Source organism: Schistocerca serialis, chromosome 7 (genome assembly GCF_023864345.2).
Source record: "Schistocerca serialis cubense isolate TAMUIC-IGC-003099 chromosome 7, iqSchSeri2.2, whole genome shotgun sequence".
NCBI classification, from domain to species: Eukaryota; Metazoa; Arthropoda; class Insecta; order Orthoptera; family Acrididae; genus Schistocerca; species Schistocerca serialis.
The window spans coordinates 571,871,633-572,015,811 of NC_064644.1; the positions used below are offsets into that span (position 1 = coordinate 571,871,633).

Here is a 144,179-nt window from a genome sequence, read left to right on the forward strand (position 1 = left end):
CGCTATGGCTAAGGCGCCATACCATCAGACTTTCGGAAAGACATCTCCACATAATTACGAAGGTACCAGGAGCTGGCAAGTGCGAGAACTATAGCACCATCACCACAACAGTTCATGCGTCCAAGATACTGGTGAGAATAATACACAGAAGAATAGAAATGTAAGGCTCTGTTGAGATGTCGATCAGTTCGGTTTTAGGGAAGCGAAGGCACCAGAGAGGCAAACCCGAAGCTGAGCTTGATAACTGGCGTAAGACTGAAGGAAATCGAGATAAGTTCATTGCATTCGTCGACCTGGAAAAAGCCTTCAGCAACGTAAAATGATGCAAGATGGCCGAGTTCTGATAAAAACAGGAGTAAGCTATAGTGAGAAACGTTTACTCTGTTGGAAGGTAATTCTAACAGAAGTCGGTGACTTGAGTTAGCTGCTCGAGCAGCCATCTAGATCTTGTTGTACACAGTACGTAGACGGCTGCTTGCGTTACAGTCAGCAGTTTTCATATCAACACACTTGTACGATTTGTGCGATTTTACGTTGTAAGAAACTTTTTTCTGCAAAGCCTTTATACATCAAATGAGTAAGGATTCTACTGAACGGCTCTTCTCTTGCCATTGTCGTCAATGGCGCTGCGGTGAGTCAGTGATCGACTACTTGGTGGAACGAAATGAGCCTATAATACTCTGAAGTAAGTCGGGTGCTGTTCCAGAGTAAACTCGCCACCTGTTACTGGCTTGTTTGTTGTCTCTGTTTGAATTACTGGAATGTAGGAAAGATAGTACTACCTATAAACATTGTTTGCTTTGTGAATTTTAATGTAATTTTGTACATTACGAGTACTATTTTTACTGGGTTCTAAGTTTAAAAATATAGTATACGACATTTTAGTACATGTAAATCTTACACTGAATTATTAAATGCCTCCTTCGTCGGTTACCGATGAATTTCCAGTAATTCTCTTTATTTACGCAAGATCGAATCTTTTGTCGTGTACGGTACCACGCGTTTTCTCTCTTAGTTCATTACAAATACTGGTACTGGTAGTCTGCTTCCTGTCGCTGATACACCATCGTTTCGAGCTTAATCAGCATCATCATCTTTATTATCAACATCTTCTTCGTCTCAAATGCCCTCAGATCATCCATGCCAGTCTGTCTGTCCGGTTGGCCCTGTTAGGGCCTGGATGCTGGGCTTTGCTTCGCTTTGCCTGAAAACTAGCACAAGTATGGAAAACAAAAAATTAGTTTGATGGCAGTGTCAGCACACTGTGACTTCTGCATTGACTTTTGTACATAACGTAAACGCTGAAGTCCACTTTTATGTAATTCGTCTGCTGCTTCCTGCAGCACCCTTCAGACTGTCGCTCAAAGAGCCCACGACACACCTATCAGCCATTGCGCAAAGTGCGCCTTATGCACCTCAGTCCACTCACTGAAGAACTGATCCTACAAAGTTACCAAACTGCAGTGTTATTCAGTGCTAAGTTGTGGCCGCTGTCCCACATAGTCCCGGACATTCTCTACGAGTTTCAAGTCTCTCGTTTTATCAATCTAGTCCAGGTGTGTAAAGATGATGCCTGCGACTTCACAAGCGAGGAATATACTCCGCTGTCAACACTGGTGATGTCAAATGGTTCAGATGGCTTTGGGCACTATGGGACTTACATCTGAGGTCATCTGTCCCTAAGAACCTAGAACTACTTAAACCTAACTAACCTAAGGACATCACATACATCCATACCCGAGGCAGGATTCGAAGCTGCGACCGTAGTGGTCGCGCGGTTCCAAACTGAAGCGCCTACAACCGCTCGGACACACCGGTTGGCCCTGGTGATGTCATCTTCAAAGATGGGAGTATTCAAAGCATACTTGTATGAAGACGTAGATGAAAGAGCAAGGTCAGGTCTCCGAGAATATCGAAGTACACACAAGCGCCAAAGAAACTAGTATAGGCACGTGTATTCAAATACAGAGATATGTAAAAGGGCAGAATACGACGCTGCGAACGGTAACGCGTATATAAGACAACAAATCCCGGGTGTAGTTGTCAGATCGATTACTGCTGCTACAGTGGTAGGTTATCAAGATTTAAATGAGTTTGAATGTGGTGTTACAGTCGGGCCCGAGCGATGGGATACAGGATCTCCGAGGTAGCGACGAAGTGGCGATCTTCCCGTACGACCATTTTACTAGTGTACTACCGTGAATATCATGAATCCGGTAAACATAAAGCATCAAATTTCCGACATCTACGAGCGGGAAAAGATCCTGTAAGAAAGGCACCAACGGCGACTGAAGAGAATCGTTCAACGTGACAGAAGTGCAACCCTTCCGCAAATTGCTGCGGATTTCAGTCCTGGGCTATTAGCAAGTGACAACGTGCGAACCATTCATCGCAACATCATCGATATGGGCTTTCGAGCCGAAGGCACACTGTGTACCCTTGATGACTCCACGACTCAAAGCTTTATCCTTCGCCTGGGCCCGTCAACACCGATATTGGACTGTTTGTAATGGAAACATGTTGCCTGGTCGGACGAGTCTCGTTTCAAATTGTATCGAGCGGATGAACGTATACAACAGGGAGACAACCTCATGAATACATGGACACTGTGTGTCAGCAGGGGACTGTTCAGGCTGGTGGAGGCTCTGCAGTGGTGTGGTGCGTGTGCAGTTGGAGGGGTATAATAACCCTGATACGGCTAGGTACGACTCTTACAGGTGACACGTACATTAGTAACCTGTCTGATCACCTAATGTCCAGTGTAATACCAAAGACTTGGGCATATTTAGCAGGACATTGCGACAACCCACACGCCTAGAATTGTTACAGAGTAGCTCCAGGGACACTCTTTTGAGTTTAAACACTTCTGCTGGCCATCAGACTCCACAGACATGAACATTATTGAGCATATCTGGAATGCTTTGCAACGTGCTGTTCAGAATAGACCTCCTTCCCCTCGCACTCTTAAGGATTTTTAGACACCCCTACTCGACTCGTGGTGTCAATTCCCTCCAGCACTTCTTCAGACATTAGCCGTGTTGCAGCACTTCTACGTGCCCGCGGGGGCCCTATACAATATTACGCAGATGTTTCTTTGGCTCTCCACTGTATAGAGATAAAAAAAATCTACTCACCAAGCGACCGCAGGAGAACGTACATATAAAAAACAGCTTTTTTCGTAGCCAGTGGGTCCTTCTTTTGGCAGAATTGCTTAAGGGTAAGGAAGAGAAGTGAAGGAAGGACCGAAGAGGTTTAGCGAAAAGGGCAGAGCTCGGAAAAGTCACCTAGAACAGCGTGTCCGGGGAGGCTTACCGGACGGGATGAGAAGGAAAGACAAATACAATCAACATTAATGCACGTGGCCATTGCTCACCTGTCACAGAGAATTTCAACTCTATAATCATTTACATACTCGCCGATGGTGTGTGTATGTGTGTGTGTGTGTGTGTGTGTGTGTGTGTGTGTGTGTGTGCGTGTGTGTGTACGAAGTTATATTGGCGTCCGACCATATCTTATGTATGCCTCACTTCGATTATCAGGTAGTGTATATCGATTAAAGTAACAATGATGTGGTAAAATCAGTTCCATTCTGAAATTGGTTTTTTCCTCGGGGATGCCCTGTTAATAAATTACTATCACACGTGAATCTGAATCTCTTTCACAGTCAAATAATACTTATGTGGTGATCGCTTACTCATGAGCAGCATCACGATGCTCCTCTTTCAGCCAAATCGAAGAGGCAAGTGTGTACGAGTGTAAGTTTGTAACACCTACGAATTGACTTAAATTGTGTACTTACCTTGTCGTACCTCCGTTGCGCGGCGCTCACGTACAAGCGCGGCCAAATTATTTAATTTTTATCAAACCTCACCTCCCTCTCTTCGCTGTGGCGAGCGATGTCGTCTTCCATTACTTTATATCGGAAGATACCAACACTCTCACTTCGCCGAAAGCGCCACCGGCTGCGCGCCGAAACGAACAAATGATTTGTCTATCAGCGACAGCTCGTCATTGGTGAAGTTTCTGGCTGACAAGGGAACGAAGGTGAGCCATTTAATGTTGCCTTTTTCTCCATTCGATCCGGATGTGACGTTAGGGTAGTAAGTTCCGTTCTCCAGCACCTGTGACGGAAATCTGATGTTGCTACATTTTTCTGGAGGAGTCCACGTGGATCTTCAACACAAATATGATGATGGAAGAGAGTTGGCAAATGAAACTGCCGCAGTCGGGTGCATGAAATATTTTCTAAACGAATTTTAGTTGAAGGTATTGTTTTACTTTTGACACAGTTATTTCCTTGTCATAGAATCATAAACGGTCTCAGCTTTCAAAGGCCATCTTCAGATACTGTTGGTGACTTCTGATGAACAAGTGTTAATGCATTAACATCTGAAGATAGACTTTGAAGGTAGAAAGTGGTTATGAGTCTATCATAAAAAGGTTATTGTGGCAGAAATAAAAAACCAATACCTTACAATAAGGCGATCACCTTTTCCGCAAACGCGTTGTCACTCTTTTCTCGTTTTGTTTTGGGCAGCCCATATGTGTCACAAGTGTGGAGATGCCGTTATTCGATTTAATTTGAACTGAATGCACTAAGATCCATGGCAACATGATGAAATGTCTCCCCTTCCAGGACGAAAATGACTGCTCTGCCGGTGAGACGTGCCGTTATATTTTAGAGAAGTGCTAACAGAAGTCTTCTTTGCTCACTGTGGCACTCCGATATAGCATTAGTAATTTTGTTTTAAATGATAATATGACACCGCGATGCCTAGTGCAAAAATTGAGCTGATACACCAAACGCTCAGAAAGTCATTCTGCTTATTCTTTTGAACATGGGGAAATTAGAACCATTGTGCCCCGAGTAATACATACAGTGTTGTATATTAAATATGTCTCCATGTTATACTATATTTAGAAATTAGAAATTACAATAGTAAAGATAAAAAACACACAATTTACATTCGTTCGCGGTAAGTACAGCAATAAATAGAAATTGCGGGAAGGTAGATATTATGAGCGCTAACAGTAAAGGGCGTGAGGGTAAGGGGTAGAGGAGGGAAAGAAAGAGGGACGTGATAAGCCACTGGTAAATAAGATCAGGGAAGAGGACGTGACATAGCTCATACAGCAAGGAAAAGAGAAGGAAGCGTAAGGGAAAATAGAGGAGCATTGGCTTTGTCATATCATAGAGGGAAAGTTAGCCTAATGCGTTAACTGATTGATAAACAATATGAGGCTGACAGGAACAAGTGACTGAGATTCCTTTAAACGCAACAGGGCTATGAATTGTGCTAAAGGGAAGGTCAACTTGTCCCAGAGGCAGACTACAGCTATGGAAAAGCAGTTTGCGAATGTTTTTGCTTTACGAGTGGGTACAGCTATGATACTGCATAAGTGAGATCTTGCGTATCGATTACGATGAGACGAAAGCTGATTGATTTCTGACGCAGCTGCGCTTGCACACTGCGGAGCCGGTGAATTAGATACAGCGTGTGGTACTTGTGTAATTTTTCTGGCAGCACCAACCCTAAGTTGGCGTATGAAACCTAGTCACGGTCATATACGAGTAGACAAATGTTGCAGATGTGACGCAAATGAACATTCATAGTTAGTTGTAACTGAAATGTTTGCGCTACTCGTGTCGTGCTGAATAACATCACGATAGTGGAGGTTGCATATAAGGAGCGATAACACGAGTTCACGTTTCACATCGTCTGCAAACATTATCTTCAAAACATTTTCCTGCGCTTGTCGATAGTATTATCTGGGCTCTTGTTATCACGAAAGACCATTCTTTCTTCATTTGGACGGTCGCGGAGTTGATATCTTTACCTACGGCACATCAAGTAACGTTGAAGGTTGGCAGCGTAGAGATGGTATTTATAGGACAGAACTTGCGAAATGGCAAATGGCCGTGACAGCTCCAGTATTCAATTTACGGAGCGCACGCAGCCAGAAATCGAGGCGCGCATTGAATGTGGGGCAGCGCCGTGACGTCACGACTGTGGCTGGCGGGAGGGTGGCTGGTTGCCAGGGCAACAAATGCGGGCCAGGCAGCGACCGACCGGCCGACTGCAGGCCGCCTGCTCGCCCCCTCCCCCTTCAGCCACCCCACTACCGCCGCCCCTTCACCCCCCCCCCCCCACCGAAAGCCATGAAGGGCGCTCCAGTGACCGTAACCGCAGCCGCCGCAGCAGGTAGCTCGCTCACCTGTTGCATTGCAGGCGAACATCACATCTGCACATCCTCGCTAAGCTAAGCCGGGAGCCCTGTGCCGCCTGCTAAATGTTGCTGCCTCATCGAGTCACGCGTTAACGTGGACAGCCGCACCAGGGATGCAACGAATGCGCCGTTAAAGGGAACACGTTAAACCTTTGCCAGCACAGTGCACAACACAGTTAACGAGTCACCTGCTCTAAACCGCCTAATTGCCCCCCATACCGACGCAAAAGTTAGAAGTTTGGCTCGAAGGCGCCTGCGACCTCCCCCTGTAGGGTCGTGATGACGTGCAACCTCACCCCCGGCCTCTGCGACACTTCAAACAGTAAGTCCATGTGAGGCGTAAGATGGATTACTTATGTCACGTTGGCCTCAAATTCCTCCCAAAACTCTGCCTAACGCCATTGTGGTCATATCACACGACGGGAAGTTTGTCACACTACTTACTCACATTTCGCCGCTTTTTTTGACACCTCTGCGATCGAGATCAGAATCCCGTTACTCAGCATTGATATCACGTGAGTTTCTTACGAGTGCAGAGCAGAGGAAAACATTTCGGTCACGCCACCTCTCGGAATGGACACGAAATGGCCTCATGAGACGTCATAACCAGTGTCATTGAAACCGCCCCCTCTCGTCAGGCGTTGATTCCCATATATTTTTTAGTAGAAAACGACTGATCGCCGTGCAGTGAGCAAATACCACGATGTTTCTGATAGCCTTAGACACTGATGATACCTCCCGGACGATTCAGCTCTTCTCTTAACGGACACCGTGGGCCTCTAACCACACCCAACATGAGGACATCCGTTTGGAGCACAGTGAGACCGCAATTTCTGCTCTGGTGACAGGGTGGATCAATTAGGGACCGTTAAAAGCCCTTTGATGGACTTTGAGGGCAATCTGAAGCAACAAACGGTGCTTATGGTTTCTTAGCGAACCTGTTTTGCGCTCTCCAGTTGCCTGATTACGGGGGCTTGCGGCATTGACACATGTGTGAATAAGACGGCAAGAGTTCCCTTCAAATATCCTCGGTGACACCCGTAAAAAGACAACTCGTGACGGACTCCCAGGCGTCTGCAAGCAGGCAACACCTTCAGCAGCCGTCAAATTCGGCTTGTTCACAAGTAGGCACTTGAAGAGCAACGTGGCTTCGTTGAGCTGAAGTGTGTCCAAGGACTACTTGCCTGCGGGCACTTTTAATCCAACGCCAGAATCTTTCTTTCTGCCACAGCACATCTCCCTTGTCATCCGTATGTGTTGTTTCCCTGTTGGCTTCTGTACGTATAAAATATTGCTGATCTGTCTCTATAGTACATAGCCACTATTGTATTGATTTAACTATATCACCACGCATGTGGCTGCATTGAAAAATTTGCTGTTGAAAGACAGGCAGCGCGTCTGGAAAATTCGTTTTATTAAAGTTCGTAAAAAATATGTTTCATGTCAACATCAAAGCGTGTACCATTGCATGCAACAACACATACTATGGAATAAAGTACCCGTCTGCCCAACTTGGAGGCACTGGAGGTGCCAGACAGTCGCCAAGGAGCAATCGGTGCCGCACACCCTGCCTGTTGATATTTTATTCTGAATGAATTTATTAGAATCAGTCTTAGCACTGAATCCATACTTGACTCAAGTCATGCTTTTAGTCGTACCAAGGCAGAATAACTGAATTTAAACTTGATTGCTTCTGTTCAAGGAAGAGATATTTACTACTATGTGCATTGATTGTAATTTGTGATTCCAGAACACAGTCAGCATTTGTTTATTGATCGTTCATTCTTTTCTTTTACGTGATGAGAGTATTTGGGTGACTGTGTGGTTTCTTACCTTTCCATTTATCACTATACAGAGCAATCTGCTTCTTATTTAAAGTCTGACGTGTGTTGCGGCAGTTTACGCCTTAGAATTGTTACCCGCTCCAAGCGGCGGCACGACTATTGTTGAAAGAATTACGTGTGTTTAGGCACTGAGACAGTAATTTTGGGTTCCAATAAGACCACAAGTATTAGATCCATTGCTCAAAATTGAAGTTTTCACGTTGGGTCCGTTTTTACGGATGATTCGCCCGAATCAGAATAGCAGGAAAGATGCACCAGAAGCGAGCTGTGAAGAACTGGAGACTGGGACGATTAACTTCGAATCTAGTCAGTCTATCCTGAGGATTTCAACACATTGTGACACTTTACGTTGTCAAACACTTTGATTTAAATCGAAAAATAGGCTCTCGCCATTATCTATGGGTTACGATATGGCGCCAGGTTTTGTAGTGTCAGAAGTTGCACTTGGCAACAGTTAATTAGCCTTTGCGCTCCTGTTCAATCCTACCAAGCCAGCCCCACCTTGGACAGCAGAAAAATTGCAACGTTGGGCTTTCATACCTTGTAATTGTCAGTGCGAGTTGTTGTACAGACCCACTCCGCAACATTCTAACGCTGAGGTGTGGAGCCAGTGACCGGTCGGTGCCGACAAAGTGTGTGATTCATCAGAGGAATCATGTTTTCAAATAGATTCTCAGGATTCAGAAACTCTTTAAAATTTTCCTCTCACTTTGCTTCTGACAGGTTCTTTCTTTCTTTCTTTTTTTTTTTTTTTTTTTTTTAAATTGTGCTCGATGGGTGGCACGCAGATTGATAGATATTCCCCATCCAGTGGCACATTATTACCTTTGCATCATCATGTGTTCCCCAAGGACGACAGCAATGCGCACGTTGTGGTCCCTCAAGCCCTAGAGTAGGAAGATTTGTCTTTATTGCACCAACGTCACTGGTGTATAGTTTGCAAAAAGAAATTCGCCTGCTTCTGCTGTACTTGGCATGAGACGGAAGCCCAGATAGAACTCATCATGCCTTATTGTAAGGTTTGTGTGGAAAAATCAGGCAGCTCAGCCACAATGCTTTTTGAGTGACTACATACATCGGGACTATGCCAACACTATATAGATTTCCCAGGGCCATCCTGAGACTCACAATGATTGTTAGTGGTAGGTGCTTGCAGCAATTTTCCTTTTGTCGTCCCCATGACATCCACAACAACTGTGCGTGGGTACCGACTTTGTCGTCCATGTTTTGTCTTGAAGGTCTCCCAGAGGTCATTCTCTCTGACAATGGAACACAGTTCACTTCAGTTTTGTGCAGGAAATGGAATACACGATGTGACCAAATGCATCTTTCACACACATTAAAAGGCTGAGGCTGGACAGTTTATTGGAAAGTTAAAAAATAACGGAGTAAATTTGATCCTCCCACACATAGAAGCAGACACTGAAAATTTTTCTGTCCTCCAACCACTCCTTGCCATGTGAAGTCGCTGGCGGCATTGTTAAACAGTCGAAGGCACCGTATAGTGTTGTATGTTCTGTGCTGCTGTGTACGCAGTTCATTCCACAAGGTCGAAGGTTTCAGGCGTAGGATGAAGTCTTTTACGAAGCCTTCGGAAATATCAAGCTTCCGAGAGATCATTACCAAAGCAATCGGACTTTAAGCTTACATGAACCAGAGTACTGAAGGGCTCTTTGTTGCTAACAAAACCAATACCAGTGTATGTCAGTGATTCTGCTACATAAAGTTTTTTCACATATCCATCTCAGCACTACTGTGCAGCCATCTCCCTTCCAGTCGCCGTTGGCGCCTTTCGCTGTGGCGGTCATGGAGTTCGACACCTCGCAAACTATCACCAACGCCGCCACTGACGTCACCGGCTTCAACACCCAACCAGCCGCCTAAATCAATGCCAGTGAACGAGACAGCCCAGAAGGTCATCTCATCGCTCCAGAAGATTCGCTTGCAATCCAGCCAGCCAGAGTGTCTACATTTCTGTACGGTAGAGTGCACCCTTCAAATGATTCTTTGGCTTGTGATCCGGGTCGCCCCGGTAGTAAATACTGGGGTGTCGTTGGGGAGGCGCCATCGACTGCACTTATCCTCTATGCCTCTTCATCTACGTCCACGTTCAGTCCTCTCCCCTCCACCCCCTCCTCCGTTTTGTGTATCCGCTCTAGAAAATTATAGTGTGGAGGGGGAGCAATTTAGTATTGTCCAAAGATTATCAGGGGTGCCACACCACAGTCAGCAATGGGCAGCGATACCACAGACATTATACAGGGTGTCACAAAAAGGTACGGCCAAACTTTCAGGAAACATTCTTCACACACAAAGAAAGAAAATATGTTATGTGGACATGTGTCCGGAAACGCTTACTTTCCATGTTAGAGATCTTTTTATTACTTCTCTTCAAATCACATTAATCATGGAATGGAAACACACAGCAACAGAACGTACCAGCGTGACTTCAAACACTTTGTTACAGGAAATGTCCAAAATGTCCTCCGTTAGCAAGGATACATGCATACACCCTCCGTCGCATGGAATCCCTGATACGCTGATGCAGCCCTGGAGAATGGCGTATTGTATCACAGCCGTCCACAATACGAGCACGAAGAGTCTCTACATTTGGTACCGGGGTTGCGTAGACAAGAGCTTTCAAATGCCCCCATAAATGAAAGTCAAGAGGGTTGAGGTCAGGAGAGCGTGGAGGCCATGGAATTGGTCAGCCTCTACCAATCCATCAGTCACCGAATCTGTTGTTGTGAAGCGTACGAACACTTCGACTGAAATGTGAAGGAGCTCCATCGTGCATGAACCACATGTTGTGTCGTACTTGTAAAGGCACATGTTCTAGCAGGACAGGTAGAGTATCCCGTATGAAATCATGATAACGTGCTCCATTGAGCGTAGGTGGAAGAACATACTGACGAAACTAAAATGAGCTCTAACATGGAAATTAAGCGTTTCCGGACACATGTCCACACAACATCTTTTCTTTATTTGTGTGTGAGGAATGTTTCCTGAAAGTTTGGCCGTACCTTTTTGTAACACCCTGTAGTGATGTCTCACTGTAGTCTGCCACGACGAACGGGTGGTGCTCCTAAAGAATATGCCTCTGTCTCTCAGAACTGCAGCGCCCATGCATAGAGGTCAATATAGAGCCAAGTATAGAAATTCTCTGCCCAGTTTATGACCTTAGCTGAAGCAGTCAACATCACTTACTAGGATTAAAAAGGTACTTAATTTTCAGTAGGAAACTTAGCTTTGCGAATGTTGATCATTGTAGTTCAAGGGAAGCGTTCGTTAATTATTGCATCAAGCGATGCTTTAATAGTCAATAAGAGTAGTAAATTATCAAACAAAGGAGTGTATCAAGTGAAGTAAATGTTTTTATTCATTCAGGTAATAAATTGAACTAATATTTCATATGTTGTAGTTCAGTGGAGTCAGGTCCCAGAACAGTCAAATAACCCGCAGCTGTGGCAAGACGATTGTAGTTTCGTCTGGTCATAAAAATCTACACCGATGGCAAAAAGTCACAGCACCAAGAAGGGGTTGTGGGACGTAAACGAAAGGCTGTAGGTGTGCTTCTACATCTGATAGATGGTGTCTAGTCAAATTTTGTGCTAGACGCATAATAGTGGCGTAAATGAGGATGCAAATCAGGTTTGCTTCAAATAGGATAGGATAGGATTGAAACCTCGGAAGTGTATGGTGCATCTGTATGACGTAACTGTCTTTTCAAGAGGTATCGACCAGCACAGGTAATGACTGACGGAAGTATGCAAAAGCTTACTGGTAGCCCATTAACACTGACAATGGAGAAGTGTCGCTTGGTGCTGGAAGAAGGCAATTAATTAGACAGTTTAATTAGTAAGGATGGTGTGAGGACTGATGCTGTGGTATCGGCCGTTATCCCATCAGCCGCACTTTCAAATACGCGCGCCCCCAGTTACGCCACTGCGGCACGAGGGCTCTGCCACGAACGATTACGCCGCTGCCAATGAGATGTGAGAATCCCCACTCAGATGCTCCAGTGGCTAGTGTACTTAAGTTTGAACTTTCATGCACTGAGCCCATTTTGCGCGTTTGCCAGTTGAATAAGAGTTATAGACTTTCACAGTGGGCCCGAAATCTTCCGAATAGACATTGTATTGAAGAGTGACAGATGTATAAATCTTTTGTATTTGCATATTTTCTACATTCAAATCTATTATTGGCAAAGTCGGCAACAAAGTTGTGTCTTACTTTTACTATTTGATATTAGATATTCAATGAATTAATGTCTGACTTCTCTATTCATGAACAGCATCTGATTCTCGCTCCTCTATCTACTAAAGAACCACGCAACGTGCAAAGGAATACATAACAGATCCCTGATTGGTTCACACAGTGTGAGAGCAAAAACTGATCACCTCTTCTGGGCCTCCAAACCATTATAGAAGTTTTGCGGTAGTATTTACAGATACAGTAAGGCTGCTACACAGTTAGTAGAGAAAGGCATCAAGCTTGTGTGATCTGTTGAGTCCCAAAAGAGGTTTGTCGGATCAAAAGAGGTATTAATGTCCAGTAGTGATGTTTCCATTTTCTTAGAAGGAATGTATATTGTCAAGTGATGCATCTGACTATGCTCTCGAGTGCGTTTTGAGTGAGAAGATCGATGGACGAGAACATCTTATTGCTTTTGCTTCAAGACAGTTAAACTGAGTGGAAGAAAGTTATTCATCGGTAAAAAGAGAGATGCTAAGCCTTATGTGCAGTGGACATACTTTCCGTTTTATCTGTGCCAAAGGAAGGTTCCGAACATCCCTTCTGATTTTTGGGCTGAATGTGAGTGTTACACACTGACAAGCCAAAATATTATGACCATTGCCCACCTCGACAATGAATGCCGTCTGGTTGCGTTCTGGGCATGTGATACGGTAACTAAAGTACGTAAGCGGAGCAGACACTGACATGGGCTGCAAACTGGGGAATCCATTGAGATAAGCGACTTTGACAAAGGGCAGAATATTATTACACAGAACCTTTGAACGAGTGTCTCGAAAATGGCGAAGCTGGTCGAATGTTCACGTGCTACTGTCGTGTGCACCTATGGAAAGAAATAGAAAGACAGCGAAACTATCACTAGGCGCTAAATGATTGGACGTCCGTGTCTCTTCATGCGACGTACGGTGTGGAGGCTTTGCCAGGTCTGTAAAGTAGGATAGACAGTCATCTGTAGCATAGCTGCCAAAAGAGCACAATGCTGTTGCACAGGTAAGTGTTTTGGAGCACAACGTTCATGGTACTTTGCTGAACATTTAGCTCCGCAGCAGACTTCCCTTACGTGGACACATGTTGACCCAATGACATCGTCAATTACGATTGCAATGGACACGGGACCATAGGGATTAGACCATCGATCAATGGAAAAGTGTCAGCTCTTCCGGTGAATCACATCTTTGCTACGCTAGGTCGATGGTCGTCTCCACAAACGCCGTGGGTGAACAGTGGCTTGGAAGGTGCTGCGCGCCACGAATTCAGGGTGGCTGAAGCAGTATTATCCCGTGGAGGACATTCTCCTGGGCTTACATGGGACCTGTTGTGGTTACCGAAAACACGGTGACAGCTGTCAACCATGTGCATCCCTTCATGCCTGGGGTCGTCCGCGATGGCTGTCATCTTTCAGCAGTATAATTGTCCATGTCTCGGAGCCAAAAACGTACTACAGTGGTTTAAGGAGTAGTATAGGGATCTCACTTTGTCTCGGCGACCAAATCCGCCTGATGTGAATCCTGCGTCGCTATCAGGCACCATCACTGCTTACGCAAAGCAGCGATCCGTTATTTACGCGAATTACATGACCTGTGCGTGGACATCTAATGCTGTATACCTTCACAAACCTACCAACAAACTGTCGGATCACTAATATGCTGAATTCGTGGTAACATTTCGTTCCAAAGATGGACAAATAAGCTATTAAGTAGATTGTCATAATATTTTGGCTCATCTCTGAATAACTCTCAGAATATGGAGGCAGACAAATCAAGGGTGTAAAGTTGTGTAACGAGTTTAACTGATGCGATATGAAGAGTGGTCTTGTTACCTCTTGAAGGTAGTCGTTAGAGACAATACTAAACTGACAACACTGATAGTGACATCACAATGAAAATACTACATCTAGAGCATATACCACGGATTGTTCAGTGATTTTGGTATTGGGGCAACCTATGTTCTGAGTCACTCTCCATTGTTGCCAGATGTATCCAAGATGGCGGCAATGACTTCATCAAAGATGGGGGCATGTAGACTTGGCCACAGTGCATGACGTCATCCAAGATGGTGGCCATGACGTCATCCTAGATGGCGGATTTTGGCAGGAAGTTTGAATTTTGGCAGGAAGAAGGTCACTTGAGCTACCTCCACTAACCTAAGTCCTTCGACTGCCACCTCTCCCTAGGAACTAGCGCCAAGTTTGAATTATGGTGGTAAGGAAAGGTCAATTGGGCTAGCTCTACCAACCTAAGAAAATGGCAGGAACGAAAGGTCACCTTTACTAACCTAAGTCACCTGACTGCCACCTGCCCCTAGGGATTCATGGGAAAAAGACTCAACCTGTGCTTGATATAAGTCTCTATTATTTTGCATGCACGATTTTATTTAAACAATTAGAGGCACTGCCACCATCCAGTGTGGTCGCCAAGGGGTCCAGATTCCAACTGACCTAGTACACAGTACCACCATCGGTGCTGTCATCCCTCCTGTAATGTGATCCAAGATGGTGGGAGGAAATGGTAGCAAAAGGTGTCTCCACCACGAGATCTAGAGTCCAACTGACCTAGTACACAGTACTGCCACCAGAGGGTCATGTCATCCCTCCTGTGACATAATCCAAGATGATTGTCTGGAGGGGGAGAATGGTGTGAAACAGACCCAGCTGGGCAACTGGGGAGAGTAAGGAAGGAGTGTAATTTATTTATTTTGGAGCAATTATTTATGGATGGTATACATTTATCACACTGATACAGAACACATGCTCTGTCATGTTTGGGGTTATGCCACACAGAGCACAGACATGTAAATTACTCCTAAATAATGCTCTGCCGACATGTAAATAATGCAGCACACAGATATGTAAAAATGAAATCAACTCATAAACCGCCGAAATAGTGCATAGCAAAGCCTACAGACCATCTCGCAGAATAATGCGACAGACACACAATCAATGCACGCAAGCACATTCCCCCATCCTCTGGCCACTTGAGTGCATAGGAGGCTCGCGGCAGACCCCCACAAAGTGATGTGGCCATCAGCTGTCAAACCACGTACACGTATACATTCGGGTCCTACAAGCCTGAGGTGGCAACATCCCTTTCATACTTGATATATGAGAAATTCCTATCGAAATACGTGTTCGCCTAGGCACCGTTGCTGAGGAGACCAGATGGGGATGAGACCTATTTGCCGAGCGCGCCGCTGTGAGCCACCACTATATGCAAGCCAGCGTCATCCATCGCTCTCAAGCTGCTGTAGGTGAAACTTGGGTATGTTTTCGAGTATAAGTCAGTGTTATACTGATGTCACAGAACTCCAAGGAGCTCTTTTACCAGTTTCACACGCGATGACACGATAAGACAGGAGCAAACACCTATTTGCTCTTTCGATACTTGAGGATATTAATGTCACCGAATAGCACAGGGAACATTGCTCCTAGTGCGACATGAGAGGCTCGTCTAACCGGAGGAGGAGGAGATTAGTGTTTAACGTCCCATCGACAACGAGGTCATTATAGACGGAGTGCAAGCTCGGGTTAGGGAAGGATGGGGAAGGATATCGGCCGTGCCCTTGCAAAGGAACCATCCTGGCCTGAAAGGACTTAGGGAAATCACGGAAAACCTAAATCAGGATGGCCAGAGACGGGATTGAACCGTCGTCCTCCCGAATGTGAGTCCAGTGTGCTAACCACTGCGCCCCCTCGCTCGGTACTCGTCTAACCGTGCTTAACTGCCTAGCATGACTGACACAACGTCGTGAAGTGGACGCGCGTGGCAACAAACCATCGCAAGCATATCTAACAAGCTACTCAATCTTATATCGCTGTCACATGACTATGTAAAAAATAAGAACCGAGTAGACCTCTCGGAAATTGTATAGTGTCCCAGAAATAGTTAACGCTCGCTTTCTTGATGTCTCAGCATGTATGCACAGAAATTCTTGCCCTAATGGAACCAGTTTACGACAATAGCGCAGAATAACGTCGAATGGAGTCTTCCTCGCTGGCCTAACGGGCTCCCCGTCCATCTTGGCTTACCCTTCCTGCTTTCAACACACGCAAACGTTCTCATCGCAGTATCCCAGCACACAGGATGTGAATGTATTGAGTATTATGATAGGCTCTTATCGAATTTACCTTCTGAATTACTGATGCTGCAGGTGTGTAAGCACCTTCCAACTATTTTTTTTCTTCCTGCAGACCAGATTTTCAGCGGTTATTTTACACCACGATATCTAGAGTCCAACTGACCTAGTGTACAGTATTTTTTTGTGTACCTGGGGTACTGATGTCACCGAATAGCACAGGACACATTGTACCTAGGGTGACATGAGAGACTCATCTAACCATGGTTAACTGTCCAGCATAACTGACACAATGCTGCGATGTGCTCATGCGTAGCTAAAAACCACCTTATACTCATGTCACGTGACTATGTAAAAAATAAGAACCAAGTCGACATGTCGGAAATTATATAGTGTCCCAGAAATAGATAATGCTCGCTTTCTTGATGTCTCAGCTTGTATGCACAGAACTTCTTGCCATAACGGAACCAGTTGTAAGTAGGCTGTTTAGGTTTTTTTATTGGTAATGTCATCTCTGTATGAAAAATCACTGGCTGTGCTGTGTGCAGTCTGTGGGTAGTTTGCATTGTTGTCTGCCATTGTAGTGTTGGGTAGCGGCAGCTGGATGTGAACAGCGCGTAGCGTTGGGCAGTTGGAGGTGAGCTGCCAGCAGTGGTGGATGTGGGGAGAGAGATGGCGGAGTTTTGAAATTTGTCATGAACTGCTATATTTATATATGATGATATCAAGGTAAATACATTGTTTGTTCTATATTAATATCTTTCATTTGCTAACTATCCCTATCAGTAGTTAGTGCCTTCCATAGTTTGAATCTTTTATTTAGCTGGCAGTAGTGGCGCTCGCTGTTTTGCATTAGCTTGAGCAGCGAAGATTTTTGTGAGGTAAGTGATTTGTGAAAGGTATAGTTTAATGTTAGTCAGGGCCATTCTTTTGTAGGGAATTTTGAAAGTCAGATTGCGTTGCGCTAACAAAATATTGTGTGTCAGTTTAAGCACAGTCATGTATAATTGTTCTAAGGGGACGTTTCATATGTCGACCCTTAGCCTAGGATACCTCACTGGAATCTTCTGATTTTTCTTGTAGTTTGTGTAATTAGTGTAGCTTTCGTTTATCGCTAGCGCGTAATTGTAGAGAAAATCTCCTTTGTAGTTGCAGTCTTTCATTGTTGTACAGTAAAACAGTTGTGGTATGCATGTAGATTTGCACCAAGTATTTCGCAGCTGCAATTAACTAGATATTATTTTCAGTGCTATGTTAATGTGTTCTCTTATTTTTGATCTTCAAATTGTGTTTTTCTGTGTTGTCGTGTGAAATATTGTGACAATAATGGCGTGTGAAAAACGTAATACTAGGCTCCAAAGTAAACTGAGAAATGACAGTGAAGAAAGCAGTGTGTTAGCGCCACCGAGTAATGAATTAACTAATGTTCAATGTAGTAATTTGGTAATTGCGCATAGGGAAATGGAGTGGGCGGCAAACAATGGTGTAGACAGTGAAACAGGTAGTGAACAGGGAAGCGTTATCGATCGATTGGTCGGCAACAGCTCGCCTCAGGAATCGGGAATGACAGAACACAGTATTGCAAATACTGCAGACTCAGGTTTTGGGTTCCCACCGTTTTCTCAAATGAGTCAAGACACATTTTCCACTTGTCAAAATGTGAATATTGCCGGTGCAACTTCACTGCCGAAAAGCACTGAGGAACATGTTTCAGACACCAGTGCATTGTTATTACAATTAATGCAACAAATGGGACAAAAGCTTGAAAAGTTTGACACAATGGAACAACACCAGAGACAAACACAGCAACAGTTAGACACAGTGGAACAAAATCTTAAAAAGTTAGACACAATGGAACAAAATCAGAGACAAACACAGCAACAGCTTCAAAAGTTAGACTCATTGGAACAAACTCTTGAACAAACGCGTGAAGATTTAACTACTGAGTTACATAACATTGAATCGAAATGTCAAAAAGTCTGTAATGACGTAAAAACTCAAATTTGTGAGCATTTTCAACCTATTTTTTCGTGGCATGAAAATGCATTACAGAATCACGAAGCAGCCATAAAAGAACTGCAAACTATTGTTCATGAAAATCATGAGACCTTGCAAGCTAAATTTGACTCACTTGCATCTATCGATTCGGTTACGCAACTTGCAAAAACTCAGGAAAACTTAAAGGACACAGTAGATACTCTGAAACTTGGTTCAGAAAATCACACTGAGGAAATAAGTACACTATTGGAGAAAGTAGCCGAACTTTCGGATCAGGTCACTAACTTATCTACAAAGGTAGATCATGATCTGAATGACACAAGACCCGTAGCCTTCACTGACACAGAAGAGTATGAACAAATAAGAAAATTCAAACAAAATCAGAATCAAATTAATACACAACACCAAAGAGAAATCCGGGAAGTACAAGATCAGCTGACACAGGTAATACAAGAATTACGTGTTTCAGAGGACACGCATTTGAGTGATTAATTTTGTACTTAAAACATTTATTTTTAAAGATATTTGAAGTACAATGATACAAAGGTTTTCAGTGATACATTTCATTTCATTGCTGTAATCTGTAACACCTGAGGGTATAATTACATTAATCCTCAGGGGGGTACACGCTTACTTTGTGTACCATGTGTGTGGCAACCACAAGGAACCCTAGCTAATATGGTATTTGCTGATACAACTTTACACATCAGTACCATATTTCTCTAACACACAAATTACACAGCTATCTGATCATTTAACTGAGAGATAAACATTTTCTTACTACATCAGTGACACATGTTTACGCAATACACAGTTGGGTAACTTCACACTTATGAAACTGTATTTTGTCTGTACTTTGTAAACTGTTCATATTTTTTCGGAATCATTGTGATACTATGAGAGCTTTGAATGATGTATTTAGTAAGGGAGCTTGATTTTAAAGTACGTTTGAGGTAGATGACACTATTGAAATGAGCAGAGAATTTTTGTTTAGGTTTTGAAATTATTGCAGAAAGCTACGACGTTTTTGAGATTTGACTGAGATGTTATGATATTATTATGACGACGATGTGTACTATGCTGTTGAGATATGTTTATGATCAATAAGATGATGCTACTGTATATGAGGAATAAGAAGTATGTTGGAAACCAAGAATCGTGCTTTAAGAGTTATGAAATGTGCGTAAGTGCGTGACTGTATCACAATGCTGACGAATATTTTATTTGGACACTTATATTTATAGGATTTTCTTTCTACAGATTTGCAACGCTAATTCTTGACCTGTGAAATATTTTTATGTGAGACTGTCACTGTAGCGGAAACTGCTGTCGTAAATATTTCCGTAAGAAAGTTAAGTGACCACCTGCACGTGCGTCGTCGGCACACCGCTGTGTCAGACACCTGGAGAACAAGCCATTAAGGTGTGCCTTTCCGGAAGCACAGGTAGAAAAAAAAAAGGGGGAGGCCATTATCCTCGCTATTGACATTTCCTTGTTGAAAGCATACTGTGGAGCTCGTAATTTATGATATTTACTGAAATTCCTAATGAAATGACGAGAAATATTTTTACATCTGCACACCTGATTACGACAAGCGTCTTTCTACGAGAGTTGAGAGAATTTCTACTAACTTATGAAATGTCACATGACTATTGAATGATATTTTTATGCTTTGGTTTGCGTAATTGCTTATTTCATTTGATACCTGTTTTTCAGCTGTGTTACAGCATTAGTTTTATAAAATAAACTTAGATGCATTTGCTAATGTGAACACTTTCTGTCAACAGATCTATTAAATGATAATTTTGTAATCCACATTCTTTAAAGAAAAAAAGGAGCACTTGGAAAGGAAAGAACAATAAGAAGGGACTAGTAACAGTAACTGGACACATAATTTTCTTTTCAAGTACATGGTAATATTTCTTTTACAATAAGTTGTTGTGGTGCACCACTTTAATTACATAGACATTAAGATGTGAATATACATTTCCCTTATCTGCATTGTTGTTTTTACTGAAATATTTTTTTTTTGCTTGAGCTATGTCATGTTTAGATATAAGCTGCTGTTTGCCAGGCATAGTGCTACTGAACTTTAATTTGTGTTACTCTGCTAAGCCAGATTTATCGTTTTTGTTTGCTGCGCATTGCCTCATATTAGTTGTAATGTTGAATTGCTTGGTAATTTAGATTTACTGTAGCTTGCTTTGCGATTTTCCATTTTTTTTATTGCTGTTTATATTAATTGTTTTATGTGCTGCTGCATTGCCTCGTCCCTTAGTTTAGCATCTGAGCTCAGTAGATTTAAGTTAGCTTAAGAGGGGGTAGCCTCTAAGAGAATGAGCTGCGATGAATTGGAAGAAATACATTCAGTAGTTATACGAAAAAAAGTACAGAAAACAGGTTTAGGTAGGATTTTCTTGGAAATAAATGTTGAGGTAAGAAATGTGTGAACATATAAATACAGAAAGCATGCTTAGATAGAATTTTTTTGGTGGAAACAAAGGATGAAATAAGAGGAAAGATATATGAAGTTTTCGGTTGGACTGCAGTACCACATGTTACACTGAAAACGAACCCTGTCCTTTCCTATTGGTGTTATCCCACTATGTGTTTGTGTACCCTTGTGTATTTGTTTTCCTCCTGTCTCTGTGTACTGTTTTATAGAACTTTTTTCTGTTCTAATACTAAGTTACATTCACTATGATGAGGAATATTGTTATCCTCAAATACAATTGGCATTAATAATGTGTTATTTACTTTGTAAAGATGTTTAGACATTATTTATTCTGTTTTGTGTTAATGCTCATGTGTGAAGTTGATGTTTCGAAAGTTATTCTGATCTTTTATGTATGTACTCATGTCATAATTCCTGTAACACTGACGTATATGTTATTTCGATTCTTTTGTAAAGCCTGTACTACAAATGTTATCTGTATTGTTATGTTCTTTAATGATGTATTTTGTACCTTTGTAATTGTATTCTCATGTTATAAAATTGTAATTGACACCAGTTCATCTTATTATTAACTTGTAAGTTACATTTCACTGCACATGTTTCTGTTGGTCATAGTATATGGACAATATGTGAGAAGTAGGGACTGTTAGTGTTTGCATGTGTGTTAATAATTCAGCAAGGGACTGGATAACAGCATTGCTGGTTCTAAGGACAATTAAAGAAAAACTTTGTGAGTGCACAAGTGGTGGTTTATGGACTTGCTATATTCTCTGCAAGACTCTTCGATGGTGATTGTGCACCTGCACAGTCGCAACAGATGGCTGCTGGCCGTCTCTACATGGACTACAGTGGGTCTACACCTTTGCTGACTCACCAGTACCATTATTTCTACAAGGACTGCAGTGGGTCTGCACCTCTGGTGGCCCACCAAACCCGTAATCTCTACCAGGACTACAGTGGGTCTGCTCTGTGATGACCTACCTACAATATTCTTCAAAACGTCGAATGAACTCTGCTGTGGGTTTGCTATGTTGTGGCCCATAACCTGTCAGCATGTCAAGAGTCAGCACTGTCTTTCCGATGGAAGGACACTACTTCTTCAAGACTGCATGGAAATCCACTACTTCTGTGTGCATTCTCTTTTACTGTTCAGACTTTAAAAAAAAAAAAAAAAGAAGAACACTGTAATTTTACTGTGATGAATCAGGACTGTCTTTATGGACTGTGAGAAATTTTTAGCTTTTGACCAACATTGTATCAATAAGTGTGTGCATTTGATTTCTTTGTTATTGTAATTATGAAAATTTTTTTTCAAATCTGTATTGACCACTGCCCAATCCAATTTGTAAAATTTTTTGTGGGGAGCATGGGGGCTATGTAAGTAGGCTGTTTAGGTTTTTTTTATTGGTAACGCCATCTCTGTATGAAAAATCACTGGCTGTGCTGTGTGCAGTCTGTGGGTAGTTTGCATTGTTGTCTGCCGTTGTAGTGTTGGGTAGTGGCAGCTGGATGTGAACAGCGCGTAGCGTTGGGCAGTTGGAGGTGAGCCGCCAGCAGTGGTGGATGTGGGGAGAGAGATGGCGGAGTTTTGAAATTTGTCATGAACTGCTATATTTATATATGATGATATCAAGGTAAATACATTGTTTGTTCTATATTAATATCTTTCATTTGCTAACTATCCCTATCAGTAGTTAGTGCCTTCCATAGTTTGAATCTTTTATTTAGCTGGCAGTAGTGGCGCTCGCTGTATTGCAGTAGCTTGAGCAGCGAAGATTTTTGTGAGGTAAGTGATTTGTGAAAGGTATAGTTTAATGTTAGTCAGGGCCATTCTTTTGTAGGGAATTTTGAAAGTCAGATTGCGTTGCGCTAGCAAAATATTGTGTGTCAGTTTAAGCACAGTCATGTATAATTGTTCTAAGGGGACGTTTCACAGTTTACGAAAACAGCGCAGAATAACATCGACTGCAGTCTTCCTTGCAGGCTTAACAGGGAACCCCATCCACCACGTCTTACCCTTCCTGCTTTCAACACAAAAAATGGTTCAAATGGCTCTAAGCACTATGAGACTTAGCTTCTGAGGTCATCAGTCCCCTAGAACTTAGAACTAATTAAACCTAACTAACCTAGGGACATCACACACATCCATGCCCAAGGCAGGAATCGAACCTGCGACCGTAGCGGTCACGCGGTTCCAGACTGTAGCGCCTAGAACCGCTAGGCCACTGCGGCCCGCTGCTTTCAACACACACAAATGTTCTCAACGCTATGTAGAGACTCCTATAGCCCAGCAACAAGCTTGTGAATGAACTGGGCATTATGAATGGCTCTTATCGAATTTACCGTCTGAATTACTGACGCCACAGGTGTGGAAGTACCATCGAACTCTTTTTTATATTTCTGCAGACCAGACTATCAGTGGTTATTTTACACAGATAAGCCTTTTCCATCGACAATTAAACCCTGCAAAGTGTCCCTACATATCGTCAAATACAGAAAGACTCTTACTCAATTACACTGCTCTCTCACTGTGAACAGGAGATTGCATATTACAGCGTGAAACCATACTACAATCCAGCAACATATCACTGCGACTCATGTCGATTAGTTAACATACAAAATCGTCCCTTTTACATCATTCGTACATATATTGGGAAGACAGACAGCAACGTATATACTCCTCCCAGCATTAGATATCCCCTGTGACGTTGGCGGCCATCCACCCCCGCTGGGTGACCACAGCACACTCAATGAATCGAAGTCACTCTCAGAACTGTTCTACAAATTTGGGCTCGTTCCCCTCGACATAAGCACTTTACTAATTCCAGGCTGGACCTGCTTGCTTGCTTGCATTTTTTCTACACACATCTCCAGACTCTGGGATTAAAAGAAAACATGTATTTTCACATGGCCTGCACGCAGCAGTAGCCTACCAAAGGCTCGCGCAACATTATCTGTCTATGCATGCTCGGCGTGCACAGCTGGTGACCCGTGTGGGAATGGTTCACGTTTCTGTTAATGGCAGCAGCCGTCCGAATCCAAAGGCCTGTTGGAAAGCAGGAATGTATCTGAGTTAATTTTGTAGAATAGTGAACTAATACTTAGTATGTGTTGGGCAGCTTTCGTAATTACGTGGAAATTTGAGAAGATTGAATAAGGAGGTGTGTTTGCACTGGGACGTTACTCCCTCCCATGTAAATTGTTCGGTTGACTGCTTTTGCACATTTCACGCCTTTATTTAGTTGAGGGAACATTGATTGTGGTGTGTACATCTAGCAGGTGAAAGAGACATTTGCTTGTTCTCTAGACATGAGAAACATCTTAACTGACTTTGTAAATTGTAGGGATGATATGGAATCTCTTACATCACCGACATCGGTATTCGCGAGGCTTTGGAATTATGTTGCGGAGCGATCGGTAGGCTACTGGTGTGTGCAGACCATGCGAAAATGAATGTGTTCTTGTAATCCCAGAGTCTGGAGATGTGTGTAGAGAAAAGCAATCAAGCTCACAGGGGCACTTTGCAGGGTTTAATTGTCGATGGAATAGGCCTATCTGTGTAAAATAACCACTGATAGTCTGGTCTGCAGAAATAAAAAAAAAAGTTCGATGGTACTTCCACACCTGTGGCGTCAGTAATTCAGACGGTAAATTCGATAAGAGCCATTCATAACGCCCAGTTCATTCACAAGCTTGGTGCTGGGCTATAGGAGCCTCTACATAGCGGTGGGAACATTTGTGTGTGTTGAAAGGCGCGGGCCGCAGTGGCCTAGCGGTTCTAGGCGCTACAGTCTGGAACCGCGTGACCGCTACGGTCGCAGGTTCGATTCCTGCCTTGGGCATGGATGTGTGTGATGTCCCTAGGTTAGTTAGGTTTAAGTAGTTCTAAGTTCTAGGGGACTGATGACCTCAGAAGCTAAGTCTCATAGTGCTCAGAGCCATTTTAACCATTTTTTGTGTTGAAAGCAGGAAGGGAAAGACGTGATGGATGGGGTTCCCTGTTAAGCCTGCAAGGAAGACTGCAGTCGATGTTATTCTGCGCTGTTTTCGTAAACTGGTTCCGTTATGGCAAGAAGTTCTGTGCATACAAGCTGAGACATCAAGAAAGCGAGCATTATCTATTTCTGGGACACTATACAATTTCCGACAGGTCGACTTGGTTCTTATTTTTTACATAGTCATGTGACATGAGTATAAGGTGGTTTTTAGCTACGCATGAGCACTTCGCAGCATTGTGTCAGTTATGCTGGACAGTTAACCATGGTTAGATGAGTCTCTCATGTCACCCTAGGTACAATGTGTCCTGTGCTATTCGGTGACATCAGTACCCCAGGTACACAAAAAAATACTGTACACTAGGTCATTTGGACTCTAGATATCGTGGTGAAGACACTGTTTCCTGCCATTTACCGCCACTATCTTGGAATACATCACAGCACCCTGTGGTCGTGCTACTGTGTACTAGGCCAGTTGGAGTCTGGACCCCTTGGTGACCACACTGGATGGTGGTAGTGCCTCTAATTATTTAAATAAAATAGTGCATGGAAAATAATAAAATTTATGTCAAGCATTGGTCGAGCCCTTTTCCTGCTAATCCCCAAGGGGAGGTCGCAGTAGGGTGACTTAGGTCAGTAGAGAGGATCTTTCTTTCCTGCTGTTTTCTCAGGCTGGTAGAATAGCCCAACTCACCTTTCTTTACCAGCAAAATTCAAACTTTGGTCCATTTCCTAGGAAGAGGTGGCATTCAGATGACTTATGTTACTGGAGGTATCCAAAGTGACGTATCTTCCCGCGATTTTCTTAGTTTAGTGGAGATAACTGTGGTGTGATGCATTATCCTCTTGGAATTTGAACTCCCTATCATTTTCTAGGGGAGGGGAGGGGGGTTAGGTTAGTGGAGGTAGCCCAACTGACCTTCTTCCTACCAAAATTCAAATTTCCCACCAAAATCCGACATCTAGGGTGACCTCAGGGCCACCATCTTGGATGACGTCATATGCTGTTGCCAAGTCTACAAGGCCCCATCTTAGATGAAGCCATTGCCGACATCTTGGATACATCTGGCAACAATGGAGAGTGGCTCTGAACATAGCTTGCCCCAATACTACACTCCTGGAAATGGAAAAAAGAACACATTGACACCGGTGTGTCAGACCCACCATACTTGCTCCGGACACTGCGAGAGGGCTGTACAAGCAATGATCACACGCACGGCACAGCGGACACACCAGGAACCGCGGTGTTGGCCTTCGAATGGCGCTAGCTGCGCAGCATTTGTGCACCGCCGCCGTCAGTGTCAGCCAGTTTGCCGTGGCATACGGAGCTCCATCGCAGTCTTTAACACTGGTAGCATGCCGCGACAGCGTGGACGTGAACCGTATGTGCAGTTGACGGACTTTGAGCGAGGGCGTATAGTGGGCATGCGGGAGGCCGGGTGGACGTACCGCCGAATTGCTCAACACGTGGGGCGTGAGGTCTCCACAGTACATCGATGTTGTCGCCAGTGGTCGGCGGAAGGTGCACGTGCCCGTCGACCTGGGACCGGACCGCAGCGACGCACGGATGCACGCCAAGACCGTAGGATCCTACGCAGTGCCGTAGGGGACCGCACCGCCACTTCCCAGCAAATTAGGGACACTGTTGATCCTGGGGTATCGGCGAGGACCATTCGCAACCGTCTCCATGAAGCTGGGCTACGGTCCCGCACACCGTTAGGCCGTCTTCCGCTCACGCCCCAACATCGTGCAGCCCGCCTCCAGTGGTGTCGCGACAGGCGTGAATGGAGGGACGAATGGAGACGTGTCGTCTTCAGCGATGAGAGTCGCTTCTGCCTTGGTGCCAATGATGGTCGTATGCGTGTTTGGCGCCGTGCAGGTAAGCGCCACAATCAGGACTGCTCTCAAACAACTGGCCTGACACCTCAGTAGAGATAAAAATACGTTAATAATGGTCGGAGCAATTTATTTTTACAGCCCTACAATGCCGGAGTCAATCGCAATATCACCGTGAATGTACCGTGATCACAAAACTGAGTGACGATTCTCGAAGAAATCTACCTCGTCGGCAAAAGTGTAGCCCTTGAGAATATACTGAATGCTAAAATATGAGACCAGACTGCGGTCCACAACCACTAAATCTGAATATTGTCTTGTAACTTCTCTACACACAGACACGAGAAAGACGAGAACTCGCTATCAGGACAGTGAAATTCAGAAACGTGTGAATGTGAGAGTATAACAAGAGAAGCGCTTACAAGATCACTGTATGCTGCGCATAACTCCCTGCCAGGAAAGCAAAGTTCAGAATCGTCTAGTTTACATGAAGTACTGTGGCCGAAACGGCTCACTGTAATGCAAGTTCATCTGAGAGCAAAACATAGCAAGTCAGTCATTCGTCCACATGAGCTGACACTGGAGACGTCCGTTCCTCAAGAGCGTCGTGATGGAAGACCCTCTCCCAAAACTCCTGACTCTCAAGCAGGGCCGGCCGTGGTGGCCGAGCGGTTCTAGGCGCTACAGTCTGGAACCGCGCGACTGCTACGGTCGCAGGTTCGAATCCTGCCTCGGTCATGGATGTGTGTGATGTCTTTAGGTTAGTTAGGTTTAAGTAGTTCTAAGTTCTACAGGACTGATGACATCAGCAGTTAAGTCCCATAGGGCTCAGAGCCATTTGAACCGTTTTGAACCAGTTACAGTAGCTCGCCGAACAGGACTGGGCTAAAAGACGTAGGTGGTTGTAATCTTGAGAGTCGCGTTTCTTATCCCCATGGTGACTCTTGATTTTGCTCTGAATACCTTTTCTTCATTTGAGAAGACGAGCCATTCGGGAACCTAACCCTTGAGTAGTTCAAGTTGCAGTGGACTGGATTCACAGAGAAAGAGACGAGAAATAAGTTTAAGCAGTTTTTAAAGATTAAAGTATCAATAGCGCAGCGTTGAAAAATATATATCCGAGTAGTTTTCACTTATTCCATACCTAAGGAAAGAGGAAGTTAAGGTGGAGAATAGACCCGACTGGTCTGGTCTTCTCTGTGGAGCGAGGTCAGTGTAGTACCGTTACCCAGTTTTTGTGAAATTGTTAAGATGTGGCAAGAAAGCCACCTTGCGGTGCTGTAATGTAACTGCGTACTGGTAGGCTCAGTGTGGCTACATGCGTATTACGGTAGCATGTACACAGAGGGATTATGAGAAGGGGTACCTGAGCTTGGTGGAGAATTGCACCACTCAGCGGTAACAACCGTAGTGGATGGGTCGATATCACTGCACCACAGCGAGACACTTTTTATGCGCTATGTGACTAAGTATCTCGATTTCGTGCAACAAATGCGCGCGAGATCTGTGTAAATATGTCCGAACTTTGAGGCGGAGGCACTCCACAAGAGTCCAGCAGCACCATCACAGCGTCAGACTCTCGACAGATGACGACACGACTTTGCATCACCGGCAGGAGCCATGAGCTCGAGTCTGAGATGGGCCAGTCGCCGCCAGCGTTGCTTTTGGGACCTGGTGGCTTAAAACCAGCCGCCATTCGACCTCTGCCGCATGGAAGGCGTCGTACGCCCACACACACGCCAGTCATCGCGCACCGCCACCTGAGCACATGCGGGGCTGCGTCGTGAGAACAGACCATTCTCCGTAGGAACGCCATCGAAGCGTGACACACAGCGCCGCTGACGTCACGTCCGACCATCCTCCGCAATTCTAAGGCCTTCCTCAGCATCGCGGGATGGGAGCAGCCGGCCGAGGGTCAGCGCTGACCAGGGTCAGTGGAGCTAGGGGTGCTCACCTCGCTGAGCTGACGACGCAGTATGCAACAAGTTGAATAAACGACTTTCCTTTGGTCAGCACCGTGTCCCCTGGACCAATGTCACAGCCACTGAGCCTACCAAGAGCAACCTCACTCAACAGTTCGTACTGTAGACGCTTGCAAAATACTGCTCTCTACTTTCAGGCATAGATCTCTTCATGTATATGTTACGGACGTAACGTTACAGTGATCAAAACGATCTAAACGTCTGCAACAAATGGGATTAAGAATTTATGAACGAGCTCGAAACTTTTCCTTACGAGGCAGAGAGTTCGTCACTCTGCTGCACGTACATTGTCCCTCGAGTTCGCAGGCTGCTGGATTCTTAAGCTACAGTAGGTTCAGTCCGCTCAACGCCAAGTCTGGCTGTTAGTCTGCTCAGCGCCACACTGGCGAAGAACTGAGTCCACAGAGAAACCCCAAGTCCGCAGATTGGTCTTGCATCTCGTTGTGTTTGATCGTAATCTATTGAGAGACCTCCATATAGACCACTTATCCGAATGTCCAGGGGGAAGTTCTTCCTTTGGAGCCATCCATTCTCCCAAATACCGACATTTCTCCGGCCATCACGAGATCCTTTCCATATGTGGATTCTCGATGAGAGCCACAGTAGTTGACAAGAAGCTTTTCTTTGATTTCAGCCAAGGATGTGCGGGCTGACGGCCATATAGTGGATGGGCTTCCTTCGTTGTGGCCTTGCTTTTCTCATATCTCGCAGCTACCTCACGTCTGATTTCAGGAGGAGCTATCCCAGCGAGGCAATGGAGTTTGTCCACAGGAGTAGGTCTTAAGCAACCCGTGATAGTCCGGCAAGATTCATTTAGAGCCACATCTACGTTTCTGGCATGACTGGACTTACACCATACCGAACATGCATATTAATCAGTGGAATTACATAGAGCAAGGGCGCTTAAGCGCACGGTGCCTGGATTAGCACCCCATGATGTACCTGTCAATTTTCGCACAATATTATTTCTGGCTGCCACTTTCTGTTTGGTGTTTAGGTAATGCTTTTTACATGTTAGCGTGCGATCCAGACTTACTCTAAGATATTTGGAGAAGGATTATGTTCCAATACGATTCCTCCTCAGGATATATTTAAGCATTATTTACCTGTTTATTCATCAGGTGGAAAGCGCAGGTCTGAGTCTTGGCAGGATTAGCTTTCAAGTAATTCCATGATAGTAAACAGTGAATTCTTCGAAAGATTCTGATAGCGTGTCTTCTACAGTCTCAAAACAGTCAGCCTGAGTAGTGATAACGCAGTCATCAGCATAAATAAAGCTTCGAGTTCCTTCAGGGATAGAATGATTGTTGGTATAGATGCTGAATAATAGCGGCGCAAGCACACTGCCTTGTGGTAGCCCATTTTTTTGAGTTAAGTCGAAAATATATTCTAACCAAATAAAACACGATTTTAGTTAGCTCTGTTCCACAGTTATGGTAGTATCATCATGAACACTGGCAAAAATGGCAAGATTCAATCCTGCTTTAGTCCACGAAACAAGATATAAGAAGTTCATGAAAGCAGTTAACTTGAGAACTAATCCCTAGAGAAAGATAATGATTACGAGTTTTGTACGTAGATCACAGCAAAAGCCAATCAAATGATTTGAGGTGTGGAAGCAGTAACGGAGGCAGTTCGATGTGAGTTACGACATTGCTGCTGGTGGAGTATCGGTACTACACACGATTCTCGCTACCAGCAGGAAGTTACACGAGACTATTTCCCAAGTAATGAAACTACAGCCTTGATTAAGATGGCAGCCGCTTCCGCGTTAGTGCTACTTATAAAGTGACATATCTTGCATCTCCGGACAACTGCACATGACTGGGTCTGAGATATTATTTTCCAGAAGTTTTGTTAGCACGAGAAGTTCTCCACAGTGCACTTCAGATGCCAACATAACTGGAGAGTGTAGCAAAGAAAGCTGGGAATCGTTCCCTGACAATAGGATTAAATTTGAAAATCAAATCGATTATATTAAGAACGGATTAGAGGCTAAATTTGAACCAAATTGTGCGGATCTTTTAAGGGGCAAGCACGGTGGTAAACCCAAGTAATGGAACAGAAAATGCTACTGCTGTTCAGGATGCAGAAATAGGTGGAGATGGGTGCCAAAATGCCACAGTGAGTGACCAGTTTTGAAGACAACATACAGGGTGACAATTAAAGACATGAGGCGAAAAACGATGAATGTCACTTTTTATGAAAATTTTGTTCACGCTCCTGTTCACACGTTGAAGTCCATATTGTGTGCTGGTATAATTGTTTTTTCGAAAAGTAATGAGTACCAGCATTTATAAATAAATTTAGAATCATAGTACGCGGGAAAGGTGATGGTTGTCACGGTGTTTTGCAAAGTAATGATGAATGTTTTGCATGTGTTTGAATATTACTAAAATCAGGTTCATGTTCGTATTTCAATGTTAGTAGTGCTAGATATCAGTTGAAAGTATTTCTATTGTTCTTTAAATGAATTATTACTTTAACTGTTTAAAATGACAATAGGTTCGAGAGGCACGCGGATTAAGTTTAGTACAGTATTCTTGAAAGATTCGTAGTGACAAGGCGTCCTATATTGCTAGTGTAAATGTATTATTATTTCGATTTCTACAATGGATTCAAACGAAAATGGTGCTCCAGAGTGGAAAGTTAATCCAAAGAAAAGGCAGAAGCATCGATGAGTATTGGATGCTTCTAAGAAGATGAGAAAAACTGTGAGTGTAGTGCCTTAAAATATTTTGAGAAAAGTGAAAGCCAGACTATTATAAAGCATTTCAGTTGGTTACCTGATAGAAATGCTGAGTACTTAAATTTATTTTGGCTAATAAAAGCCCCTTTCATCAAACAAAGACAGAGTCGTAAGCATCAAGCCGGGTCTGATCTTTATAATCATTCGTACACATACGGAGTTCGGGTAAAAAGAGGTGAATTATTACATGAAGAACGTGTATGCTACAAAGCCTTCATAGCACTTCATGATATAACCCCAAGTCGTCTGCAAACTATTCAACAACAGCTGAGAATGTATGGGAAGATACGTCCTGATGATAACAGACACCACTCCATAAGCAATGAAACACTATTAAACGTCAATGAACATATTCAGTCCCTCAAATGTCGCCAATCTCATTAAGCCTTGAAAAAAATATCCAAAACATATTTACCAGATTAACCCAATGCAAGGAGACCACACAAAATGTATGTGGGAATTATCCAATCAACCTCATTTCGTATGGTAGCTACTTATGCATTTTTAATAATGAGTATATCATTTAATTTGGTTATCCAGAGTCAGACACTTGTAGTAAATGTGATTCAATTAAGGCACAAGAGAAACAAATGCATGAAGAGCTGCCACTCTTAGCAGAAGCTAACGATCCCAGTTTATCCAGCCAGAAAAAAAACCTTTTAAAGAACCTGGCCGTAAGGAAGGAGTTCCACTTATGAAGAGCACAAACTTTCTACGACAGAGAACGAAAGTGTCGACAAAGGTGACACGGAAGAAGCTATTCGTATGGACTTCCGAAAGGACTTGTCTGTTCCAAATATATCAAGCAATATTGTGTACTAGAAACGCCAGTTGACAATACATATGATTAATAGCCATATTCTGACGTCCAGTGATTCAGTGTTTTATTGTTATGCTCAAACCATTGCAAGGAAAAGATCGGGTATCCATACTTCACCACTATATCTTCAATATTCTTCCACTTAAAGTGAAGCAGCTAAACATTTTCTGTGAATCTTGTGGTGGATAGATTAAAAATTACATCGTTCTCCTCTACGTTCATTACGTTGTAACAAAATATCTTCCTTTAGGTAAAATTACAATGAAATTCCCTGAAAGGGGGCAAGTGCGACAAAAATATGGTGCTCATTCCACAGAAACGAATTACTAAAGTTCCTCAACATTGGTATGATGTTATTAGAGATTGCAGAGGGAAGCCTAACCCATTCAAAGTAATTGAATGAGACCAAATTATTTTCAAATAATGGACAAAATTCTTCTCTCTTAGAAATTTGTACAAGCCAAGCCTTCTAGACCATTGAAAGAAGTCAAAACTGAACTACTGCGCCTTCTTTCTCTGAGGTCAAGGGAAACTACAGTAATGACCATCAAGAAGAAGACAACAGATGATAAACTAGCTGACGGAGAATTCATGTTACTGGTCCAGCCTACTCGGACTGCATACCGATTCCATTGTTCAAATGGAAAGATCTTCAGGTAACTATTTAACTTTTCTCGAACATGTACTGCTTTATTTCTATAAATTTAGTTCTTCTATCCTAAACACAATTTATACATCTTTTTTCAGTAAATTTCAAGACTTCTCTCCAATGAGACATCGAAAAACTATTATAAGAATCTAACTCACTGAACACAAAGTATTAAAAGCGTGAACAGGTTTCATTGCTTTAGATGCTTAGAAACTTAAAATTGAATGTTCTATTACCTCCTTAAAGAAACCTCATTAACATAAAACAGTTAGGGCAACGAATAAGAAATGTGGCATCTAAAATGAACACTGCTACCTCGACTCCATAATGGATTATATTAAAACATCCATCGTTTTTTCCACTTCTAAATGCTCATCAAATTAAAAAGTGTTAATTATTGTTACATAAGATTAGCTAGAAACGAATCAATATTATTCCTAATCGCATACCTCATGTTAACCACAACGAATTTGAATTAACACATAAATGTTCACAAAAAATAGTTTCAAAACTAAAAAATCCATTTTCTCTGTGATGGTAAAAAGTGACATTCATCGTTTTCCCCCTGATATCACCAGTTATTGAACTATATGGACCAAAATCTGAACGGTTTGCGTTAGGTCGTTCAAACTGCACGGTTAGCAGCATTGCATGATAGGAATTAGTATGCACATGCACTTTGGTTTAGCGACAAAGCCCACTTTCATTTGGACGGGTTCGTCAATAAGCAAAATTGGCGTATTTGGGGGACTGAGAATCCGCATTTCGCGATCGAGAAGTCTCTTCACCCTCATTAGGTGACTGCGTGGTGTCCAGTGTTCAGTCATGGAATAATTAGTTCGATATTCCTTGATGGCACAGTGAGTACCAAATGGTGCGTGAAGGTTTTGGAAGATGATTTCGTCACAATTATTCAAAGTAACCCTTATTTCGATAATCTGTGATTCATACATGACGGAAGTCATCCCCCATCGACGTGGAGACTGTTTGATGTACTGGAGGAGCACTGTGGGGACCGCAGTCTGTCTCTGGGGTACCCAGAGGTCACTGGCATGGGCCTCGGTTGGCCGCCATATTCTCCGGATTTGAACACGTGCGACTCCTTTTCGTAGAGCTGTATTAGGGACGAGGTGCACACCAATAACTCCAAAACCATTGCTGAGCTGAAACCAGCCATTCAGGAGGTCATGGACAGCATTGATGTTCCGACATTTCAGTGGATCATGTAGAATTTCGCTACTCGTCTGCGCCACATCATCACCTATGATGGCAGGCATATCGAACATTTCATAACCTACATCCGAAAATCTGCAGTGACGTTTGCATGTTGAAAAGAGTGTGTGCACACCTAGTTTGTAAGTAATTTACGTTTTTTTTCCATATAGTTCAATAATTGTCACCCTGTAAGTGTTTTGCTTTATGGTCAAATAGTAGAGATGAGACCAGCTGATTAAACAAGTAACTGAAGGCAGTGAAAGTGACAGTGGTTCTTATTCTGATAGTGGTGTCAGTAGTGATGAATTAAGCAATGATAAGTAAGAGTGTTTTGAGTTTATTTTTGATATTGCTGGTAATGTGTTTAGTAAAGAGAGAGTAAGTGAGCAAAGTGTTAAAGAAGGGTTAGGGACTAACGAAGGTAGTAGCGAGGAGGAAGAGTATTGTGCTATCTGTCATTGAACTATAACTGAAAATTACTTTCTCAAAAGGATGACAGCATTTTAGGGGAAGATTAATGAGGGTTGTTTGTATTGTCAACATTGTAAGTACAAAGGCGGTGTGACACCGTGTAGTAACAACAAACCTACAAGGTATGAATGCTGAGTGTTTACTGGACAGCGGTAGTGATTTAAATGGCATTTCACAACCACTTTTTGAATCTGTTAAAAATACAGGGGGTGCAGTAGTGATGCATTTCTCAGGAATAGGCATTACAGGTGCTACTGGCAAGCTGTCAAAGAGTGTTAAATAGTAAGTACTGTTAACTGTCAATTTACCAGGAGTTCGGATAACATTTCAAAAACGATTGAGTGTGTTTTGAACCAAGAATGAGACACAAAGTAGGTGGTTCAGGGTTCTGCACTGAATTCATTATGTGGCGAAAATGCTTCCCCGAGATGGCTGTCTCATTCTTCCTGTTTCCTGAGACACTCAACCTCTTCTACACAATGTAGGTGGTTCAGGGTTCTACACTGAATTCATTATGTGGCGAAAATGCTTCCCCGAGATGGCTGTCTCATTCTTCCTGTTTCCTGAGACACTCAACCTCTTCTACATCCTGTCTGTAAGTGGATCAGTATTTTATTTTTATTTTTGTGTGATCCTTTGTACAATAACACAATTCAGAAAAGCTTAATCAGTTCCATTAGTTTATGTGGGATTAGTGACTATAAGGTAAGTAATTTCAATTAAATATACTAATGTTGTTCCTACTTGTGTTTGTCTCTTTCCTACTACTAAAGTGGTAAATGAATGGAACTGTAAGAGGATGGAAGCAGGATCAATATACAAAACGTCTGTAGTATTTTATTAACTTGATACTGTACTTATTTTGGTTTTCAAAGTGATCATGAGAAATATTCTGTTTCATCATTACTAAATTTATGTCAGCCAAATCGAAAGATAAATGTAAATTGAAAAGTTTCAGCATATGCAAAAAATATGGAAGTATTTGAAAGTCACATTCAAGATCTAAGATAGCCAGCTCATGTGTGGAACCATTAGAAACTGGAGCTGCAGCAGGAGAAACATAGAGAGAATATCTTGAACATATGACTTGGTATTATTTGTGGTAACATAAAAAAGGTTTGGACTCAGTGCAATTAGTATTGGAAATTATCGTCCATATGTGTGAAGATGTCATGATATACCCTTTCTAGGATTTTATACAATGGAATAAAGTTAAGATGTAGTTGGCTAAGCAGTATGTGGAACGAAAAAGCAAGATTTCATGTGTAGAGCCGATCTGGTCAGGATTTCATGTAATAGTATGGAATACAGTGTGGTATTGAGTTTTAAAGCTGGTGTTTCGCTTGTTATGTAATGAGAGTAAAGTTTGCATACGATATTAGGATCTGTTAACTGTAGAGTGTTGTCCTGTGGATTCATTTTTTTGTATTTGGTAAGCAAAGCAGGTTATTTAATGGACTAATTAAGTATAATAATGCATTGACGAGATAATGAGAAATCATGAGAAATGTGCTAGGGTATTAGTGGAGAGGGAGCCTGTCTTTGCAGTAGGGTTAATTTCTGAGAATGCATTCCTCTAGACAACAGGACAAGAACTGAAAGTTAATTATCGAAGTAAGAGACAAGAATGAGTAATGTGATGCTAAGTGTAAACATGTTTGTGTAATTTCGTTATAGTAAAAATCTTTTTGAGCTATGCCACGTTTGGTAGTATTTATGTCATGTAAATCATGACAGTGTGACTTGAAGGTTAACAGATAGAGCAGTATTTTAGTCAAGTATTGGTTGTATACTGCTGCAGATTTGGGTTTTACATGCTATTGGTAATTTCTATTGATGTTCTGGGTAACGACTGGCGTAAGGTAGTGATGATGAATTGAAGAAAATATTTCTTAATTTAATTAGAAATTAGGTAATATTATTGTGATCAGAGTTTTATTCCTTTTGATAATTAATGAGTTATTACTTTGTACTGCAGCAAATCTTGGTTTCTTGCTGGGAGACACGTTGTGTCTTTGTGAGCGTATGAAGTCTTCAAAGTATAAAATTAAATTTATTGAAGTATTAACTGTTGGCATGGATAAACAGAAATGTTTCAGAACCCCAATTTGATGCTACTGAAAAAACGTACTTTGAAGCTGTATTTTTCGTAATTTTTTACTCTAATTAGTTTAAGACAGACAAGGTCAAGAGTAAATTAGTATCAACCGGATTTTATTTCTCTTTTTCTTACTGTGGAATAGATTCCATTTGCTTGCTATTGTCAGATAAACAACAATTATTTTAACGTTGTGAGAAACATGATCTGGAAGCTCTCTCGCAGCTCATCGACGTGCAGGATTGGGTTCCTTCGTTGTTAACAACATTAAGACTAATTATACAAACGCATACACATCAGTTGGTTCAAGAGCCTCATAGTCCATTCATCAGCAGTGGTCCTAGTAAGACCGGTATTACTCTATCGTATTTCTTTGTCAGATTTGATGTCAAATAATAATATGAAAGAAATTTGACAGTATAGTAGGGAATCTTATGAAATATCGCCTTTCGTTGAGGAAATTTGATCAAATCGAGAGCCTCGCCGTAGATTTGATCATAAAAGTCTTCCGTTTTGTGTTCACTGCTATATGAAATGCAACTGTTTGGTGTGCTGGCATCACTACAGCTATTTGTCGTATTTGTAGTGTGTTTGTAAACATGGCTTCAATGTTGGTGTGTTCCTTCGACTCTCTTTAAGTGGAGTTGGAACGCCCTATCCAGACAATGTTAAATTTAGTACTTGGATTCCCTGTATTTCAGCAACCACTGTAGCCATTCACATGAAACTTTTACAGGACAACATTAAACAGCATGTTCTGAGTCTACGGCACTACACTCATTGCATTTCAGCCACTGTTTCGGAAATACAATGTTTTAGTTGTGTACTTTTTTGAAAGTTATCCTAAATAATTTTAATTATACATAATATTATGATCTTCTTTTAGGTCAGTAGACTCAAGATATGTATGTTGTTACTTCCTGAAAATGTGAATACTCTACTCGAAGTGGTTTCTTAGATTTAGTGAAAAATGCAACAGAAAATGTAAATTTTCAGGAAAGGCTTCTAAGTTTCAGAATACTGTAACTCAATATATGCTTAGTTTTTATTTTTTTGTTATTTTTAGTCACTCAGAAGCACCGTGCACCATACTGTATACCACATTCTTGATCTTTTTCCAAGTTGTTTTTCTTTTTCTTCTTTGTGGACTCCTTAGTGGCCCACTGCGCTGAATACTTTGCTTTACCGATGTGAACCTTGTCCATTCGTTCAAGTTCTGTGATGCAGTTTGCTCCAGAATTAATTCCCATATGCTTTAGCACTTTCACTCTACCAATATCGCCATCATTAAAACTAATAACAGCATCACTGAACCCCCCCCCCCCCACTTTTGTGTCTTCATTCCAACGAAATCATTTTTTGGTGAGCAAGCGAGTCCATATAAGATTATTGATCGACTTATTGGGATTTTAAGTCTGACCATGCAGACACTTCTTCAGTAATTTAGGATTTGCAAGGTCTTTGTAAATAGCTTTTATGATATCCATGACTGCTGCTGGGATGGAATGTTTATGACTGTATGGACTGTTTGAGTACTGGGCACTGCGGTAATTGTGCAATGATTCAGGTCCAGGAGTGCAAAGGTGGTGTACCGGTTTTTCATCACTTAACAATCTGTGGAAAAAGTTAGTCCATAGTGACTGATTCATTTTAAAGAAATCCTCAGTATTATTTCTAATGGCAATCCCATAATACTGCTGTAGTTCGTCAATCATTTTGTCTGTCGGTCTGCCTCTTTGGGTTTTACCTTCAGAAAGTTTCTTGTCTCTGAAACTTTGTTTCAACTTCCTCAACCTGGTGGCCACTTTCTTCTGGACATGACCTTTATAACACAGCAATCCACAGCATTTTATACAAAAAATTACTCACTTTATTAGATCTTGACGTAATGCATGTATAAATTATACCTTTTTCAAACGGTGTAGATTCTATTTAAAAATATAAAATAAAACACTTCCCATGTGAGTTTTTAAGTGATATACACTCCTGGAAATTGAAATAAGAACACCGTGAATTCATTGTCCCAGGAAGGGGAAACTTTATTGACACATTCCTGGGGTCAGATACATCACATGATCACACTGACAGAACCACAGGCACATAGACACAGGCAACAGAGCATGCACAATGTCGGCACTAGTACAGTGTATATCCACCTTTCGCAGCAATGCAGGCTGCTATTCTCCCGTGGAGACGATCGTAGAGATGCTGGATGTAGTCCTGTGGAACGGCTTGCCATGCCATTTCCACCTGGCGCCTCAGTTGGACCAGCGTTCGTGCTGGACGTGCAGACCGCGTGAGACGACGCTTCATCCAGTCCCAAACATGCTCAATGGGGGACAGATCCGGAGATCTTGCTGGCCAGGGTAGTTGACTTACACCTTCTAGAGCACGTTGGGTGGCACGGGATACATGCGGACGTGCATTGTCCTGTTGGAACAGCAAGTTCACTTGCCGGTCTAGGAATGGTAGAACGATGGGTTCGATGACGGTTTGGATGTACCGTGCACTATTCAGTGTCCCCTCGACGATCACCAGTGGTGTACGGCCAGTGTAGGAGATCGCTCCCCACACCATGATGCTGGGTGTTGGTCCTGTGTGCCTCGGTCGTATGCAGTCCTGATTGTGGCGCTCACCTGCACGGCGCCAAACACGCATACGACCATCATTGGCACCAAGGCAGAAGCGACTCTCAACGCTGAAGACGACACGTCTCCATTCGTCCCTCCATTCACGCCTGTCGCGACACCACTGGAGGCGGGCTGCACGATGTTGGGGCGTGAGCGGAAGACGGCCTAACGGTGTGCGGGACCGTAGCCCAGCTTCATGGAGACGGTTGCGAATGGTCCTCGCCGATACCCCAGGAGCAACAGTGTCCCTAATTTGCTGGGAAGTGGCGGTGCGGTCCCCTACGGCACTGCGTAGGATCCTACGTTCTTGGCGTGCATCCGTGCGTCGCTGCGGTCCGGTCCCAGGTCGACGGGCACGTGCACCTTCCTCCGACCACTGGCGACAACATCGATGTGCTGTGGAGACCTCACGCCCCACGTGTTGAGCAATTCGGCGGTACGTCCACCCGGCCTCCCGCATGCCCACTATACGCCCTCGCTCAAAGTCCGTCAACTGCACATACAGTTCACGTCCACGCTGTCGCGGGATGCTACCAGTGTTAAAGACAGCGATGGAGCTCCGTATGCCACGGCAAACTGGCTGAAACTGACGGCGGCGGTGCACAAATGCTGCGCAGCTAGCACCATTCGACGGCCAACACCGCGGTTCCTGGTGTGTAATCGCTGTGCCGTGCGTGTGATCATTGCTTGTACAGCCCTCTCGCAGTGTCCGGAGCAAGTATGGTGGGTCTGACACACCGGTGTCAATGTGTTCTTTTTTCAATTTCCAGGAGTGTATATGGCTTGACGTCCTCCACTTACAGCTGAATGCTTTTGTTATCGCGACGTAATACCCATGGCTTCACCCAAGTATGTCTCCTCTATTCAGGTGCTGTTTCGTCTAAATGCACACACAGTAGAGCTGTGGTACAAACAACTGCAGCACATAACAAACTTGACGAAAAATATGACGACAGTGTAATATCCCTTTTTTCTGCCACGTGAAGCAACTTTACCAAAGAAATTTGACGAATACTGGATCAAATTTCTTTGTGAAAGAAATGTGATAGTGTAATACCAGTCTAACCGGAACAATAGTTTGAATATCATACGATGACACTGTTTCGCGTTGTAGGGAGTTGTAGTGTAGAAAGGTCACGTGTTGAGCGGCACGCAGCTCTGGATATTTTTTTTGTGGTTGAACAATTAACGTAAATGTCCAGAGGCACATTCGTCAGTCTTTGCAACTGTACGTAGCGTTCTTGAGCAATTCTACATCACCTAGGTAAGGAGCAAATTCTGCAGACTATTCTTTGTCCAATAGAGAAGGGTTTCCATCCCGCCTACCGTTGTGGCCGAGCGGTTCTAGGCGCTTCAGTCCGGAACCGCACGACTGCTACGGTCGCAGGTTTGAATCCCGCCTCGGTCATGGATGTGTGTAATGTTAGGCTGAAGTAGTTCTAAGTTCTAGGGGACTGGTGACCTCAGATGTTAAGTCCCATAGCGCTCACAGCCATTTGAACCATTTTGTTTCCATCTTGCTCTGGCGATTTATTTGCTTTCAAATCTAGCAGTTGTCTCTCTACGCCAGGGATGCTTGTCCGTATCCCCAATTTTACTTGATCTTGTTATGCCTTTGACTAGTAGTGAATAAAGTGCGTTACGATTCTTCATATGTCTTATACTCTCCTGCAGTCGTTGACACTTTCGCTGCCGCCTCTTCTCCAAAGCGTGTGCACAGAAAATTAATCTTCAAGATCTAGTAAGTCCTCCCCAAATGGCTAAGGCTAAATCAGTTCAATGCATCCAGCAGCAATGAACCCTTCTGCGCTGGCATAAAATGTGCTAGAATTTCTTCTCCATTTTCTTCCGCATGGAACTGGTTCGAGGGCTGCAGTGGTGATTACCAGTGGAGTTGAATTTGTTGATTCTCCACTAATCTGACATAACGTGTCTTACTTCTTTTCCCCTCGATTCTACTCTGCTTCGCTTAGGCTCTGCATGTGCTTTCTTCCGTTACTGCTCAGGTTTCTACAGCACTCCTCCTGCGCATCTAACGCTTCTCTGTTCATCTGGTTACTGTGAGCCTACGACGACTTAACTATGGAAGATCTCCAGTCTCTTCACTCATGCGTACGTTGACTGATGCTGTCTTGCTGGATGTGGTTTCGTTGCGTGTTCGAGTTCACCTATTATAAATGCTTCGAGTTCACCTATTATTATTATTCAAACTTTATTCGGCTGTGAGCTTTCGTAGTTCTCCTTCCGTGACAAAGGTTTCAGTAGCTTTTGCACTGAAATCAATATCTTTCTTCAATCCGTCCGTAGTCTCCTTCATATTCTGTGTCAACATTGTAACGTTTTGGTAAATACATGTAGAAGTATCTCCATTCGGTAGCCGTGGAAATACGCTAGTACACCACCTGAAAACTTACGTGACAGAATTCTGTGTCCACCTAAATGAAAAATCAAACAGTTGCTTGCATTTTCACATGGAATATTTCCATATTTTTTATTTAAGTCACTGATTTACTATAGATTATGAGCAGGTCTCACACAGTTTAAATGTTTCTAACAGGGAACGGAAACGGGCATTAGGGAATCTTGCCAAATAACTTTGAACGTTACGTTTTCTGCTTGTCCTTGCTCAAGTGACTATTACAAATCCTTACATATCATGGCAATAGCAGTTCATTAACAAACAATCTAAGCGTTTCTGAAGTATACAGGGTGTTGGAAAATTCCTGTTACAAGCTTCTAGGACCTATAGAAGACAGTGAGCACATAATATTTTGCATAGGAGCCCATGTCCGGACACGTACTGGTTGTTGAAGACATTTCCCACACAGGCTTGCAGCAGGGTAATCGTGGTACGGAGTGCCTACATCGCACTGGCTGATAGGATTTGACGTCTAGCCTACCTCTCTAGCTTGTTTTGAGCCTCTTTCACTTGACTGTGAGTGTTAGAGGTGGTATGGAGTGTTGAAGGTGGCTGGACTTAGTTGTTGGTTCTCCACAACATACCAGACGGCGTTGGGAGCAACACCCACTGGTCGCGCAATTGCTTGTGTATTGGTCCACAGGATTTCTTCAGCATGATGAATTTCGGTGCCTCCCAGTTTTGGTGGGGCGTCTCCTTGGAGCACCACAGTCAGATCTGCTGACAGTGAGGGTCGATGCGTAATTGTGGCGAAGAGGGCGTGCGGTGTTACCGAACGTTGTACACAACGATCTTGATAAAGGCGATGAGCAGCTCCTCCATTAACGTAACGACATACTGAAGAATCATGTCGGTAGATTCTGCACCCACGTTGCTCTAACACTCACAGACACGCGAATGCGACCCGAAACAGGCCAGAAAAGTAGGATAGACGTCAAATGACATCACCTCGCCCGACGTAAGGCCAACTGTTGCAAATTTACCTATAAATCATGTTTTTGAGCGGCAGTAGTACGGAAATGGCCTGTTTCCGGACATGGGTTCTTATTCAAAACATTCTGACGGAAAAAAATCGCACCATGGAGGAGTTGTGATACATAAAGGAAAGTTGGTAGGTGAAGTGTTGGCATAAGAGCCAACACTGTGTTGCTAGAGGAGGCCGAAATGCACGCTTTTAAGCTCACGCAGTCTGGCGTGAGGTCTGGAACAGGTCAGAGAAATAAGACTAGCATAACAGGAGGTAACTGGTAGAATACTTAACTTTAATCCATAAGTGGCGTACATCGATCTGACGGTACAGGCATCACAAGTTATATATCTATTGATAATGGCGCCTAGCTAGGTCGTAGCAAATGACGTAGCTGAAGGCTATGCTAACTATCGTCTCGGCAAATGAGAGCGTATTTGTCAGTGTAGCATCGCTAGCAAAGTCGGCTGTACAACTGGGGCGTCTCTCTAGACCTGCCGTGTGGTGGCGCTCGGTCTGCAATCACTGACAGTGGCGACACGCGGGTCCGACGTATACTAACGGACCGCGGCCGATTTAAAGGCTACCACCTAGCAAGTGTGGTGTCTGGTGGTGACACCACAGTAGGCATGTTTCTATATCTGAAATATGAAGTTTATTCAAATTTCGCGCCAATGGTGTAAGAGAGACGGTAGTGGCGCCACTGTGAGGAAGCAAATCAGGTTTTCTTAAAAGACACGCCGTAACGATAGCTAGCGTTAGCTTCCTATGACACTGGACGTGGTGAGGTGCTGGTTATCGAGAATGCCCTTAAGGCGACAAAGATTCCATTAACAACCTATTCAGATTGAACGAGGTCGTGTAATACTGCTACGAGAAGCTGTAAGTTCCTTCTGCGATACTGTAGAAGAGGACTAGGCTCTAGATGGTTACGTCGTACTACCAAGAGGGAAGATCATTGTGTTGGGCGTATAGCTCTTGCGCCTCATACTGCATCTGCAGCAGCAATCTGAGCAGCAGCTGGCACCACAGTGACACAACGAACTCGATTACTTCAAGGACAGCTCCGACCTGCAGAGTGCATTCCACTAACCCCAAACCACCGTCATTTGCGTCAAGCGAGAGCTCACTGCAGAGCAGGCTGAAGGTCTGTTGTGTTTCCTGATGAAAGCTTCTCCCTCGGTGCTAGTGATGGCCACGTGTTGATAACAGGGAGACCAGGTGAGGACCTGCAATAAAACTGTCAGCGTGCTATGTTGCAACCCACCATGCTCTACAGAATGTCTACATGGTACATTGGCCTGTGCGATCACCAGCTCTCTCTCCAAACGAGCGCATATGGGGCATCATCATTCGGTGTGACCTATAACTAGCATTAACAATCCTTTGATTGACCGACCAAGTGCAACAGGCATGGAACTCAATCTCACAAATTGACATCTGGCAATTGTATTATGCAATTCATACACATTTTCATGCCTGCAATTCACCATTCTGGAGGTTACACCGGTTATTAATGTACCAGCACTTCACACTTACAGCGTTTTACCACACGCTTACATGAATATGCACTCTTAAACTGTTAAACACTTAAATTTGTTATCTAGACAAATTTATTCACGAAATTTCATTACTCTACGTTAATTATCGTTTGGTGTTGTTAATTTTTCCACAATGTATAATGTGCTCACTCCTCACTAGAAGTCATAGAAAAAAATTTTAACGGAAATTTCCGAACTGTCTGTATTACCAATACATGAAAATTAATAACCTTCCCACAACATTCATTTGCAATAAATGTACATATATTCAATGCTTTGTACTCGTGTTCTAATACATACCGCTCACAACCTGCAGATAAATTCAAAGGGTATTGCTTATGCGACATTATATTGTAGTATAACGGTTTCTGAGACTGATGCAAATAAATACAAGTACGAGAGGTATTGTATTCTTGTCTCTAACTGAAATGTGATGCCGAAGAAGCAAGCATAATCCGAAAAAGAGATAGATGCAATGCTGAGACTTGTGAAAACAAATCTGAGAATCATCATGTACTGAATCAAATGAAGTGACAGCTAAGACTTAAACTAGACTGACTGAAATAGTTCAGGGGTAATCTTTATAAAGCCTTTCACTTGAATATTAAACAGATTTCTATTAACAACAACTTTTGAACTACTGTGTTTGTAGTGCAACTAATTCTTACAATGCAATTGGAACAGTAAATAGTGTGACCTGAATAACACGGTTTTGAAGGGGATTTCTATTTATGTAAAAGTGACATTTTGTATAGCATGTGCTCACTTTCGTATTATTACCATTGATACTGGAATAACAACATAAGCAAAATATATTTATACATGATTTAGCTTATAAATTTGGAGTGTGCATCAATCCTGATTCATAATATAACCCGCCCCCTCATGGTACTAGTGTGCTGAATATTTTAATGTCATTATGAACCTGCAAAATTCAATAGTAAAAAATTTACAACATTTTACTTTATCAAAATTTTTATTGGCATATCACAACATTTAGTTACATACATAAACTTACATTAACTTATTGGGTACCTGGTAACTTGAAATTTTAATAACGTTTTTATCCAGAAACATTTTACAGAATTTAATTTTCATTTACTTATTTTAATATCATGAATAGTTACTTGAGAAAAATTTATAACAATTAGAACAAAAATTTTTCGTATTTAGTGCATAATCAAACTTCTACTTTTGTCATCCTTGATTCAGTGTCTGTCGTTTTCTTCACTCATATCACCTATTGAGTCCCAATCCATGAGACCAATATCAGCTTGTTGTCACATGGAAGAAAGATAAAAGACCATTCCTAATCAATTTCTCATATGTGTTAGACCAAATAAGTGCATAAGAAGACACATTTACAAATTACATATCAACGCAGAACGATATATTCATACATTTATTATAGAATCCTAAGCTGCTTGACAAGGAATATTTGTACTTGAAATAAATTCTTACAAACCAACTTTCATTCGGGTTTTGGCACTGCTTTTATATATAACATAGAACTTCATAAGCAGTGCCAAAATCAGAAGGAAAATAGATTTTTAAGACTATATATCGAGAAGTAATAGACTACACAATTTTCAATCGCCTTTTGTTTTCTTTTCTTACTAACATATTTCAGATATCACTACTAAAAGAGGGCTGTTTGAAATATCCTTACCAAAGTAAGAAATTAATATCTCTACCCAATGTGTCCTGTTCCATATGTGAATAACAAAAACTTCATCAAAGGAACATCACACACTTATCTAGACAAAACAGAATTTGCAGCTATGACATACTGTAAGATCCTTATTGCACTAGATAGGATGGAAGTGGCGATTTGGAATACAATTATTCACCACTACATTATAATACAGCATTCTTCAAACTTTGAAACTTTTGCATTTTCTTTTATCATATATATTTTTTTCCATAAAACACAACTTTTTCAGACTTGTTATCAAAATGCATTTCTATGCAAAATTGCTAATGCACCAAAAAATTAATGAAACTATGGTATAGTAAAACATGAGGTAAGAACACATTTTCCGAAATTTATCTAACAGCAGTACACAAAACTTGACTAGGTATTAAATATTCCTTACTACATTACATACTTCTTAAAAATTTGTACCATACATGTGCCAAAATATCAGCCATTATTCTCCTGAATGCTCCCAGCTTTATTAAAGAAAAACAAATTGTTGCACTGATTTACATGGCTGTTACTTGGCACCATAATTCACACATTTCTGTTGTGCCATTGACAAATTGGTTCCCTCAGCTTGCTTGTACTACATGTAAATTAATGCCATTCATTCACACTGAAACAATTTATTGCAACGAAGACAGGGTCCATAACATTTTCAGTAAGTGTTACATCACACCATTTCCCAAAATTTCTCATTATTCATTGACATCACATTCCTCATAAACATAAAAGCCCTCATTATTTCTTATAAACTTCTGAATTCTTATTATTAATTAACACCCTGCTCTGCCTTCACTCATCATCAAATTACCTTAAAATAACAATACTATATGGTTACAATACATAAACACAATTACTTAATAAACAAATTCCATTGCTGAACAACTGATAATTAATCCCCCATTTATTTTAATACTCTCTCTTATTTGGGCCTAACAACCATGAAAATTTCTGCAAAACCACACACATATTTTAACAAGTAACTATACTTCACTCTAGACAGCACACTTATCACATTAACAATCTTTCTGTGCTCTTAAAATTTAAACTAAAACCCTCATATCACATGATTTTTATTGCTGTGTGCAAAGCTGAGTGTTATCATAGGTATGTAAGTGACATTTTTCCTCTTCAATTTTATCTCCACAGTTCACTAAGAAACGTCTGCTGAACTTAAGGTTTTTGAATTTTTACTCAAAATTTGAATCAGTCAATTTTTCAAGAAAAAACAGCATAAACCTTTACTAATCATGTGTGTTCATTCATACTATACTTTCTGAAAATAATACTTCAGACCCAAGGAAAATACGTCTTCTTTTACTATTTATTAACCTACTAGATTAAACTGAGCAGAACATTTACTGAGGGATAGTGGTAGTCAAATGCTAAAATTTCAATCATACAGGTTAGTAGAAGAAAAAGAGTGTACCAGAAAATGAAAACTGCCAATACCCAACTTGAGAGTTACCACTTTCCAGTTGGTTTCCATTACAGAAAGAAACATCCCCTACCTAAACATATACAACAAATACTACTTTAAACCACAACATATGCATCTATTTGAATTACTCAGCAAACATGAAACATTATTTCCAGAAATTTTTTGCAGTTCGATTGCTAGACAACACAAATCCTTGAAAAATTCTCCTTTCTACAGAAAGATATATGGAAAATTCCACTGATGGTTCCCATATTAGTAACGTATTTCCCTTACACATATACCACTTTTTGAAACCATTTCTTCGTATGTCAACAGTAAACCCTACCCCCTGGATATACAAATTATAATCTTTCTCTTTCTACATAAACCACTCACTGACAATGTTCTTTGGTATATTTATGTCAAATGCTACTCCATGCATATGCCAACTACATATCTTTTCCTGCAAACAAGAAATTTCTTTCTCCATTTCAGATGAAAAATACATAACTATTAAAGTCAACTACAGTACTAGTTTCTTTAGTCTCTGCAAATACTGTTGTCTCTACATCATTAGTTATGATCTGATTCAGGTGTCTTTGAATTACTACATTACTAACAGAACAAGTTTCCTTTTTACAGAAGTCAATAATTGGGAACTCACCTTAACTCATTTCTTTTACATTTTCATTTTTCTTAACCACAGGTACCACTGAAGGTAGCTTATTGACATTATCATCACCTACTACATAACTGCAGACTTTTTGAACCTTAAATTCTTACATTCATTAACAATGCTGCTATTATCCGCAAACTCACTATCTCAAGGTACACATATGTTAATTTCAGATAATGCATTAATTTTTACCTATTCAACACTAATTAAATTAACATTATTATCACACACGACTTTACATACCTCAAATTTCATCACAAACATTTCGCTCCTTACATTACCTCACAAGTTCTTTCACTGTCATCTATTAATTGGGCTTTCTTACAGTTAATAGCTGCTACTTTTGACCCAGTCTTACTATTTGGCAAACACTTGTCATTTATTTTCCTTATTTTAACTAATTTTTAACTGATTACTTTTGTTTCTTTTCATATGTTACTAACACCATAAATTTCATCAAAAGGCAGAATCTAAATTATTCATTGTTGAATTCCATTTCTCACAAATATTACTGACCATTGCAATTAAGATTGTAATGTTCTTTGCCATTGTATCATTTTTCTCTGTATTAGCCATTTTACATTTAAATTTAGTCACTAGATAATATGAACATTTTTACCTGGTGTAACCATTTAGTGCTTGACTCCTATGGTATCATCCAATGTTATGTGTTGTCAGCTACAATACTACCAGCTCCAGTCCTAACCTCACACTGTAAGTTGTTTACATCATGTACCTCGCACTGAACGACGCTTAGCTAGTCGAGATTGCTGTTCTTACTACTTCTTCCTTGATATAGTCCCAGATCATCGCATCCTTCTCCAGGTTCCTAGAATTACGCGGTGCTTTTCTCGTTTTCTACTCTGCACATCGCATTCTGTTCACTTACTACAGAAAAATAGTTCAAATGGCTCTGAGCACTATGGGACTTAACATCTGAGGTCATCAGTCCCCTAAAACTGAGAACTACTTAAACCTAACTAACCTAAGGACGTCACACATCCATGCGCGAGGCAGGATTCGAACCTGCGACAGTAGCGGTCGCGCGGTTCCAGACTGAAGCGCCTAGAAACCGCTTGGTCACAACGGCCAGCTACTTACTACAGAAGCAATTTCAAAACCCATATGTCTTTAACTCTGTACAATGTCTGCAATTCCATTCTGGTGCCCCACAAAGTATGACATAAACAAGCTCAGAGAGTCACAGTTCTTGAAAGCAACTAGAAAGTACATTTTACTACCTAACAGCCACATTGCTATACACACTGTTTTTGCACATTCACGAACATTCTATCAAGTATATCAATATTGCTGATGTGCATCACCAGATGTCACGTTTTGGCACTTACCTGTATAGCACACATGGCTGGTTCACCATTTGAAAATATAAGTGACAGTATTCTATGTTCAAGTAAATGAAAAGTCAAACAGTCCCTTCATAGTTCCATACGGAAAATTCTTCCTATTTTTATTTATGTCACTGATTTGCTATAGATAATGACCCTGTCTCACAAAGTTTCAATGTTTCTAACAGGGAAGGGAAATGGTCATTTGTGAATTACGCAAAAGGAAATTCAACGTCATGGTTTCTGCTAGTCTTTATGTAAGTGACAAAGCCTTACTAATAGTGACAACAGCAGTTTATTAACAACCAATCCAAGAATTTCTAAGGTATATTACCAGTACACGAAATATTAATTTTCTGACAACATACAGTGGCAAAAAATGTAAATTAAGGCAATGCATTTTACCCACATTCTAACAGATAATGCTTCCAACCTGCACTTGAATTCATACAGTATTGCTTACGCAACATTATATGGCAGTACAACGATCCCTGAGACTGATATAAAGAAATACAAATACTAGACGCATTATATACTTTTCTGTAACTGAAATGTGGTGACGAAGAAATATCAGACTAATCCAATGATGGAACAGATGCCATGATAAAATTTATAAAAGCAAAGCTGAGACAATTTGTACAGAAGGAAATAAAGGCGCAGCAAAGACAGAAGGTGGTCTGACTGAAATGGCTCTATCGTTGGCCTGATAAGGCCTTGCGCGAGAATGTTAGCCTAAATGGTTATAAATTTATAGTGTGAACATGATCCAAAGGTTCATTCCTAACTGGTAGTTAAATTTTCTCAAGTTTGGTTTACCAGTTATTAGATACTAGCAGTAGCTATTAAAATCTACAGAACAGAATTATGTATATGCACTGAGGTTCACTGGATTATAAGTATGTTGTCCATACTGAATGATGATATATTGTCATTGAAAATTATGTAATTCTTAATTAGTGAAGGTTGTTACATAATATGAGTGTCGATAGATGCAGAAACTTCAGATTAACAAAAGTGTGTGACTAAATCCTTGAATATTACAGGACTTTGGTCATAATCTGTTACATAAGTTTGAAACTTTTAACTAAGAATATTTGATAAACTAATTGAGTTTGGAAAATAAAATTACGTAACTACAAGCAGCGGAAATTCTCTTTGTAGGAAATAGTGTCTTCGCTTTTGATTTAATTTGTTAGCTGACAGTTGGTTTATGGACAGTTGACTGTATGAAATTTTATAATTACAAGATCTTCTAAACTACTGCATTAATAGTGGCGTTAATTGTTACAGTGAAATCAGAACAGTAAATACCATGACTTGAACAACTGGACTTCCGAGGGGTTCTCTGTTTACGCAAAATTCCCGTTTTGTGTAACGTGTGCTCACTACCATAATATTATCATTGATTAAGAGTGTAGGTAAAACAGTATGGTTTGGATGAATCCTGCTTTGTCACATCATGTGTACTTTTATAATAAAAGAATGTAACTCCATCTTCTGGAGGAGTATGAGACTACAGCTGTTCAATGTTCAATAAAAACAATACCTATCGCCATTGTATAAGTTTATTTCTATGCAACCAGTTTCGATGTTACACTACGTCATCTTCAGGCCTACACTGTGGGGGAAATAACAGAACATTAATTACATATTAAAATACAGAGCATACTGATTTTATCAAGTGTTGCATATTACTTTACATAATGAGAATTATACACTGAATGTCATATCAGAGCAATAAGTCATATTGAAATACAGAGCATGTTGCTTAAAAACTGCAAGTGTTAGATGTAAATTTATTTAATTACAAGAACTGTCTTAATAAAACTCCATAATACACTATAATATACACTGTCAGAATTAATTAGTTTTCATACATATTGTAAAATCTTCAGTATCGTCATAGACGTATTAATAAAACAGAAGTGTTATAATAATGTAACCATCAGTCCAGCACAATAAATGTCTTCAAAACGTATGACTATACGTGGTAGACGCCTTGTTTAGTCAAAAGGTAAAAGACGGGAAAGAGGAACCAACAAATCATATGTAAAACCGTACCATGATCACATGTCAGGTGAAGTAAAAAGGCGGGGGAGGAGGGGGGGTGCTCACTATAAGGATTGGGACTATTTAAAATAAGTATACAGAAAGGAACGAACCAATAAAAGGCATTGCAATTATTGAATCACTACAGGTGTACTCAATGGTTGTAGATAATACTCTACATGGAGGAACCAAAGGAATACACTACAATGACGACACTAAGAGGTAAAATTCGGCATACGCGAGGTAGGAAGTATCCTTGTGTCTATGCAAGAGATAGGTACCACAACCAAAATTAGATATTACATACGTTAAACTTATTTAACATTTTTTACAATTTTTTTAAAACACCTTTACCAACACACTCGTACCATTATATTACTGGGGAGTATCTATGGAATAAAGGAATCAACATTAGTCTCATTACAGGAAGTCGCGCAGATACCCTTAGTTGACTACATCACTATGGATATTAAGTATCCGATAGTGCTCAACAAACCAGGACGCTGACTGAACCCTATAGATCATAGGGGAACGCAAAAGAAGAGGTGATCTCAAACACATCCACAAAATGCAAGTCAAATGCGAATCCACATTAGGTCCAGAATAGCAAATCCCATGATATTATATATTCCAACGTATCATATCTGAATATTTCACTACTTAATTATGTAATCGTAGAAAAAAATAATCACCACCTCACAGATCGTCGTTACACATTAAAATGAAAATTGTAGAGATATGACAGTTAGAAACATAATTGAGATACAGTAATACAAAACAGACCGAACAACTACGTAATTAAACCCAAAGTACTCTTATCCTGATTGTCTACCTGTACAGAACATGTCGTGCAAACCCACTACTATTCGTTACGTCGGGCCTTCACTAACCCATACTTGAAGACAAAGACACAAAACAATCCGAGAGGAGATCCCACCCGCTCCAGTCCAATAACCTTCGTGTTATAAGTATAGCAGTGCCTTTAACTGGGCTCGTAATAGCTATTCTGAATAGAGAGGTCAATATGAGTAACTAAGAAACGAAATATACCACAGATCAGGTTTATGACATTCAAAACATACTCACACGGGCATACGTGCTCGCTGGACAGCAGTCAGCAACTGTTACATCATACATTCGAACACGAGGGCCAAAGATGACCTCATAACATGTTTCATATCCCTGTAAGATGCTGTTACGACTAGTCGATATATCGCAGTTCGGTTACTTATACAGGAAGACTAGGGTATTACAAGACGAAGGACACAAACATGACAAGGACCTGATGGATAACGACAAGTAATAACAAGTGCCTACCTAACCCACATCTCAGTTATACCAACGTCAACCTCTAAAATACGTCGTAAAGACTTCATGGAATTCGCAAGGTATAAACCTTACGAAAAGTTTACAGGACGACCCTCCATTATAATTAACACTTCTGTATAACATCGTTAGTCAGAATAAATGTAGATTACATAAAACGTATGCGTAATTGGTAAAATTACAAGAAGTCACTGAAGGTTTCAAAGAACTCTTTATTTTTAAAAATTACTTGCTCATTTGACAGGCCAACAGGTTCGCTATGTAAATGGATAAATATCTCCAACTCTTGAAGTAGGTCCAACGTTCCTCCTTTATCAACAAGGTGTAAAATCTCTGAACTGTTAGCAATGCTTCTTACGTGATGTTTATTGGTTTTAAGGTGTTCTTTGAAAGAGGAATGTTTAATTGTATGTAGGGATGCGTGTTATATTAAAATGTTGTGCCTGCTCATCAGCGGTTTTCATGTGCTGTTTCTTCACAATCTTCTGGTCTAACAATTTAGTTAGTTCTTCAGATTTCTCCATGTGAGTGTCTAGTTTCTTATTTTCTGCTGTAATCTGTTCTTCTGTTTTTTGCTTAGTTCTCACTATTCTTGAGTAAATTTTCGTTTTCCTTTAACCATTCGTCCATTTCCTTGAAGTGAGCATATTTTTTTCTTGATTTTCTCTTAACATTCATCGATTTCATTTGAGTTGTTGCATGTTGCAATTCGAAAACTCTGCAGATCGAATGCTTTATGTTGTTGCGGTGCAGTCTCAAAAGTGGCATCAGTCTACTTTCGTGGCCTGTTATTTCGGAAGTCTGAGCTATATCTGAAATTTCTCTATCATCTTCTCTTCTGAACTTAACTTTGGACATAACATGCCTGACTTTGCTGGTTTCCCACATTCATTTAAGTTTGTGTTGACTACAATTCATGTATTTACTATTCTCCTGATTCACTTCCATGTCTGAGCTACTGTCTACCGTTTCTCAATTAACTGAATTAATTAACTGAATGCTCTCTCTATACGTTACTCTTCTCGTTAAATTCATGCCCTTGTAAATTTTAGCACGCCCTAACAGAGTCTCTACAGTACATCACAACTAATGTTTGAATAAAGCCAATGAACTTACAACAAAATGCTCAAAACTCACAAAAAATTAACTGAACGTGCTGCCAACACAAAATGTACGGAAAACAGTTAAAATAAGAACCAAAAGTTCAATGATGACCTTCAGCTGGAGAAAGAAATACACTCACCAACCTTACCTTACTGAAATGAACACATGAAATAGTTGCGTGCCAGCAGCTTAAAACAATTTTCGTTATTTCAAAATTGAAGTTTAAGTTGAGAAAATTTCGTGGATCCAACTGCAGTGTCAGGAGTTCGCAGGTAAATATATCCTGAGAAGAGTGGTGAACTTGTATGCTCTCAGTTTTAGATCTAGCTGTATCGATGGCTTAAAATGAATACACTAAAATTCCGGTATATATCTGAAATAATTAACTCGCTGACGTACGAAAAGAATGATGAAGGAATTCGTTATCTACGAAATTAAATGTGGATCTCAGCTAACTTAGTTTATTACATGAAAGTGCAAAAATAAAAGGTTAACAATTTTTGGTAATAATAAGGTAATGCCTTCGAAAAACTGGACATGCGATGAGGGATGTGATTCAGATGCATGAGTAGCTAAATTAACCATTTACATCCGGCGAAGCCGTACCATGATTGCCAAAGATTAGTGCAAAAGGCTAGAACATACTACGGAAGGATATCCATTTGTACCTATGGGCAGAGTCGTTAAAATGTTGAATCTCTAATTTCAAGCTAATCTTTAGAGGGAAAAGTAAAATTAGTGAACATCATTACCAATGACACGACTTTGCAGTTCACCTCACGGTTGTGGCTGGGTGTCGCCAAACTCATAATCTGCAAGTGGCAGCTGAAGTGGCTGCAGAATAAATCCTGCTGTAGGCTCTGCACCGACAGCTTGAGTCTACGTTCAGTTCTGCCAGATGAGTCTGCTGCTGTGGAAGCGAAGTTTGCCCGAGGCGACGCCTGGCTGAGGCGGCGCTACAACACCGTGACAGCTGCCCTGGGAGGTGCCTGTCTAACAAGTAAATCTGTGTAGCGCGGTTTTCTAGCGTCATGTAATTTTTATTTGCTGAACGATTAATATTGAGAGTGTCAACCAGTAAGAAGCTATCTTAAAAGACGTTGGGTTCCCTCCCTTGCTCTCATTTCATGTGGTTAAGCAGTTACAAAATTACACTCGTGCTCATAAATTAAGGATAATTGCAGAATGATGTGCCACACAACATGGCACTACACAGAACTGGAACTAATACCATAGGCACATAGGGAAAACACAAGACACAGATCTCTAAGTCCACGATATTGGTGATAAGTTGAGAAAACTGTCCCGAAACACATGTGCTACAAAACGCCACCGTTTCCTGCGCATGTACCCCAACACGTACACAGGCCGCACAACGGCTTGGCATATTCTGGATCAAGTGGTCGAGCGGCTGCTGGTCTATAGCCTCCCATTCTTGCACCAGAGCCTGTCGGAGTTCCGGGTGTCGTAGGGGTTTAAAGTCGTGCAGCGATACGTCGACCGAGAGCATCCCAGACGTGCTCGATGTGGTTTAGGTCTGGAGAACAGGCAGGCCACTCCACTCGCCTGATATCTTCTGTTTCAAGGTACTCTTCCGCTTCGGCAGCTCGGTGGGGCCGTGCGTTATCATCCATCAGGAGGAAGGTGGGACCCACTGCACCCCTGAAAAGGCGGACATACTGGTGCAAGATAACGTCCCGATACACCTGACCTGTTACACTTAACCTGTCCAAGACATGCAGGGTTGTACGTGCACCTATCATAATCCCATCCTACACCATCAAACCATTACCTTCATACAGGTCCCTTTCAAGGACATTAAGGGGTTGGTATCTGGTTCCACTGTTCCAATGACCATGTACTGTGTTCTTGACACCAGGCTTTACGAGCTCTCCTGTGACCAGTGGTCAGTGTAATGCACATTGCAGGTCTCCGGGCGAATAAACCATGTCTTCTCAGTCGTCTGTAGACTGTGTGTCTGGAGACAACTGTTCCGGCGACTGCGGTAATGTCCTGAGCAAGGCTAACTCCAGTACTCCGTGGCCGTCTGCGGACACTGATGGTGAGATATCGGTCTTCTTGTGGTTCAAATGGCTGTGAGCACTATGGGACTTAACATCTGAGGTCATCAGTCCCCTAGAACTTAGAACTACTTAAACCTAACTAACGTAAGAACATCCCACACATCCATGCCCGAGGCAGGATTCGAACCTGCGACCGTAGCAGTCGCGCGGTTCCAGACTGAAGCGCCTAGAACCGCTCGGCCACCGAGGACGGCGGTTTTCTTGTGGTGTTGTACACTGTGGACGTCTAGTACTGTAGCGCTTGGACACGTTTCCTGTCTGCTGGAATCGTTGCCATAATCTTGAAATCACACTTTTTGGCACACGGAGGGCCCGTGCTACGACCTGCTGTGTTTGACCAGCCTCCAGTCGCCCTAGTATTCTTCGCCTCATAACGTCATCAATATGTGTTCTTTGAGCCAATTTCAACACATAGTCACCATTAGCACTTCTGAAAACATCTGCACACTTACTCGCTGCACCCTACTCTGACATGCACCAACACACCTCTGTGTATGTGGACTGCTGCCAGTGCCACAGTGCGACAACCGCAGATCAAATGCACCACATGGTCATACCCCGAGGTGATTCAAAAACGCAAACCACATACCAGAGCGTTGTTCTACCATACATCTGCATTATCCTTAATTTATAAGCATGAGTTTATTTATATTTGGCACTAAATTTTTTTTCGTCCTCTCTACATCTCTCTATCTCGTTCGTGTGCTTACCAATAAGGGCAGAGCTGCGTGAGCACTGTCGTTGTTCTTACTCCCACTACCGAATGTTTAGGTTGACCAGTGGTAGCTGGTTTTGTATTTCGTTACACATTCGGGTGTTTGCGATACATGAGCGCGGTGGGGGTGTGTCAGAATCTTGAAAGGAGCCCTAAACTTTTCTGTTGCCACTCCACTCCCTCAAATGCTTTCTTAAACGTACATGAAGTCGAACGAATTCTGACTGTCTGCAGTTCTGTCCACAACAGGAGTTGTTCTAGGGCACTGCCAAAACGGGGCGCACCGCCAGAGCTGACATAGCTCGCGTTAAATGTTAGCTGTTGTTCCCGCACAGCTGAGAGGTAAGGGGCTCTGCATTGTGACTTTTTGGGCGTCTGGCGCCAAGTCGCCTTTCCTCAGAGCACTATCCGCTCCGGTCAGGTCCCTCGCGCCTGTGCGATCCCCACCCCCCTCTGCCCCCACCCCCCAGCGCACATTCTGCGAGTTTTGCTGAGACTCCTTTTGCTGTCCGTTTATGGCTCAAGGTGCATCGTCTCGCCTACAACTACGTGCAAGATCTATTCATAGAGGCTTCTTATTTAGGCGTGGATGCAGTTCAGCATAGCACCTTGTAACCTACATAGTTACGTACTAGCAATCGCATGTACTGTTCCATATTTCGTATGTAGGAGGAGATTAATTCGTTATGATTTGATTTGTCTCTTTGTTACTGGTTTGACATCGTTCTGGGACAGTTTGGAAAAAACGGTCGTCTAGCTCACTCATATCGTGCCCTTTATTATGATATGCTTAAATCTTCTTGGGAAATTTTGATTTAGGCCACTTATAGAAGTGGTTCACCAGAGACAAACTGTTACGTTTTTTAAATGTGCAACATAGTACAGTATCTAAAATGTGTTCAAATACGTCGACTCTAGCTAAACTACATCCACATGGATACTTTGAAAATCACATTTGAGTGCCCAGCAAAGGGGTTCATCGAACCACTTTCATGACCGAGCGGTTCTAGGCGCTTCAGTCCGGAACTGCGCTTCTGCTACGGTCGCAGGTTCGAATCCTGCCTCGGGCACGGATGTGCGTGATGTCCTTAGCTTAGTTAGGTTTAAGTAGTTCGAAGTTTAGGGGCTGTTGACCTCAGATGTTAATTCGCACAGTGCTTGGAGACATTTGAACCACCTTCACAATGATTCTCAATTATTCCGCTCCCTAGAGCGCACGGTAAAAACGAACACCTATATCTTTCCGTGCGAGCTCTGATTTCCCTTATTTTATTATGATGATAAATTCTCTCTCTGCAGGTCGCCATCAACAAAGTATTATTACATTCAGAGGAGAAAGTTTGGTGATTGAAATTTCGTGACAAGATCCCGCAGCTAGGTGAAATGCTTTTGTTTTAATGATCTCCACCCCAAATCCTGCATCTTCTCCGTGACCTCTCAAAACGTGCTGCTCTTCTTTGAACTTTCTAGATGTAACTCCGTTAATCCTGTATGGTACGGATCCGACATCGCGCAGCAGGGATTCAAACAGAGGACGGACTATCATAGTGTAGGTAGTCTCTCTAGTAGAACTGCTGCATCTTTTAAGTGTTTTGCTAATAAAACAGTCTTTGGTCGCATTCCCCACAACATTTTCTAAGTGTTCTGTCCAATTTAAGTTGTTCGTCGTTCTAATTCAAAGGTATTTAGTCGACTTTACGGCCTTTAGATTTGATTGATTTATCGTGTAACCAAAATTTAAAGCATTCCTTTTAGCACTCACCTGGATGGCCTCGCACTTTTCATTATTTATCGTCAATTGCCAATTTTAGCAGCATACAAATACCTTATCCAAATCGTTTTGCAATTTCTTTTGATCTTTTGGTGATTTTACTAGGCAATAAAAGACAACATCATCTGCAAACAACCTAAGATGGCTGCTCAGATTGTCCCCCAAATCGTTTGTGCAGATAAGGAACAGCGGAGGGTCTATAACACTACCTTCAGGGCCGCCAAGTACCACGCCTGTTTCATTCCATGACTTTCCGTCAGTTACTACGAACTGCGACGTCTCTGACAGGAAATCACGAATCCAGTCGCATAAAGGAGACGGTATTCCATAGCACGTAATTTTGTTACAAGCCCCATGTGAGTAACGATGTCAGAAACCTTCTGGAAATATAAATAAAACTGATATTTAGCTTCCTGTCAAATAGTACCTATACTAACTCTTATACGAGTGTTGTGATTCTGCTGGTAATCAATGTCTCTTGCAAGGTTCAGATCGATAGATTTCACGGAAAGAAGGACTATTATTATAATTTGACTTGTCATCGACGACGAGGAACCTAAGATGAATAAAAGTTGGTACTACAGAAGGATGCGAGAAAAATCGCTAGTGAAGTTTCGCGTCATCTCAGGATTTGCTTTAAACGCTCCAGGGGATGCACGGGAAGTATATAGAGTTTGGCGGGGATTTCGACCTCCACTGTCACGAATGCGAATCCTGGTCTTAACACCACGCCACCTCGCACGCTATCTATGTAATGAGCATCCGTCATTCTGCGAGACCGGCTCGTACACAGCACATTACTACAGTCATGTATGTCTGAAAGTCGCATACGCCTTGCCTTGGGCAACACAAATGTGACATAGTGACGAAAGAAGATTTTTGGTGCTATATTCAGTTTTTAATAACTGAAATTCATCAACCATAGTTGTATATACATTATGTAATTATGTACGATGTAACTGTAGCATCATACATGTTTATGAATGGTCTGTTATGAAAGGAATTCGTCATCTGAAATGTTCGGCATGGAGCTCAACATCTACATGTACATTTGCATCTACAGTTTGTAACGCCCCATGGACAGAAAACACCAAATAACAAACTTTGTGGAAACTTAAAGTACGGAAGTGAGTCATCTTGGCCGTGACGGCAACTATTGACGATAAAATTTACACTGGTAATATTTTGATTAACACCTATATCATTCAAATACTGAGAATACCATACAAAAAGGGGAGAGAAAGGGAAAGGATTATCATAGATTCTTTATCAAACATCTATAGAATAAATTGAAAATAATATGAACGAAGGTTAAGTCCAAGAAAGTAATTCAGTCAAAGATAACATTTACCATGGAAGAGAGTTGTAGCAGCATCGAAAAGGAAATTCAATGTGACTACAATGCAACTCGGATCTGGAAATGTTCAGTTAGTTGCTCTTGAGTCGCTCTATAGTACTTTTGCGATAGTTGTCTGGACGCAAAAGCTATTAGATTGTTTCAGTTTTCGGAGTCTGATAATTGGTGGGGTAGAGACTGAAGTATTGCTCAGTCATTCGACTGATGAAAGTTAATCTTTATCGTTCTCAACGCGACGGTATAGTAAGATGAGTGTTAGACATCAATTGAGTGATATTGGTTTATCGGATTTAGCCTTCGTGCTGATGAACAGTTACAAACTGTGAGAGCAATGGATCAACGACAGAAAAACAATTCGTAGTCTTGAGTAGGACACAATAAAACGGAGACACGAAGAAAGACAAGTACGCCGATTAGTCAAAATTTGTCGTCAGCGTTACGAGCACTGAACTGAACAGAAGCTGATCTTTAATGACATATCGGTGTGCGTGTGTTGTAGGTACAAACAATTTATTACAGAAAGAACAAAATCCGAATCAAAAGGTAAATCTTACGTGTCGCCAAACTCTTTAAATATTTTAAGTGACTAAGTGAGTACATGAATAATGGACAGTGAAGAGCGATTAGTTTAAACCAGTATTACGGCGCATTTTCATTTAAAAAAAAATAAACATTTACTCCTACATACGTCATCTCTGGAGTTACGTCAGACCGTTGTTAACAACTGGACGTAGCAACCGCGTATAGCAACGGAGTAGTAGAAAAATTCCGTCCTCGCTATGTATGATGTGAAAAACGACCGTAATAATGAAATCAAGAATCAAGATTTTATTTTATCACGGAACTAACCTGGCAAAACAATAAAAATAAACGAATGCAGTTTACCAGTTCGCACAAACTGAGAAGACTGTTGCGGAAAGATAACAGAATATTTCTAAACCACGTGAGGAGTCGTGTTCTTACGAGAGTTGCAGGTGCTGTTCCACGTCACACCGACGGGGACGAATATATTTACGAGTCGCGTCTCCTCCTGGCGAATGAAGAAGGAAGGAAGGAACGTCACAAATTACTTCTTAACTCTGAAGATTTCTTCCGATGTGTGGCTGAGGATATCCTGTGTACCACTGCCACTTCTTTCTTCTCCTGTTCCAGTCCTGTACTACACACTAAGAGAACGACTATCAGTGAGAGCATGAAATAGTCTATTTTTATCTCTTTGTTTCTTTTTTCCGAGAAATGCGTAGGAGAGAGCTATTCTTCTAGGAATCTTCGTACACGCAATTTTGTCCGTAATCACCACTTGGCGCTAAACGAATCTCTTGCAGCGTATGCCACTGCAGTTGGAAGGGCACTTCCCTGGCGCTTTGGCGCTCACTAAACGAACCTCTGAAGAAACGAGTTGCTTTTTTTTACATCTGTTCTTTGTCTTGACTGAATACTACGTCGTACGGGTTGCAGACTAAGGAGTAATATTGAATTTTATGTCGCTTTAGGGCTTAGTAAGCTACTTCTTTCGTCGATGGACATCACTTCCTCAGAACACCTCCGAAGAATGTCAGTCTAGCATTAGCCTACATTACGAGAGTTCAGTATGTGATAGTTCCACTTAAAAATCACTCTCTGCAGTTTGTCAAAAATATTTAATGAACGTGAGTATTCCCAGTGATTACGCGACAATTTTGTAACCAACAAGAGTGAGGCTTTCTGCATGTTTATGAGCAATCCGTTTTTTTACGATGAATGTTAAAAACTGAGGTACCTACATCAAACGTCGTTTCTGTGTACTCTTCCTGCATCTCGCTACATTTTTTAGCGATAAAACTTTATTCACTAGTTCGTATGCACACACACATTCACTCACTCACTCACACATGCACACACACACATTGTTGGGAACAAGCGTGGTTCTGTAACTCTCCTTCGGGATACTGGTAGAGCTACGTTTACATCAGACATTGTGTGATGTATTTGCTACGAACTCACGCCAGTCACAAATCTGGTGTCATATACAGTACGGTTCTATTTTGTTCATTAGTCGATATTAGACGCTGGGAAGCAGAATGCTTAAACCCACTATCGTATGGAACAAAAGAAGCTATCTGTATTCCACAAGATCGTTGTTTGCGGAGCACATGTCGATACCTACAGAGGTGTTTTATGGCTTCAAGATAGGTCGTAGCACGCAAGCGTGAAATTTGTTTCGAACTGGTAGGACAGATACGAAAACGTGGAGTGGAGGGTAACTACCATTGATATATAAAGAATTTGAAATGAGATTTCACAGAAAGATTTTCAGAACTCGGTTAACTGAAGTACGAAATGCATACGTACTAGTAAAAATAAATGAAGAAACGGACTCTTGAGAAATTTTGAAACACGTAATAACAGGTTAATCGATCGTGAATTAAACGTATGCCTGGAGGCTTAACTTGGTGGTTCAAGAAAGAAGAATGAGAAGACAAACATGAAACATGAGAAACAAATTGTCCAGATAATTGGGAGCTTTGTATATGTACGAATAAAATAGTAGCACAATATACGGGGAATAATGTGGGGGAAATGAATCAAACTATTTGTAAGAAGGATGACGAAATAAAAATAGGCTTGCACCCTAGCTTTTCCAATTGGTCCAAACTCTGTTACTCATTACTTTAGGGATCTTGATCACAAGCGTGAATATTTCATTCGCTGAGAATCCAAGACAGACATTACCGCAACAAAATGAAATAGAACTGCAGTGTTATTTGTGTTGAGCAACTGCGTGGTTTGGTAAAAGGCAGCCTGTAAGAAAATTTTTCTTTTTCGTAAACACCGCTACGACTTACGATACTGTAACAGCTTTACAGAACCCAGAATGTGTGCACAAGCTTTACTAGCTGACATTAATGTGCACCTTCGTTAGTGGAATTACCACCTAACGCATTCACAGAACATGAAACTGTATTAATAGCGACGCATTATGTTCACCCGTAAATCAAGTTTCTATGCAGTGGCGGCACAACGTGAAACGTTATGCTCTGAGGAATGGTACACGTTACAGAACTGCTAATGACAATGTACAGATAATAGCTGTACATACAAATTCTCTGAGAGTGGACTGTACCCAGAGTGGGTGAAGTGTCATTTCATCAGCCGTCTATTCAGACGAAAACTTACAAACCTTGGGATTCTGGATCAGGCGTATTACGAACGCTGTCCAGTTACCAATCGGGAAAGGGCAAAATGCTAATTATGTATCACTTTTCAACATTGTTTATCATTTAAATTTTTTATTAATATTGTAGCCCTGAAGAATATAAATGAATATATTGTGTTCTCTTTTTAAGTTAGTGGGGAAATTGATGGGCAAGAAAACAACGATCTATCAATATTTTATTTACAACGTGTTCCATTGCCGTAGATGTTCTGTAAAAATAAGGTAAGTGTAAAGTTATTTACATGTCTGAAGAACAACAGTGAATCTATGAGTGAAGGTTGCAGAAAACTCATGAATTGTACCCAGCTTAATGAAACTCCGCTCTTGTGTTGTTTATATACAAAGCACATCATTCTGCAGTTTTTATATTACCTGACTGATAAATTTCGTTTCATGACTTGCTGTCGAATTAATCTTTGTATTTGCTCGATCAGAAAAACGCAGATTTCCACCTCTGTACACAATCGTCTAGATATATGTTATCAAATAATGGTGGAAGGTTGCAACCCAAACAAATATATAGATTCGAAATTTTTTTTCACAAATTGATTTTGGCATGTGATTTATATTTTAGTTTGTTTATGTAATGCTCAAATATTGTTTATAACATGTGACGGATATCCATGTTCTTCAAGGATCTGCGATAAGAATTTTCAGTTCATTCCTTCGAAACGTTTTTCGAAATCTGTAAATGCTAGTGTTGTTGTTGATGTGGTCTTCAGTCCTCAGACTGGTTTGATGCAGCACTCCATGCTTCTCTCTCCTGTGCTAGCTTCTTCATCTCCCAGTACCTACTGCAGCCTACATCCTTCTGAATCTACTTAGTGTATTCATCTCTTGGTCTCCCTCTACGATTTTTACCCCCCACGCTGCCCTCGAATACTAAATTGGTGATCCCTGGATGTATCAGAACATGTCCTACCAATCGGACCCTTCTTCTAGTCAAGTTGTGCCACAAACTCCTCTTCTCCCCAATTCTATTCAATACCTCATCATTAGTTATGTGATCTACCCATCTGATCTTCAGCATTCTTCTGTAGCACCACATTTCACAAGCTTCTACTCTCACCTTGTCTAAACTATTTATCGTCCACGTTTCACTTCCATACATAGCTACACTCCATGCAAATACTTCCAGAAACAGCTTCCTCACATTTAAATCTATACTCGATGTTAACAAATTTCTCTTCTTCAGAAACGCTTTCCTTGCGATTTACAGTCTACATTTTATATCCTCTCTACTTCGACCATCATCAGTTATTTTGTTCCCCAAATTGCAAAACTCCATTACTACTTTAAGTATTTCATTTCCTAATTTAATTCCCTCAGCATCACTCGACTTAATTCGACTACATTTCATTATCCTCGTTTTGCTTTTGTTGATGTTCATCTTATACCCTCCTTTCAAGACACTATCCAATCCGTTCAACTGCTCTTCCAAGTCCTTTGCTGTCTCTGACAGAATTACAATGTCATCGGCGAACCTGAAGGTTTTTATTTCTTCTCCATGGATTTTAATACCTACTCCGAAATTTTCTTTTGTTTCCTTTACTGCTTGCTCAATATATAGATTGAATAACATCGGGGATAGGCTACAACCCTGTCTCACTCCCTTCCCAACCACTGCTTCCCTTTCATACCCCTCGACTCTTATAACTGCCATATGCTTTCTGTACAAATTGTAAATAGCCTTTCGCTCCCTGTATTTTACCCCTGCCACCTTCAGAATTTGAAAGAGAGTATTCCAATCAACATTGTCAAAAGCTTTCTCTAAGTCTACAAATGCTAGAAATGTAGGTTTACCTTTCTTTAATCTTTCTTCTAAGATAAGTCATAGGGTCAGTATTGCCTCACGTGTTCCAAAATTTCTACAGAATCCAAACTGATCACCCTCGAGGTCGGTTTCTACCAGTTTTTCCATTCGTCTGTAAAGCATTCGCGTTAGTATTTTGCAGCTGTGACTTATTAAACTGATAGTTCGGTAATTTTCACATCTGTCAACACCTGCTTTCTTTGGGATTGGAATTATTATATTCTTCTTGAAGTCCGAGGGAATTTAGCCTGTCTCATACATCTTGCTCACCAGATGGTAGAGTTTTGTCAGAACTGGCTCTCCCAAGGCTGTCAGTAGTTCTAATGGAATGTTGTCTGCTCCCGGGGCCTTGTTTCGACTTAGGTCTTCCAGTGCTCTGTCAAACTGTTCACGCAGTATCATATTTCCCATTTCATCTTCATCTACATTCTCTTCCATTTCCATAAATTGTCCTCAAGAACATCACCCCTGTATAGACCGTCTATATACTCCTTCCACCTTTCTGCTTTCCCTTCTTTGCTTAGAACTGGGTTGCCATCTGAGCTCTTGATATTCATACAAGTGGTTCACTTATCTCCAAACATATCTTTAATTTTCCTTTAGGCTGTATCTATCTTACCCCTAGTGAGATAAGCCTCTACATCCTTACATTTGTCTTCTAGCCATCCCTGCTTATCCATTTTGCACTTCCTGCCAGTATCATTTTCGAGACGTTTGTATTCCTTTTTGCCTGCTTTTTATATTTTCTCCTTTCATCAATTAAATTCAGTATTTCTTCTGTTACCCGATGGTTTCTACTAGCCCTCGTCTTTTTACCTACTTGATCCTCTGCTGCCTCCACTATTTCATTCCTCAAAGCTACCCATTCTTCTTCTACTGTATTTCTTTCCCCCTTTCGTGTCAATTATTCCCTTATGCTCTCCGTGAAACTTTGTATAACCTCTGGTTCTTTCTGTTTAACCAGGTCCCATCTCCTTAAATTCCCACCTTTTTGCAGTTTCTTCAGTTTTAATCTACAGTTCATAACCAATAGATTGTGGTCAGAGTTCACATCTGCCCCTGGGAATGTCTTACAATTTAAAGCCGGGTTCCTAAATCTCTGTCTTACCATTACATAATCTATTTGATACCTTTTAGTATCTCCAGGGTTCTTCCATGTATACAACCTTCTTTCATGATTCTTGAACAAAGTGTCAGCTATGATTAAGTTATGCTCTGCGCAAAAATTCTACCAATCGGCTTCCTCTTTCATTTCTTAGCCCCAATCCATATTCACCTACTATGTTACCTTCTCTCCCTTTTCCTACTCTCGAATTCCAGTCACCCATGAGTATCAAATTTTCGTCTCCCTTCACTACCTGAATGATTTCTTTTATCTCGTCATGCAATTCATCAATTTCTTCGTCATCTGCAGAGCTAATTGGCATACAAACTTGTACTACTGTAGTAGGCGTGGGCCTCGTGTCTATCTTGGCCACAATAATGCGTTCACTATGCTGTTTGTAGTAGCTTACACATATTCCTATTTTTTATTCATTATTAAACCTACTCCTGCTTTGCCCCTATTTGATTTTCTATTTATAACCCTGTAGTCACCTGACCAGAAGTCTTGTTCCTCCTGTCACCGAACTTCACTGATTCCCACTATATCTAACTTTAACCTATCCATTTCCCTTTTTAAATTTTCTAACCTACCGGCCCGATTAAGGGATCTGACATTCCACGCTCCGATCCGTAGAATGCCAGTTTTCTTTCTCCTGATAACGACGTCCTCTTGAGTAGTCCCCGCCCGGAGAACCGAATGGGGGATTATTTAACCTCCGGAATATTTTACCCAAGAGGACGCCTTCATCATTTAATCACACAGTAAAGCTGCATGCCCTCGTTAAAAATTACGGCTGTAGTTTCCCCTTGCTTTCAGCCGTTCGCAGTACCAAAACAGCAAGGCCATTTTGGTTAGTGTTACAAGGCCAGATCAGTCAGTTATCCAGACTGTTGCCCCTGCAACTACTGAAAAGGCTGCTGCCCCTCTTCAGGAACCACACGTTTGTCTGGCCTCTCAACAGATACCCCTCCGTTGTGGTTGCATCTACGGTACGGCTATCTGTATCGTTGAGGCACGCAAGCCTCCCCACAAACGGCAAGGTCCATGGTTCATGGGGGTCTAGTAGCAAGATTGAATCCTCTGCTGTTTTCAGTTAGTTGATTAAAAGCGAAAGCACGAACATCTCTTGATTGCATACCGCTCTACGTCAGCTCTGACAGCAATCTCTACCCACTTGTCTATCTGTAGCAGCTAATATCTGGTGTAGGAGACGGGAAAGTGTAAGGGAAGGGTTCTTTGCGCCACAAAACGGGAACGTTTCAGATGAGGGAGACAAAACCGACAGAGAATCGGATGTGTCGGTAATCCTAGAGGTGGCAGCCCCACCACTGTCCTGTCTCAAGACGTCCACAATCTCTTACAGCGAAATAAATAAACTTACTCACTAGTAACCAGGACAATCTCGGAACGGGATGTCATTCACAGAAATTGAGTTTAAATGCGAACACCACTAAGAATCTGGGAGCTGCTCAACGAGCAATGTCGAAGTGTTTGTGGCTCCTGTTGTTAACCTGTAAGGCGAATTCGATCCGGGCACAGCGCACCTCCGCGCCCTGGAATGCGCACTTTAACACGCACGGTTTTGCAGGCGGGTAAAGCAAATGCTTACAAATTTTTAATATTAACAGTCGATGTCTTTGACCCAAAAGAGTTTCTTCAGCAAGAAATTGGACATAATCCTGCTAAAGAATCACAGATATTGCTTTTGAAGGTTCTCAGGAAATCTTAATTTAAGTGAACACCTGCAACGTCCATTAATTGTATTTTATTTCTTGTACCCAGGCGTGAAAGTCTTACCTTCCTCTCCAGTGACTAATACTAGCATTACACGAACATGGAACCCTCATATAAATCAGTCTTCATATCCTGGAAAAGTTTCTTTACCAATTTGTTTAAAAATTCAAAGAATGATTTGTCTGCCAATAGATAACGTGTGACTCCGCCAAAGTGGTAACGTCGCTTCGATGTATACAGTTTTAAAGAAGAGAGCAGTATAGCTGTAATGGCACCAAGACATTCAATGCAGATAGTATAAGAAGTGAGTAGTATAGCTATAGTTACACCAGGCCACATCTGACCTTGCAAGCAGTCATTAAGCCCGTCGACAAATAATCAAACGCACAAGCTAATTAGATGCAGATTCATCGGCATGATGTCATAATACAAACTGGCGTAATCATAGTGCAGGTGGCACTATATTCACGCTGAAAGATGATGGAACTGGCACAACTGTGCTGAGCTTAAAATGGCAGAAAATAGATAAAAAAAATGTTTCGCTGTTTTGTTTATACAGTTCATGAGTAACGTTGGTGCTTATTCTAGAATTGAGAATAACAGTGTAAGTTGAAATGACAAGTTTAATGTCACAAATTTTAGCACAAAAATTACAGCTTTTACTCAGTTTTCAACTCAACGACAAGAAAACAGCGCAGTGGATAACGCATCTCGCCAACATCAGAAAGTGAAATAATCCTATGCGCAAGAATATTAAATATTAACTCTCTGAAAGAATATTAATCCTAGGCACAATAATATGAAAGTTTAAATGGAACTTTCTTTACAAAATTGCTTCTACACGTAAGTTATGATGTTGGTCAGTACTACGAAAATCGTCCGATTCCGGATCAAAGTTCGGTACTATTTAGGATGACAATCAAATCTATGGTGGATGGTTAGTTATGTTACAAATCTGAGTACAAGATTACCCAAGGCCGCTCGAGTTTTCACTGGACGCAAGCTGGTGAACCAACAAAGCTTATGCCTCTGCACACTGTATATGTACTCAGCCCTAGTCCTAGTATGTGGCGATATACACGTGCTTGGTTGGTGCAGCATGCATATTATAGTGCCCTCTCAGTTCTCCCAAGAACAGTTAATTCATTTGGGTGGTTTGTTTGTCTACAGTTGGAGCTAATCGTTGCTACAGCTAATATCTAGCTGGATTGCAGCCGCTGTGAACGCAGTGTCCACACAAATCTCTGTGTCGTACAGAGCGTTAAGTGCTCCGTTCTGCACTTGATGAGAGTCCACTTGAGAAGAGTCCGCGAAAATTTCTCTCTTGTCCTACTCATGGCAGAACTTTCTCCCCAACTTGGGTTCATTCATTCTTCACGTCACGGCCATTTCAACCAATGTATTTTTCTCTTTCCTATTGCGTTTCAGTCAATTGGACGTTTCGTGCCCATTCTACACGTCTAAAGCACACTGACCTTTCCATGTGTCACACTTGCTGGACATGTAATCGAAACGCGTTACTAGTTTTCGTTTGTATCCTGCTGGAATTCCGAAATGCAGCTTTCTAAAGTTTTTCTCTGCCCCTTGTGCACATGTGCTGCTACACGTGTCCTCCCTCTTGAATCACCTGGTCGGGGTCGCTGACCTTCCTCCTGCCACCCTTTTAAGTGGTTTCCGTAGTAACCCCTGCAGTGCGCCTTCGCTACGCCGTTTTCCGCCTGGCTCTTCAAACTAAAACTGACTCGCATTGCCTGTTTCATCTTCCACTCAACGACATGCATTATATAGGAACGGTGTGTTAATAATCGTCGATTGACTGTCATCCCCTTTTGCATTACATACTGATATGCCAATGTTCTAATAACCGCCGAGTTACGTTAGGTGTCATATTCACCTTCTCGTTGCGATGTATACAGCTCTCATGTAAGGTGCGAATCTGACCATTTATTCTGCCACCTTAGACATGTTGTTTGAATTCGTCTGAAAATAGTGTCAATTTACACAATTCAGGTAACTTAGGCACTTTCAAATTGGCGCCAACTTGGTTTGTGACAGAGCATAACGAGTAGTTCCATCGTCTTGGATTTATTTTTAATTTCCCACGACTTTGATCTTGGAATAGTTGTTATACTTGGATCTTGTATTTCTCACCATGCACAACTTGGATTGCTCCATCTTGGATTGTGATGTCATTTACCTGTCCATCCCTGCATTTAGGCAACCTACCTATTTGATGTAATGCAGTCGTAGTCAATGACCGAATTGTAAGTCAAAGTAACCTGGGGTTTCTACAGCTATACTACTGAAGCGGCCTACATCCTCTCCTAAACTGGTGCTTGCTTGTGCAGGTAGATAGATCGTCTGCATGGATTCGTTGCACTGATCATTCTTTATGAGTGACATGCCAAAGAAGACGTATTATAATGTTGTGGAGGATACTGTGTCTTTCAGAACTGTCAGGTACTTAAAACACCTCCACTAAACACCGTACACCGCTCGTAGGAGACCAATAAAAAATTTTTACAGACATAAACGTAAGTTATCGTTCACAGGCATTTTCAGTGAAACACGAAAGATATTAGATTGGTATTCTCACCATCAGCCTAATTACGAAATCCTCGTTCTTAGAATGCTTCGGTAATGTCGGTCTTCGCATGGACTAGTGTCTCTAATTTATTACTTACCAAGATTTTCTGCATCAGTATATCCGTTCTCGTAGCAGCTAATTCATTATATTCATCTTACAGCGGCCTCATCTGCATATCATCTTGTATGAGAACCATAAATCCATATATGCATGTATGAGGGTAGTTAAATTTTCCGGCATACACTTCACAGTGCCTCATGCATGAATGTAGGTAAGGCATTTGAATTGCAGGATACTTGCAAATGCAGCCCGTGCTGTGCCGCCAGCAACAAGAGCAGCGGGTACAATCTGTGTGTCAAAGCAGTGAGCCAGAGGGGCCCTGCTGCTGCGCAATTACGGGAGTCTCACAGAGGGACGCGGGCGAGGCTTCTCTCCTGTGTCGAACAGGATTCCTGTCGTAATGATCGTAAACAGTAAAGAGGGTAACATGAAATCTGCACGAGTAGCAGTGTTGTCTGACACAGGCAACAAGCGCTTGTATCTTAGGCAGACACCAGCCAACAGGTCCTGGAGGAGGGGCTGAGCAGCAACATTCGTTACCAAGTTCTCTTTAAAATGGTTCCTTAACTAACAATAATTTCTTTTCCTCAACAGCAACAAGGTACAAGGCTTAACGTAAAGAAAAGCACATTAAATACACTACTGGCCATTACAATTGCTACACCAAGAAGAAATGCAGATGATAAACGGGTATTCATTGGACAAATATATTATACTGGAACTGACATGTGTTTACATTTTCACGCAATTTGGGTGCATAGATCCTGAGAAATCAGTACCCAGAACAACAACCTCTGGCCGTAGTAACGGCCTTGATACGCCTGGGCATAGAGTGAAACACAGCTTGGATGGGGTGTACAGGTACAGCTGCCCATTCAGCTTCAACACGATGCCACAGTTCATCAAGAGTAATGACTGGCGTATTGTGACGAGCCAGTTGCTCGGCCACCACTGACCAGACGTTTTCAGTTGGTGAGAGATCAGGAGAATGTGCTGGCCAGGGCAGCAGTCGAACATTTTCTGTATCCAGAAAGGCCTGTACAGTACCTGTAACATGCAGTCGTGCCTTATCCTGGTGAAATGTAGGGTTTCACGGGGGTCGTAACACATCTGAAATGTAACGCCCATTGTTCAAAGTGCCGTCAATGCGAACAAGAGGTGACCGAGACGTGTAACCAATGGCACCCCTTACCATCACGCCGGGTGATACGCCAGTATGGCGATGATGAATACTCGCTTCCAATGTGCGTCCACCGCGATGTCGCCAAAAACGGATTCGACCATAATGATGGTGTAAACAGAACCTTGATTAATCCGAAAAAGTGATGTTTTGCCATTCGTGCACCCAGGTTCGTCGTTGAGTACACCATCTCAGGCGCTCCTGTCTGTGATGCAGCGTAAAGGGTAACCGCAACCATTGTCTTTGAACTTATTGTCCATGCTGCTGCAAACGTCGTCGAACTGTTAGTGCAGATGGTTGGTGTCTTGCAAACGTTCCCATCTGTCGACTCAGGGAACGAGACGTGGCTGCACGATCCATTACAGCCATGCCGATAAGATGCCTGTCATCTCGACTGATAGTGATACGAGGCCGTTGGGATCCAACACGGCGTTCCGTATTACCCTCCTGAACCCACCGATTTTATATTCTCCTAACCTATGCGAGCAACAATGTCACGATACGATAAACCGCAATCGGGATAAGCTATACAATCGGACCTTTATCTAAGTCGGAAACGTGATGGTACGCATTTCTCCTCCTTACACGAGGCATCACAACAACGTTTCACCAGGCAACGCCGGTCAACTGCTGTGTGTGTATGAGAAATCGGTTGGAAACTTTCCTGATATTAGCACGTTGTAGGTGTCGCCATCGGCGCCAACCTTGTGTGAATACTCTGAAAAGCTAATCATTTGCATGTCACAGCATCTTCTTCCTGTCGGTTAAATTTCGCGTCTGTTGCTCGTCATCTTCGTGGCGTAGCAATTTTAATGGCCAGTAGTGTATTAAACTTGAGCTTTTACCGTTAAGAAAAGGAATTAAGCTAGAAACACCAGAAGCGAAACAGTTTACGTATTCTTCAATGTATCCTAGTACTTTTCTTTTAATTGCAATTTATCAAAATAATAAGTATTAGTAATTTATAAGTAATGCAGAGGCATACCATGACCTGCAAATTGTAACAGTGTAATACATCGGCCTCACGTCAGGTCAGGGCACAAACATGCAGATGGTACAAAAGACCTCCAGATGTAAATCTCGTGATCCACAGGATAGTGCGCTACAACACGTTTGTCGGCGATGCTCTGACGGAGACCCCAGACGTAGACCTCGGGGCCCAAAGTGCCCTACAACATGTAGAGCAAAGCTCCTTTAAGCAGTGGTCAGGTAAAAAAAAAACCCTAAGCCTTTTTACCGGCTCCAGCAGAAATCCAGTAACTAATATCAAGTCAAAAGAGCAACTGAATATTATCTCGCCTCGCCGTGGTAGTTAAAGTTAAAAGATGCGAGCGAGGTACACATACTGAACCGTGGATTTCCTTTCAAGGAATATTATTAAAAATTTATTTTATTTACCAGCGATTCATCAAAAACATTAACACATTTAATCACAGTATGTGAGTGTGGAAGTAGTTGCCAGCGAGTAACTGATGAAATCATAAGCAATTTCCTTTTTTAACAAATGGTAATTAATTCACTTTAATGGTGCCTAAAGCAATTTTTTAAAAGAAACAAATTTAAAATTATAATCAGAAAGCACCCTCTAAATATCAAGTTACAATTTATTCAGAGGCAGAAAGAAACAAATTTTTACCTGTATGAGCTTTCGGGTTGAGAACCTTGCCGCTCCCTTTTAACACGGCCGTAGTTACGACCGCTCACGACAACCACTGAAAGACTACACTGGAGCAAATCTGCAACACACCAGATTACTTTAAACTAAAAGAATTAGCAATTCACACAAGCACACAAACTATGCACCCCGTAGGAGGGATGGAAATGGTACAGAACACAATTGAAATATTAACTTTGCCACCAAAGGAGCAACTTGATTTCAGCTTCTAAGAAAAGTCTTACGATGGAAGGGTGGCAACTTTATATACTAAAATGACAATTTAAATAAAAGCCCATGAAATGCAATCTTATATAAAATTATAAAAGGTTGGCCAAACAAGCTAACATGCTCTACAGTACACAGATACCGCCTCTCAAGATGATAGGCAAGATCAAAATATATTTGAGGAATTAGGCCGTTACACTTCAAGCAATAAATTCGTTACTCTCCGAATCCGACAAACATGAAAGAGGCAGCTCCGAATGACAGACAGACACTAACTGCCTAACAAACGCGGACGAGAGACAGATGAGCAAGCTGGGGACGAGAGTAAATCACACAACATATCACCAATCACTTAACTTCTAATAAACTGCGATTTCTCGAGATGACCTGGCACAGCACCATCAAATCGCTCTCCCGAACCGTCCTCTGCCAGCAGCTTCAACAAACGCAGAAATGCGCGCCGATCTCCCGTCTTTCTTTGTCCACACCAACAGACCGACTGCCCGCTGCTCCGTCCGCGACTGCTGCTCCGTCGCGACTGCACTACTGGTGCGTCTCCCACTCACTTCCAGACACACGACGGCGCAAATACTGGGTCGGACCCAACCATGTAGAAGAAACACGACCACTGACAAAACGACATCCCTGCACCAGGAAAGGACCGAGCCAAGCTCCGCAAGATGGTAACTGAAGGGGCCCAGAAGCGCTCGGAGAACCAGTTACACCACGGCGTCGCAGATCACACGGGCCAGATTAATGTCGTTGGTTGACTCCTGTTGTTCTCTTGTCGACCACCAAGTCACTACCCCTCGCTATACGCCGCGGCCCACTGGACTCAGGCGGCTACCTCACATGCGCCGACGCTCAAGACGGACGAGTCGTCTGGTGTTTCAGTGCGCGACCGACCAACCGATCGATCCAACGGCCAATAACCATTTCCTGAGCAAACTCGTGGACACTGGCTGCCTAAAGCGCAGACTCAGATGCAGGAAGTAAGCCCCGACCGGGCGACCACTCGCTGACTTCTCTTACTGGCAGAGTGGAAAGAGACTCATTTTGCAGACCTTAAAGGTTGATCCGAACGACGGACATACTAGCACTCCGAACGACAGCCAGACCCTAACTGCCAAACAAGAGGGGCCGAGAGACAGACTAACGAAAGCTGGGGACGAGAGACTGATACCAAACTGACCCCGACTGACTGACTGGCGAGCTCATCGCACCCCTTAAATGCACGGGAACAGGCAACCTTTCCCACCAGAGGGAGACACCAAAGCTGCTACTGCCACAGCGGCGCCACCGCCAGAAACGGAGGGCGACTGCTTCACACTACGCTTTGCGGCGCGCTCTTCAAAACAGAAATTTTTACCACGGCTCACACATAAGGCCGGAATTGGATCAAAATTATTAGTACTGTAAGTGTAGAACAAATATCACCACAGTCTTAGTAAATGCAGAAGCATCTCCAAACAATTATCCACAACCCACGGTATACATATGGCCTGTTATAAGCTCGATGACTAAATCAGAGGTTCTCGATAACTTTAGTTGTCCTCACGGATTTTTTAGCGCAGTTTAGGTATAATTTAAGAGAGGCAATGGAGACAAGTCTCTGGAGAACATACAAATGAAGGTCACCATAAACATAAAGCAACCCGAAGAAGACACTGACTCGGTGCCGAGCAACATCCTGTAGTGAAGGCGTTTTGGTTGTCTACTACAGACATGTGGGCTTCGCCGAATCGCGCCAAATTCTCCGGGAGGAGCGCGGGTGAGGAGCCGACGAATACGGCTCAGTGCAGGATTAGGCCGGCTGGCCCAGAACGGCACGTCGCAGCCCAACCGTCGTCCCCCCCCCCCCCCGCGCCACACCAGAGAAACGGTGCGCCGGCAACGCTGACCACGTTCTCCTGGACACACCATCCACCATGATCGCCTAATCTCGACTGCTGCCCTGCCTTTCCGGCACAACCTACCTCTTCCACAAGAGAGAAAGACCCTCTATAACGAGCAAATAACGTGCTCATCTCACCGGGCGTGAGCTATCAAACTCAGCGCACGACTCAGCCTTCCAGACACAGCTGAACTCCCGGCTTTTGGTCCGTAAGGGAAGTCTGAACAAATGAATCAGTATCAGCTGGCTTAACGTTACTTACGTGTGCCGTTTGCCCACGGTCGGATGCCTCGTCCTTCCCTCGCAGCGCCACTGTAGTGGTAACCCTTAGGATGCTCCACGGACCCACAAAACGTGACATGAGCATACTGTATCCCTTGCTCCCTTTGTCAAGATCTCCAAGGTTGCGAACGTGCGCCTTGTCGCTACCTTAAAATGAGCATGCGCGGCCACTGTTGTAGCGCGTCCCATTGATGGGTCCTCGTAATGTTTGCTCTTGCCCAGGAGAGACTCGATCAGGGAGCAAGTCTGCTAGTGCTGACAAGTTGAACAGTGGCCGTTTTAGAGGATGGACGATCATCAAGGATGCTGGCACATCTTGATGAGCTTCGTGCCTTGCCATATTGATTCAACCGTGGGAGGAAACGGTCCCATTTTGATGGCGCCTCCTAGAGTTAAGTAATAAGAGCAGGCTTCAGTTACTGTTAATCCTTTCCACAAAACACGGTTGTGGATAATAGCGGTAGTAATTGCGTGATGGAAGCAATGCCAAAAACAAACCCTGCGGAGTGGATCAAAGAGACAAATAATTTTACTAAGGTGTTTAATGCTGACCACCTCTGATTACTCACCCCCCCCCCCCCCCCCTCCATCCTGCTCGGCATCAACCACACAAAACGTGAGTAAATAGATGACCACTTCTACGAAAATGTAGTAGTAACCCGATGGAGTCTGGGGAAGGAAACTGAAATAATCAAGTAAAATACACTCCTGGAAATGGAAAAAAGAACACATTGACACCGGTGTGTCAGACCCACCATACTTGCTCCGGACACTGCGAGAGGGCTTTACAAGCAATGATCACACGCACGGCACAGCGGACACACCAGGAACCGCGGTGTTGGCCGTCGAATGGCGCTAGCTGCGCAGCATTGGTGCACCGCCGCCGTCAGTGTCAGCCAGTTTGCCGTGGCATACGGAGCTCCATCGCAGTCTTTAACACTGGTAGCATGCCGCGACAGCGTGGACGTGAACCGTATGTGCAGTTCACGGACTTTGAGCGAGGGCGTATAGTGGGCATGCGGGAGGCCGGGTGGACGTACCGCCGAATTGCTCAACACGTGGGGCGTGAGGTCTCCACAGTACATCGATGTTGTCGCCAGTGGTCGGCGGAAGGTTCACGTGCCCGTCGACCTGGGACCGGACCGCAGCGACGCACGGATGCACGCCAAGACCGTAGGATCCTACGCAGTGCCGTAGGGGACCGCACCGCCACTTCCCAGCAAATTAGGGACACTGTTGCTCCTGGGGTATCGGCGAGGACCATTCGCAACCGTCTCCATGAAGCTGGGCTACGGTCCCGCACACCGTTCGGCCGTCTTCCGCTCACGCCCCAACATCGTGCAGCCCGCCTCCAGTGGTGTCGCGACAGGCGTGAATGGAGGGACGAATGGAGACGTGTCGTCTTCAGCGATGAGAGTCGCTTCTGCCTTGGTGCCAATCATGGTCGTATGCGTGTTTGGCGCCGTGCAGGTGAGCGCCACAATCAGGACTGCATACGACCGAGGCACACAGGGCCAACACCCGGCATCATGGTGTGGGGAGCGATCTCCTACACTGGCCGTACACCACTGGTGATCGTCGAGGGGACACTGAATAGTGCACGGTACATCCAAACCGTCATCGAACCCATCGTTCTACCATTCCTAGACCGGCAAGGGAACTTGCTGTTCCAACAGGACAATGCACGTCCGCATGTATCCCGTGCCACCCAACGTGCTCTAGAAGGTGTAAGTCAACTACCCTGGCCAGCAAGATCTCCGGATCTGTCCCCCATTGAGCATGTTTGGGACTGGATGAAGCGTCGTCTCACGCGGTCTGCACGTCCAGCACGAACGCTGGTCCAACTGAAGCGCCAGGTGGAAATGGCATGGCAAGCCGTTCCACAGGACTACATCCAGCATCTCTACGATCGTCTCCATGGGAGAATAGCAGCCTGCATTGCTGCGAAAGGTGGATATACACTGTACTAGTGCCGACATTGTGCATGCTCTGTTGCCTGTGTCTATGTGCCTGTGGTTCTGTCAGTGTGATCATGTGATGTATCTGACCCCAGGAATGTGTCAATAAAGTTTCCCCTTCCTGGGACAATGAATTCACGGTGTTCTTATTTCAATTTCCAGGAGTGTATGTTCCATTAGATGCTCAGCACGGGTGGAATTCAATAATCCGCTCTTATGGCCCGAAATTTGTTTTGCCAGCTTACATTCTCGTCACTGTCTAAGCATCTCTTTATATCTTTATGGAGCGAGGGCCACGTCTTATGTTGTTTAATCTTGTCTATGGATTTATAAGTGCCTAAGCGTTAATCTAAGGTAAGTTGATTGTAATATTTAAAGATGGGTGGAATGAGATCCCAGAGTAAACTAATTTTCCAGTTACCATCTCCCCTGGATTGTAAACACGAAATTCCCTACTTAAGCTGGTACCCAGACTGTTAAGCCAAGGCTAAAGATGGTGTTTAATATGTAACAGCCCTGGCCAGAAACTTATTGTTGTACAAGATCAACAAACAACTCAGGCACCTCAGCAAAGAAGGCACAAATAGTAGCTCCCTTATCGGACACTTTCTCTCGAGACTGAAGACGCTGTTTAACATGTAACAACCCCATTACGGAATGCCTTTATTGCACAGGATCACCAAACAACTCGGGAACCTCAACCTAGGCCACACTAATAGCAGCTGGTCGGAAGCGTCCCCCTCAGACTCAAGACTCTGTTTAATATGCAACAACCCTATGACAGAATCTCGTTGTTGTGAAACAACCCAAACAACTCAGTCACCTTAGCCAAGGTCGCACAATAGTAGATCCTTAGACTGAATACGCTGTTTAATATGTAACAACCCCTTTCCAGAATCTCGTTGTTGCAAAATATCACGAAACAAATGAGTCGCCGGCCGTAGTGGCCGAGCGGTTCTAGGCGCTACAGTCTGGAACCGAGCGACCACTACGGTCGCAGGTTCGAATCCTGCCTCCGACATGGATGTGTGTGACGTCCTTAGGTTAGTTAGGTTTAAGTAGTTCTAAGTTCTAGGGGAGTGATGATCTCAGAAGTTAAGTCTCATAGTGCTCAGAGCCATTTGAACCATTTTTCTAAGTTCTGGGGTACTGATGACCTCAGAAGTTAAGTCCCATTCTGCTCAGAGCTATTTGAACCATTTGAAAACTGAAGCACCTCAGCCAAGACCACGATAATAGAAGCTCTCTCGTCAGACATTCGGGGCACCGAAGTTTCTTCCTCACCAGACTCCAACATACGGTTTAATTGTCAGCGAACACATTTTTACTGGCCCATATGTGCTTTACTGAGAACTTAAACGCAGAAATGCGTATCGCCCACTTCGCAGTATCCCCTATCTTACTTGGACGCTCCAGGACCCATGAAAGAGCTTGGTTGTCAGTTTATAAAACTAAAATGACGGTGCTGTAGGTAGAATTAAAATTCTTAGTACTGAGTAGGACAGCGAGGACGTTAAGTGCAAAGGTCGAATACCTGGCCTCGCCGCGCGGGATTAGCCGAGCGGTCTAGGGCGCTGCAGTCATGGACTGGCGGCTGATCCCGGCGGAGGTTCGATTCCTCCCTCGGGCATGGGTGTGTGTGTTCGTCTTTAGGATAATTTAGGTTAAGTAGTGTGTAAGCTTAGGGACTGATGACCTTAGCAGTTAAGTCCCATAAGATTTCACATAAATTTGAACATTTTTTACCTGGCCTCTTCAGTCGTTAAAGCGCGTGACGTGTATGCGGTGGAGTGGCGCCCACCGTCCAGTTCCTGGAGCAACACGGCTGCTATTCCAGAATTTGAAACAACAGTTTGTAAAATCAAGGATAAATCAAAATTCTGGAAGGCCAATCTGAGGTTCTCTTCTGTTCATCAAAGGCAGCTCGCTGACTTTCGGTTCATTTCAGTTCTCGGACTTTCCTATGCAACAATTTCCGTGGAGCTGGAAACTCGACAAACTTGACAATGAATTTGCGAAAACAAAATTATCATCTCGATAAACTGAGCTATTCTCTATCGCGTACGAGGAGGACGAAAACTGTGAGTAGTCTCAGTCCATCAATGGTTCACACGATTCCCACCAGTCGAAACTAAATGACCCAAAAAAAGAGATCTCTGACCGCACTAAATCAACCATTGAGGGTTTCACATGTAGGACTGCCTGCCCTAATCTTGCCAGCGGCTGGCAGAGATGCTCCCTAATGTTCGGGAAAAGTCTTGCTGTAAATAACGAAATCATTCAAGTAATTATAAACAACCTTGAACTTGATATCACCTAAAACAGAATCTAGCAAACGTGAAATGACAGGTGCTCCAGTGGACAGCCGGAAAGGAACACGGTTAAATTCAAACAGGTCCCAATCCGTAACACATGAGCTCTCACCTTTTTATTCCTCTGCTAGGATAATTCGACAACAAACTTGGCTAGCAAAACAATCGTGTAAATCAGGCAGGGGGACTCATCCAAGTGCCACCTAACGACGACCACCTGAAGACGATGATCAACAAGGGTTTAACTCCTCCTCCATTAGGCTTTTCCACCAGAAAAATAGAGGAAGCATAAGGTAAAACTGATGCTGGGTCAACAATTTCAGCCAATAGCTACTCTGTTTCCTGGCGCATCGCTTCTGTTTTCGGCGTTGACAGGCGGTGTAGAGATTGCATAACGAGAACCTGATCTGTCAATTGGATCCGATATTCGGCCCTATTCGCCATACCTAGATTATCAGTAAGTATATCAGGAAACAGCCGCAACATCACCCACATTTGCTAAGCCTCCTCAGCCAGAAGGTGGTCCAAATCGAACTTCCCATCCCCAGTCGCCACCGAATGATCCCCTGACTGGTAAGCACGCCGGCAAAAGGCAGTTCTGATGGAGGGCGCTAACTTGAAATGAAAGTGTCCTTGAGTGTAACCCGAGGAGAGTCTAGTCTTATTAATAAAATGACAGCCCAGCAGGGATTCAACACTGATACCTTCAGTCACCATGACTTGAAGGCGCCAGGAAAAGTCGTCCACCTGACAATAAACGAACGACGATTGATGGGTGGCAAGCTGCTGGACGCTACCTCCGACATCCACTAGGACCGGACAGTAACGGCAGAAACTTAGAAATACGCTGTCTGAGGTACCAGCGGTAGCTGAACGAGGGCACCGAGCTACCAGAATCAACAGCACCATAAACACGTTCGTGGTCAATACTTGCGCAAGCGTAAGGAAGTAGATGCAAACTAGCCGCGCGAGGAAAAGGGATAGCGCCTCGGCGTCTGCTTGGCGTTAGCTGTTGTGCGCCGATTTAGACTTACGGTATCACGTGCGGCAAAAATGCCCGGACTCGCAAGAGTGGAAACACCGTCCCTTACTGCGAGTGGCGTTAACGGTATCCAGAGGCCTGTCACTTGTAGTACGCCCAGATTCCCTAACACGCTCACTTATAGCCTAGACTAGAGGAACCCCAATAACGTCAGAAACCAGACGCTCTAAATCTTTATACGTAGTAGGCATTTCCGAAAGAAAAACCGAGGAGCTATCCTATAGATTGATACCCCGCTCAGTGCTAACTACCACTTCTGCCTCCGAAAGTTGCACGTCGAACGAAAAGCGGCAGTACGACTTCCTCGCCTGCAATCAATAAGCGGCTCCCCAATCAGTTGTACGCGAAGCAAATATTTGTCAATTAATTAGTTCCCGACCCGAGCAGACAGTATTTACAGAAGGACCGTTGAGCATAGCTCACGAAGTTCACATTTACGGGCCACGACACTACACACGATTGCAGCTAACGAACCTTTACATAAGGGTAAATGATTTGAAACCCCAAATTCCAAGTAACCTCTCTACGTTTACAGAGAACGACAAATTTCACTAACTGCTTAACGGTACCTTTGGCAAGATAATCTATGCCTTCAATCACGTTAACAAACGGATAGGGAAGTTTGGCAAAACACGCCACCTCATGAGTCACATTTCTCTCAGCGGGACTGTGAGTTGCCGGCAGGTGTGGCAGAGGGGTTCTAGGCGCTTCAGTCTGGAACCGTGCGACCGCTACGGTCGCAGGTTCGAATCCTGCCTCGGGCATGTGATTGTGTGATGTCCTTAGGTTAGTTAGGTTTAAATAGTTCTCAGTTCTAGGGGACTGATGACCTCAGATGTTAAGTCCCATAGTGCTCAGAGCCATTTGAACCATTTTTTGACTGTGAGTTCCTCTCCCGGCGCTCCTCTGTTGGGTCACTCCGCTTGCCTTCTCGGGATCCTCTGTCTCATTCTGAATTGCTTACCACTCTTTGCCCGAGAGTTACCGCGAACATTAATTTATGTCGTTTGGTCTTAAAGGGAACGCTGGAAACTACGGATCTGAAGTCGTAATCTCGGTTGGACAGATGTGTAGTCTGCTCTTGCAAGCGGTAAATTTGCACGTGAGAGGGAGCAATTTGGGACAAGAACTCAACATTCTTGTCTAATTCTACCAGGGAAGCGGAGCGACCCACTAGCGTGGCGGTACTGACGTGACTGACCCACTCCTCCGTGACGTACAACGGGACGTGCGGCCCATCACGGAGACGCGAGCGTAATTCGCTGACGTTACCGTCCTCGCTTTGGCCCCCCTGCTCGCAACTCGTACACGGGCTACTCCTTCTACAGAGTCCCCTCTCCGATCACAGCATCATTTTCATATTGAACAGAGTACCTGAAACAATAATCAGGAGCGAACACTTCCCAAGCGCTACCAGACGTTACACAATAAGAAGAAAAAAAATCAAAAAGAAAAAAATACGACGTTCAGTGGAAGGAGGGTGAGACTAGAACATTACCACGCTTTAGCTACCAAATAGAAATACGCAAAAAGCACTTGTGTCTTAGGAGGACACCAACCAACAGGTTATAGAGCAAGGACTGCGAAGCATCATTTTTAATACGTTTTGTTAATCAACAATAATTTCCTTGCCTCAACAGCAATAAGGTACAAGGCTCAGCTAATAAAAAAAAAGAAAAAACGGTTGAAAACTAAACTTAAGCTTTCACACTTAACAAAAGGCAATAAATGAGAAATACCAGAGACGACACAATTTAATTATTCTTCAAAGTAACGCTTTCTTATTAAATTACAGTTCATCAAAACATTATGTATTAATAGTTAATACCGAAAGTCATTTTGAGGCACACCATAACCTGAAAATCGCAATAGAGCATTATAGCAGCCACACGTCAGGTCAGGGAGCCCACTCGCAGATACCACAAAACACCACAAACTTAGACTTCGGGACACAGAGGAAAGGTAGTGCACTACAACACCTACAGCAAAGCTCTCTTAAGCAGCGATAGATAAAAAAAAAAACGTATCACCAATTTAGTATTGGAGGACAGCGTGGAGGGTAAAAATCGTAGAGGGAGACCAAGAGATGAATACACTAAACAGATTCAGAAGGGTGTAGGTTGCATCAGGTACTGGGAGATGAAGAAGCTTGCACAGGATAGAGTAGCATGGAGAGCTGCATCAAACCAGTCTCTGGACTGAAGACCACAACAACAACAACAACAACACCTCGGCGAAGCACTCCGTACTACACCACATCATCGCTGTTCCACCATATGCATAATATTGTCTTTTTTGGATGCGTGCATATCTTTGTACTGGGAGTTGCTGCTGTGTTTGCACTCAACCATTCCTTTCTTTTCCCTACGTCAGCATAACGATACCATTTCTCGTCACCAGTAACGATACAGGAAGGAATGGTTAGTGGTGTTCACGACCCAATTGATGACGAGTAAGCAGAGATGCACATATGGCTACCCGCTGATTTTTGTGATTTTGGCTTAGAGCATTCGGTACTTTTACACCAGACTTTTGAACCTTCTCAATTGCCTACTAATGTCGCACGATGTTGGATTGATCACAGTTTATCACATCTGCCAGTTCTCGAGTACACTGGCGTGGACCGTTTTCGATAATGCGTTTAAACGATCATCATCAAACACCGAAAGTCTTCCTGGACGTATTGAGTCAGTAATGCCACAAGATCGTTCTTAAAACGAGAAATTTCCTCGCCGTCTCTGTCCAATGACATTACCCCCGCATAAGTCGCAAATATTTATGGTTTCCTCCGCTACTGTCATTTCTCTACTGAATTCAAACAGAAGAGTATGTCAGAAATGTTGCGATTTCTCCATTTGACACTCCCATTTTCTAGCATTCATAGCTCCACTCACCATGTCAATATGTAAACTCAAATAGCAACTGCGAACTACAAATAAAATGACACTCGATAAATAAACCCATAGCAACCTGAATGCCAATATGAAAAACAAAAACCCTACGAACTTATGCATCAGCATGATAATAATAATAACAACAATGGGGTTGGGGTCGTTTGGGGGAGGAGACCAGACAGCGAGGTCATCGGTCTCTTCGGATTAGGGAAGGACGGGGAAGGAAGTCGGCCGTGCCCTTTCAAAGGAACCATCCCGGCATTTGCATGGAGCGATCTAGGGAAATCACAGAAAACTTAAATCAGGATGGCCGGACTCGGGATTGAACCGTCGTCCTCCCGAATGCGAGTCCAGTGTGCTAGCCACTGCGCCACCTCGCTCGGTGGAATAATAACAATCATCATCATCATATTGTGTGGCCACTGCAGCAGTGTAGTAGTCATTAAACAGTTGCTTTTGTGTTTTTCGGTCAGTTAAATGTTTATTGTTGTGCAGTGAATCATGAAACAATTTCTGCTCTACTGAGGGAATTACCTACATTATGGAGAAGGCATTTTCATTACATATTTAGGCATACGTTATACATATGTCACAGTTTTATCCGTTCACCAATCGTATTTTCGTCAGATCTACCTAGTTTTAACAGAGAAGAGAAGATATATATTGTTAGAAACAAGATGAAGGAGATTTGGGTTCAACGTTCAGACGATGACGATATCACTAGATGCGGAGCATGAATTGCCAAATAATACCAAAATTAAATTAAGATTAAAGCGCCACTGAACGTTAAGTACCCTCACCGTTCTAGTTAAAGTTAACAGATGCGAGCGAGGTACTCACATAGAGCAGGAATTGCTACTAACCACAGATCAAAATTATGAGTATCGTAAGTGTAGAACAAACATCACCAAAATCTTGATAAATGCCGAATCAAACTTCAAACTATTATCCGCAAACCAAGGTATACAAAGGGCCCTTTATTAGCTCAATGAATATATGAGAGGTTCTCAAGAACAATTGTCCTGATACAATTTTTAACACAGTTTTAGATGTAATTTAACAGAACCGAGCATTATATAAAACATTCCACTTTTTTCCCCGTAAAGTTTTTGTGGTATAAAAGATGAAAAAATCTTGCTGGCCGCAGGAAACAAGTCAGTGCCACTAAATAAAGTGTATCTCTTTTTTTAAGACGAACATATGACAAAATGTGGCTTAGAATTGGGTCCAGGCCTCTACACCTTAAAATTAAATCACCAAAACAACAGTCTGCACTTTACTTACAACTGAGAGCACAAAATTTTCTCAAAAACATTTAATCTAGACATAAGCCGATTTCCCCGCAGGAGGGAATTCAGCACATGTTGCAAACTTTTGAAAACCATATTAAATGGGAAATAAGGTAACTACAGAAAAAGACACTAGCTGCCCAAAAATACTGAATAATGGTTTGTCACAGGGATCCGTCCTTGCTCCTCTCTTGTTTAATCTATATGTATCTGATATCCCTCTAATAAAAGAAGTGAAGAAATCCTAATTTCTGATCTACATATCTTAAGTCACTATTTCCGCAAATGAAGCTTACATCCAAACTCAAACAAAACAGAAGTTTCATGTTTACATCTGTCCCATATATTTGAACACAGAGCCATCTATGTCTATTTTGAAGGAGACGAACTTCATCATAGTATGCACCCAAAATATCTTGGGATCACGTTAGATTTGAAACTTTCTTTTAAGGAGTACTTGACAGGAGCATCTGGTAAGCTCAAAAACAGAGACAACATTCTCCATAAACTCCGCAGCTCTCGTTGGGGCTTGTCAGCAGACGCTCTCAGGTTTTGAGCCCCCGGTTTGGTATACTCAGCAGCAGAATACTGTGCGCCTCTCTGGCTGAAAGTCCACACATAGGAAAGATAGACGTACAACGTAACGAGGCCATGCGCATTGTTAGTAGGTCAGCCGGCCGAAGTGGCCGAGCGGTTAAAGGCGCTACAGTCTGGAACCGCACGACCGCTACCGTCGCAGGTTCTAATCCTGCCTCGGGCATGGATGTGTGTGATGTCCTTAGGTTAGTTAGGTTTAAGTAGTTCTAAGTTCTAGGGGACTTATGACCACAGCAGTTGAGTCCCATAGTGTTCAGAGCCATTTGAACCATTTTGTTAGTAGGTCAATATGATCTACTCCCGCATACTGGCTACCTAGCCTCATTCCACCTCCTGATATCAGACGGAAGAGCGCGCTACTGAATGAATACCAGAAGATTGCTAATAACACCGACCTTCCAACAGTGGACATCGCACTCTCATCACAGCCAGGACTCTCATGAAAACTGAATTCAGTTCCATCGATGAATGGAAACGCTGCTGGCACCAAAACTGTTCCCCACAATGCCACAATGCCTGAAGCTGCCCTGAATCCAGAAGAAACCCTGTTGAATTCGAGCGGCCTCGGGCAATTTGGACTATCCTGATCCGCATCCGAACGGTTGGTTGGTTGAGGTTTAAGGGACCAAACAGCAAGGTCATCAGTCCCTTGTTTCAAATATGCGCCATTCCGCTAATGGGACAACTCAGTTAAGTCAGAACAATAAAACGGAAAAAGGGAAAAAACGTAAAAAGGCAGTCATGTTGTCATTGGTAAAAAACAAAATGAGAGAAGTCGGCAAGAGAACGAACCCAACACTATGCTGAAGCAGCATAGGCAAGACCACCTGTGGCTTAAAAGGTACAACTGCTACAATGTAGAAAGTACGTATGGGAATAGGAAGACTAACCAAGCCTTAAAAAAAAGGGTAAAAACAGAGTAAAAGGGGAAGAAAAGAGGAATTCGGTCAGGGAGGTGAATCAGGAATCTCCGAACACTGCTTACAGTGGGAGACACCCAAACACTCACCGCCCCACCCCAACACCAGAGAGAGATTAAAAACCTTAAAACTGAGTATAAAAACCACTTTCCCGGAGGAAACCGAGAACCAGAGAGACCATCTGGGAATCGTCAGCCAACATCAAAGGTAAAGTGTGGGGGAGCCTGTACTTAGCACGCAGAGCCAAAAGAAGGGGGCATTCAACCAAAATGTGGGCTACTGACTGGAAGGCTCCACAACCACATAGTGGGGGTGGCTCATCACGCAAAAGAAAACCATGGGTCAACCGAGTATGGCCAATGCGGAGACGACACAGTGTGGTCGAGTCCTTTCGGGAGGTGCGAAAGGAAGAACGCCACGGGCCTGGTGTCACCTTAATTGCACGAAGTTTATTAGACAGGGGAGTAGCCTCCCAAGAATTGGCCCATGACAGTGCGAAGTGGGATTGGATGTGAAGCCGTAAATCCGCTGCAGGAGGGGTTACAGAAAACGGGGGGTAAGTAACTGCTCCCCCAGCCAAACGATCAGCGAGCTCATTACCCGGGATACCCACATGGCCAGGGACCCAAAGGAAGTCAATAGAACAAGCAGCACGGTGAATATCAGCGAGATGGTCATGGATGGTAGAGACCAAGGGATGGCGCGAAAAACACCGGTCAATAGCAAGAAGGCCACTCATCGAGTCCGTGCATAACAAAACGCGGTTGTGTTTTGACTGTTTAATAAAGGTAAGGACCTGGGAAATTGCCATCAATTCTGCAGTAAACACCCCACGTGTAGGTGGCAGCAGGTGACTTTCCGTTCCAACAGAGGACATGAAGGCATACCCAACACGATCAGCAGATTTAGAGCCATCAGTGTAAAAAACAACAGCATCCCGAAACTCCCATAAAATTTGGCGGAAAAAGGAACGGAACACCACCGGGGGATGGAATCTTTCGGACCGTGGCGGAGATCCATCCGAAGTCGAGGCCGAGGAACTAACCAAGGAGGGGTGGAGGGGAGAGAGCGAGGAAGACAGGACAAAGAAGGAAGCTGAAAATCACGGCAAAGAGACGCAAGGTGCAGCCCAACCGGTAAACCCGCCCGATGGCGGGAGTCGGGTGGGCGACGTCCATGGTCTGGGAACAGGATAGAATAGGAAGGATGAGTGGGAGAGGAACGGATAGTGAGGGCATAAGACACCAGAAGCTGGGACCGCCGAACAGAAAGGAGGGGGGGGGGGATCCCAGCTTCAACTAGGAGACTATCAACAGGGCTAGTAGGGAAGGCACCTGTGGCTAAAGGGATACCACGATGGTGGACTGGATCCAGCACATGCAGTGTGGAAGGAGCAGCTGAACCATAAACTTGACAACCATAGTCCAAGCAAGACAGAACTAGAGCACGATAAAGATGGAGGAGGAGGGAACGGTCCGCACCCCAAGACGAGTGGGCAAGGAAGCAAAGGACATTGAGTTTACGGAAACATCCTACCTTCAGGAGTCTGATATGGGGCAGCCAAGTGAGCTGGTTGTCGAAAAGAAGACCCAGGAAACGAAACTGTGGGACCACAGGGAATCGTTGTGCAGCGAGATAGAGCTCTGGATCAGGGTGGATCGTAGTACAGTGACAGAAGTGGACCACTCGCGATTTTAAAGGAGAATTGAAACCCGCGTGAGAGGGTCCATACAGAGGCACGCCGTATAGCTACCTGGAGCTGCCGCTCTGCAGATGCCATCGAGGAGGAACTAATCCAAATGCAGAAATCATCAACATACAGGGCAGGGGCGACCAAGGGACCGACAGAGGCCACAAGTCCATCGATAGCAATGAGGAAAAGAAGGACACTCAAGACAGAACCCTGTGGGATGCCCGTCTCCTGGGTCCGTGGAGAACTAAAAGCAGTACCAACTCGAACTCTGAATGACTGATGGATCAGGAACTGGCGGATAGAAATCTGGAGTGGGCCCCGAAGACCCCACTGATGAAGGGTAAGTAAGATGTGATGGCGCCAGGCCGTGTCATAGGCCTTGCGAAGGTCAAAAAACACTGCAACCAAATGGCGGTGATGGGGAAAAAGCCTGCCGAACTGCGGAGTCCAAGCGAAGTAAATGATCGATTGAAGACCGCCCCTCTCGAAAGCCACACTGGTAAGGCGACAATAGATCCCAAGATTCGAGGACCCAATTGAGCCGACGGGCTATCACCCGTTCAAGTAACTTACAAACAACATTGGTCAAACTAATTGGCCGATAGCTGTCAACAGATAGGGGGTTCTTACCAGGCTTAAGGACAGGAACCACAATGCTATCCCTCCACTGAGAAGGGAAGTCACCCTGGAGCCAGATACGGTTAAACACCCGAAGAAGATGTTGCCGTTGTGGAGCACTGAGATGTTGAAGCAGTTGGTTATGAATGGAATCTGGGCCAGGGGCCGTATCATGAGAAGAAGATAGAGCAGAAAGAAATTCCCATTCAGTAAAAGGTTCGTTGTAAGATTCTGACTCACAAGGGGTGAAACATAAGGTGGAAGCTTCAGCCAACTGTTTTTGATGAAGGAAAGCAGCTGGATAGAAGGCTGACGCTGACGCCACTGCAAAATGGGTCACAAGATGTTCTGCAAGAACTAATGGGTCCGTACAAATGCCATCTGGGATGTGAAGGCCTGGGAGGGTGGACTGCCAATGGCAACCTTGGAGAGAACGAAGTGTAGCCCATACCCAAGACAGAGGGACAGTAGAACCAAGGGAAGAAACGAATCGTTCCCAACATATCCGCTTACCCTGTTTGATTAAATAACGGGCTTTAGCACAGAGGCGTTTAAAGGTAGTAAGGCTGGCTACGGATGGGTGCCTCTTAAAGTGTTGCAAAGCTCGACGGCGATCACGGATGGTAATGGCAATGGCCGTACTCCACCACGGGAACGCCGGCGACGAAATGGTCCAGATGAGCGCAGGACAGCAAGGTTAGCAGCGCGAACAATCGCGTCAGACACGTCACGTAGGACGTCATCAATACAACCCGACAAATAGGGAGAAAACTCGACCTGTGCAGTGTATAGAGGCCAATCGGCGCGGTGGAAAGACCAACGAGGTAACCTGTCCATCGGGGAGCGGGAAGGGAGCGTGATAATCAACGGGAAATGGTCACTATCACAAAGGTCGTCGTGTGGCGACCAGTGTAATGAAGGGAGGAGAGAGGGAGAAGAAAGAGAAAGATCAATGGCAGAAAAGGTACCATGACCGGCACTGAAATGAGTTGAGGAGCCATCATTAAGAAGGCACAGCTCATGGTCTGCAATAAATTGGTCTATAAGAAGACCTCGTCTAGAGGGAAAGGCACTGCCCCACAAAGGATGATGAGCATTAAAATCCCCAAGGAGGAGGAAGGGAGGAGGAAGTTGCTGAAGAAGGGTGGTTAAGGCAGCAGGTGTAAGAGTCCTGTCAGGAGGGAGATAAAGATTGCAAACTGTTGTAAGTAGGCTGTTTATGTTTTCTCTATGTAAGTAGGCTGTTTATGTTTTCTCTATGTAAGTAGGCTGTTTAGGATTTCTTATTGGTAACGCCACCTCTGTATGAAAATCACTGGCTGTGCTGTGTGCAGTCTGTGGCTAGTTTGCATTGTTGTCTGCCATTGTAGAGGGGCAGCTGGATGTTAACAGCGCGTAGCGTTGCGCAGTTGGAGGTGAGCCGCCAGCAGTGGTGGATGTGGGGAGAGAGATGGCGGAGTTTTGAAATTTGTCATGAACTGCTATATTTATATATGATGATATCAAGGTAAATACAATGTTTGTTCTCTATTAATATCTTTCATTTGCTAACTATCCCTATCAGTAGTTAGTGCCTTCCATAGTTTGAATCTTTTATTTAGCTGGCAGTAGTGGCGCTCGCTGTATTGCAGTAGCTTGAGCAGCGAAGATTTTTGTGAGGTAAGTGATTTGTGAAAGGTATAGTTTAATGTTAGTCAGGGCCATTCTTTTGTAGGGAATTTTGAAAGTCAGATTGCGTTGCGCTAACAAAATATTGTGTGTCAGTTTAAGCACAGTCGTATATAAATTGTTCAAAGGGGACGTTTCATATGTCGACCCTTAGCCGAGGATATCTCACTGGAATCTTCTGATTTTTCTTGTAGTTTGTGTAATTAGTGTAGATTTTGTTTATTGCTAGCGCATAACTGTAGAGAGAATCTCCTTTGTAGTTGCAGTCTTTCATTGTTGTACAGTAAAACAGTTGTGGCATGCATGTAGATTTGCACCAAGTATTTCGCAGCTGCGCTGGCAATTAAGTAGACATTATTTCCATTGCTATGTTATTTTATTTTTGCTCTTCCAATTGTGTTTTTCTGTGTTGTCGTGTGAAATACTGTAACAATAATGGCGTGTGAAAAACGTAATACTAGGCTCCAAAGTAAACTGAGAAATGACAGTGAAAATGAAAGCAGTGTGTTAGCGCCACCGAGTACTGAATTAACTGATGTTCAAAGTAGTAATTTGATAATTGTGCATAGGGAAATGGAGCGGGCGGCAAACAATGGCGTGGACAGTGAAACAATTAGTGAAGAGGGAAGCATTATCGATCGATCAGTCGGCAACAGCTCGCCTCAGGAATCCGAAATGATAGGACACAATTTTGCAAACACTGTAGATTCAGGTTTTGCGTCCTCACCGTTTTCTCAAATGAGTCAAGACACGTTTTCCGCTTGTCAAAATGTGAATGTGGCCGGTGCAAATTCACTGCCGAAAAGCACTGAGGAACATGTTTCAGACACCAGTGCATTGTTATTACAGTTAATGCAACAAATGGGACAAAGGCTACAAAAGTTAGACACAACGCTTGAACAAAATCAGAAACAAACACAGCAACAGTTACACACAATGGAACAAAATCAGAGACAAACACAGCAGAATCTTAAAAAGTTAGACACAATGGAACAGAATCTTCAAAAGTTAGACTCATTGGAGCAAACTCTTGAACAAACACGTGAGGATTTAACTACTGAGTTACATCACATTGAATCGAAATGTCAAAAAGTCTGTAATGACGTAAAAACACAAATTTGTGAGCATTTCCAACCTATTTTTTCGCGTCATGAAAATGCATTACAGAATCATGAAGCAGCCATAAAAGAACTGCAAACGATTGTTCATGAAAATCACAACACCTTGCAAGCTAAAATTGACTCAGTTGCATCTACCGATTCGGTTACACAACTTGCAAAAACTCAGGAAAACTTAAAGGACACAGTAGATACTCTGAAACTTGGTTCAGAAAAACATACAGAGGAAATAATTTCACTATCGGATAAAGTAGCAGAACTTTCAGATCAGTTCACTAACTTATCTACAAAGGTAGATGATGATCTGAATAACACAACACCTGTAGCCTTCACTGACACAGAAGAGTATGAACAAATTAGGAAATTCAAACAAAATCAGAATCAAATTAATACGCAACACCAAAGAGAAATCCGGGAAGTACAAGATCAGCTGACACAGGTAATACAAGAATTACGTATTTCAGAGGACACTCGCGCTCCAACACGGGAAGAGGGACTTAGAAATACGGAAAAGCCGCAAAATAATAACACAGGGCATTTCGGAAGTTATGAAAGAAATTGGCAATGTGCACCGAATTTTGAGATGGAACGGCCGACACGACCTAACAATGACCGATATGCGACTCGCCGACATGATGATTTTGACTATAAGCTGTTCATTACTACATGTAAATTCAAAACATTTAAGAATTATGGCAACGACATTCCTCCATCAATTCTCTCATTGTTTTCCTCCCAACTGGTCGTTAGAACACAGATTAGAATTTATGTGTGGCTACTTAGAGAATGAACCAGCTGTAAGAATGCGATCGGTCATTCACGATTGCCACAGTGAGGGAGAATTTTACCATGCCTTCCTCTCAGCATATTGGTCTCAAGCTACACAAGACCGTGTAAAATATAGCATCATGATGATGAAACACTTTGAACAATCTGAATTTTCCAGTCTTGTCAAATATTTTGAAGACATGTTGCATAAGAATCAATATCTTTCAAACCCATACAGCCCCTCAGAACTCATCCGCATTTGCTTACTCAAATTGCCTGAACATTTACGACATATTATTTTAGCAGGACGTTGCAAAGATGACATTGAAGCATTTCAGGGACTTTTACAAGATTTAGAAATTGACACTGACAATCGCGGAACGCGAAAGCAGGAACACAACAATTACAGGTCACATCCGTCGCAATTCCGCGATGAAAGAAGTAATAACTTGACACGACAAGGCTATTCTCACAACACAAATCGTGACCAAAACAGACACCACCCATATGACAACCACTGGCAGAGTAATAATAGTTACAGAGAAAGATCGCATTTCCATAGTAATGAATATGACAGAGATAACCACAGAAACAGACAATATGGGAACCAAAACAATTATTACCAGGGGAGACAGAATAACTTCAGACGCAACAGTTCAGCGCGGAGTTACGATTCAGGGAGAAATTCTCCACCACGTGACCAACAAGGAAGAAACTACGGATTCTACCGAAATGACGACAGACGATATGATCATAACGACAGACGTCAATTGCATCAGAACTGGCGGGATTCAAACAGAGCAGGGCCCTCTCGGCAAGGCGAATTTGTAGAAGTTAGGTCTCCTAATCCCAATAACGACGCGCGCCAACAAAGAGACAGACAATGACTCGCACAGCAGGCAGCCGCGTGCGCCAGGTGGCTCAGAGAAAAATAACATAGACGCTAACCTTGAGAAAAATTCCAGTATTCTTTGCCGACGTATACCGCATGACAATTGCATTCAAGTTCAAACTCCGAGTACTATGAAGAGTAAAGGTTTACACCAGGTTTCACATGTAAAACCATTTATTGAAAGATAATCTGCTTTTTAACTTAGTCTTTGTCACAAAATTTTTCGCTTCACATTACTAGTATGCTTTGTCAGATTTAGAATCTGTTAACATGTAACAATGTTTGAAGTGAAATATCCAGTCAAGAACCAAGAGAACTTATTTAAACAGAAATTACGAATGCATTGTTATAATGAACAGACGACACAGTGTTGTTAGTTGTACATTCTTGCTTGTTAGTTGCACGATTACGTAACGACTATCAGGCTTACATACTTAGGACACATACTATACTGGTACTGCTAATGAGATTTTAATGCAACATTTTGGTTTACTTGAAAATACATTCGGAATTAAAGTACTTTCTGTGAGATACCAGATGACACAGTGGTTAGTTTATGTGACAGCTACACGATTTTTATCACGACGCTACTAATGAGTGACAATTTACAATGTTGCTTTTGCGGTGTATCTGTTTTATATCTGCACAGTTTTCTGAATTCTTCTGGAAAGAAAAACATGTTTTAGTAGTAACTTTTGTGGTATAGCTACAATGAGACTGCCTTTTCCATAGCACAACAATACGTTACAGTACAGTACTTTCTTCATCACGCCAATAAGCATAATAACTACGATATCTATATGCAAAGCATTTCATTTTTGTTTATCATGAGGTAAGTACATTGACTTCTGCAGAACTTAGCTTTCGGAGGAAAATAACTACGACACTTCCACAGAGATTATCTTACAACAAGACGCACATTTAGCGCTACAGGACACGCATTTCAGTGATTAATTTTGTACTTAAAACATTTACTTTTAAAGATTTTTGAATTACAAAGAAAGTTTTCCGTGATATATTTCATTCCATTGGTGTAATCTGTAACACCTGAGGGTATAATTACATTAATCCTCAGGGGGGTACACGCTTACTTTGTGTACCATGTGTGTGGCAACCACAAGGAACCCTAGCTAATATGGTATTTTGCTTATACAACTTTACACATCGGTACCATATTTCTCTAACACACAAATTACACAGCTATCTGATCATTTAACTGAGAGAGACAAACTTCTTTACTACGGCAGTGACAGATATTTACGTAATTACACCGTTGGATAACTTCACACTTACTAAATTGTATTTTGTCTGTACTTTGTGAACTGGTCATATTTTCTCGGAATCATTGTGATACTATGAGAGCTTTGAATGATGTATTTGGTATGAGATCATGATTTTTAAAGTACGTTTGAGGCACCTGACACTTTTGACATGAGCAGAGAATTTTTTTAGGCTTAGAAATTATTGGAGGAAGTTACGACGATTTTGAGATTTGACTGAAGTGTTATGATGTTATTATTACGACGACGATGTGTATTATGTTGTTGAGGAATGTTTATTATGCTACGTATTTCTCATGATGAAATATTGAAGAAGTGTCGACGAATATGTATATGTATAATGAGGTAAGGAATAATGAGTAGTGTTTAGGGACTCTGATTTATGAAAAGGATGCTGGAAACCAAGAATCGTACTTTAAGAGTTATGACATGTGTGAATCATGTGTGAATGTATCACAATGCCACTGAAAATTTTTTTGGACACTGTTATATTTATAGGATTTTGTTTCTACAGATTTGCAACGCTAATTCCTGACCTGTGAAATATTTTTATGTGAGACTGTCACTGTAGCGGAAACTGCTGTCGTAAATATTTCCGTACGAAAGTTAAGTGACCACCTGCACATAATGCGTCATGGGCACCCAGGTGTGTCAGACGCCTGGAGAACAAGCCATTAGTGTGAGTGCCTCGTCAGAAGCACAGGTAGAAAAAAAAGAAAGGGAAGGCCATTGTCCACGCTACTGACATCTCCTTGTTGAAAGCATACAGTGGAGCTCGTAATTTATGATATTTACTGAAATGCCTAATGAAACGATGAGAAACATTTCACAGCTATTGTCTTGCTAGTTAAGAAAAATGCCATATGGCTTGCTTTATGTATTTATTTACACATTTTGTTTAATATCAAGTTTCTAGCTGCACTGCAGCATTGGTTAAAATAAAATTTAATATATGTACTAATATAAATATTTTATGCCTACAGATCCAGTAAATAATTTTATGATCTATCCAAAACAAATGAGGGAGCACAAAAAAACATTTCCCTTCACAGGAATTGCATAAATAATTTTTTTACGATTTGGTAACTTATCTACTAGCGTAAGTTTTTGTGATGCATCACTCTAGTGTTAAGATGTGACATAGGTATTAGACATGGCCATTTTTAGTGTAATATTTTTTTCTGCTTGAGCTATGTCATGTTTAGGTATAAGTTGCTGCTGTTTGCCAGGCATAGTGTTATTGAATTTGACTTTTGCTCATTTATGCTGCTAGCTTTGCCAATTTGCATTTTTTTTTATTGCTGTTTGTGTTGATTTGTTATGTGATGCTGCATTGCCTCGTCCCTTAGTTTAGCATCTGAGCTCAGTAGATTTAAGTTAGCTTAAGAGGGGTAGACTATATAAGAAACTAACTATGATGAATTGGAAGAAATGCATTTAGACGCTATAAGAAAATGGTTTGGCCAAAAAAAAAAGTATTTTAGGTAGGATTTTCTTGGAAATAAATGATGAGGTAAGATAATGGAAAATAAAAATGAGGTAAGAGATGTGTGAACATATAAACACAGAAAGCATGCTTAGTTAGAATTTTTTTGGTGGAAACAAAGGATGAAATAAGAGGAAAGATATATGAAGTTTTGGGTTGGACTGCAGTGCCAAATGTTACACTGAAAACGAACCCTGTCCTTTCCTATTGGTGTTATCCCACTATGTGTTTGTGTACCCTTGAGTATTTGTTTTCTTCCTGTCTCTGTGTAGTTTCATAGAATTTTTTTTCTTTTAATATTAAGCTACATTCACTATGATGAGGAATACTGTTATCCTCGAATATAATTAGCATTAATAATATGTTATTTACTTTGTAAAGATATTAGACATTATTCATTCTGTTTAAATGCTCATATGTGAAGTTGATGTTTCGCAAGTTATTCTGATCTTCTATGTATGTACTCATGTCATAATTCCACTGATGTATATGTTTATTTCTATTCTTTTGTAAAGCCTGTGTTACTATAAATGTTATCTGTATTGTTATGTTCTTTAATGATGTATTTTGTACCTTTGTTATTGTATTTTTATGTTACCAAATTGTAATTGTTACCAGTTCTTCAAATTAAGTTACATTTCACTGCACACGTTTCTGTTGGTCATAGTATATGGACAATATGTGAGAAGTAGGGACTGTTAGTGTTTGCACGTGTGTTAATAATTCAGCAAGGGACTGGATAACAGCATTGCTGGTTCTAAGAACAATTTCAAAAACTTTGTGAGTGCACAAGTGGTGGTTTATGGACTTGCTATATTCTCCGCAAGACTCTTCGATGGTGAATGTGCACCTGCACAATCGCAACAGATGGCTGCTGGTCATCTCTACAAGGACTACAGTGGGTCTGCACCTTCGATGGCCCACCAATACCATTATCTCTACAAGGACTACAGTGGGTCTACATCATTGATGATCCATCAGTACCATTATTTCTACAAGGACTGCAGTGGGTCTGCGCCTCTGGTGGCCCACCAATACCGTAATCTCTACCAAGACTCCAGTGGGTCTGCTCTGTGATGACTTACCTACCAATATTCATCAAAACTTCGACTGACTCTGCAGTGGGTTTGCTCCATGGTGGCCCATTACCTGTCAGCATGTCGAGAGTCAGCACTGTCTTTCTGTTGGAAGGACAACGCTACTTCTTCAAGACTGCATGGAAATCCACTACTTCTTGGTGCAATTTCTTTTACTAATGGGACTTTGTGAAAAAAAACTGTAATTACTATTATGATGAATGATTAGGACTATCTTTATGGACTGTGAGAAAATTTTAGCTTTTGACCAACATAATATCAATAAGTGTGTGCATTTGATTTCTTTGTTATTGTAATTATGAAAAATTTTTCAAATCTGTATTGGCCACTGCCCAAAAATATTTTGTAAAATTTTTTGTGGGGAGCATGGGGGCTATGTAAGTAGGCTGTTTATGTTTTCTCTATGTAAGTAGGCTGTTTATGTTTTCTCTATGTAAGTAGGCTGTTTATGTTTTCTCTATGTAAGTAGGCTGTTTAGGATTTCTTATTGGTAACGCCACCTCTGTATGAAAATCACTGGCTGTGCTGTGTGCAGTCTGTGGCTAGTTTGCATTGTTGTCTGCCATTGTAGAGGGGCAGCTGGATGTTAACAGCGCGTAGCGTTGCGCAGTTGGAGGTTAGCCGCCAGCAGTGGTCTGTTTATGTTTTCTCTATGTAAGTAGGCTGTTTATGTTTTCTCTATGTAAGTAGGCTGTTTATGTTTTCTCTATGTAAGTAGGCTGTTTAGGATTTCTTATTGGTAACGCCACCTCTGTATGAAAATCACTGGCTGTGCTGTGTGCAGTCTGTGGCTAGTTTGCATTGTTGTCTGCCATTGTAGAGGGGCAGCTGGATGTTAACAGCGCGTAGCGTTGCGCAGTTGGAGGTGAGCCGCCAGCAGTGGTGGATGTGGGGAGAGAGATGGCGGAGTTTTGAAATTTGTCATGAACTGCTATATTTATATATGATGATATCAAGGTAAATACATTGTTTGTTCTCTATTAATATCTTTCATTTGCTAACTATCCCTATCAGTAGTTAGTGCCTTCCATAGTTTGAATCTTTTATTTAGCTGGTAGTAGTGGCGCTCGCTGTATTGCAGTAGCTTGAGCAGCGAAGATTTTTGTGAGGTAAGTGATTTGTGAAAGGTATAGTTTAATGTTAGTCAGGGCCATTCTTTTGTAGGGAATTTTGAAAGTCAGATTGCGTTGCGCTAACAAAATATTGTGTGTCAGTTTAAGCACAGTCGTATATAAATTGTTCAAAGGGGACGTTTCACTGTGACTGTAGAGTCTAAGTGGACCCTAACAGCAACCGCTTCCAATGTAGTTTGGAGAGGAATCCACATGCTAGCAATGTCTGTATGGAACAACATACAAACGCCACCAGAAGCCCACAAGGGTCCGACCCGATTTCGACAGAAAACACGGAACCCACGGAGGGTCGGTGAGTGAGCATCAGTAAAATGAGATTCCTGGAGAACCACACAAGCTGCAGAGTAGGACGAAAGAAGGGATTTCAATTCCGGAAGGTGACGATAGTATCCATTACAATTCCATTGGAGAACCACAGAACGATGGTTTAAATGAGGGCTAAACACGCTAAATCCAGTCATACCGCCGGGTCCCCACCCGTCACCGACAAGGAGGGGGCGACATCCATGAACGACAGGTCAGAATCCGGTTGTGAAGTCGGGGAAGGGCCCTCCGGTGACACCAGAGGCTCTTTGTCCTGGGACTTATGTTTCTTCTTCTTTTAAGGCTGAGATCGAGGAGGGCTGTGTGGCATAAAGGAGCCAGTTGCAGCAAGATCAGGAACAGAAAGAGACCAGGCGACCTGGGGCCTGCAGACCGCGGCTCTCGCGGTCGCCGCGCGGCAGCAGACCTTTGACCTGGAAGGTACCGGGAAGGGGCATCCCGGGAGAGGCGCCCTTGACCGGCAGACGCCGAAGGAGTGGGACACTTCTCCGGCTGGGGAGAAGGTGTGGGAGCCGCAGGGGAGGGGGGGAGGAGAGGGGTCATGGATGGGGGTAAGGAAGGGGGAGGACGGGGTGAAGATGTAACCAAGGCGTAACTAGATGTCATGGACACAGGGTGCAGTCGTGCATATTTCTTATGGGCCTCTGTGTAGGTTAAACGATCGAGGGACTTATACTCCTGTATCTTTTTTTCTTTCTTATATACTGGGCAATCTGGTGAACGTGGAGAATGACTACCATGACAATTTACACATACAGGAGGGGGAACACAGGGACTCCCCTCATGGAGTGGATGTCCACAGTCACCACAAAGAGGGTCCTGGGAACAGCGAAAAGACGTGTGGCCCAAACGCAAGCACTTAAAACACCTCATAGGAGGTGGGATGTACGGCTTCACATCACAGCGATAGACCATAATCTTAACTTTCTCAGGAAGGGTATCCCCTTCAAAGGCCAGGATAAAGGCACCAGAATCAATACAATTATCTTTTAGACCCTTCTGAACACGCCGAACAAAGTGAACACCCTGCCATCCGAGATTGTCCCTAACTTCCTCATCAGATTGAAGGATGAGGTCCCTGTGAAAAATCACACCTTGTACCATATTTAGAGACTGGTGAGGGGTAATGGACACAGGAATTGTGCCAAGATGGGTACAGGCACGAAGGGCCGCAGATTGAGCAGCTGAAGCAGTTTTTATCAGAAACGAACCCGACCGCATCTTGCTCAGGGAGTCCACTTTGCCAAACTTGTCTTCAATGTGTTCCACAAAGAATAAAGGTTTGACACTGGTGAAAGTATCGCCATCAGTCCTGGTGCAAACTAGATAACGGGGGAAAGGTTTTGCCCCTAGACGATGGGCCTGACCCTCTTCCCAGGGGGTAGCCATGGAAGGGAAGGCCGAAGGGGCAAGAGAAGCAGCACTTGAGGAATCAGTTCCCCGCAGAGAGACGGCCGCAGAAGAATGGCCAGAGTTTTGGACCGGTAAGCGTTTCATCAGCATAGCATCCGCCCTGATATCACCCACTCTGATCAGGGGCTCTCCTCACGGGTGCCACCCAGCCACAGCAAGGGCCGTCTGGCATGGCGGCCATTGCCGGGAGTTCCGATGCTCCAGGATGACGAGCAACCACTCCAAGGCATGCATGAGGAGGTCACAGCTCAGGTATCAAAAGTGTGATCCCTGCGTGTTCAGGGGGCTCAACCAAAAGGGTACATAGCGACCCCACCACACAGGCTGGCTACCGTACTGGCTATGCACCCTAGCATCAGACAATGACGTGAAAGAAAAGGTGGAATGTACTAGGAGGGCGCATGTCGGAGACACTAGGTAAGGTGCTCTTCCCCAAATGGCTCACACTATGGAGGAGAAATTTTGTAATGGAGGTCAAACCCCAGAGGGGGACCAAGGAATGCCAAAAGGAGGAGATGATTACGCAACAAAGCCGGAGTGTAAAACCAACAGAACCAGGAGGATAGCAGGGGCCAACATAAGCAAGGACACCAATAGAGGGAGAGGAGAGGGCGAGGCGAAAGGAGCAGGGAGGGGAAAGGAGGGGAAGGGAAAGGAAATGCAGCCCAGGAGAGAAAGAAGGCTGCAATGTCTCGGGACCCCGTGCTCGCCACACACGTACACAAATGAGTTGTGGACCCCCTGGGGGGGGCATCCGAATGGGCCATGGACGATGTGCAGACACTCTCTACAGGCGGGGCGAATATTCACCACCACCCTATGACTATGGTGTGGAACGACAGACAGATGCTCGTGTTGTATCGACATGTCCCACACGTGCGTACAAGGAACCTTTCGAAGATTTCCTCACAGTGACGAGATATGTTATAAAATACATAAAAGGCGTTGATATCCGTCTATAGCTGTTGTTATTTGTGGTATTTTATGCTGGAGAGCTGTGCTTAAATGCTGATGTGTAGTATTTTGTAATCTTCATAGACGTTCTGCCATACGATAAATAAGGGGAGGGCAGCACACCCAAAACCAAATAATTGAAAAACGAAGCCAAAAGCCAGCGCCAAGCTGCTTCAAACAGAAGCAACACAAGAAAATGGAGACCAAATGTCTGTAGAAAATACAAATGACGCTCACTATGAACATAAGGAAGTGGAAGTGGCGTCTTTCCTCGACCAAGGAACGCGGAGATGGTGGTGAACGGCAACATCCTACGGTGAAAACATCCCGATCGCCTAGTGCAGTGCCGGCCGGAGTGGCCGAGCGGTTAAAGGCGCTACAGTCTGGAACCGCACGACCGCTACGGTCGCAGGTTCGAATCCTGCCTCCGGCATGGATGTGTGTGATGTCCTTAGGTTAGTTAGGTTTAAGTATTTCTAAGTTCTAGGGGACTTCTGACCACAGCAGTTGAGTCCCATAGTGCTCAGAGCCATTTGAACCATTTGAACCTAGTGCAGTGAGGGACACGACCGGTGGGCCGTATCGAGCCGACTTCTGCAGGAGGAACCCGGGTGCTGCTCTAACAAGTACACAGTCCAGGGCAGGCCAAGTCTGTCCCAGAACGGCATGTCAACAGACGCACCACCGTGCACGGAAGACGCCGCGCGAGAGCACTTACACTCTAAAAACGGTGAGCCGGATAGCTGACCAATTACTCTCCAGAAAGCCCCTGCGATTTCCCGGACACACCATCCACCATAGCCGCACAGTCCCGACTGCCCCTGCGTTTCCGCGTAACCCACTTCGTCCTTTCCACAACAGAGGAAAAACCAAAGACCCTCTGACCGCAAAAAACGTATTCAACCAGCCTGGCCCGTGCTGTCGAACTCGAAGCAACTATCATTAACCAGTTTCCCCTTTTTTGTGGTTGAAGGAAGGGCGAGCACTGCTCTTCATTCATCTGACTGGTTTGATGCGTCCCTTCACGAATTCATCTCTTGTGCCAGCCTCCTCAACTTAGAGTAGCAGTTATGCCCTACGTCCTTAACTGTTAATTGGATGTATTCAAGTCTCTCCGATCTTGCACAGTTTTAAACCTCTACAGCTACCTCTGGTAACGTGGAAGTTATTCGTCGATGTTTTAACACATGTCCTATCACCTATATCCATCATCTTGTTAGTGTTTTCTATATTTTCCTTTCATCCCCGATTCTGCGGAGAACTCTTCTCATTTCTTATCGTAACAGTGCACCAAATTTTTAACATTCTATCGCACCGCTATCGAAACGCAGAGATCATCTTCTTTTCCAGGTTTTCCGTTGTCCAGAATTCACTACTATACATTGCTGTGCTCGAAACGTACATTCCGGGAAATTTCTTCGTCAAATTACGGCATATATTCGCTACTAATAGACTTGTATTGGCCAGGAATGCACTCTTTGCCTGTTTTACTCTTCTTTCCATAATCTCCTTGCTTCGTGCGTAATGCATTATTTGTCTTTCAAGTTAACAGAATTCCTTAACTTCGTCTACCTCATAGTCACCAATTTTCATGTCAGCTTCATCACTATTTCAATTCCGCTGCTCCTCATTACCTTCGTCTTTCTTCTGTGTATTCTCAGTCTAGGTTCTTTACTCATTAGACTGTACATTCCATTCCACACGTCTCGTAACTCTTCTCTAGTTTCACTGAGGATGGCAATATCGTAGACGAATGGTCTCATTGATTTCCTTCCGCTTTGAAAACCACCCCGATAGTTGGGCGCGTTAACACGAGACTCTCTGGATTTAAGGAGGCATATCAGTTTCGGAGCGATTCCGCTCAGCTGATTAACGACAACGACCGCTGAGTCGCTTAGACTTGATATGATTTTGAGGCGCTTTCCCACATCTGACTACGTGGTTACCGGTCTACACCGACATGGCGTCCTAGTTACATGATTCGCAAACATCTACAAAGCTTTCACACAGTTTTACATGGGATAACATTATAACACTAGAATCAGACGGACAGGGTAAACAAATTATGACTCTGGTGGCGGTGGAGGATTATGGGTGGTGACGGGAAGGTTATTCTGCCTCCCTCTGTAACTAACATTGTCAAATCGAATGATTAAGATACCGACCCCGTGAAGATACTGGACAGAGCCCAGAAAAAAGAGGAAAGATGTATCTGACATTGTTCTTCCACGTATAATTAGAACACTAGGGGCGAAAGACTGCTGCCCTGTGTTACATACTTTTCATATATAGCCCTCCGTTCTTTTTCTTCTATTTTGATTGTTCCTTCTTGGTTTTTGTTAATATTGTGTATTACCCCTCTTTCTCTATAGCTTACATTTATTTCTCTCAGTATATTGAACATATTGCATCATTTTCGTACCCGAATGTCTTTTCTAGTTTGATAAATCCTGCCAATGCTTCTGGCCGATCCAACTGATATGATGAACGAATTAGTCTCTGGAAAAATCAGATTCTAATGCACACATAATATTATTTGCTGGTGCAGAGTAGATTGTCATTGATGACTGACATGACACTGTCAGTAAATAAGCTATGTTTATGTTGTTAACGCGACCATTCTCCCCCCCCCCCCCCCCCGTCCCCCATACACTGAGAGTCGAGACATCGTAATGGGTAATGGAAGTGGTCTGGGCTTGTGGGTTGAGACAAGTGAGTTGTGCTAACACTCGTGGACAATGGTAATTACGTTTCTTTTGTATCCAGTGACACATAGAATCGAACATTAAAGTGTCATTCGTCTTTGCACATACGGTGGTAAATTTAATGAAGATAGGAGCAGTTACAATTGAAGATAGGAGCAGTACCCCCCCCCCCCCCCCCCAGGCAAACATGTGGTTCCTGAAGAGGGGCAGCAGCCTTTTCAGTAGTTGCAGGGGCAACAGTCTGGATGATTGACTGACCTGGCCTTGTAACAATAACCAAAACGGCCTTGCTCTGCTGGTACTGCGAACGGCTGAAAGCAAGGGGAAACCACAGCCGTAATTTTTCTCGAGGACATGCAGCTTTACTGTATGATTAAATTATGATGGATTCCTCTTGGGTAAAATATTCCAGAGGTAAAATAGACCCCCATTCGGATCTCCGGGCGGGGACTACTCAAGAGGACGTCGTTATCAGGAGAAAGAAAACTGGCATTCTACGGATTGGAGCGTGGAATGTCAGATCCCTTAATCGGGCAGGTAGGTTAGAAAATTTAAAAAGGGAAATGGATGGGTTAAAGTTAGATATAGTGGGAATTAGTGAAGTTCGGTGGCAGGAGGAAAAAGACATTTGGTCAGGTGATCACAGGGTTATAAATACAAAATCAAATAAGGGTAATGCTGGAGTAGGTTTAATAATGAATAAAAAATTAGGAGTGTGGGTTAGCTACTACAAACAGCATAGTGAACACATTATTGTGGCCAAGATAGACACAAAGCCCATGCCTACTATAGTAGTACAATTTTATATGCCAACTAGCTCTGCAGATGATGAAGAAATTGATGAAATGTATGACGAGATAAAAGAAATTATTCAGGTAGTGAAGGGAGACGAAAATTTAATAGTCATGGGTGACTGGAATTCGCCAGTAGGAAAAGGGAGAGAAGGAAACATAGTAGGTGAATATGGTTTGGGGGGAAGAAATGAAAGAGGAAGCCGCCTTGTAGAATTTTGCACAGAGCATAACTTAATCATAGCTAACACTTGGTTCAAGAATCATGAAAGAAGGTTGTATACCTGGAAGAATCCTGGAGATACTAAAAGGTATCAGATAGATTACATAATGGTAAGACAGAGATTTAGGAACCAGGTTTTAAATTGTAAGACATTTCCAGTGGCAGATGTGGGTTCTGACCACAATCTATTGGTTATGAACTGCAGATTGAAACTGAAGAAACTGCAAAAAGGCGGGAATTTAAGGAGATGTGACTTGGATAAACTGAAAGAACCAGAGGTTGTAAAGAGTTTCAGGGAGAGAATAAGGGAACAATTGACAGGACTGGGGGAAAGAAATACAGTAGAAGAAGAATGGGTAGCTCTGAGGGATGAAGTAGTGAAGGCAGCAGAGGATCAAGTAGGTAAAAAGACGAGGGCTAATAGAAATCCTTGGGTAACAGAAGAAATATTGAATTTAATTGATGAAAGGAGAAAATATAAAAATGCAGTAAATGAAGCAGGCAAAAAGGAATACAAACGTCTCAAAAATGAGATTGACAGGAAGTGCAAAATGGCTAAGCAGGGATGGCTAGAGTACAAATGTAAGGATGTAGAGGCTTCTCTCACTAGGGGTAAGATAGATACTGCCTACAGGAAAATTAAAGAGGCCTTTGGAGAGAAGAGAACCACTTGTATGAACATCAAGAGCTCAGATGGCAACCCAGTTCTAAGCAAAGAAAGGAAGGCAGAAAGGTGGAAGGAGTATATAGAGGGTTTATACAAGGGCGATGTACTTGAGGACAATATTATGGAAATGGAAGAGGATGTAGATGAAGATGAAATGGGAGATACGATACTGCGTGAAGAGTTTGACAGATCACTGAAAGACCTGAGTCGAAACAAGGCCCCGGGAGTAAACAACATTCCATTAGAACTACAGATGGCCTTGGGAGAGCCAGTCATGACAAAACTCTACCATCTGGTGAGCAAGATGTATGAGACAGGCGAAATTCCCTCAGACTTCAAGAAGAATATAATAATTCCAATCTCAAAGAAAGCAGGTGTTGACAGATGTGAAAATTACAGAACTATCAGTTTAATAAGTCACAGCTGCAAAATACTAATGCGGATTCATTACAGACGAATGGAAAAACTGGTAGAAGCGGACCTCGGATCAGTTTGGATTCCGTAGAAATGTTGGAACACGTGAGGCAATACTAACCTTACGACTTATCTTAGAAGAAAGATTAAGAATAGGCAAACCTACGTTTCTAGCATTTGTAGACTTAGAGAAAGCTTTTGACAACGTTAACTGGAATACTCTCTTTCAAATTCTGAAGGTGGCAGTGGTAAAATAGAGGGAGCGAAAGGCTATTTACAATTTGTACGGAAACCAGATGGCAGTTATAAGAGTCGAGGGGCATGAAAGGGAAGCAGTGGTTGGGAAAGGAGTGAGACAGGGTTGTAGCCTGTCCCCGATGTTATTCAATCTGTATATTGAGCAAGCAGTAAAGGAAACAAAAGAAAAATTCGGTGTAGGTATTAAAATTCATGGAGAAGAAGTAAAAACTTTTAGGTTTGCCGATGACATTGTAATTCTGTCAGGGACAGCAAAGGACTTGGAAGAGCAGTTGAACGGAATGGACAGTGTCTTGAAAGGAGGATATAAGATGAACATCAACAAAAGCAAAACGAGGATAATGGAATGTAGGCAAATTAAATCGGGTGATGCTGAGGGGATTAGATTGGGAAGTGAGACACTTAAAGTAGTAAAGGAGTTTTGCTATTTAGGAAGTAAAATAACTGATGATGGTCGAAGTAGAGAGGATATAAAATGTAGACTTTCAAAGGCAAGGAAATCGTTTCTGAAGAAGAGAAATTTGTTAACATCGAGTATAGATTTAAGTGTCAGGAAGTCGTTTCTGAAAGTATTTGTATGGAGTGTAGCCATGTATGGAAGTGAAACATGGACGATAACCAGCTTGGACAAGAAGAGAATAGAAGCTTTCGAAATGTGATGCTACAGAAGAATGCTGAAGATAAGGTGGGTAGATCACGTAACTAATGAGGAGATATTGAATACGATTGGGGAGAAGAGAAGTTTGTGACACAACTTGACTAGAAGAAGGGATCGGTTGGTAGGACATGTTTTGAGGCATCAAGGGATCACAAATTTAGCATTGGAGGGCAGCGTGGAGGGTAAAAATCGTAGAGGGAGACCAAGAGATGAATACACTAAGCAGATTCAGAAGGATGTAGGTTGCAGTAGGTACTGGGAGATGAAGAAGCTTGCACAGGATAGAGTAGCATGGAGAGCTGCATCAAACCAGTCTCAGGACTGAAGACCACAACAACAACAAGGAGCAGTACCTACCCAGTGGCTCGTAACAAACTACCTCGATGTGGACTGAAACAACGGTAGGAATACTACTTCAGATTGTTAACACGTCGGAAAGCGATTTTAATGGTGTTCAATGACTGTCTAGCAAACCTCAGAAAAGATTTTGCGTTTCAGAAAATTTTCCTGCATTTCCTGCAATACAAAAATAAATTTCAGTAACAGTAACTGTTTGTTAAGTCGTGATCAGACAGCCACATTATTTATTCGAAGTGGCCATCAACAATTCCCATTTATTGTATAAAATCAAATTCCCGCTCTAAAGTTGAAAAAAATTAAATTAAAGTATAATGAGAGCCAATGGAACAGAGTATTATATGTAAAGTAGCAAGGGGCTTCATTCGAAGAGTTTCTAACGAACGTCCCTTTTGTTTCACAGCTACTATATAAACCAAACGCAGGTATTGCTAACGTATTTAGGGTGTCGGAGTCGTCAGCAATAGGGAATTTCTAGCATCTGTGAGTCTGTGTTCGAGATCTTAGTGTCCGAGATTTTAGCGTTTAAGTCCAGAGTACTCGCGTGTCATGCACCACTGCGTGAAGTAGTTAATTTCATTGGAATTAAAAGCAAATTTATGTTCTTTTAAATTATTGACAAGAGAACGAAAACTGACAGAACTGAGATAACGCTAACATCTAGCGAACATCTCAGTCGATAAAAGATCGCTATTATTACTTCCAATTTATAGACTGAGTTGTTGGCGAAGCTGCTACTCAAACATGGCGTCGCAACTTTCGTTAAAGCGGAGTTATTGAACGCAGTTTTACGGAATGGAATATTCCAGATTTTGAAACACGAACAGCTGCTAGCATGAGTTTCTTAGAAGTAGATACCTTTGGGGTTGCGAAGCAATTCATATCGCTTGATACGTGCAAGTCTTCAGGTCCAGATTGTATACCGATTAGGTTCCTTTCAGATTACGCTGATACAATAGCTCCCCACTTAGCAATCTTATACAACCGCTCGCTCGCCGGCCGAAGTGGCCGTGCGGTTAAAGGCGCTGGAGTCTGGAACCGCAAGGCCGCTACGGTCGCAGGTTCGAATCCTGCCTCGGGCATGGATGTTTGTGATGTCCTTAGGTTAGTTAGGTTTAACTAGTTCTAAGTTCTAGGGGGCTAATGACCTCAGCAGGTGAGTCCCATAGTGCTCAGAGCCATTTGAACCATTTGAACCGCTCGCTCACCGATATATCTGCACCTACAGATTGGAAGATTGCGCAGATCGCACCAGTGTTTAAGAAGAGTAGTAGGAGTAATCCATCGAACTACAGACCTATATCATTGACGTCGGTTTGCAGTAGTGTTTCGGAGCATATACTGTATTCAAACATTATGAATCACCTCGAAGGGAACGACCTATTGATACGTAATCAGCATGGGTTCAGAAAACATTGTTCTTGTGCAACGCAGCTAGCTCTTTATTCGCACGAAGTAATGGCCGCTACCGACAGGGGATCTCAAGTTGATTCCGTATTTCTAGATTTCCGGAAAGCTTTTGACACCGTTCCTCATTAGCGACTTCTAATCAAGCTGCGTGCCTATGGGGTATCGTCTCAGTTGTGCGACTGGATTCGTGATTTACTGTCAGGAAGGTCGCAGTTCGTAGTAATAGATGGCAAATCATCGAGTAAAACTGAAGTGATATCAGGTGTTCCCCAGGGAAGCGTCCTGGGACCTCTGCTGTTCCTGATCTGTATAAATGACCTGGCTGACAATCTGAGCAGTTCTCTTAGGTTGTTCGCAGATGATGCTGTAATTTACCGTCTAGTAAGGTCATCCGAAGACCAGTATCAGTTGCAAAGCGATTTAAAAAAGATTTCTGTATGGTGTGGCAGGTGGCAGTTGACGCTAAATAACGAAAAGTGTGAGGTGATCCACATGAGTTCCAAACGAAATCCGTTGGAATTCGATTGCTCGATAAATAGTACAATTCTCAAGGCTGTCAATTCAACTAAGTACTTGGGTGTTAAAATTACGAACAACTTCAGTTGGAAAGACCACATAGATAATATTGTGGGGAAGGCGAGCGAAAGGTTGCGTTTCATTGGCAGGAAACTTAGAAGATGCAACAAGTCCACTAAAGAGACAGCTTACACTACACTCGTTCGTCCTCCGTTAGAATATTGCTGCGCGGTGTGGGATCCTTACCAGGTGGGATTGACGGAGGACATCGAAAGGGTACAAAAAAGGGCAGCTCGTTTTGTATTATCACGTAATACGGGAGAGAGTGTGGCAGATTTGATACGCGAATTGGGACGGAAGTCATTAAAGCAAAGACGTTTTTCTCTTCCGAATGCGAAAATATTTTGTTGAGCCCAACCTACATAGGTAGGAATGATCATCAAAATAAAATAAGAGAAATCAGAGCTCGAACAGAAAGGTTTAGGTGTTCGTTTTTCCCTCGCGCTGTTCGGGAGTGGAATGGTAGAGAGATAGTATGATTGTGGTATTATGAACCCTCTGCCAAGTACTTAAATGTGAATTGCAGAGTAGTCATGTAGCTGTGGATGTTGATGTAGATGTGTAGATCCGGTCTGGACATTTATTATTGGGTTGAAGTGTGACAATTCATAGAAGTGAAACTGCGTTCTTAAAAACCGAGTTAAGGAAAAAACTATAGTGACCAACGAATTCAAATAGAGTATCATGATAAGTGAACGTATGTTGGATTATCTCTGGACAATAACAACAATAATAGTTTATCCAACATTAGTATTAAAGGGAATAATTTTCAACGGACAAAGCATCGTGCTGTGTTAAATGAAGCCTGTGACTTTTGAAGGAATTAATTCGGTGTACATGAGCCACGCAAATCAAAGATATCAATTTATTTTGAAATGCGAATCGGGCTGTTAATGAGCATCTTTGACGACATCCGCTACGAAACGGAGCTTACCGATAGTACTAATCTGAATCTAAATTTATTAACGAAAGAGTCTGATACAAATTAGTGCAAAGAGCGGACATAATTAACAAATACTTACTGCAATAAGAGATAGTGTTGTGTCGCATCGCTTTAACGCACCTCGACGAGGTGAAGAATACCGGCTGACCATAAAAAACGTCATGACACTTCCACTGATCGTGGAAGTGCCAGCAGTCACCACTAGGAGGTATCACACTTGTTTAAACAGCACATCAATTTGACTTTGAAGCGTGGCACGTAACTTTACCTTGTTTATACGGCCCGTCCTGCTGGGCGTGTGCCGGGTTTAGTGCGGTCTGCGGCCGCAGCGGCTGGGGAGGACAACATGAGTAGCGTTTACGACCGAGTCGACGTCGCGTGTCACACGGAGCAAGTGCAGCGAGCCAGCGGTCGTAACACCCTCATCCTGGTTCTTGCCTGCTGGCTGGGGCGTTGCTGTTTAATGAACTAACGCTACGACAAACCAGTAATGAAAATAGTGCGGGTACCTGCTGAGTCGTGCCCAATCCACTCAAAAAGGTGCTTCGTAACACTGCCATAGAACTACGTGTGGGACATCATATCTTGTATTACACTTTCACTTACCCAGCACGTGGTATGAACTAAGTATAAAAAGAAATCAAATCGAACGTACATTTGTTGGTTTTTCATGCGTGCTAGAGTTTGTTTGTAGCGAGCTGACAATTGTTAGGTTGATTAATTACTTGGTATTAGCATGATTTTCCCTTTCGTCTGCCAATGCTTTCTAAGATGACATCACTTCCCAAGTTGTTCTTCCCATATTTACAAGGAGAGATATAATCTGAAGATCTGTACATGAGTTAATTATTTTGACAAAACTATTGGATAAATTGTATTTACAGAGGTAAAAAAACAGGGCCATGTTATTGAATTTGAACATATTTCAGATTTTTTGTATTTTTTTTTAATTATATGATAATTTTGTTCATGGATTTAGATAAATTTTTAAATCGGGGGAAACAGTGAAACTAAAGTCTTCAGCGCCATGTCCTTAAAACCAACCTGTTTCTTGTTTTAAGGACGCCGTCTTCAGCGCCATGTCCTTAAAACCAACCTGTTTCTGGAGGTACGTTGACGACACGTTTATGGTGTGGCCTCATGGAAGAGAAGCGCTTGACCGCCTCCTAGATCATTTCAGTTCCCTGCATCCAAGCATCAAGTTTACCATGGAGGTGGAAAGTGATGGAAAGCTTCCGTTTCTGGATGTTCTGGTATACAGAAAGGATGATGGGACACTGGGACACAGTGTTTATCTAAAGCCTACGCACACGGACCGTTACCTGCATGCTTCTAGCTGTCATCCATCGTTACAGCATACGGGGGTCCTGCGGACGTTGGCGAGAAGAGCTTATGCCATTTCAGATGGAGAGAGCTTGACATAAGAAGTGGACCACCTTAAGGTTGTGTTCAAGCAGAATGGCTATACAGATAAACAGATCCGTCGTGCTTTCCAGTTTGGACCATCGCCTGAACCACCAGAAGATACCTGCAAATCGGTGGTTTTTCTGCCTTTTGCTGGGAGCATTTCCTCGAAGATAGGAAGAATTCTAAAAAGATATCACATCAAAAGTATTTTTCGTCCGCCAGCCAAGATTAGAGCGCTTCTTGGCTCTGTTAAGGATGACTTGGGTTTGAGGAAGCCCGGTGTGTACAAGATCCCTTGCCACTGTGGGAAGGCTTATATTGGTCAGACAATCCGGATCATTCAGGACCGATGTGTTGAGCATCAGCGGCACACACGGCTGCTTCAACCTGAGAAGTCTGCAGTGGCGGAGCACTGTCTCACCGAGGGACACAGAATGCTATATGACAAGACGCAAATGGTTGCCCCTGCATCTCGCTATTGGGACTGTGTTTTAAAAGAATCCATAGAGATTCGTTTATCTGACAATCTTATTAATAGAGACAAGGGTTATCTTTTAACTAGGACTTGAGACCCGGTGTTATCTGACATTAAAAAACAACTGTCTGTGTTTCAATCGTCGGAATAATTTATTTTTTTTTGACAGCGATATCTCGATTACGCTTTTTTCCACCACTGGTGGCGCGGCATGCTTACTGCGCTAGAGGGCAGCTACGGCACCTTCTCGCGCATGCGTTGTGGGTCTTCTGCGGCCTATATAGGAAGCTGCCGCTTGCGCTGTGAAGTCAATTCCGGCGAGATTGTGCACCAGCGCTCCCACCTGAAGATGGCGGCCCGAAATATTGTGTCATAAAGACGTTATGATCCGGCTGCATACCCGAGAAGAATATTACCATCACATTACATGATTCTCCTAACAGGCAGTGGGAATAAATTGCGTTTACGCGGAGTAAAGCGCGATAAATTAAAATTAATTCCTATCGACTGGCCCAGACGTAATGCGAAGTGCGAGAAGAATTCTACAATACACGGCCCATGGAAACTTTGGTGACGTGATCCAAAAAATTAATCAGTGGCGTAACTCAAGCTGGAGCGGGTGCAATATCACCGAATTCAGCGTGGCGGGGCGTCGTCGTTGTGCGGACGTCGTCCGGCCTCGTGGTGCAAGGCTGCGCTCGTGTATTCACTCGTAGCTGTCTTTCTCAGTACATAGCTGAACCAAAACTTTCTATCTCCAATCTCAATCTTTCCGTTTGCTAAGTCCTAACCTGCAGACATACTCACTCTCTCTCAGGCAAGCTGAGTAAAGAACGCCACGTCCGCACTCTAGGCAATCTGGGAGCGGAAAACCTCTACGGAAACTTCTGCCAGTCCGATCTTCGCCTCAGTTTCCCCTCCAGCAAAATCACTTATTCCAATTGCCGCGGAAGTCGCGTTAATTATGCATCGCTTCCCAGCGCTGGCCAATGCCTGCTCTGGGAAGTGAACAAATTCCCACAAAATTTCTCTTCCTCTCAACTTCTACTATTTAGCTCCTCCTAGGTCACCCATCAAAGTTAGCATCTGCATAAAACACCAATTTTTCCGAAATTCTGTCACCCAGGAGAGTACTTCAATTTCCTTGGTCCTACGTTCCCATTGGAGGCCGGCGTATTTCATTCTGTCGCTCTTCACCTGATTTACTTCGGACTCTGCAGACATGAATTCAGCGTGAAGTTGCTAGTCACGAACACGCATATTTCGGTCTCTGTTGACCACTCCACCGTAGCTTTGCGCGGAATTCTCGCATGTTTCACTGAAAACGGGATGACGGACATTTATCAATAGGCAAACAAGCTCTCCGTCTGCTTCCCGGTACACCAGCATGGGGTCAAACACCCCCTCACTGTCACACATCTTGAGGCAGCTGGAGGCCACACCCCTTTACCACTTTCTCAGAGTTTGAGCCGCCCTAAGCTGCCTATTGTCGCTTCCCTTCGCCGCTCCGCCACCCTGGGATAAACTAGCCTCCAGCAAATCGATGAGTTACAACAAAGTTTTCATGTCGCATGAATTACTTTAAAACCATTACCCAACATTAATTATTCCAATACGTCCATACTATACCCTCTACAAGATGCATTGTGCCTTGTCAGTCATTTTTGTTCAGCCCTACTGTTCGCTCAACGTGAGTTCGGTGATCTTTAATGACTTCATGCAAGGGGTATAGTTCTTGTCATTATTCATACACAGTATAATATATTCTAACGTTTGAAACAGTTTGACCCTTTCGAAGAACAGTATCTTCAGCTGAATTACTGGCATTACTTGGTCCCTCTGGTTGCTTACCGATGTACGGTTCTAAATTCAAAATGTAAGCTGTTTTTACATCAACTAAAGCAAACACATTTAACCCATACTTTGCTGGTTTGCTAGACATATATTGCCTGAATGGTATGATCAGTTTCCTCTAAATAAAGCTGTTCGTCAACAGTAAGATATTCACTAAGTGAAAAATATTTTTGGCAGTTGTTCGTGAATAGTTGAAGTACCTCTCTGATAGGAGCCAGCTTGTCAGCCTCTCTGCGAACATCTCTATCATGGATATTATCAAACCAAAGACATCTCAACAGAAACGTGAATCGTTTTTCACTTATGCATAAATAAAATGATTCAAGTTCGTTTCCCTTTGAGTTATCCCACAATTTCGATACACTCTTCCTAGAACATCTCAAAGATCCACACAGATATAACAAACCAATGAAAGCTCTGATCTCTATCGCATCCCTTTCCCTAGAGAAGTTACCAGGAACTTCACTGATGGATATATTAGTGCATGTTGCGATAATGCTTATTATGTTTACTTTCAAGAACAAATTCAGAATTTCTATTTCTGTCTTTTTTATACGGGATTGAGTTTTTGGTCCAGCAAATGCGTATTAATATTAAAAGATCTGCTTACAACAATGGCAGAATATTTATTTTCCCTTCATTTACTTATTCCATCTTTCCCTAAAAGAAATGCACCCTCCTGAGTTATTTCTTCCTGTGACTCATATTCATCATTCTCTGACACTTCTTGTTCTGTTCCTGAATCATGACCGCTTTCATGATCACAGTCCTAAGTCTCTGAGTCAGCTCTTATCACTGTGAGCATCTTCGTCACTCAGCTCATTGAACCATTCCATCCATACATTAGGATCTCTAGTAAACTCTGTCCGGATTTATTATTATTATTATATTTTTATTTTTACATTTCCTCCACAATCTAAAAATAAAGAGAATAAAAGAGAATACTAGGTAACACAGAATGTAACTGCAGCCAGTTTCAATAAGCCCAAATTTACGCACATGAAAGATCGATTGAATCTAGAAAAGGAATAAAGTAATACAGACTTACTTTGTTACATATTGTGGCAGCAGAGATCGCGCGGATGACTGGTGTCCTCCAGACTGTAATAATGTTTCATAAACAACGTATTCTTCGCAACTGAAAGCCAACAATGATAGGAGCTAACTGCTGGAGAGTTAACAGGAAGGTACTGAAAATGGCGCCGTCTCAGACCTGCCCTCTCAGACAAAATTGAGCGGGAAAGTCATGTGGATGACGAGTGTCATCCGTGAGGGCGACGGAGGGTTAAACTCAGCGCCAAAGATTAAATTTAGAAGAATGTAGAAAATAATCTCTGTAATGTCCAAATTTGATTCACTTTTGTTTCGTACGCCAAGAAGGAGCAAAACTCTCATTTCAATCGACGTAGCATTGTGGTACTTTCTTCCACCGTTTTCGCTAAAGAAGGCGACGCCACCTTAGGAAGATACACATGGTCAACAAAGAGAAGAATATTTATGGCGACCAATGAATTAATATTGTGGCAGAAGAACTAATTCCACGTTTAAGGTGAGAACTCTGAATAAATCGACAACAACGTAAAATTCCAAAATATTGTTAATCGGAAATGTACATTATATTTCAGGCAAAATTCAATCAGTTCTGAATTTGCCTGCATTCAAAGCCAGTCATTACAGTCCTTAAAAGGCTTTCAAAAATTCTAAAGTTAGAGTTCCGTATCCATATTTGATTTCTTTTAAAAAACCAATAATTTTTTTTTAAATTTATTTCGCCACACTGGCGACCACTGACAGGGACAGTACTGGTGGAACAAAGCGTAAGTACTTGATTGTTGTACTACAATTGAACTTGGACTAATTACTGTTTCTCTGTTACATGACGCACATGGAAACTGCCGAATAAGGTTTAACAATATTAATTGTATAAATGGATGGCACAATAACCAGAAGGAACAAGGACAAAGATTTACAAAACTAACGTAATCGTGAGTGACGCAGCTCAGCCGGAATTAAGGTAGGAAAGCGCAAACGCGTACAGCGGCTGCACCTTGGCTTAGCTCCACTTAAAGCAGAACGTTTTCCTATCCATATTAAAATCCTGACAGTGTTTGTGGAAACGCACAACACACAATTGCACTGTGATAATTACATTTTTACGTTCAACAGTCACAGAATTAGAAGACGTAATGCGCCATCTTGTAAATTTCCGATGCGCACCAAATAACTATAGCGAGATATTTTTATTAATTCAACTGCGAGAGAATTTAAAGATTTAGATTAACAGCGAAGTCCAGATAAAAATAATATTTTCACAGTGGAATCAAAGAATTTTAATTTGACAAATGTTCATAGACCCGTCACCGATTCTGAGAGTAGTGACGTAAATGATGACGCAATTAGCTTTTCAGCACAACATAATGTAGAAGCAAATACAATTCAATTGCACTCCACAATGATTAACAATAACGAACGACTTTCAAATGAAACCTTGTACACAATCGACGAAGCATCGATTACTAGATGAGACGAAAATATTTCGTGTGAAATCAGTGAACCTAGCCTGCTTGCGATTCAGTCAGACCGTGGTAGAGAAACAATGGTTACAAATAATGGCATAAATACAGACACACAACCTTCGACAGTCACGCTTGAGGTATAATATAGTCTGATATCAAACATGAGCACGCAGTTATCTGATTTAAAGATTAGTCACAACATGACGAACTCAAAACTGTCGAATCTAGAAAACAGCCACAACACGACAAACACAAAATTGTCAAGCATGAAAACTGGGTTCCAACAGTAGTTTTCCAGTGTAAACACGCAGTTTGAAAATACTTCGATCAAATATTTTGATCAGTGTAAACACACAATTTGAAAATATTTCGATTAACGTTTAAATACGGATGGACCCGGCGGAGGTTGGAGTCCGCCCTTGGGCATAGGTGTGTGTGTTTGTCATTAGGATAATTTAGGTTAAGTGGAGTGTAAGCTTAGGGACTGATGACCTTAGCAGTTAAGTCCCATTAGATTTCACACACATTTGAACATTTTTTTGTTGGCAAAGGCATCCGTGTCGGTAGTTTGCTGTCGTCGCCAATTAACGACAAATTTCGCCGCACTCTGCTATCAGATACGTTCGTCGTAAGTCCCACATTGATTTCTGCAGTTAGTCTGTTAATACTGACACATGTGCGCTATTGGAACAGTGTAATACCGCACGTGGATGTTCTCAAAATCCTGAAAAACAGACTACCGGCGAACTTACGGGAAAAATTGGTAACCATACCGGAGAACGACATTGAATACTTTCTTTCCGTGCTTGACTCAATTGATCTAATAATGAAGAAGAGCCGAGCACAAGTAATCGGAATGAACACTCTGGAACCAACCAAAACAACGGTAACGGAAATCATTTTAATGGCAGTGGACAAAATCAATACAGTTGGCATCCATATGTGACAAGGCCAAATAATGGAAACAGGAATTACGGAAATCGAAGGAATTCGGCGCCACAGAGACGTGACGGCCGAAGATATATTACAGATTACGGTCCACGCCGGTATGGAAATGTTAGAAATCACGCGAATTATTAGTCAGACCCACGTGATGAAAGGCAGCCCGCCAATGAAAATTACAGTAGTTACAGAAATAGAAATGTGCGACCAAGGAGAAATAGCGAAGGCCAGCCGCAAGAAAATGTTGCACGCAGCGGTCCGGAAACTAAGTGGCGACAGAATAACCACTCAGTACACATCGTAGAAATAATGGACAGTAATCAAGTAACGCCTCCCCCGGTAAACAACAATCGGTCGTAATGAACCTCCACCGACCGACCGATTAGACAACAGGGGGCACAGACATACACACATTACATCTTAGACAATGATTTTTAAAATGTGATCAGGATGCTACCGCAGAAGAAGATCTGTGTGAAGAAGATCTGTGTGAAGAAGAGACGAAAGCACCGAACAAGGCAAGTGCCCTCTTGCAGGCTGTAATAATAGCAAAGATAGGGACTACAATTACCAACGTAATTTTATATACAGGTGCAACTACGAATATTATTTCCAACAGTTTGTTTAAAGAAGTTTCGAAAGCATTAAAAGTACCAGTGTTGCCAACAGAAAATTGTAACATCTTGACAGTTGTAGGTAACAAGTCAACAAGTATTAAGTGGCAGACGCAAATACCTGTTACTATTAGCGTTGTCACTATAAAATGTACATTCTTAATCGTTGACAAGTTAGTCGTCAATTGTATTTTAGGTATGGAAGTTTTCCGGCAGTATAAAGTAAACATCAACGTAGGCAGTGGACTTTGCTATTTCCGAGTGGGCAGTCGTAGTGTGAAGGTCAGTCTTCTAAAGTCAACAATAGAGGATAATGGCCAGTTACAGAAACAAGCTGAAGTAAAATTAGTTTACCCACAACTGTTATTGATAGATATTCCTATCCCCGAACAATTAGACACAGAAATAATTAACGACCAGGCCACCCATGAGAAGGTAGGAAAATCCACTTGTCTTTCAGAAGCTCAACGAAATGAATTATCAGGTCTTATTTATGAATACCAAGACATTTTAAGAAAACAGTAGACAGTAATCAAAAAATATGAATACATAATGGAAGTCTAACCCCATTTAACGTACCGTCATAAATCATATGCGATACCATGGGCAAAGAAGGAATCGGTGCGCAAGGAAATAGATAGAATTTCTGTGGAGGGTGATAGAACCTTCGCAATCACCCTACTGCAGTCCCATCCTAGCTGTCAGAAAACATGACGGATCAGTCAGATTAGCACTTGATGCGCGGGAAATTAATAAGATCATCATACCAATACGCACTAGGCCAAAAAACTTAGATGAGCAATTACTTAAATACCATGGAGTGAAGTATTTAACATCAATCGATCTGAAAGCTTCGTATTGGCAGATAGCCCTGCATAGTGACAGTAGAAAATATAGCTTGTTCATTCATGTGGGCAGGAACTATCAATTCCAAGTACTGCCATTCGAGCTTAATGTGAGTGCCGGTGAGTTTATAGAGGCTTTAGACAGATACTGGATCCCGAACTGATCAGCAAAGTGACGTTATATGTAGACGATCTGTTGATAGGCACGGAGACCTGGCAAGACCATGTAGAATTGTTGCACAAAGTGTTCAATAAGTTCCGAGAATATGACGTCACAGCAAATTTTAAGAAGTCCGAATTCAGAAGAGACCAAATAAAATTTTCAGTCCACATTATTTCACCAGACGGAATTTTACCAGATACAAACAAGCTCGATTCCATTAAATATATTCCTCCGCCACGAACACGTAAACAACTAAAGGCTTTTCTAGGGGTAATGTCATTTTTTCGAAAATTCGTGCCCAAACAGTTACTGAATAGTGATTCCCTAGTCAACCTTTTAAGGAAAAACCACACATGGTTGTGGACAGAAAAATGTGAGGAAGATTTCGTAACACTCAAACAGGCACTCATAAACGCACCCATTTTGAAGCATCCCAACATGAACTACAACTTTTGTTTGAGCACGGACGCCTCATGTCAGGGATCAGGCTCTTGTCTGTTCCAATTAGTAAATGACAATGGAGAACAGGAGATAAACATAATTAACTTTGCCAACAGAACTTTCACGGAATGCGAGAGGACCTATTCGGCATCTGAAAGTGAAGCGCTATCTGTAGTGTGGGCTTTCCGTAAGTTCCAGTACTATCTGTAAGGAAGGCATACACGAGTGTTTCGTGACCGTTAAGCGTTATCTTGTTTACTCACATGTAAATTGCTTCACAAACGGATTGCACGTAAGTGTTTATTTCGTCAGGAATTTGATTTAGAAATAGTTTATATCAAGAGCGATCAGAATGTAATTGCCGACGCATTATCGCGCTTGCCACAAGGCTTGAGCGAGTTCAATGAATTGATCCAGCAGACTTCCGATTTCAGAGTATTTTTGATGCATGATGGCACATTTCAACCGTATTACAAAAAGATATGTAAAGACATGAGCAAACGTCTAAAGGAAGACAATAGATGGAGACAAGTTATACAAAAATTGCAGGCAGATGAAAATAGTACATTGAAACAATATTACACCCTTTCAAACGATGTTCTTTTGTACAGGCGCAATCCACAATCCAACACCTGGTGTGTGTACATTCCTGAAGAATACATAGACAATTTGATAAGCCACACACATACAGTATGATGACACTATGGGGTATCAAAATGTACAACGAAAATATCAACGTATTGCTAATTCTTCAATCTCAGACGCAGGATTGAACAAATAATACAACGTGTACAATATGTCAGAAGGTTAAACATCTTGATAGATCTTGTTTGGACGTATTACTCCCCATCATTCCAACTAGACCAGGAGAACTAGTTTCCGTGGACGCAGCAGGACCATATCCACGAGCTAGGGGAGGAGTTAGATACGTGATCGCATGTTATGTTGTCTTCACAGAATACTTAAAAATGTATGCTATAAAAACAGTCATGTCTGGACCAATAATCAGACGCATGATGGAAGATTACATACCACGGGTAGGTCCAAAATGGTCCAAATGGCTCTGAGCACTATGGGACTTAACTTCTGAGGTCATCAGTCCCCTAGAACTTAGAACTACTCAAACCTAACTAACCTAAGGACATCACACACATCCATGTCCGAGGCAGGATTCGAACCTGCGACCGTAGCGGTCGCGCCGTTCCAAACTGTAGCGCCTAGAACCGCTCGGCCACCACGGCAAGCCCACGGGTAGGAAAACCGAAAATAATATTAACTGATAATGCAACAAACTTCACTAATAATAAATGGGAAACATTTCTCGAATCTCGAAACATAAGACATGTATTAGTGTCCAAATTTCACCCAGAATCGAGACCGATTAAGAGAAATTTTGAAGAATTTAGTCGCTTTATAAGAAATTATATACCAAATAAACAGACAATAGGGGTAGAATGCCTATCCCATTTCAGCATATTGTAAATAATTTAATTCATGCTTCAAAAGGCTTTACATCTACAGAGTTCGTGTTTCAAGGCACAGAACTTGACGATTGGCCTAAACCTTTACCTAAATTAGGGACAAGGAGAAAAATGTTCAACAAAAAGAGAAAAAAAGGTTACAGAATTTAACATTGGAAAGGAAGTACTATTACGTACCCACCCAAAATCCTCTTAAATTAAGGCATTAAACAAAAGTGGCAATTGTTGGATGATGGCCCTTTCGTTATAACAGATAAGCCTCACCCAGTATGTTATCTATTAAGTAACACACGAACTGGCAAGGTAAAAGGGTTATTCCCCCACAAAGGTATCACGGAATTTTTCCACTAAAGGTCATATGTTGTATTATTAAAACAGAATGTCACAGAGTAAAAATATTGTCATTAGCATAAGAAATTTGCGAACAAGGAAAAATATTCTAAGTCCTGTGTTCGTAGTTTAAAAAGTACATTGAAAAAGACAGTCAGTTAGGGAAAAACATTCATTAAACCAGAGAATATAACTTAAGTTTCAGTTAAACATCGAAACTAGTAACCAACTGGGGGCATATGCCTGCTTTAAAACGCATAATTAACCACACCTAATGCAACGTGTTGAAAGGAGGATGTAAGATGAACATCAACAAAAGCAAAACGAGGATGATGGAATGTAGTCGAATTAAGCCAGGTGATGCAGAGGGATTTAGATTAGGAAATGCGACACTTAAAGTAGTAAAAGAGTTTTGCTATGTGGGGAGCAAAATAACTGATGATGTTCGAAGTAGAGAGGATATAAAATGTAGACTGGCAATGGCAAAGAAAGCTTTTCTGAAGAAGAGAAATTTGTTAACATCGAGTGTAGATTTAAGTGTCAGGAAATCGTTTCTGAAAGTATTTGTATGGAGTGTAGCCATGTATGGAAGTGAAACATGGACGATAAATAGATTGGACAAGAAGAGAATAGAAGCTTTCGAAAGTGGTGCTACAGAAGAATGCTGAAGATTAGATGGGTAGATGACATAACTAATGGGGAGGTATTGAATAGGATTTGGGAGAAGAGAAGTTTGTGGCACAACTTGACTAGAAGAAGCCATCGGTTGGTAGGACATGTTCTGAGGCATCAAGGGATCACCAATTTAGTATTGAAGGGCAGCGTGGAGGGTAAAAATCGTAGAGGGAGACCAAGAGATGAATACACTAAGCAGATTCAGAGGGATGTAGGTTGCAGTAGGTACTGGGAGATGAAGAAGCTTGCACAGGATAGAGTAGCATGGAGAGCTGCATCAAACCAGTCTCAGGACTGAAGACCACAACAACAACAACAACAATGCAACGTGTGTTACTCTGAATCTTAACACTATAAAATAAACCATGCGGTACTTTTGTAGTCTAACTCAGTTATCTAAGAGCGAGGAACAATGACAAATTAGCGCGAAGTTCGGATTTTGTTCGCTTGAGACGAGCAACAAACCGCGCTTCAAAGTTGCAATCCAACGCTCAGCTGATGAGAACGCGATAGCTGCCATGGCAAGACGAGGGCATTGGCCGCGCTATACGCAGCTAGCCGGGGAGAAATCTTTCCCCCTTCCCTCTCCGATCAGCATAGCGCGAAGGCGCATGTGCGGTCGGGTCCAGGCGACACGTGACCCATGTTGCGCGCTGGCGGCCATCACGATTAATACGTACCACTAATGAGGAATTTTCCCCGCGCCTGCAGCCCAGCCACGGGACACAAGGGCGCATGTACAGAATATTTAAAAATTTTGCCACTGCAGTGACCGAACGTCATTCAAAAGGAAGAAAATAAAAAAAGGACATCAGCCATGTAAATAGTAGCTTAGAAAGTTCAGTTTATAGACTTGTACTCCGTAGTATGAAGTGAACATGAAGGTACGTACTGGTCCTTGACGGTATTTTATGCAGAGGAGGCAAGGAACTACGCTACTCTGCTGCACTCGAAACCTGTATTACATAGTATTTAGGGACATCCTAGAGATAAAACTAGCTGTAAGGAAGGAGAAAGAAAATAGCACAGTACCAAAAGAAGTAATACAGATATATGAACGAAAGAAAGGCTATGTACTCGAAAAACAACACAGTCACATATAGAAGGAAGCTATCAGCAAAGAGTAAGGCAAAGAGATAACACATAAATTTACATTAGGTCGCAAGCGATTTTCAGAATAACCACAAGATAAATACGTGAATTTTATGATTAAAGATGCGAATGACAGAAACTTTAATATAGGGAAATAAATAAAAAGATTTATGCTCTCAAAACAAATACCTACGCTTTATCGAGAGAGAAACAGATTGACGTTAGGAAGCACATAAAACAGTAAATACGACTCTGTAGAATGTATAAGCTGTACACCGAGGGTATATGTACGAAAGTGAAAAGTATGGAGTAAAGGAAGAAAATGTGGTATAACTGTGCATCAACTGACCATGAGGCAGTTATGTATGACGAAAATTTTAGTTGTAAGTATTATTAGTCTGTGGGGACGCTGCCCAGCACACCCCAAATTATTTTGTAGAATTGAAGGAATGGTATAGGGTACCTAGAGATGGCCCCACCAGCTAAGTGGATATTATAGTGGTATATATTTTTTATGTGTATATGAATGTATGTACGAATGTGTGAGAAGTGAAAGAAGCACTGTACATGTACGGAACAGCTATCCAAGTAATTAACAACATAGAAGTGGATAGGGGAAAATTAAATTAAAAGGCATCTTATTCACATGTATACCTAACGTCAAGAAATAACATAATTAAAGGCGTAAGACTCTACGAGTTTAATAGCAAATACTAAAAAACAGCTACAGTTTATCTTTCGTACGTATTACTATTTATATTTACGAAGAATGAAAATGATATCGCTGCTATTCGCGAAACAGGTAAGCCGTGTGATCGAAGACCTGTAAGCAAAAGGAATGGCTTATAAAATAAACTATAACCAAAAGCATCATACAGAATTTTATGCTGCGTTGAAGCTCTGAAAGTAGGATTATTCGTGTACATAGATTTTCATGACAACGTGATGTATTAAAATGTTTATATTTTTCTCATGATAACACAAGACGCCTATAAGTGCACTTAAAGTGAAGATGATACACGCATGCAAGGGCTTGCTGCTATTATGAAACACTGTGCATAATAATAGTAGTTACACACTGAACTTGAAGATTATATATTTATATGTCAATATTAGTGTAGGAAGTTTTATTAGGGAGAATGATTTACAAGCACACCAGAACGTGCTCAAGCACTAAACACTACACATTACGGTTAAGCTACATATAAATGATTACTTCATGCATTTTTCGGATTTTATACCTAGAAACCGTAGAATACACGTGGTCGTTGCCATTACCCTAAGTAGAAGGTAGAAAATTCCCTTCCCAAGCTCCAGTGGAGTAGCTACAGGTGTATTCTCTGCACGTTGATGCATGTGGTTGCGTATGAAGACCACGTGACGTACGGTAAACCTTGAAATTACAAACGAGTTTAAGAATGAAAACAGAGGAGAAAGGTGTGTATGTCAGTAAAATCCAAGACAAAGAAGCCAATATTAGTGGTCAAAAATGTTGCATTTTGCGTCGATAATTGTACTTGTAATGAATGTAAACAATTTATTGTATGTATTATATTTTATTTCATTGTATGTAATGTATTTTATATGTTTATGCAAAGTCAAGTGACTTATAGTTCTGTAAATATTTGTGTGCACTGACCAGACGTATCGAGTGGAATGAATCTCGGTACAATATGTAAAAGGGGTTAATGTGAAGAGAAAAGTGTAGTGAAAAGAAAGTTTCGATAACAATACTCGCGGTTAAAGTGGTGTGTGCAGAAATCAAAATTGTGCCAAGTAGCGCTACATTGCAAGTGTCAGCGAGCCTAAACAAGAGCAAACGAAAACTGAAGCCTGTATCAAGGAATAACCCCGGGGACACAATAACAGAAGACAATGCCAAATAAGTTTGACACGGTACGCTTATTACCTGGAACTGCATCGACGGGAGCGTCCTCCGCCTCGCATCCAGCGTGGTGTGTTCTTCGGGGCACATATTCAAATGTACCTCGTCGTATCCGGTCTAAGAACTGGAAGGAAATACAAAAAGCACACGCAGACTGAGGTTCGAAAGTCTAGACGGTACCCACACGCTGGTGCATATTTACTGCACTGTCGCGAGCATCGGCCAACGCTGCCTGCTAACGAACGACTAAACAATCAGGCGCGCGTATCGCCCGCCCATATTCAACACTGGGGCCAGCGAAAAAAGCACGCCGCCCCAGAATAAACACAGGAAGTAATACAAGGACTTAATTTTCAACTCTGATGAGGAAGGAAACATTTGTAGATACCGTTGTATTCTTTGTATATCTTATAGTATAAACTTTACTATATGATGTTGTTTTCTCAGTATAAATCAAAAGTTTATATATTAGGAATAAGGTTTGTAAATATTAGCATAAGTATGCCAAAAGATTGACACACACTCAGTAACACGAAAGAATTCACGGTGCCATGAAAATGAGACAGTAAAAATGAAGTTTGTAAGTAAAAGACCCTCAAACCTATCAATTGCGAGGTCGTTGGTTGTATCCTGTCAACCAAATAAAATTTTCTACTGACAGTATACAATACGGCGGGGGGGGGGGGGGGGGGGGAGTAGTAATGACACATTACGAAGCAGAGAGATACAATACTTTAAATTCTGAGGCAAAGATTAAATTGAGAAGAATGTAGAAAATAATGTCTGTAATGTCCATATTTGATTCACTTTTGTTTCGTACTCCAAGAAGGAGCAAAACTCTCGCTTGTTACCTCGTATGCGACGGACGCGACTTTTTTTCTTTTTTTTTGAGGGGGCGGGGGGGGGGGGGGGGGCGTGAAGTGTGTCGCAAGACAGCCATATTGTCAGTATTAATGATCTGTGTGACGAGTGTAAGAAAAGTCTTATTGTCTCTTGAATAAAGTAGTGAAAAATATTCCAGTCTTACGAGAATTATTTCAGTCGACGTTAACATTTTATTACTTTGTTCCAACGTTTTCCCTAAAGAAGCTGACACCGCCTTAGGAAGATACGCAAGGTCAACAAAGAGACGAACATTCATGGCTATCAATGAATTAGTATTGTGGCAGAAGAACTAATTCCACGTTTAAGGCGAGAATTGTGAATAAATCGAGAACAACGTAAAATTCCAAAATATTGTTAATCGAAAATGTACATCATATTTCAGGGAAAATTCAATCAGCTCTGAATTTGTCCGCATTCAGAACCAGTTATTACAGTCCTTAAAAGCCTTTCAAAAATTCGAAAGTTAAAGTTCCGTATCTATATTTGATTTCTTTTCAAAAAATCAATAAATTTAATTTTTTTTCAATTATTTCGCACACTAGCCTGCAGAGATGTGATAAAAGGAGAAGGCACCGGAAGCAGAAGCACCTTCTGAAATACAGGGTGTTCATTTTAACGGAATACATTGAAATATGTCGAAAACTACACATCGGATTAAAGAAAGTTATAATTCCCATTCGTTCATCTGGGTTGGGGACATCCAACGAGCCGGCCGCAGGTGGCCGAGCGGTTCTAGGTGCTTCAGTGTGGAACCGCGCGACCGCTACGGTCGCAGGTTCGAATCCTGCCTCGGGCATGGATGTGTGTGATGTCCTTAGGTTAAATAGGTTTAAGTAGTTCTAAGTTCTAGGGGACTGATGATCTGAGATGTTAAGTCCCAAAGTGCTCAGAGCCATTTGAACTGACATCCAAAGATGCATCACTCGACCGCCATCCCACCCTGTGTGGGGGTGGCAGGGGACAATTTTGAATTCTTCAATGAGAACTCCCGTTCTCTATTGCAGACTACTATTCTAAGGCAAAAGCTGAGTACGTCTTTTCTGGAGCATTTTCTTACTTTTTGCACAGATGGCGCTGTAATCGGAGCAATAGATATGGTTATTCAATCAGAACTTAACGGCATACTGCTCAGTGACCCCATCTCCGTACTAAGAGGGTATGATAGGCCAGTAATTAATAACGTTTAATTAGAAACCCTATTCGCAGCGTTGTATTCCTCCTACATATCGAACAGGGGACTCATAGACACGCCATCGTGGCCGTGTACGGACTGCGACATATCTGAACAGGCAGTACCTGCGACGGCAGGTGACGTATCGTGCAGACGCAGAACAGATAACGGCTCTAAATATTACAGTGCTTGCACAGTGTTTGTTGTGTGCACACGTACGTATCATTTCGAGAACAGAACTGCAACTGCAGAAGACAAATTGAAACGATCCTGATTTACGGAGAATTCAGGAGAAATGCTGAGGTTGCTGTTGCCTTGTATGCCGAGCGTTCGTTCTTTTATAAGTTTGTGAACGCCTTAATGTCTTACGCTTTTGGAACAGGAACTACGGATACTACTGCAGGATGTTTCCCTGGACGTAGCATGAGGGTTGCCCAGCGCATTGCGCAGCTGCTGCACGGGAGTTATTGGACTGTGGTTACTCTGGTCACTGGTTCGGCAGACGCGGCCGTGTTAAGTGGCCCTCTAGATCGCCGCATTTGACGTCGTCGAATTTCTTTCTTTGGGAATATTTAAAAGATAATGTGTACCAGCAAGCGCCAACAGGCCGTGAAGACATGATCGACCGCATCAGAAATGCCTGTGCTGACATTTCCCCAGATATGCTTCTGGCCACTGTGCGGTCATTTGAAAAGAGGGTCACAAAGTGTACTGAAGTTTGCGGTACTAAGTTTGAACACTTACTCTGAGAAATTAGCGTTCGCCTCGAGCAACAGCCACAGAGGTTCGTTGGGTAGTCCCTTGTTCGATATATCGGAGAAATACAACGTTTCCAGTTAAAAGTTATGAAATACTGGCCTGTCCCACTCTCGCAGCATCGAGGTGGGGTCGCACGTGGAATTGGATGTTCAAGGCTCTTGACTAACATGTCAAAAATTACGATTGTGTACCAATCTCTATTCCTCCGATTACAGAGCCATCTGTGGCGGAAGGAAGAAAATCCTTATGGCAATATGTAGATTTTGCTGTAGATAGTAATTTGCAATAAAGGACGGGGGATCCCAATGAAGATTTCAAAGTTGTCTCCCGCCACCCACGCACGGGGTGGGGTAACGGGTCGGGTGTTGTATCATTGGATGTCCACCTCCAATACAAAAACTGGAATTATAACTTGCTACGATTTGTAGTTTTCGTAATTTTTCAATGTCTTCAGTTAAAATGAAGACTCTGTATATTTGCATTACAATTAAAGTTCGTTAAAATAATCGTTCAGTGAGAAACGACTATGCACACATGGCAGCAGGTTATGGTTTAAATGACTTGTGTAAGGAGAATCTTAAAGCATCACATGCTGTACAGCGCTAGAGAAGAACTCGTAGATGGTACTTTAATTACATTGTTATTAAAATACAACATCCGATAAACAACATGAAATTAGAGGAGGCATTGTAGTGTTGCTACTGGGAAACTCCACTGATATTCTGGCTGTTGTTTGGTACAAGTGAAAAGTGGGGCTTAGTCGTCGCTATGATAACAAAAAATGTTCAAATGTGTTAGAAATCTTATGGGACTTAACTGCTAAGGTCAGCAGTCCCTAAGCTTACACACTACTTAACCTAAATTATCCTAAGGGCAAATACACTCACCCATGCCCGAGGGAGGACTCGAACCTCCACTGGGACCAGCCGCCGCTATGATAACTATACAGCCTGCATCCTTAGTACTGTGTATCAAATCTGTGGTTGCAAGCTTGAGGGCCGATGCTTACTGCATTTACACAGGAATGTCCTAAGGCGAACGTAACAATAGTTTTAAGTACTGCAGTAAGCCTCTGCTAAGTTTTTTTTTACCGATAAAGCACGTGGTACTTCCGTCTTATACGATGTAGGTAATCCATGTGAAACACGTCAGATATTACAGTCCTTTCTTTTACTATTTAAGCCACGCGGGATTAGCCCAGTGGTCTGGGGCGCAGCAGTCATGGACTGTGCGGCTGGTCCCGGCAGAGGCTCGAGTCCTCCCTCGGGAATGGGTGTGTGTGTTTGTCCTTAGGATAATTTAGGTTAAGTAGTGTGTAAGCTTAGGGACTGATGACATTAGCAGTTAAGTCCCATAAGATTTCACACACATTTTTTTAATCCCAATTTACTGACTGGTACTGTAAACAGCACACAGTACGCACATACAATACCTTCCGATCATCCTCTTGGAAACGTAAAAACAATTTCTTCATCGTGACTCTGAATGCTTTCCCGGCGTAATAATTGATAATATTGTTCCCTGGTGTGCAGCCGGATCACAACGTCATCTTGACACAATATTTCAGCGGTGCAACTGGCCACCATCTTCAGGTGAGAGTGCTGGTACACGATCTCGCCGGAACTAACTTCTCAGCACAAGCGGCGGCCCCTATGTAGGCCGCAGAAGGCCCACAACGCGTACGCGAGAAGGTGCCGTAGCTGCCCTCTACCGCAAGTAAACATACAGCGCCCCAGTGGTGGAAACAGGCCAGAATGGTGCTGTGTCGCAGTTGTCGACATGGGTCCCCGCTGCAGTAGGAAAGTATTTCCTGCTGAGTTAGTGAGAAGCACTGCCACGGCGAGTCAGGTCTGACACGCCTTTGCAGTGAGTCCTGCAGCTGTCACGTCGGTGCTTCGTTAGCGTGACACCAAAAGTTACATCGCCACAATCTACAAGCCCGTGGCTCCTCGAGTCTAGCACACCACAAGCTAACAGTAACAGATAATTGGCGAAACTCACCATTATGAAAATTTATCTCCAAATATCGTCCACCACTGACAGACGACCAGTTCGTATCACTTTGACACTTTAGATGTACACTACACAGTGTCTTCTGCGCTCTTAATCTCCCAAAACATGGATTACAGATAGACTACTGCTGATTACCTGGACGTATGTCGTTGGATAAGGTAGAGGAACATGCTAGGCTGGCGAAAAGTGTAAATTATCCTCTATTCGAATACGTAAGCACACACCACCATGCACCGTACAACGTCTTGCAGAGTATTTGCTCAGCTGTAGCATGCTTTTACCGAACTGCACAGAAACCTGAAGGTACATACGGCTATACTGGCGTCGGAAACATTACTAACAGTAAAAACAACTAGCAGCAAGCACAAGGAGCGAGCATTCCTTTGAATGAAAGTAGTGGGGGTAAGCTCCAACCTATCCAGTCTGACACGACGCTCAGGTGCACTGCTGGAACTCCCAGACTGCAAGATAGTATGCAGTGCTCGTGTGGTGGTGATGGAAGTCATAGTTTGAGAAGCATTTTGCGGCAGTTTGGAGCTATTTTGTTGGTCATTTTGGTACAGTTTGGTAGCATTTTGATACAGTGTTGTTTGCAGTAAAGTGTTACATAGTCTCCACTGATCAGTTTTCTGTGTTTTATAAATTGCTCAATATCAGTTTATCCTACAATGAGCTTTCTTCATGGACAGACGTAATAACCAATCAGAAGCGAGCTTTTACTGTATGAATAAACATCTCCTCCGACGAGCTGTACACACTGGAAAGCGAAGAGACTAGGTGGGAAATGCAGTCTGAGGTTATGGTGGAATAGCTTCGACTTGCGCAGGAGGTTACGTTAAATATTCTGGAAGAGTGACGTCATAACATGACATTTGACGACAACGTGACGCCATATTCCAGTGTAATCATCTCTGTATATGGAGAAACTCCAGTCGTTTAATATGTAAATTGATATACACATCTCACCCAGGACATGTACTCATTATGCAGCCTCCATGTCCTGCACCAGCAGACGTGTGTTTGAGGCGTGTACCTGCTGACAGTGGTCACCCGACCCTGAGCAGCTACAGACTCCAGTAATGCAGGTGCTGTGAAAACACGCATGCCCATTCTCTCAGCAGTGTAAACGACGTGATATGACTCGAGTTCCAGAAATTACGTCTACTCTTACAAATGTCGATACTGCATACGCTGAACACCCAGTAGTGTGAAGAAGAACGCTGTACCACGATTTGTTGTTGTTGTTGTTGTCTTCAGTCCTGAGACTGGTTTGATGCAGCTCTCCGTGCTACTCTATTCTGTGCAAGTTGCCTCATCTCCCAGTACTTACTGCAACCTACATACTTCTGAATCTGCTTAGTGTATTCATCTCTTGGTCTCCCTCTACGATTTTTAACCTCCACGCTGCCCTCCAATGCTAAATTTTTGATCCCTTGACGCCTCAGAACATGTCCTACCAACCGGTCCCTTCTTCTTGTCAAGTTGTGCCATAAGGTCCTCCTCAATTCTATTCAATACCTCCTCATTAGTTATGTGATCTACCCATCTAATCTTCAGCATTCTTCTGTAGCACCACATTTCGAAAGCTTCTATTCTCTTCTTGTCCAAACTATTTATCGTCCATGTTTCACTTCCATACATGGCTACATTCCATACAAATACTTTCAGAAACGACTTCCTGACACTTAAATCTATACTCGATGTTAACAAATTTCTCTTCTTCAGAAACGCTTTCCTTGCCATTGCCGGTCTCCATTTTATATCCTCTCTACTTCGACCATCATCAGTTATTTTGCTCCCCAAATAGCAAAACTCCTTTACTACTTTAAGTGTCTCATTTCCTAATCTAAATCCCTCTGCATCACCCGACTTAATTCGACTACATTGTATTATCCTCGATTTGCTTTTGTTGATGTTCATCTAATATCCTCCTTTCAAGACACTGTCCATTCCGTTCAACTGCTCATCAAAGTCCTTTGCTGTCCCTGACAGGATTAAAATGTCATCAGCGAACCTCAACGTTTATATTTGTTTTCCATGGACTTTAATACCTACACCGAATTTTTCTTTTGTTTCCTTTACTGCTTGCTCAATATAGAAATTAAATAACATCGGGGACAGGCTACAACCCTGTCTCACTCCCTTCACATCCACTGCTTCCCTTTCGTGCCCCTCGACTCTTACAACTGCCATCTGGTTTCTGTACAAATTGTAAATAGCCTTTCGCTCCCGGTATTTTACTCCTGCCACCTTTAGAATTTGAAAGAGAGTATTCCAGTCAACATTGTCAAAAGATTTCTCTAAGTCTACAACCGCTAGGAACGTAGGTTTGCCTTTCCTTAATCTTTCTTCTAAGATAAGTCGTAGGGTCATTATTGCCTCACGTGTTCCAACATTTCGGCGGAATTCAAAATAATCTTCCCCGAGGTCAGTTTCTACCAGTTTTTCCATTCGTCTGTAAGGAATTTGCGTTAGTATTTTGCAGGTGTGACTTATTAAACTGATAGTTCCGTAATTTTCACATCTGTCAACACCTGCTTTCTTTGGGATTGGAATTATTATATTGTTCTTGAAGTCTGATGGTATTTCGCCTGTCTCATACATCTTGCTCACCAGATGGTAGAGTTTTGTCAGGACTGGCTCTCCCAAGGCCGTCAGTAGTTCTAATGGAATGTTGTCTACTCTCGGGGCCTTGTTTCGACTCAGGTCTTTCAGTGCTCTGTCAAACTCTTCACGCAGTATCGTATCTCCCATTTCATCTTCATCTACATCCTCTTCCATTTGCATAATGTTGTCCTCAAGAACATCGCCCCTGTATAGACCCTCTATATACTCCTTCCATCTTTCTGCTTTCCCTTCTTTGCTTAGAACTGGGTTTCCATCTGAGCTCTTAATATTCATACAAGTGACTCTCTTTTCTCCAAAGGTCTCTTTAATTTTCCTGTAGGCAGTATCTATCTTACCCCTAGTGAGTTAAACCTCTACATCCTTACATTTGTCCTCTAGCCATCCCTGCTTAGCCATTTTGCACTTCCTGTCGATCTCATTTTTGAGACGTTTGTATTCCTTTTTGCCTGCTTCATTTACTGCGTTTTTATATTTTCTCCTTTCATCAATTAAATTCAATATTTCTTATGTTACCGAAGGATTTCTATTAGTCCTCGTCTTTTTACCTACTTGATCCTCTGCTGCCTTCACTACTTTATCCCTCAGAGCTACCCATGCCTGTCAATTGTTTCCTTATGCTCTCCCTGAAACTTTGTACAACCTCTGCTTTAGTCGGTTTATCCAGGTCCCATCTCCTTATATCCAACCTTTTTTCAGTTTCTTCAGTTTTAATCTACAGTTCATAACCAATTGATTGTGGTCAGAGTCCACACCTGCCCCTGGCAATGTCTTACAATTTAAAACCTGGTTCCTAAATCTCTGTCTTACCATTATATAATCTATCTCATACCTTCTAGTATCTCCAGGATTCTTCCATGTATACAACCATCTTTTATGATTCTTGAACCAAGTGTTAGCTATGAGTAAGTTATGCTATGTGCAAAATTCTACCAGATTGTTTCCTCTTTCATTTCTCTCCCACAATCCATATTCACCCACTATGTTCCCTCCTCTCCCTTTTCCTACTCTCGAATTCCAGTCACCAATGACTATCAAATTTTCGTCTCCCTTCACTACCTGAATAATTTCTTTTATCTCATCATACATTTCATCAATTTCTTCATCATCTGCAGAGCTAGTTGGCTCATAAACTTGTACTACTGTAGTAGGCATGGGCTTCGTGTCTATCTTGGCCACAATAATGCGTCCACTGTGCTGTTGGTAGTAGCTTACCCGCACTCCTATTTTTTTATTCATTATTAAACCTACTCCTGCATTACCCCTATTTGATTTTGTATTTATAACCCTGTATTCACCTGACCAAAAGTCTTGCTCTTCCGGCCACCATACTTCACTAATTCCCACTATATCTAACTTCAACCTATCCATTTCCGTTTTTAAATGTTCTAACCTACCTGCCCGGTTAAGGGATCTGACATTCCACGCTCCGATCTTTAGAACGCCAGCTTTCTTTCTCCTGATAACGACGTCCTCCTGAGTAGTCCCCGCCCGGAGATCCGAATGGGGGATTATTCTACCTCCGGAATATTTTACCCAAGAGGGCGCCATCATCATTTAACCATACAGTAAAGCTGCATGCCCTTGGGAAAATTTACGGCTGTAGTTTCCTCTTGCTTGCAGCCGTTCGCAGTACCAGCACAGTAAGGCCGTTTTGGCTAGTGTTGCAAGGCCAGATCAGTCAATCATCCAGACTGTTGCGCCTGCAACTACTGAAAAGGCTGCTGTCCCTCTTCAGGAACCACATGTTTGTCTGGCCTCTCAACAGATACCCCTCCGTTGTGGTTGCACCTACGGTACGGCCATCTGTATCGCTGAGGCACGCAAGCCTCCCCACCAACGGCAAGGTCCATGGTTCATGGGGGGAGGAGCACGAGCTGAACAGCCAAAATTGTGTGTATGTGTTCTGGCTGCTTTTGTGCCACGAGGAAATAGTTGAGCAGCCTGCGTTGTGATCAAGGGTTTGCTGATATGTGTGAACTACTGTTCAAAAACAGACGAAATATTAGTTAAGCAATTGTTTTTCAGCACTAACATCATACAGATAGATCTCAGCGCTGGAATACTTGCCTTGTTTGCAAACACTGAACAGCATTGGTGGTGGCGAAATCCCTCACAAGGTTTCCAGCACCACCTACAAATGAGGAGTTATGTTCAAAGGTAAAAAAATGTAGCAACAGCTCGTGGGACGGCAGTAATGGTAGAGGCTGTGAATCTCTTTCTACCAGTGCAGGTTTGAAGGTTTGAAACATGGGTGTCGAGAACCTGCAATTCTTGAACAGCAACTGCGTGAGAACATATTTTAGCGGAGAGTTGGCACAGCTGGTTTCACAGCAGAGAATACGGGGTAATCAAAAAGTCAGTAATAATTTGCAAACTTAATAAACCACGGAATAATGTAGATAGAGAGGTAAAAATTAAGACACATGCTTGGAATGACATGGGGTTTTATTAGAATAAAAAAAATTGCTAGACACGTGAAAGATCTCTTGCGCGCATCATTTGGTGATGATCGTGTGCTCCGCCGCCACTTTCGTCATGCTTGGCCTCCCAAGTCCCCAGACGTCAGTCCGTGCGATTATTGGTTTTGGGGTTACCTGAAGTCGCAAGTGTATCGTGATCGACCGACATCTTTAGGGATGCTGAAAGACAACATTCGACGCCAATGCCTCACCATAACTCCGGACATGCTTTACAGTGCTGTTCACAACATTATTCCTCGAATACAGCTATTGTTGAGGAATGATGGTGGATTTATTGAGCATTCCCTGTAAAGAACCTCATCTTTGCTTTGTCTTACTTTGTTATGCTAATTATTGCTATTCTGATCAGATAAAGCGCCATCTGTCGGACATTTTTTGAACGTTTGTATTTTTTTGGTTCTAATAAAACCCCAAGTCATTCCAAGCATGTATGTCAATTTGTACCTTTCTATCTACATTATTCCGTGATTTATTCAGTTTTCAAATTTAAACTGACTTTTTGATCACCCGGTATATAGGCTTTTTGTCTATTTCTCACGGCACAACCACTTCACTGGATGTGCAATCATGACCCTAACATGGTATATGTCTGAGGCATGACTCATCTGACGGACCGATCGTTCAATTGCTCAAAGCATGCACACATTTGCTCGTGACATTGTCGATGTTTAACGTGTACAGAATCTAACCCTTAGTGAATCTCTAATTTAACTGAAATATATAGATATAATGTAATAACACGGTCCTACCAATTGTAACAATTTTAAGTTTTGTCACCATACCATTTTTGCCTATGGAACCACAAATACTGCCAGTTTCCGGATTCGGTTTCACTCAGACGATACATTCCAGACTATGCTATGACACCATTATTTCACACTATCAAACTATCTTACCTAGTCATTTTTAACTGTGCTTCTTACTACAGTGCCTGATCCCCTCATTACAGAGCACAGGTTTCGAATGGACAACAACAGCAACCGATTGACAAATATTACAAGTACTTTTTGAGCGCTATGTTAATTAGGAGCGTTCACACAGTGCGATGCCAGTGTTATGTGCAAGTGTTTAGCAGACGCTATGCCAGCACTTCTCCATTGTGATGCCATGCATATGCCACATATGCCACCTGTATGCCAGTGGGGCGTCAATTTACGAATTATACAGCTAGTTTGCCAGTTTCCAGATTTGGTGGCCTACCAAACTATCAATTTCCTACTAATTTAAAAGAACGTGATACAGCTGACAGTTGCAAGACTGCTGCTGCACGAGTTTGTTATCATTTTACAAAGTCCTTTTTTTTATTGATTGATAAGGGTAAAAGCAAAGCAAAGTGTATGATGAACTCCGGCTAGATATTACTTCTTTCTGCTTCACGCACATTCGCGCCAATCACTCACAGGGTGGCCTTGCCTCCCACATATCACATGCAAGCTGCTCCCCATGTATACTGATAGCACTCCAGGACATGGTGGTCAGCCATCCAGATTAAACAGTGTGCACTTTATGGGATACAGACAACCACGCACATCTCTCATAGTGCCTATAAATTTAACATACTGTGGCAACCCTACCATCACGATATGGAGAGTGGGCGGGTTGGAGGGCTTAACAATACCAACAAAACTTCAGTATGAACACATCAAGTAAGAAAATGTCATAACATTATTAATTTATCGCAATAGGTCAGCACATGTGTAAATATATACATGCAGTAGTTCTGTGAGACCTGTATGGAAGCAGTACAATGTCAGCTATTAACGTCGCAGAAACTGACTCTGTAAATAACAAAAAAATTATTGACCAGTAGTTAATGCCAGGCGTTTCCTGTCCAGTTGACCGCTGATCGCTGAGCACTTCACAGTGGGCGGGCTTACATATCACACAGGTCAACGATGAAAAACTTTCAGAAACTAAAATGGATGTTTCTCATGTATTTTGAGCCTCGAAGTATGAATATGTTATTTTTTAAAAAAAATTTTAGCACCCTCAGATTTAAAAGTCTTTCATTACACAAGAATGACTATAAAAAGGAAATATGTTGATTTCTTAAGAAATGCAACCTATTAAGGCACCCTCACGACGCAGTTACCGGAAAGTTTCAGTATAATTACCAAGTTCTTATCAGTAATGAGGAAATGCTTCCTTTGTTTGGCTGTGCATTCACGAGTGTGAGCAGTGCACTTCAAATACTGGTATACCTTGTGTGGATTGTTTCGTTCTGTTTTAGTAGTGCATTTGTGTTAATGTTTGTACAATGTCACGAGTATGTTTCAATCACGCAAATAAATTCTGCTACATCAGTATTAAATCATGGATGCGACATGTGACACCCATAGTGAAGGAACTGCATCATCTTTATTTCGAGTGCAAGTTAGGTGATCAGGACCAAAAATGGGCAACACATATTGTCTGTGTTAACTGTTCGTCTCGTCTTAATGGTGAGTTAAGAGAAAAGGTAATCTTGCGATGCTTTTTGCTATTCTGATGATATGGAGGGAACCGACCAGTCACTTAGATGACTGCCATTTCGGTATGGTTAAAACAACAGGGATGAACAACAATGACTGAAAGGTGATCAAGTATCCCCCATCAAGTCAGCTATTCGATCCGTACCGCAGACTTCTTCCTTACCTGTCCCCGTTCCTCTAGACAAATGATCATTGGAAGCTGAAACACAGACGCCGAGAACACAAGCTCTGATTTCGATTACGAAGAAATGACTCCACGTCTTCCGACGCAAAATGGTTCGAATCCTTTGTTAAGGGTCTGAATATTTCTAATGAACAAGCTGAACGTCTGACTTCTCGGCTGAACAGTGAAATTTACTAGATAAATGTGCAAGAGTTTATTTCTTTCGATAACGTCAGACTGCGTTCGCACCATTCTTTGACATACAAGACTCACTCTGTTACTGGAATGACGTGAATGGTCTGTTTAATGCTATGAGATTTAAACATATATCAGAGGAATATAGTAACTATTCATTGATGGCTCCAAAACTAACCTCAAAGCGGGGCTCCTTCACAATAGTAAAGTAGTTCCTCCTGTTGGTTATATCATTATTTTGAAGGAAACATACAGCAGTATGGAACTTTTGTTGAATAAAATTCAATACAACAGTCGCAGGTGATAAATCTGTTCCGACTTCAAATTAATTGGGATACTTACAGTATTACAATCCGGGTCTACAAAGCATTGCTTAAATGGGATAGCCGTGACCGGAAGGTTCATTACAACAGACCTATTTGGTCTGCCCGTACACAAATGGAGCCTGGTTGGAAGAACGTTGCAGCAAACGCTACATAGGTTAATTTCAAAAACATTTTCTTACTACCACTTCACACAACTTGAATTTGTATGTAGTCGTTCGTTGTTTCAGACGACAAAGTAGGATCTGGTTATACGTACTTATGTCAAAAATTCCCTGCTTTGATTGAAACCGAACTGAAAGCAGGTGTGTTTGTTGGCCCTCAAATTAGATAACTTATTCGCAGGCCTGATTTTCTCACAGCATTGAGCACTCTTGGAATGAACTGCTGGAATTCTTTCAGAAAACTATTTTCTGATTTCTTTGAAATAAGAGATCAGACAGTATTTGTCTATTAACCACTATAGTCTTACCGTAATCTCGGTTGCTACATGTCGTTAATACTGCACTTTTTTCATTCACACTTGGATTATTTTCCTACTGGTGCTTTTGGACAAGTCTCCGATGAACATAGGGAACGATTTTGTTAGACCATGTCTACCTTGGAGCAACGCTATGAGGGGCAGTGTGCAACAAGTACGAAGGTTGACTGCTGTAGGACACTACTGCAGGATTGCAGTGCCACACATAGAGGCCCAAAAAACTTCCGAAATTAATTTATGATTCTATGAAAATATATTTCATTAGCATTTCTGCTCTTCGTGTTGGTAAATAAGCATATGCAGACGAAATCATATCGTTTAAGCAACACAAAAGCTCTTTACCATTAGATAGTGACTAGTACAATTTACACAAAAACTGTTGTTGCTATGGAAAGACAAATGCCAGATTCGTGTTCTGATGGCTCTCGATCTTCCACCATAACCGAGTCCATCAACACGAGGTGGCAAAAATGAGGTTGCGAAGGAGGTGGAAACGTGGGTTCTACTATGCCAAGACTGCTTGCTAGCTACAACACGAAAGACAATTAATCATCAGGAGTACAAAATAAGAAAGTATTTCTTACTTAATTGTGTTGTAGTCCATGATCTGTTGGTTGACAATTATAGAAGACGTGAGTACACGAAGCGTCTATAGACTGACATAATTTAGGAGTCACAAATCTTGGAGTGACGAATTAATCTCTCGTAATCTTAAACGTCGAATCGGGTGAATTTGAAGACCAACTTGGAATTGGGCTACAAAGACTTGATGGCAGCAATGACTGAGCTGCAGACCATGACTGGCTAACATCTGCGCTGGCTGACCACTGACCGCGGCTACGAACTGTAGACTGGCACAACTGCACTACTCTCCTGCTACACATGAAGCGGCCTAGCGTCGCCTCGCAACGAGCATAAGTATTGCGATTGGCTGTTTATGGCTAGCACAGCCGTTCTTCTGTTCCGTTTATCGAGAGAATCGCATCCGGCGGATCGATCTCTCAGGCGGCGGTGTGGTCGTATGACTGACGACATCACGTGCTCAACCGGTCGAAATACATAAGGATAACCTATTTTGGTGCCCGAAAATTTTACAAAGTTGAATTTTTATACCAGTCTTGTAAATGAATTATAAAAATTAAAATGGCGCGAAGGCGGGGGGAGGAGGAGGCGCAAGCTTGCACGCCAATGGTGCCACGATTAGCCTCCGCATTTACGCAAAAACACGTAAAGCCGTTGACCATAGGGAGATGGTGGAAGGGGGAGGCAACGCCGATGTGATGCCAGAGATTCCGGGAAAATTGATGCTGATGTCGTCACTTACAGAAATGCTGCTATCAGCGAAATTCCTGGTAGAACTCACAGTGATCGTCTATTTGTGTTGTTGCAGATAAGGTGGTGGAAATCATGGACTAATCAAAGTTTCCCTGTGTCCATGTTGGGTCCACCGCGGTTCCTCTGCCACAAAATTCTGGAGGTACATCTTCCCCCTTTTCCTGAAATGCTTTTAGTGGCCTCTCCAACCGATGGTGTTGGTAACTTCAAGTGTGTACACGGCTCACTGAGGAAGGGTTCCCTCACCGTCAGTAATATGAGTCTGGACACTACCACAGCTTTCTTTATATAGTTGGCCTTTCCTCTTCCTAACGCTGTTAGGTTTTTCACTGTGAGGTGATGTATATGCCGTACGTCACTATTGGTAGGAGTCTGGCTCTCAGTAGCACCATTGCTTCTAAAGGATAAGGAATCTCATGTGTTCTGTTTAGTGAAAGGCCATTATTGTTTCCTCTGTTACATGTTTTGTCAAACATTTTGCACTTATTTCTATCCTGACGCCTAAGTATTTGAAATCTGGGACGATATATAGTCTTCTCCCCTGTACTAAGGTATCTGGCGATATGGGTCATTTTCCTCCATTTCTGAGTACCATCATTTCTATTTTCGTGTTTGACGCACCAGTCTTCCACATCGTTTGTTGTTTCTTGTAGTTTTGTAATATCTTTCAATAGCCTTCCTCCCTGCACGAAGATATCTGGCGATACCGGTCATTTTCCTCCATTTCTGAGTACCATCATTTCTACTTTCAAAGTCGTATTTGACTCACCAATCTCCCATATCGTTTGTTGTTTCTTGTAGCTTTGTAACATCTTTTAGACCTATTACAATATCATCTGCACATTCGTAAGATACTGTACCAGCCCTCTGAGAATCTCACAATTTCTACCGCTGCGTGGATAAACAATAATGGTCGTAGTGGGCCTCATACTCCATTAGCTGGGGATATCGATTGTGACAGAGATAGGCTGACTGAGGTTCTTATTGCCTCCACAGTAGTATAGCGTTTGTGATTTGCACCCATACCATATGTTGTTTTGCTTAGTTCCCTCCTGTTTTCTTGTCACTAGCTTTCAGTTTATTACTTTTAAGTTTTTTGTTAGTCTACATGTACTACATAAAACCTTTCTCTACATTCAAGGGCTTCCCATACACTCTTTAGTAGCACATCCATTGCAGTCAGAGTTTATTTTTCTTTCCCGTATCCAATTTTGATATCACTTAGGTGTTCGTCGATTGCTTATTGTATTCTTTCCGATATTATTTTTTTGAACGTATTGAAAAGTAAATTTTCTAATACTCCGCATCTGTACTGGACGGGGTCCTTGGATGTACTGTCCCTTTATATAGCTGTTTCATTACTGATTCACTATTATGGATTGGAAGCTGTTCCTAATGACTGATTGTAATGTTTGGTCCACACTGGTGATGTGTTTTACTACAGAGTATCCGAGCAGAGAGGAAAAAAGTTCTAGGTTATTTGAAAACAACAGATGTAAAAACTGTATTATGGATTTCGAAGAGATCTCGGAGAGAATCCCATAATCTATTTTTGTGTTCCTTTTTCTCGTAACCAGATAATGTTTAACGGAAATCCTGTAGATGAATGCACCAAAGTTCTAATAATACCACAAGTATATGTATATAGAACTACTCCAACGTAACTTTTCAGAAGCTTATAAATGACACCAGATCTCACTACAAGATGATAACTCACTTTCACGTGAAAGTGTGAAACAAATGTAAGAACGACTGATTCGGATATGGCACCATGAAAGTCAGATGCGACATGACAGCAGAATTTGCTGTGAGCCGTATGTCTACCTGTAACGAATTCCACCAGAAGAAAACGAACAGAATACAGATATGACAAGAATCAAGTGGAGCTAAAATTGAAATTGAACAAGAAGATGTTCATGCTAAACTGAGCAACACGTTAAGTATTTTTGGAAATGAGGGATATATCGATAGAGGAATGGACTGAAATGATTTAACGAAGCTGCAGCAAACAGCAGGAAAATGCTGCATATACAAAAATAATAACTGAAAACAAATCTTAAATTAATCGCAGTAGCTGTTAAGGGAAATATGAGAATATCAGGTAAACGCTGATAGCTACATGATGGAATTTGTTGAAAAAAACAAAAGTACTCACAATAATGGCAGTGAAAACAAAGCAGAATAGAATCTTCAACTGAGTAAAAACTGAGTTTTAATAGTTAAGAACGTTGAAGGCACTATAAGTAATCATAGAGAGAAAATCATGAAACCATTCCTGGATTTTTTGAAATGTCTGTGTAGTTCAAGACATGAGCAAGAACTTGGACCATAATTAATTAAAATACTGACATTCGGGATGGAACGTCAGATATCATGCGTAGAGCCATTCGAGGTGTGGAGAAAGGAAAGGTACAAGAAGATGATCGTGTTTAAAAAGAACTGATCAAAGATGGAGGGGCACCTGCAGAGGACTATAATCTGGAATAGCGTTGCAATTATTCTGCCTTACTGAAAGGGACATAGACAAAAAAATTACGCAGTTATAGTCCTCCTATCCGTCAGGCTCAAGATATTTGCTAAAATTATCACCATTCGCGCAGAAAACAGTAAAATTTGATTAGGAAAAGGGAAACAATATTTTAAAGAAACAATATTTTGAAGGAAGCACAGTCGAGCAATTACAAATCGTGAATATAGACCTTTACAGAACTTTTCACACAATTCCAAAAAACGTATAACAGCAACGCTTGTGCAACGAGGAACTGGTACAGTCTATTGGTAGAGAGACGAATACATATCTATGCTATAACTTCCATAAGATTTCAACAATATAGCTAAAAAGTCAGAGTGAAAGAACATTATGACGGGAGGTTCCATATTACCAAAACTGTTCTCAGTGTCCGAAAAGAACTGTTTACATATTGTGTTTATTGTCATATTTGACTTCTGCCCGTTAGAGCTGGACTTTAAATGTTAAAAACATCCAAAACTTTGAGTCGCAAAGAAATAAATGACGAAATGGCTGCCAGATATTACTACAAGCAACATGAGCGAATCAGTGGTGACTGTAACAAAAACAAAATGCGTGGGAATTGGTCACGTAACTTCGCAATGAATATTGTATGGACCAAGGAAATTAACTGCTTGATTTCAAGAAATAAAACGGCGAACTAACGGGAGGTAGGTAGAGGGCATTAAAACATTCAAGAAAGGCATCGACACGTGTACATGCAGACCCCCAGTACGTGGTTACATCTAGAGGCGACGTTTATCTTGTAGTTGACGTCATATGAATGAGGATGTTGATGAGGAGAATAATATCGCTGTGCATTCCAGAAAACTTAGTGAATTTTCTCAAAATATTTAGTAGATATTTGTGAAGGCGCGTGCTACAACGACATTTGGGCAGGGGAGAAAGCAGAAGTGTTGAAGAGGAAGTTATTGGAGTGAGATTAGTTTTACGTTGGGAGGTTCCGTGCCCTCTTTTGCATGTCTCCTCTCATTTTCATAAATTTTATTAATGTTCTACATCTACATCTACATACATACTCCGCAATCCACCATACGGTGGGTGGCGGAGGGTACCTCGTACCACAACTGGCATCTTCTCTCCCTGTTCCACTCCCAAACAGAACGAGGGAAAAATGAGAGCCTATATGCCTCTGTACGCGCCCTAATCTCTCTTATCTTATCTTCGTGGTCTTTCCACGAAATACAAGTTGGCGGCAGTAAAATTGTACTGCAGCCAGCCTCAAATGCTGCTTCTCTAAATTTCCTCAGTAGCGATTCACGAAAAGAACACCTCCTGTCCTCGAGAGACTCCCACCCGAGTTCCTGAAGCATTTCCGTAACACTCGCGTGATGATCAAACCTACCACTACCAAATCTAGCAGCCCGCCTCTGAATTGCTTCTATGTCCTCCCTCAATCCGAGCTGATAGGGATCCCAAAAGCTCGAGCAGTACTCAAGAATAGGTCGTATTAGTGTTTTATAAGCGGTCTCCTTTACAGATAAACCACATCTTCCCAAAGTTCTACCAATGAACCGAAGACGACTATCCGCCTTCCCCACAACTGCCATTTTATGCTTGTCCCACTTCATATCGCTCTGCAATGTTACGCCCAAATATTTAATCGACGTGACTGTGTCAAGCGCTACACTATTAATGGAGTATTCAAACACTACGGGATTCTTTTTCCTATTCATATGCAGTAAATTACATTTATGTATATTCAGAATTAGCTGCCATTCTTTACACCAATCACAAATCCTGTCCAAATCATTTTGTATCCTCCTACAGCCACTCAACGATGACACCTTCCCGTACACCACAGCATCATCAGCAAACAGCCGCACATTGCTATCCACCCTATCCAAAAGATAGATTTATGTAGATAGAAAACAACAACGGACCTACCACACTTCCCTGGGGCACTCCAGATGATACCCTCCGATGAACACTCACTATCGAGGACAACGTACTGGGTTCTATTACTTAAGAAGTCTTCGAGCCAGTCACATACGCTCCTGGAAATGGAAAAAAGAACACATTGACACCGGTGTGTCAGACCCACCATACTTGCTCCGGACAC

General features: G+C 42.4%; 1 non-coding gene across 1 annotated transcript; it reads left to right on the top strand.

The window, feature by feature from the left end:
- The first annotated feature begins 101,310 nt into the window (after positions 1–101,310).
- On the top strand, positions 101,311–101,394 carry Trnas-gga (transfer RNA serine (anticodon GGA)). The gene is given in 2 exon segments: positions 101,311–101,350; positions 101,360–101,394. It is a non-coding gene; the product is annotated as a tRNA-Ser (tRNA).
- Positions 101,395–144,179: the final 42,785 nt, after the last annotated feature.